Below are 144,179 nucleotides of genomic sequence, written 5' to 3' on the forward strand. Positions count from 1 at the left end.
TAGCCAAGCATTACCATGCACCCTGGACATGTGCCTTGTATAGCTCCCTGTCAGCCATATATCACCTGTCAATAGTATCCTATACCAGTATTCCTCCACTGCCATTGTTGAACCACTCTGTGATCGAAAACTTTCCTGAAAAGTGAAGGCCAATATAATGTCAGGATCCCTTACTAGTAAAATGGAATATAGTGATGGCTTTAAAGGTTAGATATAGAATATGTGTTGATTTGGAAAAATTCTACATCCTATCTTTTTCTTTTCTTTTTTCCTAATTATTGAGCTTCTCTTCACAAGAGCCCTAGAACACAGTAATTCATATATACAATATACAGTATTCCCACACATCCACCATAAAATCTTTTCCCTTCCACAGCGATATCCTTATAACTTATTCTTATCATATTTACTTAAACTGATGTACAGACTCTGAGACTATAGCTTTCAGACAAGGTGACATCTGTGCTTACATTGTGGTCCATACTTTAGGATATACAGTTTTCTAAATTTTTTGTTATCCTATGTTTTACATTATGGTTTACATTATTAGTCTGTCATCCCCTATATGTTTATGGTGTAATATTACATGTATTATATCCATCCTTATGTACTCTCACGAAACTCCTCTCTTACCCTCACATTTACCTTGGTTACATCAATTCAACATCCATTTTCCCCTCGCCTTAGGGCCCACAGTGACAGCCAACCTCCATTTCCCAAGGAGCCACGTCCAGAGATGCTTGCAACAGTGTTCAGGGCCTGACATGCTCAAATGCCCTAATGCCCTGGGAGCCACCCTTTCTCTCAAAAGTTACACTTCCCTATGTTTGATGGCATTAGTCCTCCCCAGGATGTGGGTCCACCCCACTCTCACTACTTGGGTCTCTACCCAATGGTACAACCCACCCTGGCAAAATGAGCATTCAGACATTCCCCAGGAGTCCATCCCACATCAGATCACCCCCTCCGAGCATCATAAAAAGGTAGCCCTCCTAATTATATTTTGATACGGTTTTCTCAGCATTTTACTCTCAACCAACACCTGACACTCTCCTATGTTCGTATGTTGCCCCTCCCTCCCCCCAATATTTGGGCAATATTACCTATCCACCCATCCCCAGCTCCCCTGAAACCCGCAGAGCTCCACCCAAAGGCAACCCCTTGCCCCATTTTATCTCTTCTTTGTGCTCATACTTACCACCAGCTCATCATAGATTCCACCCCTGCAGATGTTGGCTCGCATCCTTCCTCCACTTCCCAATTTCCTGTAAGCCTATCTTCCAGTCTCTAGCTTCTGAGGCAGCTTGCTTATTTCATATCGTTGAGGTCATGTAGTATTTGTCCTTCAATGCCTGGGTTGCTTCACTCAACATAAGGTTCTCAAGATTCATCCATGTTATCACGTGTGTTTGTAGTGTATTTGTTCTTACACCCAGGTAGTATTCCCTTGTATGTATATACCACATTTTTTGATCCACTCATCTGTTGATGGGCATTTCGGTTGATTCCAACTTTTGGCGATAGTGAACAATGCTGCTATGAACATTGGTGTACATATATCGGTTTGTGTCCTTGTTTTCAGTTCTGCTGGGTATATAAGCAGGAGTGGTATTGCTGGGTCATATGGCAAATCTATGGTTAGTTTTTTGAGAAACCAACAAACTGTCCTCCAGAGTGGTTGGATCCTTCTGCATTCCCACCAGCAGTGGATGAGTGTTCCCCTTTCTTCACATCCTCTCCAGCATTTGTATTCTTCTGGTTTTTTCATAGCTGCAAATCTTATGGGCGTAAGATGGTATCTCATTGGAGTTTTGATTTGCATTTCCCTGATAGCTAGAGATTTGGAGCAGTTTTTCATGTGCTTTTTAGTCATTTGTATTTCTTCTATGGAGAAGTGTTTGTTTAAATCTTTCCCATTTTTTAAATGGGTTGTTTATCTTTTTACTTTCTAGATATATGAGTTCTTTATATATACAAGTTATAAGTCTCTTATCAGATATATGGTTGCCAAATATTTTCTCCCATTGTGTGGGTTCCCTTTTTACTTTCTTGACAAACTCCTTTGAGGTGCAGAAGGCTTTAATTTTGAGGAAGTCCCATTTATCTATTAGTTCTTTTGCTGCTCGTGTTTTTGGTGTGATATTCTTGAAGCCATTTCCTATTACAATACCCTGTAGATATTTCCCTACACTGCTTTCCAATGTCTTTATGGTCTTGGCTCTTATATTTAGGTCTTTGATCCATCTTGAGTTCATCTTTGTATAAGTTTTGAGATGGTAATCCTCTTTCGTTCTTCTACATATGGATATCCAGTTCTCCAGGCCCCATTTGTTGAATAGGCCATTCTCTCCCAGTTGAGAGGGTTTGGTGGCTTTAACGTATATTATATGGCTATATATATGAGGTTCTATATCAGAACTTTCAATTTGATTCCATTGGTCTGTGTGTCTCTCCTTATGCCAATACCATGCTGTTTTCACTACTGTAGCTTTGTAGTATGTTTTGAAGTCAGGTAGTGTGATTCCTCCAATTTCGTTTTTCTTTTTCAATATGTCTTTGGCTATTCGGGGCCTCTTTCCTTTCCAAATAAATTTCATAGTTAATTTTTCTAGTTCCTTAAAGAAGGCTGTGTTGACGTTTATTGCAATTGCATTGAATGTGTAGATCAGTTTTGGTAGTATAGACATCTTAATAATATTTAGTCTTCCTATCCATGAACAAGGAATATTCTTCCATTTATTTAGGTCTTCTTTGAGTTCCTTGAACAGGGTTGTATAATTCTCAGTGTATAAGTTTTTTACATCTTTAGGTAAAATTATTCCTAAATATTTGATATTTTTATTTACTATTGTAAATGGTATTTGTTTCTTGATTTCCTCCTGATCTTGCTCATTATTGGTGTACAGAAATGCTACTGATTTCTGTGCATTGATCTTATAACCTGTGACTTTACTAAACTCATTTATGAGTTCTAGAAGCTTTGTTGTAGACCTCTCTGGGTTTTCGATGTATAGGATCATGTCATCTGCAAATAATGAAATTTTGACTTCTTCCTTTCCAATTTGAATGCCTTTTACATCTGGTTCTTGTCTCAGTGCTCGAGCAAGTACTTCTAAGACAATGTTAAATAGAAGGGAGAGAGTTGTCATCCTTGCCTTTTTCCTGACTTTAGAGGGAAGGATTTTAGGATTTCTCCATTGTAAACAATGTTGGCTGTAGGTTTTTCATATATAGTTTTTATCATGTTCAAAAAATTTCCTTGTATTCCGATCTTTTGAGGTGTTTTTATCAAGAAAGTGTGCTGTATTTTGTCAAATGCTTTTTCTGCATCTATAATCATGTGATTTTTTCCCTTCAATGTGTTTATATGGTGTATTACATTGATTGATTTGCTTATGTTGAACCATCCTTTCATACTTGGAATGAATCCCACTTGGTCGTGGTGTATAATTTGTTTAATGTGTTGTTGAATATGATTAGCAAGTATTTTGTTAAGTATTTTTGTGTCTAGGTTCATTAGAGAAATTGGTCTGTAATTTTCCTTTCTTGTGTTGTCTTTGTTTGGCTTTGGTACTAGGGTAATTTTGGCATCATAGAAGGAGTTAGGCAAAGTTCCATCTGTTTCGATTTTTTGGAAGAGTTTCAGCATGATTGGTGTTAGTTATTTCTGGAAAGTTTTGTAGAATTCACTGTGAAGCCGTCTGGCCCTGGGCTCTTCTTAGTTGGGAGGTTTTCAATGACGGATTCTATCTCTTTACTTGTGATTGGTTTCTTGAGATCATCAAATTCTTCTTTCTTCAATATGGGCTGCTTATGTGTTTCTAGGAATTTGTCCATTTCCCCTGAATTGTCATTTTTGATGAAATAATTTTTCAAAGTATCCTCTTATGATAGTCTTTATTTCTGTGGGGTCAGTGGTGATATCTCCTTTCTCATTTCTTATTTTGTGTATTTGCATCTTCTCTCTTTTTTTCTTTGTTAGTCTCACTAAAGGTTTGTCAATTTTATTGATCTTCTCAAAAAACCAGCTCTTGGTCTTGTTTATCTTTTCAAGTGCTTTCTTATTTTCTATTTCATTTAGTTCTGCTCTTACCTTTGTTATTTCCTTCCTTCATCATCCTGTTGGATTACTTTTTTGTTTTTCTTCTAATTCCTCCAAATGTGCAGTTAGGTCTTCAATTTTTGCTCTTTCTTCTTTTTTGATATATGAAATTACGGCTATAAATTTCACTCTCAGTACTGCTTTTGCTGCATCCCATAAATTTTGGTATGTTATCATTATCATTTGTTTCAAGGTAGTCATTGATTTCTTTTGAGATTTTCTCTTTGACCCACTGTTTTTCTAAGAGTGTGCTGTTTAATTTACAAATCGTAGTGTGAAATCTGGGCCTCTGGCCCTTGCAAATTTCCAGCTTCACTCCACTTTGGCCAGAGATATTATTTTGTATGATTTCAATCTTTATGAATTCATTAAGCCTTTCTTTGTGGCCTAGCATATGATCTATCTTGGAGAATGATCCATGTGCGCTTGAGAAAAATGTATATCCTGCTGTGTTTGGGTGTAGCGATCTATATATGTCTATTAGATCCAGCTCCTCTAATATACTGTTCAGATGTTTTGTTTCTTTGGTGATTCTCTTTTGAGATGTTCTGTCCAGAGTTGATAGTGGTGTATTAAAATCCTCCACTATAATTGTAGATGCATCTATTCTTTCAGTTGGTTTTTCCAGCATTTTCCTCACATATTTAGAGGAGCCCTTGTTAGGGCCATAAATATTTATGATTGTTCGATCTTCTTGACAGATTGTCCCTTTCACTAAAATGTAGTATCCTTCTTTGTCTCTCACAATTGTTTCAAATTTAAAATCTATTTTGTCTGATATTAATATAACTACTCCTGCCTTTTTTGGGTTATTGTTTGCTTGTATGATTTTTTTCTAGCCATTCACTTTAAACCTCCATGAGTCTCTGGTTCTAAGATGTGTCTCTTGTAGACAGCATGTAGATGGGTCATATTTCCTTATCCAATGTCCCAGTCTGAATCTTTTGATAGGTGAATTTAATCTGTTGACATTCAATGTTACTTTCAAGGAATTATTTGTGTTAATCATATTTTGATTGGAGTTATATTTGTCATATTTTTTTGCCTTTTTTCCCCTTCTCTTTTTGTCTTTTTTGTTGCTCTTCCACTCTCCTCCAACTCTGCCTGTCCTGTTTTTTCCTTTCTTGCTGCAGAACTCCCTTTAGAATTTCTTGAAGGGGAGGTTTCTTGTTGGCATACTCTTTCAGTTTCTGTTTATCTGTGAATATTTTGAACTCTCCATCATTTTTGAATGCTAGTTTAACTGGATAGAGTATTCTTGGTTGGACATTTTTTTCCTTTAGTACCTTGACTATATCATACCACTGCCTTCTTGCCTCCATGTTTTCAGATGAGAAATCAGCACTTAATCTTATGGAACTTCCCTTGTATGTGATGTTTTTCTTTTCTCTTGCTGCCTTTAAAATTTTCTCTTTGTCTTAAGCATTTGATAATTTGACAAGTATATGTCTTGGGGTGGGCCTGTTGGGGTTTATGCCAATTGGAGTGCGCTGTGTTGCTTGGATATGTACATCTGTCTCTTTCAGTAGATTTGGGAAGTTTTCAGCCATTATTTCCTGTAGCACTCCTTCTGACCACTTTCCCTTCTCTTCTCCTTTTGAAATGCCTATAATACGTATGTTTGAGCATTTTGCATTATCATTCAGGTCTCTAAGTCCTAGCTGGATTTTTTCTATCTTTTTATTGTCCAATTCTACTATCTGTTTGATTTCCAATGCAATGTCTTCCACATCACTAATTCTCTGCTCTGCCTCTTCTAGTCTGCTGATATTTGCTGCAAGTGTATTTTAGATTTCTTGAACTGTGGTGTTCATTCCAATCATATCTGTTATCTTTTTGCGTATGTCTGCAACTTCCCCTTCAAATGTTGTCTTCATGTTGTTAACCTCTTCCTTTACTTCATTAAATGTTTCAGTGATAAATGTTCTGAGATCTTTCATTTCTTGTGCGAAGTTCTGCTCCCCTCCTGATTTTTAGTTTGTTCATTGGATTCAGCCATTTTTTCCTGATTACTGGTTTGGTTTGTAGATTTTTGTTGCTGTCTGGTCATCATTTTATCTTCACAGGTTTAATCAGTTCCTTAGCTTCTTTGTTTCGTCTTGGGGATTAATTAGCTGTTATTTTTGCATAAGTGTTATATCTTCTCTTAGTCCCTTTGTTTTTCTCATTCTAATTTCTTATTGCTGGTTGAGTTCACTTTAAAGGAAAGTATTAGGGCCAGGGAAAGGCAATTGTGTAAGCAAGGGAAAAGTGTAAATTAGTATTGGTGATAAATGTTAACAGAGCAACAATATGAGATCTGGGAGGATGGATATTAGATTCATGTAAGTTGTGTAGAGTTATAGCATTAGGTATAGTACCTATAGTGAGGTAGTCGACTAAATATGGGAGGAATATGGTATGAATTAAAAAGCTAGTATTTTCGTGAGAGAGGGAAAGAGAAAAGAAAGGTAGTAGTTTCAAGAGTGGATAACAGACAGAAAACAAAACAAAGGTATTAGAAATTAAGAGTTATACACTTTGTGGATCAAAGAAAGGGAGGTGGAATATAGGAGAGACAGTAGATGATGGAGGATATCAAGATATAGGGGAAAGGGGATAGTGTAGGTAGCCAAAATCAATTCACAGAGAAATGAGGCAGTGGAGGATGAGAAAACCCAGCAAATGTGAGGTGTTCCCTTCAGCACCTATTGTATAATTAGGAAAAAAAGAATAAGAAGAAAATGAGGTACAAGAGAGAGAGAAAAAACAGAAAAAAAATTGAAGAAAGGAAGAAAGAAAAAGGGGGTGGGGAAAGGGTGGGCAACAGGTAGGGTAAAGAAAAAAAAAGATATACACCAACCACAACAGCAACAACAACAACAACAAAATAAGAACCCTAAATAACTGGGGAAAAAAAAGTCTTTGGGGCATACGCTGGGAGAAGAGACTAGGGGATAATGCAATGTTAGCAATCAGGACATTAAAAAAAGTAAAAACTAAGATAAAATGAGAATAAAAACCAAACAGAATGAAACAAAAAAGAAGAAATGCAAACGTTCAGGGCTAGGGCATTCAAGGACCTCAGATGGACCTCAGGGCATGATGGATTCAGGGATGGAAAGTGTGAGATATTGAAGACTCAAGAGGTGTGAGTCTCTGGGGTGTGGTCCACCAGGGTTTAGGGAACTCAGACCTGGCAACCTCAAATCTGGTCAACAGGGAGCCTGGGAGCACCACAGTGTAACACAGCCTTCAGGGATCCCCGCAGCTGGGTGCCATCCCTATGGGGGAAGTCAGATCCGCAAACTCTATCTTATGTCTGAACCCTGCAATTCACTCACTCACTGGGGTCTATTCTGTGGATGTATCATCAATTCAGCTTCAGGACAGTTCCCACCCTGTAAGCCCCCAGAACGGCCACTTGAGGATGCCTCTACACTGCAGCCAATTTAATGACACAGAGCAGAAGCCAGGCCCGGGTGTGGGGCTCCAGCCAGAAACACTGACAACAGAGTCCAAAACCGAAATTCCCAAGCTTCGCAAAATATTCTCCAATTGGCTTCCAGACGTGTCCCCCCCACCTCGCCACACCCTATAACAGCCTCTCAATTACATCCCTTTATTGCCAGCAATCTAATTCCGCTGCAGATTGGCAGCTTGACTTGTGGGGATGGGGTCCAGGCGGAAGCGCTATTACTTGTGTCCACAATAAAAAATTCCCCACTTCAAAACAAAACCCCATTTGTCTCCCCAAATCGGTCTGCAAAGGCGTCTCGTCCTGTCAACCCCCTAACAGCCCACCCAGGGCTTGTGAATTCCCCAGTACAGCAGAGCCTCCAAAAAGCATGGCCCCAGCACCGGTTCTGCAGCTCCACCCACCCCAGGAGGGAGTGTCCCACGCACAGCTCTCACCTCCGTGCAATAGAGTTTCAGTTATATCTTATCGACTAATCCTCTCTGTTACCTTCCCACCAAATCAATGTCCAGACACTACCCACCCTGTGAAAATCCCAAAACAGCCTGGTCCCAGAGAACCTCCAATGCTGCCCAGCCACTTCTTTGCAGGAGAGACCATCAGGTAAATTCACTCAGCCACCATCTTGCCCTGCCCTCCCCATTCTACTTCTTTAAACAGTCTAATTGCTTAGCTAGAATTTCTAGCCCAATATTGAATAACAACAGTGAATGTGGGCACCCTTGATGTATTCCTGATCTCAGCAGGATAGCTTTCAGTTTTTCACCATTGAGTACAATGTAATTGCTAGATTTTTCATCTATGCACTTTGCCATATTGAGAAAGTTTCTTTGTATTCATGTCTTTTGGAGTCTTTTTATCAAGAATGGGTGTAGTATTTATTCAAATGCCTTTTCAGCATAAATCAAATGATTGTGTGATTTTTCTTCTCTAAATTAATCAATGTGGTTTATTATCCAAATTGATTTTCTTGTGTTGAACCACTTTTGCATACCTAGATAAATTCCACTTGGTGGTGTACAATTCTTTTAATATACATTCTATTCAGTTTGCAAGTATTTTACTAAGGATTTTTGCACATACATTTTTTTAGAGTTATTGGCCTGTAATGTTCTTTGTTCATGGTACCTTCATTTAGTTTTGTTATTAGGGTGATATTGGCTTCATGGAATGAGTTTCGCAGCATCGTTTCCTGAGTAATTCTTTGTAAGAGCTTGAGCAAGATTAGAATTAGATTGTCTTTGAATGATTGGGTGAATACAACTTTGAAGCCATCTGGTCCCAGGCTTTTCATCTTTGGGAGATTTATTTAATTTTAATTTTTAAGAGATACTTAGATTACATAAATGTTACATAAAAATGTAGAGTATTTCCATATGCCACATTCCCTGACTTTGGATGGATTTTATTCTATAGGAATTCTCAGAGTCTTTATTATGCTTATGTGCACTATGCTTCTCAAATTGTTTGCTATACAATCTTATTAATTTTTTGTATTTATTTGTCTTTTTATAAAGATACAAAGATCACAAAAAATTTTACATTAAAAAATGTAAGAGGTTCCCTTATACCCCATCCTCTCACACACTCCTACACATCAACAACCTCTTTCATCATTGTGGCATATTGACTGCATTTGGTGCACTGCTGCATCACATAGATTAAGGTTTACCTTGTAGTTTACACTCTTCTCCAGTCCATTCAATGAGTTATGGCAGGATATATAATGTCCAGCATCTGTCCCTGCAATATCATTTAGGACAACACCAAGTCCTGAAAATGCCCCCGCATTACACCTTTTCTTCCCTCTCCATGCCCTCAGCAACTACCATGGTGACTTTCTCCACATCAGTGATACATTTTCTTCCATTGCTAGTCACAATGGTTCTTCAGTAGAATACCAGTAAGTCCATTTTAATCTATATTTTATTTTTCCATCCTGTGGACCCTGGGATTGTGATGTGTACTCCAGCTGTATATCTAGAATGAGCTTAGTTCCCACAAGGCTGATGGATGCAATTCTCTTGCTTGCAGTTGCAGGTACTCCCAGTTCTCTGGTGTTGTGGTTGATCATCTTCTCCCTTTTAGCTGACCTGGGTAAGTCCAACGAACCAGAGAGTAGGAGCTGCAACTCTGATAATGCTCAGGGCCCAGCTGACACATGGCCAGTCCAGAGATTCAAGTCTCCCGAGTGTACACCAAACCCAGTGCTTTGGACAGTTTTTAATGCATGTTTCAATCTCTTCATTTGAGATTGGTATGGTGAGGTGTTCTATTTCTTCTAGGATCACTGTACATACTTTGTGTATTTCTAGGAATTTGTCCATGTCATCTACTTTGTCTACTATTTTGTGATACATTTGTTCATAGTATCCTCTTATGACCTAATTTCTGTGTGGTCAGTGGTAATGTTCCTACAGTTATTTCTGATTTTATTTATTTGCATCTTATCTACTTTGTTCTTAGTCTAGCAAAGAGTTTTTTGATATTGTTCATCTTCTCAAAGAACCAACTTTTGGGTTTGTTGATTCATTCTATTGATTTTTTATTCTCAATTTCATTTATTTCTTCTCTGATCTTTACTATTTTCTTTCTTCAGCTTGGTTTGGGATTAATTTGTTGTTCTTTTTCTTCTTCTTCCATGTGTGCAATTAGATCTTTAATTCTAACTCTTTTTTCACTATTAATATTAGCATTAAGGGGTATAAATTTCCCTCTCATCACTGTCTTTGTGCTGTTCTTCAGGTTTTGATATTTTGTGTTCTCATTTTCATTAATGACAACCTATTTGCTGAATTCTATTTCAATTCCTTCTTTTACTCACTGATTATTTTATTGTGTTTTTAAACTTCCATATATTGATGGATTTTTCCTGTTTCCATCCATTATTGATATCCAGATTTATTCTGTTATTATCATAAAATGTTTTTTTGTATAACTTTAATCTTTTTAAATTTATTGAGACTTTTTGATTTAACATATGGTTTATCTTGGAGGAAGATCCATGAACACTTGAAAATCATGTATATCCTGCTGTTTGTGTGTGCAATGCTCTATAGATGTCCGTTAGATTTATTTCATTTATATTATTCAGGCTCTTAGCTTCATTATTTATTCTCTGTCCAGGTGTTCTATCCAATACTAAGAGTGGTGTATTGATCTCTCCAACTATTATTGTAGAGCCATCTTTCTCCCTTCAGCCTTGCCATTGTGTCTCTCATGTATATTGTGCCACTCTGGGTAGGTACTTAAATATTTAATACAGTTATTACTTCTTGATTAATTGCTTCTTTTATTAATATATAATGACCTTCTTAATTGCTCATGTTTTGCATTTGAAATCTCTTTTGTTCAATATTAGTATTACTATTCCAGCTCTTTATTGTTACTATTTGCAAGGAATACCTTTTTAGATACTTTCATTTTTATACTGGTGGTGCCCTTATATCTGAGGTAAGCCCTTGAAGATAACACATAGATGGCTCTTTTTTCAACAGATTTTATCAGTCTACCTCTTTTGATTAGGGAATTCAAGCCTTTAACACTCAATGTTGTTACTGTAAAGGCATTAATTACTTTACCTCTTTTTTTTTCCCTCTGGCTTTCAATTTTTATATTGTACTATTGTCTGTCTTTTAACCCTTTAATTTACCCTTTCTATAATTTTCATCCCTACTCTCTTCTCTGAATCTCTCATTCTTGTTTACTCCTGTCACATTGAAACAGTCCCTTTAGTGCCTCTTGAAATTCTGATCTTTTGATATCTATTCTATCAGTTTTTTGATTGTGAAGACAATGAACTCACTCTCATTTTTAGGACACTTTGCCCAGATATAAGATTTTTGGCTGGTAATTTTTCTCTTTCAATACCTTAAATACCTCATACCAAGTTCTTCTCTCCTTGATGGATTCTGATGATAGGTGAACACTTAATCATATGAGGGTTCACTTGTTTGTGATTCTTTTCTCTCTCTCTTTTTTTTTTTCTACTTTCAGAATCTTCTCTATATCTCTAATATTTGTCATTCTGAATAGTAAGTCAATCCAGATTTATTGTTTGGGGTGAATAGCCCTTCTTGGTATTTATGCTTTTCATAATGGTTGGAAAGTTTTTGGACATTACATCCTCAAATAATCTTTCTGCTCCTTTTCCATTCTCCTCTCTTTCTGGGATACTGATGATGCATATGTTTGTGCATTTCTTGTTGTCATTCAATTCCCTGAGGCCCTTGTCCATTTTTTCCATTCTCTTCTCTTTTTTTTTTTTTGTCATTTACAGTTGAGAAGTTCTTTCAAATCATTTATTTTGTCTGTGAGCACTTTGAATCTGCTGTTTTGTGTCTGTAATGTATATTTAATCTCCCCCTTCATGCCTTTCATTTGATAGGTTCTGTTACTTTATTTGCGGTATTTCAATTTGTTTTATGATCACCAAGTGTCTTCTTAATATCCATTATCTCAGTTGTCATTTTGTTTTCAATTCTTTGAATGGAATTAGGAGAGTTGCATGATTATCATTGATAAAATTTCTTAAATCCTTTATCTCTTTGGGCTATTTATTTATTTATTTTCCTTTGGCTGTTATATGTTTTCCTGTTTTCTAGTATGGCTTGTAAACTTATTGGTAGAATAACTGAAAAGATAAAAAGACAAATAAGGGCAACATATGACATACATAAACCTAGAGAAAATATGGCTAATGCAAGTAACTCCTTGACAGTAATAACATTAACAAAAATGGGTTAAAATCTCCAATCAAGTGACCACATTGGCAGAATGGATAGGGAAATATGACCCATCTATATGCTGTCTACAAGAAACACACCTTGGGAAATGGACTTTGGCCCAGTGCTTAGGGAGTCCATCTACCTCATGGGAGGTCCGTGGTTCAAACCCCGGGCCTACTTGACCCATGTGGAGCTGGCCCATGCGCAGTGCTGATGCGCGCAAGGAGTGCTGCCCCACGCAGGAGTGTCCCCCGTGTAGGGGAGCCCCATGTGCAAGGAGTGTGCCCGTGAGGAGAGCAGCCCAGCGTGAAAAGAAAGTGCAGCCTGCCCAGGAATGGTGCCACCCACACTTCCTGTGCTGCTGATGACAACAGAAGCGGACAAAGAAGCAAGACGCAGCAAAAAGACACAGAAAACAGACAACCGGGGAAGGGGAGGGGAATTAAAATTAAAAAAAATAAAAAAAATAAAAAAAAGAAACTCATCTTAGACCCAGGGATGCAAGGAGGCTGAAAGTGAAAGGTTGGAAAAAAATTTTACATGCAAAGAGTAGCTATACTGAAAGGTGTTGGACAGGGAGGCAAGGTGGTCGCTGAGTGAACCTGCCTTTGCGGTAGGTCCCGGGAGGAGACGGTTGGGCGCGGCTGCAGGCTCTTTAAAGCTGGGCTTTTTCGGGATTTTTGCAGGGCAGAAGTGCCTGGACATCGATTGGGTGGAAAGGTAACGGAGAGGATTGGTCTAGTAGATATAGTTTGGGTTCTATTGCCTGTGGGTGAGACCAGTGCGCGGGCTCCTCCCTGATGCGGGTGGGGGGAGTCGCGGTCCAGCCCGGCGGCACCGCTTTTACACGGCTCTGAGCTGTCGAGGAGTTCACCAGCTCTGGGCGAGCTGTGCACGGGTTGATGCGACGGGTCGCCTTTGCAGTGGGATTTGGGAAGATAGACGGTGCTTTGTTTTGAAACGGGAGAAACTTGTGATTGCGAAAATAAACAATAGTGCTTCCGCCTGAAGCCCCGCCCCCAAAAGCCCGGCAGCCGGTCTCTGACCCAAATAGGCTGTAGGCAATAAAGAGACTTAATCGGAAAGTTGTATTAGGCTGCGGCAAGGGAGGGGGATACGTCTGGAAGCAGATTAGGGAATATTTTGCGAAGCTTGGGAAATCCGATTTTCGAATCTGTTTTCGGCGTCACAGGCCGGGCTTCAGATCTGTACTAGCAAATTGGCTGCAGTGTAGAGGCGCCCTCTAGTGGCAGAGGTTTGGAATCACAGGACGGGAGCTGTCTAAAAGCTGAAGAGAAATATACTAATGAGCCCAGCTAAGTAAATGAATTGCAGGGTTCAGTCATAAAATAAAGTTTGCGGATCTGACTTCCCCCTTAAGGCTGGCACCCAGCTGAGGGGATCCCAGAGGGCTGTATTACACTGCGGGGCTCCCAGGCTTCCTGTAGACCAGATTGGAGGTTGCCAGGTCTGAATTCCCTAAAATCTGGTGGCCCACACCACAGAGACTCACATCTCTTGAGACCTCAATATCTCAGACTTTCCATCCCTGAATCCATCACGCACTGAGGTCCATCTGAGGTCCTTAAATGCCCTAGCCTTCAACGTTGGCGTTCTTTCCTTATCGTTTCATTTTGTTTTGTTTTTATTTTCATTTTGACTTATTCTTTACTTTTTTCAATTTCCTGATTGCTAACACCGCATTATCCCCTAGTCTTCTCTCACAGTGTCTCCCCCAAAGGCTTTCTTTTACTCAGTTATTTAAGGCTTTTTTTCGTGGTAGGTGCTGTGAAGTGGGTGTTTTAATTCTGGGTCGTGCATATCTGTTTTTTTTTTCTTTCCCCTATCTGTTCCCCACCCCTTGCCCATCCCCTTCTACTTTCTTCCTCTCCTCCCTTCCCCCCCACTTTCTTTTTTTTTCTTTCTTTCTTTTTTTCTGTTGTCTCTCTCCCTCTTGTCCCTCATATTCTACTTAGTTTATTTTAACTCAATTATAAAATAGGTGCGGCAGGAAACACCTCACATTCGCTGGGGTTTTCTCATCCTCCACTGCCTCATTTCTGTGTGAACTGATTTAGTCTACCTGCACTATACTCTTCCCCCTACATCTTGATACCCACCACCATCTACTGGCTCTCCCATAATCCACCTCCCACCTCCCTTTCTTCGATCCACGAAGGGTCTAAGTCTTAACTTCTAATACCTATGTTTTGTTTTCTGTCTGTTATCCACTCTTGAAACTATTACCATTTATTTTTCTCTTTCCCTCTCTCACGAAATCAATAGCTTTTTAGCTCATACCATAATCCTACCATATTCAATCACCTACCTCATAATAGGTACTCTACCTACTGCTATAACTCTACACAATTTACATAAATCTAACCTCCATCCTCCCAGATATCATATTCTTGCTTTGCTAACATATATCACCAATATTACTTTACACTTTTCCCTTGCTTACACAATTGCCTTCCCCCAACACTAATACTTTCCTTTAAAGTGAACTTAACCAACAACAAGAAACTAGAATAAGAAGAGAAAAGTGACAAAGAGAAGATATAACACCTATGCAAAAATAACAGCTAATTAACCTCCAAGAGCAGACAAAGAAGCTAAGGAACTGATTAAATCCGTCAAGATAAAGAGATGACCAGAACGCAACAAAAATCTACAAACCAAACCAGTAATCAGGAAAACATGGCTGAATCCAATCAACAAACCAATAATCACGAAGGGGAGCAAAACTTGGCACAAGCAATGAAAGATCTCAGAACATTTATCACCGAAAAATTTGACGAAGTAATGAAAGAGGTTAACAACATGAAGACATCACTTGGAGGGGAAATTGCAGACATACGAAAAAACATAACAGATATGATGGGAATGAACACCACAGTTCAAGAAATCAAAAATACACTTGCAGCAAATATCAGCAGACTAGAAGAGACAGAGCAGAGAATTAGTGATGTGGAAGACAGTACTTCAGAAATCAAGCAGATAGTAGAAGGGGTCAATAAGAAGATAGAAAAAATCCAATTAGGATTTAGGGACCTGAATGACAATGCAAAACGCTCAAACATACGTATTATAGGCATTCCAGAAGGTGAAGAGAAGGGAAAGGGGTCAGAAGGAATGCTGCAGGAAATAATGGCTGAAAACTTCCCAAATCTACTGAAAGAGACAGATGTACATATACAAGAAGCACAGCGCACTCCACAAGTCATAAACCCCAACAGGCCCACCCCAAGACATATACTTGTCAAATTATCCAATGCTCAAGACAAAGAGAAAATCCTAAAAGCAGCAAGAGAAAAGAAAACCATCACATACAAGGGAAGCTCCATTAGATTAAGTGCTGATTTTTCATCTGAAACCATGGAGGCAAGAAGGCAGTGGTATGATATAGTCAAGGTACTAAAGGAAAGAAATTTCCAACCAAGAATACTCTATCCAGCTAAATTAGCATTCAAACATGATGGAGAGTTCAAAATATTCGCAGACAAACAGAAACTGAAAGAGTATACCAACAAGAAACCTCCCCTTCAAGAAATTCTAAAGGGAGTTCTACAGGAAGAAAGGAAAAAACAGGAAAGACAGAGTTGGAGGAGAGTATAAGACCAACAACAATAACAAAAAAGACAAAAAAATATATATACAAACAAAATATGACAAACACAAATCCAATCAAAATATGGCTAGCACAAATAATTCCTTGACAGTAATAACACTGAATGTCAATGGATTAAATTCACCTATCAAAAGATTCAGACTGGGACATTGGATAAGGAAATATGACCCATCCATATGCTGTCTACAAGAGACACATCTTAGACCCAGAGACGCATGGAGATTGAAAGTGAATGGCTGGAAAACAATCATACAAACTAACAATAACCAAAAAAAGGCAGGAGTAGCTATATTAATATCAGACAAAATAGACTTTAAATGTGAAACAATTGTGAGAGACAAAGAAGGATACTACATTTTAGTGAAAGGAAAAATCTGTCAAGAAGATCGAACAATCATAAATATCTATGCCCCTAACAAGGGTGCCTCTAAATACGTCAGGCAAACGCTGGAAAAACTAAGTGAAAGAATAGATACATCTACAATTATAGTGGGAGATTTTAATACACCACTATCAACTCTGGACAGAACATCTCAAAAGAGAATCACCAAAGAAACAAAACATCTGAATAGTATATTAGAGGAGCTGGATCTAATAGATATATATAGATCGCTACACCCAAACACAGCAGGATATACATTTTTCTCAAGCGCACATGGATCATTCTCCAAGATAGATCATATGCTAGGCCACAAAGAAAGGCTGAACGAATTCAGAAAGATTGAAATCATATAAAACATTATCTCTGACCACAGTGGAGTCAAGTTGGAGATTTGCAAGGGACAGAAGCCCAGATTTCACAACACGATTTGGAAATTAAACAGCACACTCTTAGAAAAACAGTGGGTCAAAGAGGAAATCTCAAAAGAAATCAATGACTACCTTGAAACAAATGATAATGATAACACAACATACCAAAATTTATGGGATGCAGTAAAAGCAGTACTGAGAGGGAAGTTTATAGCCATAAATTCATATATCAAAAAAGAAGAAAGAGCAAAAATTGAAAACTAACTACACATTTGAAGGAATTAGAAAACAACAACAAAGTAACCCAGCAGGAAGAAGAAGGAAGGAAATAACAAAGATAAGAGCAGAACTAAATGAAATAGAAAATAAGAAAGCACTTGAACAGATAAACAAGACCAAGAGATGGTTTTTTGAGAAGATTAACAAAATTGACAAACCTTTAGCAACACTAACAAAGAAAAAAAGAGAGAAGATGCAAATACACAAAATAAGAAATGAGAAAGGCGATATCACCACTGACCCCACAGAAATAAAGACTATCATAAGAGGATATTTTGAAAAAATATTCCAACAAAAATGACAATCTAGAGGAAATGGACAAATTCCTAGAAACACATAAGCAGCCCATATTGACAAAAGAAGAAATTGATGATCTTAACAAACCAATCACAAGCAGAGAGATAGAATCAGTTATTAAAAATCTCCCAACTAAGAAGAGCCCAGGGCCAGATGGCTTCACAGGTGAATTCTACAAAACATTCCGGAAAGAACTGACACCAATCCTGCTGAAACTATTCCAAAAAAATCGAAACAGAAAGAACATTACCCAACTCCTTCTACGATGCCAACATTACCCTAGTACCAAAGCCAAACAAAGACATCAAATGAAAGGAAAATTACAGACCAATTTCTCTAATGAATCTAGACGCAAAAATACTTAACAAAATACTTGCTAATCGTATTCAACAACACATTAAACGTATTATACACCACGACCAAGTGGGATTCATACCAGGTATGCAAGGATGGTTTAACATAAGAAAATCAATCAACGTAATACACCATATAAACAGATTGAAGGAAAAAAATCACATGATTATATCTATTGATGCAGAAAAAGCATTTGACAAAATACAGCACCCTTTCTGGATAAAAACACTCCAAAAGATTGGAATACAAGGGAATTTTTTGGACATGATAAAGAGTATATATGAAAAATCTAAAGCCAATATTGTTTACAATGGAGAAATCCTAGACTCCTTCCCTCTAAACTCAGGAACAAGACAAGGATGCCCACTGTCTCCGCTCCTATTTAACATTGTCTTAGAAGTACTTGCTCGAGCACTGAGGCAAGAACCAGAAATTAAAGGCATTCAAATTGGAAAGGAAGAAGTCAAAATTTCATTATTTGCAGATGACACGATCCTATACATAGAAAACCCTGAGAGATCTACAACGAAGATTCTAGAACTCATAAATGAGTTTAGTAAAGTCGCAGGTTATAAGATCAATGCGCAAAAATCAGTAGCATTTCTGTACACTAATAATGAGCAAGATCAGGAGGAAATCAAGAAACAAATACCATTCACAATAGTAAATAAAAAAATCAAATACTTAGGAATAAATTTAACTAAAGAGGTAAAGAACTTATACACCGAGAACTATACAAGATTGTTCAAGGAAATCAAAGAAGAGCTAAATAAATGGAAGACTATTCCTTGTTCATGGATAGGAAGACTGAATATTATTAAGATGTCTATCCTACCAAAACTGATCTACACATTGAATGCAATCCCAATAAAAATCAACACAGCCTTCTTTAAGGAACTAGAAAAACTAACTATGAAATTTATTTGGAAAGGAAAGAGACCCCGAATAGCCAAAGACATACTGAAAAAGAAAAATGAAATTGGAGGAATCACACTACCTGACTTCAAAACATACTACAAAGCTACGGTGGTGAAAACAGCATGGTATTGGCATAAGGAGAGACACATAGACCAATGGAATCAAATTGAAAGCTCTGATATAGAACCTCACATATACAGCCACATAATATTCGATAAAGCCACCAAACCCTCTCAACTGGGAGAGAGTGGCCTATTCAACAAATGGTGTCTGGAGAACTGGATAGCCATATGTAGAAGAATGAAAGAGGATTACCATCTCACACCTTATACAAAGATCAACTCAAGATGGATCAAAGACCTAAATATAAGAGCCAAGACCATAAAAACCTTAGAAAGCAGTGTAGGGAAACATCTACAGGACCTTGTAATAGGAAATGGATTTATGAATATCTCACCAAAAGCACGAGCAGCAAAAGAACTAATAGATAAATGGGACTTCCTCAAAATTAAAGCCTTCTGCACCTCAAAGGAGTTTGTCAAGAAAGTAAAAAGGGAGCCCACAAATATTTGGCAATCATATATCTGATAAGAAACTTATAACGTGCATATATAAAGAACTTCTATATCTTGAAAATAAAAAGATAAACAACCCATTTAAAAAATGGGAAAAAGACTTAAACAGACACTTCTCCGAAGAAGAAATACAAATGGCAAAAAAGCACAGGAAAAAATGTTCCAAATCTCTAGCTATCAGGGAAATGCAAATCAAAACTACATTGAGATACCATCTTACACCCATAAGATTTGCAGCTATGAAAAAAACAGAAGAATACAAGTGCTGGAGAGGATGTGAAGGAAGGGGAACACTCATCCACTGCTGGTGGGAATGCAGAAGGATCCAACCGTTCTGGAGGACAGTATGGCGGTTTCTCAAAAAACTAGCCATAGATTTGCCATATGACCCAGCAATACCACTGCTGGGTATATACCCAGCAGAACTGAAAACAAGGACACAAACAGATATATGTACACCAATGTTCATAGCAGCATTGTTCACTATTGCCAAAAGTTGGAATCAACCCAAATGCCCATCAACAGATGAGTGGATCAATAAAATGTGGTATATACACACAATGGAATACTACTCGGCTGTAAGAACAAACACACTACAAACACATGTGATAACATGGATGAATCTTGAGAACCTTATGTTGAGTGAAGCAACCCAGACATTGAAGGACAAATACTACATGACCTCAATGATATGAAATAAACAAGCTGCCTTAGATAGCAAGAGACTGAACGATAGGCTTACAGGAAATCGGAGGGTGGCGGAAGGATATGAGCTGATGTCTGCAGGGGTGGAATTTAAGACGAGATGGTGGTAAGTATGAACACAAAGAAGAGATAAAAGGGGGGCAAGGGGTTGCCTTTGGTTGGGGCTTTACGGGTTTGAGGGTGGCTGGGGAGGGACGTATGGGTAACATTGCCCAAAAGTGGGGGGAGGGAGGGGTAGCATATGAACACAGGAGAGGGTCAGGTGTTGGTGGAGAGTAAAATGCCGAGAAAATCATATCAAAATATAATAAAGAGGGTTACCTGTTTAGAATGCTCGGAGGGGAGGTCTGATGCAGGACGGGCTCCTGGGGAATGTCTAAATGCTCATTCTGCCAGAGTGGGTTTCACCATGGGGTAGAAACCCAAGTAGTGAGAGTGGGGGTGGACCCACATCCTGGGGAGGACTAATGCCACCAAATAGAGGGAACTGTATCCCTCGAGAGAAAGGGTGGCTCCCAAGGCATTGGGGCAGTTAAGCAAGTTAGGCCCTGAACACTATTCGATCTATCTCTGGAAGTGGCTCCTCAGGAAACGGAGGTTGGCTGTCACTGTGGGCACCAAGGTGGAAGGGAAAATGGACGTTAAATGTGTGGAACCAAGGTAAATGGGGGATAAGAGAGGAGTTTCTTGAGAGTACACAAGGATGGATATAAAACATGTAATATTACACCATAACATATAGGAGATGACAGACTGATAATGTAAACCATAATGTAAAACATAGGATAACTAAGAATGTAAAGAACTGTATATCCTAAAGTATGCACCATAATGTAAGCACAGATGTCACCTTGTTAGAAAGCTAATGTCTCAGACTCTGTACATCACGTTAAGTAAATATGATATGAATAGGGTGTAAGAGTATCGCTGTGGAAGGAAAAAGGTTTTGTGGTGGATGTATGGGAGTGCTGTATATTATATATATGCATTGCTGTGGTCTAGGACTCCTGTGAAGAGAAGCTGAATAATTAGGGGGGAAAAAAAAGATATGATGTAGAATTTTTTCAAGTCAACATTCTTTATCTAAGTTCTTTATCTAACTTTATCCAAGTTCTTTATCTAACCTTTAAATCCATCGCTATATGCCATTCCCTAGTAGGGGACCATGACATTATATTGGGCTTCAAATTTCGGGGAGTTCTGGATCACAGAGTGTTTCAACAATGGCAATGGAGGGATACTGGTATGCGATGCCAATGACAGGTGATATATGGCTGACAGGGAGCTGTACAGAACATATGTCCAGGGTGCCTGGTAATGTTTGGATATACTCATAGTGGCAACAATTAAAAACCACAGCAGGGGGGGTACTGGGTTCCTGGCCAATGGTGTTCTGTCGTGGTCCCTAGGGGAGCAGCGATAGTCTCCCAGGTACAGCGGCGGGGACCGGGAGGGAGTGAGGGTTCAACAGTGAGCCCCTGATGCTAATGACTATGCTTGTGAGCTGATAAGCCTAAAATAAGAACAAGGCCTAGAGCAACATTGTGCCTGGGAATTTCCTCCTGTCAGCGTTCATGTTACTCAAATGTGGCCAGTCTCGAAGCCAAACTCAGCATGTAAATGCAATGCCTTCCCCCCAGCGTGGGACATGACACCCGGGGATGAGCCTCCCTGGCACCGAGGGACCACTATCAACTACCAACTGATGATGCAACTGGAAAATGACCTTATACGTAAGGTTCAATGTGGATCAGCAGAATATCCCTGTCTACATAAAATAACATGACTTTAAAATGCTGTTTGACCTAAAGTAAGGGGGAAATGGAAAAGAGAAATGAGTTTATATGGCTACGAGTTTCTAAAAAAGAGTCTGGAGGCTGGCAGAAGGATTGCCCTCATGCACAACTGAGCAGAGTCAGAGAGACAGATAAAGCAGATACAACCCCCTGATATCGGTTCCTTCGAGGGCTAAAGAGACCCATGGGAGTTATCGTCATGGCCGATGGGTTTAACTACCAGGTCAGATGGCCCCTTTTTGGAACTGGTGTTTATGTGTGATGAATCTGGACTCAGATGGGATCTTCCTTCATAAGACTTTCATGCTAAGGTGATGGAGGTGCCGTTAATGTTGGGGTTTAAGATATATTTAGCGGATTTGAATCTCTGGACTGACAATGTGATAGCCAGGTCCTGAGCCTCAACAGACTCCAGCACCTACATTATGATTTATTGGACTTATCACACTCAGCTAAGATGGAGTTGAAGAAGGACAACCACCACACCATGGAGCCTAGAGTGATTACAACTGAAAGTGGGAGGATTGCATCCAACATCCATGTGGAATCTGAGCCTCCTCTTGACATAGAGGTGCAATGGACACAACCAATCCAATGTCCACCTAGAAGAGGTGGCATTGGATTGGGAAAAGTGGACATGGTGGCTGATGGGTATGGGGAAAGGCAGGAAGAGATGAGAGATGGAGGCGTCTTTGGGACATGGAGCTGCCCTGGATGGTGCTTCAGAGGCAATCACCAGACATTGTAAATCCTCACAGGGCCCACTGGATGGAATGGAGGAGAGTATGGGCCATGATGTGGACCATTGACTATGAGGTGCAGAGGTGACCAAAGATGTACTTACCAAATCCAATGGATGTGTCATGATGATGGGAACGAGTGTTGCTGGGGGGGGGGGAGAGGTGGAGTGGGGGGTGGGGTTGAATGGGACCTCACATATATATTTTTAATGTAATATTATTACAAAATCAATAAAAAAAAACAAGGAAAAAAAAAAGAGTAGCTATACTAGTACTGGACAAAATAGACTTTAAATGCAAAAATATTGTAAAAGACAAAAATGCCACTATATATTAATAAAAATGGGTAATCTTCAAGAAGAAGAGACAATCATAAACATTTATGCACCTAAGCAAGGCACTTCAAAATACATGAAGAAAACATTGGAAAACTAAGGGGAGAAATAGATGCCTCTACAATCATACTGGTGGACTCTCACAAACCTTGGTCAACATTATACAGATTGTCTTGACAGAGAATGAACACATAAATAGAGACTTTGAATAACACACTATATGACCTGTACCTAAAGGACATATGCAGAGCATTGCACCCAAATATAGCAGGATACTTATTATTCTCTGTGTACAGAAATCATTCTTTAAGTTAGACCACATGTTGGGCCACAGAGAGCCATCAATAGATTCAGAAAGAGTGAAATTATACAAAGTAATCTATCTGACCACAACATAATAAAGCTGAAAATCAGTAATGGCCAAAGAACCAGATTAGACACAAAGGTATGGAAGTTAAACAGCACGGTTTAAAAAAAAAGTTGGTCAAGGAGATAATCTCAAAAGAAATCAGTAACTACCTTGAAATGAAAGAAAATAATAACACAACATAGCAAGACTTATGGGTTGCAGCAAAAGCTGTACTGAGAGGAAAATTCATAGCCATAAATGCATATGTCAAAAAAGAAGAAAGAGATAAAATCAAAGACCTAATTGCACACCTGGAGGAAATAAAATGAATGACAAAATAACCCCAAATGAAGTATAAAAAAGGAAAAAACAGATTAGAGCAGAACTAAATGAAAGAGAAAATAAGAAAGCACTAGAATAAATAAACAAACCAAAAGCAAGTTCTTTGAGAAGATCAATAAAATTGAAACTCTTAACAAGACAAAGGAAAAAAAAGAGAAGATGCAAATATGCAAAATAAGAAATGAAGAAGCGGATATCACCAATGACCTCAAAGAATTAGCGAATAAAGGGAATCATTCTACCTGACTCTAAAACATACTACAAAGCTACAGTGGTCAAAACTACATGATATTGGCAAAAGGATAGACATACAGACAAATGGAACTGAATTGAGAGCCTTGATATACATCCTTGCATGTACATTCATCTGATATTTGACAAGACCACCAAGCCCACTCCACTGGGAGAGAATGGCCTCTTCAACAAATGATGCTTTGAAAACTGGATATCCATTGGCAAAAGAATGAGAGAGGAACATCATCCCACACTTTGTGCAAAAATCAACTCACGGTGGGTCAAAGATCTAAATATAATCACCATGATCATAAAGATCTTGGAAGACAATATGGGGAAGGATATACAGGACCTTGTAATAGGTAAGGAATTTATGAATTTCACACCCAAAGTATGAGCCATGAAAGAAAAAATAAATTAATGGTACCTCCTCAAAATTAAAACATTTTACACCTCAAAAGAGTTTATCATAAAAGTGAAAAGACAGCCTACCCATTAGGAGAAAATATTTGGTAAGCATATATCTGATAGGGGCTTAATATCCAGCATGTAAAAAGAAATCCTATATCTCAAAAATAAAAAGACAAGCAACCAATTTCAAAAATGGGCAAGAGATTTGAACAGACACTTTTCCAAAGAAGAAATACAAATGACTAAAGAGCACTTGAAATGATGCTCAAAATTTCTAGCCATTAGGGACGTGCAAATCAAAACTACAATGAGATACCATCTTACACCCATTAGACTGGTGTCTATTAAATAAACAGAAGACTACAAGTATTGTAGAGGATTTGGAGGAATGGGAACACACATCCACTGTTTGTGGGAATGTAGAAGGACCCAGCCATTGTGGAAGACAGTTTGGTGGTTCCTCAAAAAACTAGCTATAGATTTGCCTTATGAGCCAGCAATTCCCTGCTGGGTATATAACCAGAAGAACTGAAAACAATGACATGAAAGGATATATGCACAGCAATGTTCATAGTGGCATTATTTACCATTGCTAAAAGTTGGAATGAACACAAAAGCCCATCAACAACTGAATTGGTAAACAAAATGTGATTTAAACATATGGTGGAATATTACTCAGCTGTAAGAAGGAACACAGTAATAACACATGGGATAACATCACTGAATGTTGAGGGCCTTATGTTGAGTGAACCAAGCCAGGCATTGAAGGACAAATACTACCTGACCTCTCTTATATGAATTAAACAAATCAAGGCATCTCAGGGAGCTAGAGTCTGGAAGATAAGCTTGCAGGAAATAGGGGGATGCGAGAGGAAGTTTGTGAGCCCATGCCCACAGGGTTGAAATTTATGATAAGGTGTAGGTAAGCAGTCGTATAGTGAAGGGATGTGATGGGGTATAGGTATACCATTGGGTTGGGCTGTGTAGGCTTGATGGGGGCTAGGGCTCGAAGGATGGGTAGGATATTCCAAAGAACTGGGGAAAGGATTGGCGGAGAACAGATGAAGATGGGGGATTAGCAGGTAAATGGTTTCAACTATAATGTTGAGAAAACACTTTAGACAATCTAATGAGGAAGGGTTACTCAGTTATGGAATTGGATAAGGGACATTTGGCACAGGGTGCTCCTGGGGAATGCTTCTAAGGAATGTGTGAGTGCTCATCTTGTCATAGTGTGTTGTATATGGGGGTGGAAATCCATATGATGAATGGGAAGGTGTTGTTTTCCCATCCTGGAGAGGACTGATATTCTCAGAGGGTGAGGTGGCTCTCGAGGGCTTTGGTTATTCCTAATGGGGAGGATAGTCTAGAGTGTCAAGCCTTCAGCATTGTTTCAAGTATCTATGAATCTTGTACTTCAAGCAGTGAAGCTTGGTTGTCACTGTGGGCCCTTAGGGGAGGGGGAGAGAGGAATAAAATAGATGTAAGTGGGAGTGATTAGGAGCAATTGAAGTGTTCTGCCTGATTGTGCAATGATGGATACAGGCTATTATAAATTTCACCAAAATTTATAAAAGAGTATGGTCTAAAATGTAAGCCATAGTGTAAATTACTGACCATAGTTAGTAGCTATGTTTCCATATTTTGCATCACTTGTAGCAAATGTAGCATCCACATATAAAAAGATCATCGTTTGGGAAGAGGAAAATAGGTAGGGTGTTGGGTATTTGGGATCCCCCTATATTCTGTATGTGACCTAAAACATCTTTGAAGACATAATTAAAAAAAAGGTAATACACTGAGGAAGAAATGGAAGAAATTGCCTTTTCCATTGTATATAAACGACAACACCGATTACAGTGATGAAAGGCAAAAGTCTAATTGCTTAAAATATTTTTCAAGTTTTTAATACCCAATTTTTAACATTATTTTAGCTTTTCCAAATTATTGTGCATTTTATTTCTAATGTTTAAACTTATCATTACTATTTCATTCTCCTATTAATTGAATTTGTTAATATGTTAGGCTTCATTTTTGAGGAAATTTTGGATAACAGAATGGTTCAACTATGGCAGCAGAGGAGCATTGGTGTGGGATGTCATTGATGGGGATGAATGGAAGGGAGTCCCCCTGAGCATGCATATAGGATATGTAGATATGTTCAGATATTCATTGGGTAAAGACACAGTGGATTTAGAATCACACAACTGAAGGAGTGCTGGGTTCTCATCCTGGGGATCTCTGCCACAATCCCCAATGGAACATCAATAATCCCCCAAGTTCAAGGGCAATGACCAGTGAAGAAAGATAGTCCAATGATGGCCATTGATACAGGTGACTATGCTTATAAACAGAGTACACTTGAAATTTCAACTTGGCCTAGTGTTGCATGGTGCCTAAGTGTTACCTCTTGAGAGCCTCCATGTTGCTCAAATGTGACATCTCTCTAAGCCAAACACAGCATATAAATGCATTACCTTCACTCTGGCATGGGACACGACTCCTGAGGTTGTGCCTCCCTGGTGTTGAGGGATTACTACCAAGCACTGATTGGTGATGCAATTAGAAATAGACCTTAATTAAAGGGGGAAATGATAAAGGCTAATGAGTTTATATGGCTAAGAGACTTCAAAATGAGTCAGGATGTCATCAGAGGGGTCACAATTATGCATGTCTTAGCAGGATCTGAGACCGTCAAATTAGATACAACCCCAGGTATTGGAGCTCCTGAGAGCTACAGAGACACGCAGGTCTTGTGGTCATGGCAGATGACTCTGAAGTTTGATGACTTTCAATGGGCCCTACTCTGGAATTTGTGCTCCTGATTGTGATGGAGTTGGACTCATATGTGAATTCTCTACACATACTTCTTCAGTCCCTTTTATTGAACCTGTGGTTGGTACTGGGGTTGGTGTGTGCCAGGGAATTTGAATCTCTGTGTTGTCCATGTGACAGCTGGGTCCTGAGCCTCAGCAATTTTGAAGCACCTACTCTTCAGTTAATTGGACTTACCCATATCAGCTAACAGGGAGGTAAGGATAGACAGCCACCACACCAAGGAACTGAGAGAGTCTAAAGCTGTGTGCCTGAGCATCCCATCCAACAGCCATGTGGGATTGAAACCCCCTCTAGGTTGAGATGTGGAGTGGGCATCACCAAACCAGGGTTCTCGGATGGAAAATAAAATGTGAATTAGAGTAAACTTACTGGTGTTATATATTATAGTAACCCTATTAATGGAAGAAATTCTGCCATTGATGTTGAGAAAGTGGTCACTAGAGATGCTGAAGGTAGGGATTAAGTAAAGGAGATGTGATATGGGGACATTTTTGGGACTTGGAGTTGTCCTGAATGATTTTGCAGGGTCAGATGCAGGACAACGTATATCCTGCCATAACACACTGAATGGAATGTGTGAGAGAGTAAACTGTAATGTAAACTATAATCCATGCTGTGTAACAATGTTCCAAAATGTGATCATCACATGCAATGAATTTGCCACACTAATGAATGAAGTTGATGTGGAAAAAACAGGGGATGTGGGGAGTGGGGCATATGGGAACCTCACATTTTTAATGTAACATTTTGTGTGATCTATATATCTTTTAAAAATAAAAATATATTAAAAAGATAAATAAAAAATTAAAAAAACACTACAAAGCTACTGTGGTAAAAAAAATAATTGGTATTAGCACAAGGATAGACATATCAACAAATGAAACTGAATTGAGATCTCTGATATACATCCTTGCATATACAGTCATCTGATATTTGACAAGGCCACCTAGTTCACTCAACTGGGAGAGAATAGCCTCTTCAACAAATGGTGTTTAGAGAATTGGATATCCATAAAGAAAGGAATGAGAAAGGAACACCATCTCGCACCTTACATAAAAACCAAGTAAAAATGGATGAAAGACCTAAATAAAAGAGTCATGGCCCTAAAGACCTTGGAATGTAATATATATGACCTTGTAATAGGAAATATTTTCTTGAAATTCACACCTAATGCATGACCAGTAAAAGAAAAAATAGATTAATGGTATCTCCTCAAAATTATAAATATTTACACCTCAAAGGAGGCTATCAAGAAAGTAAAAATGCAGCTAACGCAATGGAAGAAAATATTTGATAACCATATATCTGATAGGAGCCTAACATCTAGCATATCTAAAGAAATCCTCACATTGAAAATAAAAATACAAATAACCCAGTCAAAAATGGGCAAGTCACTTGAAAAGACACTTCTCCAAGGAAGAAATACAAATGGCTAAAAATGAAAAGCTAATCAACATCACTCTCTATTAGGGAATTGCAAATCAAAACTACAATGAGATACCATCTTACACCCATTAGACTGGTGGTTATTGAAAAAACAGGATTATAAGTGTTGGAGAGGATGTGGAAGAAAGGGAACACTCATCCACTGCTCGTGGGAATATAGAATGGTCTAGCCATTGTGAAGGACAGTTTGGCAGTTCCTCAATAAAGTAACTATAGAACTGCCATATAATCCAACAATTCCACTGCTGGGTATATACTCAGAAGAATTGAAAGAAAGGACACGAACAGATATATGCACACCAATGTTCATAGCGACATTATTCATTTATTGCCAAAAGTTGGAATTAACCCAAATACACATTAACAGATTAATGGATAAAGAAAATGTGGTATATGCATAAAATGGAATATTATTCAGCTGTAAGAGGGAATACATTGCTAACACATGGGATAACATGGATGACCCTTAAGGATCTTATGTTGAGTTAAGCAAGCCAGGCATTTAAGGACAAATATTACATGACCTCACTGTTATGAATTAAGCAAATGGAGTAGACTGAGAGAGATAACATCTGGATGACAGGTTTACAGGAAATAGAAAGGGTGAAGAAAGTTGTGAGCCAGTGCCCATAGTGACATAATCTATGATAAAGTGAATTGTGAGTAGTTGTGATTTGAAAGTATGTAACAGGAGGTTAGTGATATTGTTGGGTCGGTTGGTGGAGGTTTGGCAGGTGGGTAGATTGGGGAGGGTGTGTTGGAAAGTCCATGGAACTGTGTGGAGGGTTGGGAGAGGGCCAGGTGAACACTGGGTATTGGCAGGTATTCGATTGAAAGTACAAAGTTGAGAATGCTTTTTGCAATGTGAGAAGGAAAGTGTTATGGGCTTAGGGTGTTGGATGAGGGTCACTTGGTACAGGGAGCTCCTAGACTAGGCTTCTACAGGGAGTGTGAGTGATCATTTTATCATAATGTATTGTATCGTTGGGGATGAACTCACATAATGAGTGGGAAAGAACTGGAACACTAATCCTGGGAAGGACAAATATGTTTACAAAGAGAGGAGAGAAAGTCACTCAGGATATTGGGTGGTTCCTAATAGGAGATGACAAATTAGTGTGTCAAGACCTCAGTGTTGGTACAAGTAACTGAATCTTGTTATCCAAAGAGTGAAGCCAGGGGGTAGACACGGGCCCTGAGGAGAGGGGGAAGGAGGAGTAGATTAGATGAAACAGGGGGTATTTAGTGGGTAATGGAAGTGTTCTACATGATCTTACACTGATGGAAACAAGCCATATTAAATAAAATTTATAAAAGTATATGATCTAAAAGGTAAACCATAATGTAAACCATTGACTATGTTTCATTATTTTAGTATCAGCTGTAACAAAGTTACCATCCACACTTTAAAAGCTATTAATATGGGAAGAGGGAAATGGGGGAGAATGTTGTGTATATGGGACCCCCCTGTGTTCTGTATGTGACTTTACTGTGACCTAAAACTCCTTTGAAAACAAAGTGAAAAAAAAGTCAGACACTGGGGAATAAATGGAAGGAAATGTCACTTTACATACAGGACAACAGATATACAGTGATGAAATGCAAAATGTCAAAAAAAATTATTTTTCATTATTTTTTAATACCCTAATCTTTTTATTTTTAATTTAAAAAAAAATTTCCATGTATTTTATTCCTTATATTGAAACCTATCATTTTCATTTCATTTTCCTATTGAATTTGGTTATTTTATTTGCATCATTTTTGAAGAAGCTTTGCATCACAGAAGGGTTACAGCTGGGGCAGGAGAAGATCAATACTGTGGGGTGCCAATGATGGGGGATACATGGGAGGAAGTTCACCTGCTCATACATAAAATGTAAATAAATGTGTTTAAATTCATGAGGCATTTTCACAGTGGTTGGAGACTCATACAATGACCAAGAGACTTTTGAATTCCCATCCTGGAGAGTTATGCCATATTCTGTAATGGAGCAGGAATAGTGCCCCAAGTACATGGGAAATTACTGGTAAAGGAGGATGATCCATTGATGGGCCCTTCATATTTATGACTAAGCTTGTGAGCCTTTTGCTCTTGAAATTGAAACAGCCTAGTGTTGTGGGATGCCTAAGAGTTGACTCCTGAGATCCTCATTTCTCAAACGTGGCCTCTCTCCAAGACAAATTCAGCATATAATTGCATTTACCTTACCCCCAGCTTGCAACATGACTCTGAGGGATTAGCCTCCCTACCACTGAGGGATTACTACCAAGCACCAACTAGCAATGCAACAGGGAAAAGACCTCAAATAAAAGGTGGAAATGTGAAAGACAAATGAGTTTATGTGGCTAAGAGACTTCACAGTGAGTCCAGTGGTCATCCCAGATGCAATGCTTATGCACATCTCAGAGGATCTCATAAACTGCCAAAATAGTGGGGATTCTGAAGGCTCTGGAGACACCCAGTTTCCTATTGTCATGGCAGATAGCTCCAGAGCTTGGTGCCTTGTCAGTGGGTCCTGCTTTGGAGTTTGTGCTCTTGAGATTGACAGAGTTGGACTAAATTATGGCTTCCCTACAAATGGTTCAACTGTCCCTTCTATTTGAACCTATAGTTGGTGCTGGAGTTTGTAGGTTTACATCTAGGAGACTGGAATCTTAGCACTGTCCATGTTCCTGCTGGGTTTGGGGCCTCAGTGGACTTGCAACACCTACTCTCCAGTTCATTGGACTCACCCAGGACAACTAACAAGGAGTTGAGAATTGACAATCACCAAACCAAGGAAATGAGAGAGCCTACAACTGCATGCATGAGAGTCCAATTCATCAGCTATATGTGATCGAAACCCTTTCTCAATTAGAGGTGGAGTGCACATCAACATTCACAGAATCCTCAGGACTGGAGAATGAACCATGGACTAGTGTGGACTTAGAGTTATTCTACCATAGACTTATTGTGATTCTACCAATGGAAGAAGTTACAACATTGATGTGGAGACAGTGGCCAATGGAGGTTCTGGGGACAGAGAAAGGAAAAAAACAGGTGAAATACAGGGCTTTTTCTGGACTTGAGAATCATCCTGAATGACAGTGCAATGACAGATATAGGCCATTTTATATCTTCCCATAACAGGTAGATTTGTGGAGGAGAGAGTGTAAACTACAATATGAACCATGTTACATGCTCAACAGCAATACCCAAGGATGCATTTACCAATTGCCATGAATGTGCCACACTAATAAAGGAAGATTTTTATGTGGGAGGGTGTGGGAGTTGTGGAGAGTGGGGCATATGGGAATCCTTATATATTTGGTGTAACATTTATGTAATCTATCTATTAAAATTACAAATTAAAAAAGAACTATGAGATGCAGCAATAGCCATACTGAGAAAGAAATTCATAGCCATAAAGCCTACATTAAAAAAAAAAAGAACTAAAATCAAAGACTTAACTGCACACCTGGAGCAATTAGAAAAAGAACAATAAACTAAACCCAAAAAAGTAAAGAGAAAGAAATATCAAAGATTAGAGCACAGCAAAGTGAACTTGAAAATAAGAAAGCACTAGAAAAAAATAAAACCAAAAGCTGCTTCTTTGAGAAGAATAATAAAATTGAGAAATCCTTAGCTAGACTAACAAAGAAAAGAAAGAGGGAAAATGCAAATCCATAAAATAAAAAATGAGGAATGGGAGATCACCATTGATCTTTCAGAAAAATGAGTATCATAAGAGGATATTTTGAAAAATTATATGCCAAATATAATTTTGAAATATAATTTTGAAAAATTATATGCCAAATTATAAGATGGATAACTTAGAAGAAATGGACAAATACCTAGAAACACACAAACAGCCTTCATTGTCGAAAGCAGAAATTGATGAACTCAACAGAACAATCACAAGTAACTAGGTTGAATTACTCACCAAAAACTTCCCAACAAATAAGAACCCAGGACTAAATAGATTCACAGATGAATTCTACCACACATTCCAGAAAGAACAAACATGAATCTTTCTTAAACTCCTCCCAAAATATAGAAGTAAAGGGAATAATGCTGCACTCATTCTATAACGCCAACCTCACCCTGATACCAAAGCTAAGAAAAGACAGAACAAGAAAGTAAAACTATAGACCAATCTCTCTAATGAAATTAAAGGCTAAATCCTCAACAAACTACTTGCTAAAAATATTCAACAGCACATCAAGTGAATTAAACACCATGGCCAAGTGGTTTTCATCCCTGATATACAAGGATATTTCAACATAAGATAATCAATGTGTACACCAGATAAACAGATCAAAGGAAAAAAATCACATGAACATCAGTATAGATTTAGAAAAAGCATTTCACAAAATACAGTACCCTTTCCTGATAAAAATACTTCAAAAGATATGAATAGAAGGAAACTTCCTCAACATGGTAAAATGTATACATGAAAAACACACTGCTACCATCATGTTCAAAGTTGAAATCCTAAAACTTTCCCTCTAAGATCAGGAACAAGATCAGGATGCCTGGTATCACCCATCCTATTTAATATTGTGTTAGAAGTACTTGCTCAAACCCTTAGGAAAACAAAAAGATTTAAAAGGTATCCAAATTAGAAAGGAAGAAATAAAAAATTCACAATTTGCAGATGACATGATCCTATACATACAAAGCCATGAGAAATCTACAACTAAGTTTTAGAGCTTATGAGTTCGGTGAAGTGGCAGGTTATAAGGTTCAATGTGCAAAAATGACTAGCATTTCTGTACACCAATAATGAGAAATCTGAGGAGGGAATCAAGAAAAAATATTTCATTTACAATAGAATGTAAAAGAATCACATACATAGGAAAAATTTAACTAAGAAATGTAAAGGGCTTGTATGCTAAAAATTTTACAACATGTTAAGGAAAATTGAAGAAAATCTAAATAAATGAAAGATTATTCCCTGTTCATGGATAGGAAGACTAAGCCTCTTTAAGATGTCTATCCTACCAGACTGATTTACAGATTTAATGCAATCCAATAAAAATCACCACAGCATTTTCTACTGAATTGGAAAAACTAAATATGAAATTTATTTGGAAGGGCAAGTGACCTTGAATTTCCAAAGACATATTGAAGAAGAAATATGAAATTTGAGGAATCACACTATGACTTAAAAACATGCTTAAAAGGTACAGTGCATGGTATTGGAGCAAGGCTAGACACATGGACCAATGGAACCAAATTGAGAGTTCTGATAGAGATCTTCATTTATACAGTTCACTGATAATTGACAAGTCCACCAAGCCCATTCAACTGGGAGAGAAAGGCCTCTTCAACAAATGGTGTTGCAGAATTGGATATCCATATGTAAAAGAATGAGAGAGGAACACCATTTCATACCTTATACAAGAATTAACTCAAGGTGTATCAAAGATGTAAATACAAAAGTCAAGATCATAAAGATATTGGAAGTTAATGTAGGGAAGCATCGACAAGACCTTGTATAGGAAATGGTTTCATGAATTTCACACCGAAAGCATGAGCAATGAAAGAAAAAATAAATAAAAGGGATCCTCTTAAAATTAAAAACTTCTGCATCTCAAAGCAGTTTGGAAAGGAAGTGAAAATGCAGCCTACACAATTGGAGGAATTATTTGGTAGCCATATATAGGGGCCTAATATCTAGCATATATAAAGAATTCCTACACCTCTAAAATAAAGAGACCAACAACCCATTTAAAAAATGGGTAAGTGACTTGCATAGAGAGTTCTCCAAAGAAGAAAGACAAATGACTAAAAAGCACATGAAAAATGCTCAATATCACTAGATATTAGGGAATGCAAATCAAAACTACATTGAGATATCATCTTACACTCATTAGACAAGTGGCCATTTAAAAAACCAAGAACTACAAGTGTTGGAGAGGATGTGGAGGAATGGGAATGCTTATCCACTACTGGTTGAAATATAGATTGTTGCAGCTCTTGCAGAGGTTCATTTGGTGTTTCCTCAGGAAGCTAACTTTAGAACTGCCATAAGATCCAGGAATCCCAATTTTGGCTATATACCCATAAGAATTGAAAGCAGGGACACAAACAGATATATGCACCCTAATGTTCATAGTGGCATTATTCACTAATGTCAAAAGTTGGAAACAACCCACATGTCCATTAACAGATGAATTGATTTGTAAATGGCAGTATATACATACAATGGAATATTACTCAGCTGTAAGAAGGAATGAAGTATTAGCACACAAGATAACAGAGATGAATCTTGAAGACCTTAAGGTGAGTTAAGCAAGCCAGGCACAGAAGGACAAATATTACATGACCTCACTGATATGAATTAAGGAAATTGAGCAGACTTACCTGGCAAGAGTGTGGAAGATAGGTTCACAGAAGACAGAAAGGAAGAAGAATGTTTTGAGCCAATGCTAATATGAGCAAAATCTATGAGAAGGTGGAGGGGTGTGCACGTGCAGTGGGTGGGCATGAGAGTGGTGCAGGGAATCTATTTAGTTGGACAGTGTTGTTCTGTGATAGGGCTATGTTGGGGAGAAATGGTTGGACTGCCCATTAAACTGGGGTGAGTGTTGGGGGAGGAAGCAAGTAAAATCTGGGGATTTGTGGATATGTGATTGAAACTACAACTTTGGGAATGCTCTTTTGGCACATATGGCAGTGGAGGCTTACTGGTTGAGGGTGTTAAATGTGGAGGGGCATGTGGGGCAGGGAGCCCATAAAACAGACTTTTATGGATTGTGTGTGTTCAACTTGTCATAGTGTGTTGTTTCAGTGAGCGGAGACCCACATAATGAACAGGATGGTGTTGGACTCGATCCTTGGAAATACTGCTATGTTCTCAAATAGAGGGGAGGGTGTCTCTAGAGAGCATAGACAGTGCCTAATCGGGGAGGACAGGCTAGTAGGTCAAGCCCTCAATGTTGTTGCAAGTAATTATGAATCTCACTTCAAGGAGTGAAGCTTGGTGGTCGCCACAGTTCCCAAAGGGAGGGGGAGGGAGGAATAGAATCAATGGAATGTGGGTCATTTTGGGGGCAATGGAACTGTTCTACATGATCTTGCAATGGTGAATGTAGGCTATATTAAATTTCAAAAAAAAATTAAAAGTGATTGGTCTAAAATGTAAACCATAATGTAAATCATTGACCATTGTTAGTAGCAATATTTCAATATTTTTAATCAATTGTAACAAATGAACCACTCACATATAAAATGTAATTAATAGGGGAAAGGGGTAAAGGAGGAGTATATTGTATATATGGGAATTCCCCATATTCTGTATGTGAATTTTCTGTAATCTAAAGCTTCTATGAAGGCAAAATAAATTTAAAAAGACACAGGGAGAATAAATGGAAGAAAATGTCTGTATATATAAAACAACAAATCTTATAGTATGATAAAATGCAAAATGTGAAAAAAATAATTATATATTTTTTATTTTTATTATTTGTTTTTTAGAAATGTGTTTTGTTTATTTTTAAAACTATCATTATTATTTCATTTTATCATTAATTGTATTTGATCAATTTGCTCATTGGCATGAGGTGTCTGTGATGGGGGATGCATAGGAGAAGGTTAACCTGAGTTATACCTAAAGGGGATGTGAGTATGGGTTATTGTCACAGTGGGTGGAGATTCACGGAATAATTGAAAGGATATCAAATTCCCATCTTGGGGAGCTTTTCCACATTCTCTAATGGGACAGAAAGAATCCCCAAGTACAGGAAGTCCCAAGTACAGTGAAGGAGGATGGACCATTGACGGGCCCTTGATGTTAATGACTGTACTTATGAACCTTTCCTCTTGAAATTGAACTTAGCCTAATATTATAGTGTGCCTAAGATTTACCTACTGTGAGCCTCCTTGCTGCTCAAATGTGGTCTCTTTCTTTCTTTCTTTCTTTTTTGTCTTTAATTTTTTATGTTACATTAAAAAAATGTGAGGTCCCCATATACCTCCCACCCCCTCACCCCACTCCTCCCCCCATAACAACAATCTCCTCAAACATCATGAGAAATGTGGTCTCTTTCTAAGTCAAACTCAGTATACAAATGCATTCATTACCTTACCACCAGCATGGGACATGAATCCAGTCAACAAGACTCACTGACTCTGAGGGATTAATACCAAGCACCAAATAGCAATACAACTGGAAAAAGACCTTGACCAAAAGGGAGAGAGGGTAAAGAAAAAGGAGTTTATATGGCTAAGAGACTTCAAAATGAATTTGGGAGGTCATTCCAGAGGTTACACTTATGCACGTCTCAGCAGGATCTCATTGACTGCCAAAGTAAATATTGCCTCAAAGTGTGAGGCTCCTGAAGGCTCTGAGATATCCAAACACTATAGTTAAGGCAAACAGCTCAGGAGTTTGGCACCCTGCCAATGGGCCCTACTTTGGAATTTATGTTACCCCGTGGGACAGAGTTGGACTCAGTTGTGTTTTCCTTACATATGGCTCTTCTGCCTCTTCTATTTGAACCTATAGTTAGTACTAGAGTTAATAGGTGTATGTACCAGTCTTAAATCTTTTGGTTGTCCATGTGCCAACTGGGTTCTGAATCTCAACAGGGTTACAATCCCTACTCTCCACTTCATTGTACTCACCAAGGACAACTAACAAGGTAATGATGATGAGTAACACCCATCAAAAGAACAGAGAGTCTGCAACTACAATCAAATATTCCCATACATCTGCCCCATGGGATCTAAGCTCCCTCTCAGTTGGAGATGGAGTTGTTATCACCAAACCAGATTGGGGAGTGAATAATGGACTAGAGTAGACTTATATAGTTATTCTACTATAGACTTAATGTGATTCTAGCAATGTAATAAATTTTATCATTGCTTGCAGAGGTACTGGCCAACAGAGGTTCTGAAGGGTGAAAGAGGGAAAAGTATATGTTATACAGGGGCATTTTCAGGACTTAGGAATTGTCCTAAATTACATTGTAATGACAGATACAGGCCATTATATATCTTGTCATAGCTTACAAAATTGTGTGGGAGAGAGTGTAAACTACAATGTTAACTCTATAATCCATGCTAAGTGACAATGCTCCAAAATGTAATCAATTGTAACAAATGTACCACACTAAGGAAGGATGTTAGTAATGTAGGAAAATCTGTGAAAGGTAGAGAACAGAGTATATGGGAATTCCTATATTTTAATGTATAATTTATGTAATCTAAATATCATTAAAAAATAAAAAGGTATATAAAATAAAATAAAACATGAAGTGACAGAGCTCAGATCATAAAATATACCTCACATTTAAGTACTATTAAATGTGGAGAAAAAAAGCCTGGTTTAGGAGAGTGTAGGGTAGATATAAAATATTAATATTAGTATAAAGAATGTCCTGGTCATGGGGGTGGGAAAAAGCAAGCAGGGAAAAAGAGATAGAATTTGAGGAAAGATTAAATTTTGTCTAGGATTTTCCATAATTTTCCAACTTCATATTTTAGAAATCTACTAAAATTTTAGACATCAGAAAACATAGTTTTAGTTGATAGATCTTGGGGAAAATTTTTTAAAATATCAGAGTGGATGTTTTTATGACAAAAATCTTTCCCATTGGGAAAAAAAGAAGATGCAATAAATATTTTTCCTGAATAAAGTGCATAAGCACGAGTATAGCCAATATTGCTCTGATTGCAATAGTCCCACCTGATCACTAGGCAGCAGTAATTCTGTTGGCAGCAGTTCTGTGGCAATAAGCATTCTATTTTCTCCAGTGTATTTGGGAATGTTAAATAAAATTAAGTGGTTGCTACAGCAGGTAGAATAGGTCATTATTTTGTTTTGAAATGATCTCATGCTTTATGTCAATGCAATATTTAATTCTTATTGCACAGGTTAATAACTTGAATAACTTGGCCACTGGTTTCTTTGCCAAGCATGGAGTTTCATCATTGCTTAAAGAAAATATCCCCAAGAAATTACTTTTATTTTCTAAAAGCTCTTTACTCTCTTATTAAAATAAAGTTTTAAGGTGCTCATCTGATCTCTCAGAGTTATTTCAGTAAATCTTTACACTATCTGGAGTCGTAAGAGAGGCAAGAAAATGTTAGTTCAAATTTATAAATACTAAATGAATCTTCTAAAATTCAGATTAAATAAACAAACTTTTATCCATGTTGTTTTCACTAACTTGAAGTCCCAACTATTTTTTAATATCATAGGGAAGGAAAGTATAATAATTATTGTTAAAGCACATTGACTCTTCAGTGACTAAAGATGTATACACATTAAATTTCTTAAAATGTGTCTTTAAAGTTAATCACATAAATATTACATACTACATTTCAAGTATGTTAACTTATCATAATTTAATGAGCTGATAAAGTAATTATACTCAAGTAATAAAAAAGTTAGCATTTCTTGCATATGTCTCAAAACCCTGCCTGAATGTAAGAGATAGCTTTATGTTTTATGAAAAAAATAATCTGTTGAAAGTTTTTAAATTATGTTTTAGGAAACTTTTTATGTTTAAAATATGATAAATATTGATGTTGTTATACTTTATTTATTTGTCCTACTGCAAAAATGTAGATGGCTAATATTTTTTATTTTTATTTTTTAATCTTTTTTTCTATTTTTTTTAAATTTACATTAAAAAATATGAGGTCCCCATATACCCCCTATGCTCCTCACCCCACTCCTCCCATATAAACAACCTCTTTCATCATCATGAGACATTCATTGCATTTGCTAAATACATTTTGGAGCACTGCTGCACCATATAGCAGGCCTGCCATTTTCTATGTATGCTTTCAAATTCTTCTTTGTGCTCACTTAGTATCTTTGTGTGTGTGTGTGTGTGTGTGTGTGTGTGTGTGTATCAGCACATTTTTAAAAATAAACATAAAATTAATCATTTTAAGGAGTACAATCAATGGCATTTAGTAGACAATATTGTATATCAGTTTATCTAGTTCCAGAGTATTTTCTTTTTCTTTTTCCTTATTTTTTTCTTTATTTTCTTTTAAATATTACATTCAAAAAATATGAGGTCCCCATATACCCCTCTACCCCACTCCTCCTACATCAACAAACTCTTCCATCATCATGGCACATTGTGTGTCCTGCCATGGCCCACTGGGTGGAATGGGTGAGAGGGCAAACCACAATGAAGATCACTGTCCATGTGGTGCAGCATATGGATGGCTAATATTATTTGTTTCAATTTTGCATTTTTATCCCAAAAAATACTAGCAATTGACACTTTATAAAATATTCGATATTGAAATGCTAATTTTTAAATGGTAGTTTCCCTTTAAGCTTCTAGTATTGTTTTCAAACCTCTGGAAAAAAGAATATTTAGTTATTCTTGTTCTGTACTTACTTCATGTGAAATAATATTTTAACTTAACTTTTCACTTGGAATTTTGCTGATTCATTTATAATAATTCTCATTTAATTTCCTCTTTAGTTTAAGAAATGACAGTGACATAGCTGCTATATTAATGTGGGTGTGCATGAGCATGTGTGTGGTTATTTTAGTATAAATAAGACTGTCTTTTATTTTTAAATTTAGTTTTTATTATATTTTTAAAATTTAATTTAATTTAATATTTTCTCTATTTTTTTAAATGTTACATTAAAAAAATATAAGAAGTCCCCATATACCCCCACCCCCTTCACCCCACTCCTTCCACGTCAGCAAACTCTTTCATCATTATGGCACATTCATTTTATTTGATGAATACATTTTGGAGCACTGCTGCACCACATGGATAATGGTTTACATCGTAGTTTACACTCTCCCCCAGTCCACCCAGGGGGCCTTGGCACAACATACAATGTCCAGCATCTGTCCCTGGAGTACCACCCAGGACAATTCAAAGTCCTGAAAATGCCCCCACACCATATCTCTTCTTCCCTCTCCCTACCCTCAGCAGCTACCATGTCCAGTTTGTCCACATCAATGCTACAATTTCTTCCATTACTAATCACAATAGTTCTATAGTAGAACATCAGTAAGTCCACTCTAATCCATACTCTATTCTTCACCACACAAAATGTTACATTAAAAAACATAAGAGGTTATCATATACCCCACTCCCCATTCCCTCACTCTTTCCACATCAGCAACCTCTTTCATCAGTGTGGCACATTCATTGCATTTCATGAATACACTTGGGAGCACTGCTACACAGTATGAATTAAAGTTTATGTTGTAGTTAACACTCTCTCCCAGTGCATTCATTGCATTCTGGCAGGATGTATAATGTCCTGCATTTGTCTCTGCAATATCACTCAGGACTACTCCAAGTCCCCAAAATGCCCCCATATCACACCTCTTCTTTCCTCTCCCTGACCTCAGCAACTCCTGTGGCCACTGTCTCCACATCAATGATACAATTTATTCCATTGCTAGAGTCACATTAATTCTATAGTAGAACACCAGTAAGTTCTCTCTAATCCATATTTTATTCCTCCATCCTGAGTACCCTGAGATGGTGATGTCCTCTCTACCTCTAAATTGAGAAGGGGTTAGATCGCACATGGCTGATTAATGGGATTCTCCTGTTTGCAGTTGTAGACCCTCTCAGTTCCCTGGTGTGGTAATTGACTATCCTCACCTCCCTGTTAGCTGACCTGGGTAAGTTCAATGAACTGAAGATTAGGGTTTCAACTCTGTTGAGGCTCAAGTCACAGCAGGCACATGGGCAGTCCAGAAATTCAAGTCTTCTGAGCATACACCAACCCTAGCAACAACCAGAAATTCAGTAAAAGTGACAGAAGAGGCATGTGTGGAGAAGTCACATCTGAGTCCAACTCCATCACACTCAAGAGCACGAATTCCAAAGTAGGGCCCACTGGCAAGGTATTAAACTCCAGAGCCATCCACTATGACTCTAGAACCTGGATAAGACTTTTTCTTTCAAAGCTTATCAAATATCAGCCATACTACATCTCAGTCCTATTTTCTATGTGAATGTTGTAAATAATTACCATAAATGGGATTCTTTCTTTTAGAGTCCTCATTGAATATTTCTAAATGTTTGCTTTTAGGGTTACCTGCTAATTCCTGTGTCTCAGACTTAGGCCAGCTAGTGCTATCCTTCAAAAATTATGGTGAGTATACCCTTAATTTTGTATGCCCTGGGACTCTTACTTTGCAGTAATGATCCACTATTCTATTTATTTATTTAATTAAAATTATTTATTTTTACGAATTACATTCAAAAAATACGAGGTCCCAATCAACCCCTCCGCCCCCACCCCCCACTCCCCCCACAGCAACACTCCCTCCCATCATCGCGAGACATCCACTGCACCCAGTAAGCACATCTCTGAACATCACTGCACCCCGTAGTCAATGGTCCACATCATAGCCCACACTCTCCCCTGTTCCATCCAGTGGGCCCTGGGGGGGTCTACAATGTCCTGTAATTGTCCGTGAAGCACCACCCAGGACAACTCCACATCCCGAAAATGCCTCCACATCTCATCCCTTCCTCCCATTCCCCAAACCCAGCAGCCACCATGGCTACCCTTCCCATACCCATTCCACATTTTCTCTGTGGACATTGGATTGGTTGTGTCCACTGCACATCTATGTCAAGTGGGGGCTTAGATTCCACATGGATACTGGATGCACTCCTCCTGCTTTCAGTTGTAGACACTCTAGGCTCCATGGTGTGGTGGTTGACCTTCTTCAACTCCATGTTAGCTGAGTGGGGTCAGTCCAACAAATCAAAGTGTAGGAGCTGAAGTCTGTTGAGGCTCTGGGCCTGGGTGTCTTATTATCAGTCCAGAGATTCAAATCCCCTAAATATATCTTAAACCCCAGCACCAACTACAATTCCAATAAAGTAGCATGCAAGTCTTGTGGGAAGAGATCCCCTCCGAGTTCAATTCCATCATGTAGAAACACCAGCTTCAAAGAAGGGCCATCTACCATGGCAGTGAACCCCATCTGCCATGACCATAGAACCCGTGGGTCTCTTTATCCCTCAGAAGAACCAATACCTGGGGTTGTATCTACTTTATCTGTCTCTTAGACTCTGCTTAGTTGTGCATAAGGGCATTCCTTCTGACAACCTCCAGACTCTTTTTTAGAGACTCATAGCCTTATAATCTCATTTCTCCTTTCCATTTCCCCCTTATATTAGGTCAAACAGCATTTTGAAGTCATGTTATTATATGTAGACAGGGATATTCTGCTGATCCGTATTGAACCTTTAATTCAAGGTCATTTTCTAGTTGCATCTTCAGCTGGTATGTGGTAGTGATCCCTCAGTGCCAGGGAGGCTCATCCCCAGGTTGGATGCATCTTATTTTGATAGTGTATACTTATCTCTGAGCTAGTAAAACATATACCTCTAATGGCTTACTATTTCTGAAGTAGAATATTATTTAGTAAATGAAATTTTAATGAAAGTGAAAAGCATCAGCTTATTTTACTCCACATAAAGTGTGGTAAAGACAATTTTACTAAATCATTAACCTAATCACCACTCTAACTTTATATTACATATACATAATAATATGGCATAAATACAAATAATTATATTAGTGAAGACAAAATGTGATTATTCAATGTTCTCCTTAAAAAACAAATTTTTATATCCAGGATTGAGGAGAAGGGAATCCAGCTATTTTTTTCCTATTATAATTTATCAAAAGTGAAGCTTTTCAAAATATTCTAGATGGATAGAATTAAGAATATCAGAAAGGAGGGGGAGACAGAGATATTTGTTTCTCAAAAGTGACTGTCAATTATAAATGCTAAAAATCATTGATCTAGAGAATGGGAAACTCTACATTGTATAGTCTTTCTGATTACAATTGTTTGATTAGGTAAATATATTTCAAATTAGGCAAGGTGGGCAAAGTTTGATTCCTTATGGATTGTATAGGAAATTCTCACTTAAATATATGATTATTCTCACAAAAATATACATTTACTGAAAACCACAAATTATTTTTAGAATGATAGTTTTGGAGGAAGAGCTCATATGACCACAGAGGCTAACAAAGATTTAAGAGACTGTAAAATTTTAATGGACACTTTTAGTGTAAAACTAATACATACTCATCATATAAAAAATGAAATGATATAGCAATAAAATGGAACACGAAAATCTATCAAATTTGGGGATAGTTTAGTGATGGAATAGACTTGAGAATGTCTGCTCTATAAAATAAAAGAAAGAAATAATGAAACTGAATTTACATCAATACAGTTGTGTCAAAATTGCTGCACTAAAATGTACCCGTAGTCAAAATAGTTAACATCAAATTGTCCTGATCTGTTAACAACTCACAATTTAAGGTGATGACAAGCGTTGCACTTCTTTTGTTTGATAAGCTTTGAAAGATTTTTGATGCTATGGGCAGATTTCCATTGGGGTGAGATGGGGGAAAGAATGAAATTCAAAGAATGGTAAAATGTGAATTTTAAAGAACCTCAGCAGCTGACCTGATAGTGTACAGGAAGTCACTCATAAGTTTGTGAAGCTCCAAGTTTGTCTGTAGATGTTTTCTCTGTATTGATGAAATTGGTTAGGTTGACCATTCAGGTAAGTTTATAGTCTTAAGCTTCAAACAATGCTCAAACAAGACCTTCTAACATATATAAATGACATTATAAATTCTGCCTGGTAGTAAAGACCAAAAAGTTCAGCTTTAGGAGAATGTGTTTTAAACCAATTTCATATTTGGTATGTCTCTTTCAGCTATATTCTCTTTTACCATATTGTTCCTCTACTGCTATGTGTAAAATATTAACAGCTCCAGAATTAGTGGCTTTTGCTTCCCTCCTAGGTCCATGCATCTGCAACGGCTTGCTCGGTCGGTAGAGGTGGGGTCTAGCTGCGGACGAGGGGTCGGTCCAGCTCTGGACGAGGGGTCGGTCCCGATTGGGACGAGGGGTCGGTCCCACTTGGGACGAGGGGTCGGTCCGGCAGCAGACGAGGGATCGGTCTCACAAGGGGTTGCGCGGTTCGGCTGACGGGGTCGCCCAGCGAAGCCGGCGACGAAGGGGTCGCCCGGAGAAGCCGGTGACGAAGGGGTCGCCCGGAGAAGCCGGCGACGAAGGGTTCACCCGGAGAAGCCGGCGACGAAGGGGTCGCCCGGAGAAGCAGGTGACGAACTGGGGACAAGGGAGGCCAGGCCCTTGTCGGGGGCTCTCAGGACTGGAGGGCGCACGGCAGAAGAACTACCGTGGAGACAAGGTAAACACGCAAGTCCAACTTTATTGAGGGAGAGGCAACAGTTTTATAGGGGCTGGGGAAGGCTGATTGGTCGAAGACACGCCCTGTTCTGATTGGTTGCCGGTGAAAGGTCAGTGGGCGGTACTGGACGTGGGAGGGGTGGTGGTTAGGGATTGGCTGTCGCTGTTGCTGGGGGAAGGGGCAGGGTTTAGGGATTGGTGGCTGCTGTTGCTGGGGTGGAGGGCAGACTTGAGTTTCCCGCCCACGCCTGGCTGTTGCTGCTGTCGGGGGGAGGGAAAAGGGCAGACTGGATTTTTCCGCCCACGCCTGGCTGTTGCTGCTGTCGGGGGAAGGGAAAAGGGCAGACTGGATTTTTCCGCCCTGCGCCTGCGCAGGGAGAAAGAAGAAGAAGGGTGCCGCCCTACAGGTATCGTGTGGCGCCATCCGGGATGAGCGGCGGCCGCAGAAGCATGGCTGCCGAGAAGGGGAGACCCGAGGGCACTCTGCGCCCATGCCGAGCTCCCTTCAGGGGTGGCGGTGAGTCCGACCAGCCACCCTATTATGGGGACAGCGGCTTGGCCTGCCGCAGCTGCTCCCCCGCCAGGCCAGCAAACCACACTTCAGCCCGAGGGGTGACCACATTTCCCCCTTCTTTTCAAATAAGGACCAGGATGGCAGCAGCAACAAGTAGCTGAGCCCCAAGAGGCAGTAAGCAATGAGGGAAGTGGGGCTGAAGAGGGAGGTGAGTATGACGGGGATATAAATGTACAATTTAGGGGGTGGTATCTTGCTGTTGCAAGCAAGGGTGGCCAATGTCCAATTCTTGTTGATCTCGGCGGCTATAAGATCCATCTGTTGTTAAAAGTCCAGGATGACAGCGCGTTGCAGGTAGTTGATCTCTCCTTGGCAGCGAAGACATTGTAGGAGAGGATTACTTTTTCCTGCCAGAGGCTTACTGTCCAATTAAAAGGCTGATGGCTGGGGTTGGTGAGTGCAATGGGGAGTGTGAGGAAAAGAAGGGTGATGGTTTTTGACAAGAGGAGGCTTGGTGAAGTCATTATGGGAGGAAGATAAGGAGTAAAGCATAAAAGAGGATAATAAACAGAAAGGCGATGGAGAGTAGAATTCGTTGGCCAAGGTTCCAATCTTCTGGTGCGGTAGCGGCTAGACAGATGGCGGAAAATATTATCAAGAAAGCAAAGGTTATGAGGAAGAAATAAAGTATTAAAGGCTGTGGGGGAAGTGAGAAGATCATTTAGAGGATAGGGTTGAGAATGGTATGTTTAAGACAGAAGCTTTGTGGTTTGTAGGAGACTGCTTTATAAATGAAGGAGAATGAGGGCAGTAAATATAGTAACGATAGATAGGAAGATGACAGTGAGGAGGAGTCTTTGTTTAAGGTTCCAATCGTCCGGCGCAACAGTGGCTAGGCCGATAGCGAGGGGTGTTGCTAAATAGACAATGGCTGCAAAGACAAAATCATGTTCTGTTTCCTTAAGAATAACTTTTCTTTAAATACTTAGTAGCATGCAATATTAGAAACCGTTTCCTAAAAGCAAGTTGGCAGGGGAGCTTGGTTGCTGTTAATCTTTCCTGTTATAAAATTACCTTTTATTATTATTATCATCAATTTAGTTTTATATATATATATTTAAGAATGACCTTTTGGAATTAGCCATTTAATACCTTAATGTAAACTATTGAAGATAAATTTTATCTTTACAGAACACATTCCCTTACGTATAGTTATCACAATACCTTTTTACACTTGCCGCATGCAAATTAAGTTTCAAGAGTTTATGAAAAATTAGCCATCCTACTTTAGGACAAAATACGTCTTTTTGCAAAACTTATTACATTTCCGTTAGCATTTTTACAAACTTTTAACCTTTTTAATATTCATATAAGTTTTACATTCTTTATATTATCCTGTGAAGAAAAATAAGTTATTCATTTTAATCTAGGCAAGAACAACTTTTTATGAAGACGTACAGTTAATTTTGTTAATTAAGACTTACAATTTTTTTTAATTGTAGATATCTTATTAACATTTAAACTTATGTATTAATATAATAAACTTAAGTATTAATATAAGCGCTTATTTAATTTTTGGCCATTTGAATAGAGCTCTTTTAAAGATTTCTAGTAATTTATATTTACCATCCGGAGGTATCACAATATATGTTGACATTGAACGAACAGACAGACAAACACAGAACAATTACAACACATTAACAGAAATATATAATTTATTTACAGTTGACACATAATTCTTACTTTCTTGGTATAGCTGCTTTTAAATCCTTTTTTATATAGCATATCATAGATTATACCCTTCAAGATTTCTTCTGGACTTCATGTTGCCTGTAATAAGCCAGGAGAGAATCTTTTACCTTCCTGCTCCACAGCAAAAGTGACCCTATCTATAAGGCGAGTATAGGTGTCCGGGTCCCAAAGCTGACACGTGGTAAGCCACGGATTAAAGGGGAGAAGAGGGTCCCAATATACTTGAAACTGTTTGAAAGAAATCTTACACCGGTGAGTGTCTAGGAGACCGGCGAGGGCCCGAAATTGCGGGGCTTGCTTAGCAGATAGGATGTTACCCATTGCTAATGGCCTTTTGGAGCCGATAAGAAAAGGGGCCCTTACCTTGAGAGCGCGGCGATGGGAGCCGCGGTGCACAGTGAGACGAGGGGTCGGAGCCAATGGGACTCCGACGGTGGTCGCGGGCCAAGAGAAGGCCCCGACGAGGGGAGGGCGGGACAACGAGCAATGGAGCAAGGCAAAGGGTAGCAAGCGCGGAGGGGAGGAGGCAGAGGTGAAGGCAGAGGTGGAGGTGCTCAGGCACGCGCTCCAGAGAGTTTTATTGGCACCTCTTAATCATAGCAGGTCGGTATAAGCCCCCGACATGGAAGGAGAAAGCCATCCAGTGATTCTCCCAGACCGCCGTGGATCATATGAGGTCACCAAGGTTCAGGAGCAGCAATGCAGAGCGAAAAGATAGGGGTGAGAAGAGAGGAGGGCGTAGGGATGTGGTAGGGTTGCTTCAGATGTGCAAGCGCGCACTCCCGAGAAATCCAAGGCTCCTCTTAATCATAGCGGGTCGGTATAAGCCCCCGACATGGAAGGAGAAAGCCATCCAGTGATTCTCCCAGACCACCGTGGATCGTATGAGGTAGCCAAGGCTCAGGTAGCAGCAATGTTGCATGAGAGAAGTCCCAAGGTGAGAAGAGAGGAGGGTGTAGGGCTCTGGTAGGATTACTTCAGACGTGCAAGCGCGCGCTCCCGAGAAATCCAAGGCTCCTCTTAATCATAGCAGGTGGGTATAAGCCCCCGACATGGAAGGAGAAAGCCATCCAGCGATTCTCCCAGACCGCCGTGGATCATATGAGGTAGCCAAGGCTCAGGTAGCAGCCATGTTGCACAAGAGAAGTCCCAAGGTGAGAAGAGAGGGGGGGTGGCGCCAGGTTATGGAGTGAGGCTGTGGTGGAGTTGCCTTGCCCCACGTTGGGCGCCAGCTGCAACGGCTTGCTCGGTCGGTAGAGGTGGGGTCTGGCTGCGGACGAGGGGTCGGTCCAGCTCTGGACGAGGGGTCGGTCCCGCTTGGGACGAGGGGTCGGTCCCACTTGGGACGAGGGGTCGGTCCGTCAGCAGACGAGGGATCGGTCTCACAAGGGGTTGCGCGGTTCGGCTGACGGGGTCGCTCAGCGAAGCCGGCGACGAAGGGGTCACCCGGAGAAGCCGGCGACAAAGGGGTCGCCCGGAGAAGCAGGCGATGAAGGGGTCGCCCGGAGAAGCCGGCGACGAAGGGGTCGCCCGGAGAAGCAGGTGACGAACTGGGGACAAGGGAGGCCAGGCCCTTGTCAGGGGCTCTCAGGACTGGAGGGCGCACAGCAGAAGAACTACCGCGGAGACAAGGTAAACACGCAAGTCCAACTTTATTGAGGGAGAGGCAACAGTTTTATAGGGGCTGGGGAAGGCTGATTGGTCGAAGACACGCCCTGTTCTGATTGGTTGCCGGTGAAAGGTCAGTGGGCGGTACTGGATGTGGGAGGGGTGGTGGTTAGGGATTGGCTGTCGCTGTTGCTGGGGGAAGGGGCAGGGTTTAGGGATTGGTGGCTGCTGTTGCTGGGGTGGAGGGCAGACTGGAGTTTCCCGCCCATGCCTGGCTGTTGCTGCTGTCGGGGGGAGGGAAAAGGGCAGACTGGATTTTTCTGCCCACGCCTCGCTGTTGCTGCTGTCGGGGGAAGGGAAAAGGGCAGACTGGAATTTTCCACCCTGCGCCTGCGCAGGGAGAAAGAAGAAGAAGGGTGCCGCCCCACAGGGCATCATGTGGCACCATCCGGGAGGAGGGGCGGCCGCAGAAGCATGGCTGCCGAGAAGGGGAGACCCGGGGGCACTCTGCACCCATGCCGAGCTCCCTTCAGTGGTGGCGGTGAGTCCGACCAGTCACCCTATTTTGGGGGCAGCGGCTTGGCCTGCCACGGCTGCTCCCCCGCCAGGCCAGCAAACCACACTTCAGCCCGAGGGGTGACCGCATGCATTCATCTCTATACACATACATGTTGAAACATTGCTCTTTTCCAGCTGTGAAATTTGAGAAGATGTGATACAAAGATCCATTCTAAGGTGGCAATACATAAAAAAAGATTTACCCCATCCAGACAGAGCCTTGCTTTAACATTGAAATTGTGGTTTGAGCAATTGAAATTCTTGATGGATTGAAGGAGAAAATATGTAAAGTGACTGCCTACTTCACTTCTTTGAGAGACTGCCCTGGATAGGCCATGTTAGTGACATGAAGATTATGTGTACAGCATACTTACATAAATGTTTGGAGATTGGTTATTTATAGCAACATAATATATTGCAAATTAGTTTGATAATTTTGTTGAAACTGTTAATACTCACTGTATATAGAAGAGTAACAAGATTTCTATTATAATATGTATATATCTGTAACTTGATATTTCTCAGGTTTTTGAAATGTGGGTTCCTGGTGATTCCTATGGTTAGTTTATTCTATATAATATTCAACTGATCTTTATAAAAAGTCATTTGACTTAATTTGTCTCAACTATCATTTCAAATTAATCAACTTCCCTTATGATACCAAGCCTAACATGGGTTCTTCAGCCCAGTGCACTTTAATAACTAATCACTGAGACACCAGGGTTTCAAAGAAAGAAAGAGTTTATTTGCATGCTCATTGCAAAGCTCAGTGACCTAAGGACCTCACGGTCTGCCTCTTTGGCAGTGATCCAGATAGTTTGAATACCCAGGCTTAGCCATTTATACTAATGAATTATTGGGGTGGGGATCACTCAGGTCCATTCAGTAATAAACATTAAGGGACCGAACAGGATGGAGGTGGGTACAAAATGGGGGTGAGTCACAAGATTATGATAATGACAAAACAATCACTGTAAGAGATTAAGGCATCTGGACTGGGGATGGGGGGTATGGAACTGGAGTCAGGTAAAGGTCTTTTTTATGGATTTCAAATGGGGGGGGTGGAGTGGTTACCATTTTAATGGAAATGTTCTTCTGCTAGGGTGAGATCCATCTGGAATGGTCATCATAACAGTAGGTCTTAATTAAAAATGACTATACAAAAGTAAGATCCATCTGGAACAACTTACAATTGCAGGTTTTTAGTTGGAAATTACCATATACAAAGGGTGAGGTAGGGCTAGGCAGTTTAAATAATTTAATATATTAACTTTAGTTATTTTATAATGTACTGGAAGTATAGGCATCTATATAATGATTCAATAATGAAGACTATTTTTAAATTCTTAACCCTTGATTGCAACTCCTCCACTTCTATTTTATACATTTCCTTCAATTTTGAAGGATAATTTTGGGTGAAGGCCAGTCTGACATTGTTGTACTGACAAAAGGGGTGTTGATATTATAGGGTAGAAGAATGAAACTGGTTATTATTCTCGAAGAGATTGGTGCCTCTATGTTTCAAGACTTATATGGAATGATTCAAGGCTTTCTGAAAAATAAACTTATTTTTATCAATAAACAATATGTATATAAAAGGAACAAAACGATGTTACATTGGACCTTTTTTTTTTAAGGTAGAGCCAGAATTATTTCTTAGGGTGGCAGTCTGCAACTTATCAGGCTGTATAAGAGTAACCTCCAGAATGACCTCCCAACTCATTTTGAAATCTTGTAGCCATTAAAACTTAATTTTGTTCTATATCATTTCCCCCTTTTAGTCTAATCTCATGTTGCCAAGGAGACCCTTCCCTGGGAGTTGTCAAGGGCTACATTGCCAGGGAAATCTCAGAAAATTTTGTTCCATATTCAGGGAAAGGTGTGAGCTTATTTGCAGAGTTTGACTCAAAGTGAGGCCACAGATGAACAACAGAAAGGGCTTTCAAAGGACAAATCTTAGGCATTAACTATAGATAGGATTACCTTTTTCATTACCGAAATGTTTCATGTGTACAAACCTTAAGTCCAAAGACTCAGCTTATTAGCACATTTCCTTCATACATTTCAGAGTTTATTTTCAAATGTTCATGTTTCACAACTCTATATTCCAATAAGGAACAACTACAGTATGAGAAAAATGTAGGAATTCTCCAGGTGAAGTTTAACATCTCTATGCCATTTCCCCAGTCCATTAAAGGATTTTGCAAATATGTTTTTATCTTATGCCCAAAGATGTGATTATTCTTAGTACTTAGTTCATATTAATGAGACCACACAATATTTGTCTTTTTGTACCTGGCTTATTTCACTCAGCATAACATATTCAAGGTTCATCCATGTTTTCATATGTGCCCCAATTTCATTTCTTCTCACAGCAGTGTAGTATTCCATCATATATATATCTCAATTTTTTACCAGATTTTGTCTAGTTTCTTGGCTTTGCTGAAGAAATGAATTTCAAGAGCATGTTGGGTGAGTTAGGCAAGTAATTTATTCAGCTAGGGAAGGAAGATAAATTGGGGAAAATAACAGATCATGGGTCCCAGGTAGAGAGGAAGGGGCTGAAGAGTGATAAAATGGGCTGATTTATAGACTACAATTTCTCTCATTATAAATGCTCAGGTTTTACTTGCATGGCCATCATGGCAGAGAGAAAAAGGCAAGAGCATGGTGCAGGAGTACAAAGGCAAAAGAGTGAGTTTAGGCCTCATGCCTACTTTTCGAACTAGTAATTATTCCACCCCTTTGCTAATGGCAGGAGAGAAGTTTCAGTTGCTTGCTATTTGGATTAATTACCCCCCCCAATCAATACCCCATGAGGGCCCAATGATAAAAGTCCTTGGGGAATATCTGGGGCTTCTCCTGGCTTCCAGAGCAAATCCCATACTGAATGGAAGAATCTTGGGGAGGGTCTTCCAGCAGCCATCTTGGGATTATTGATATTCATGTGGACTTCTTGCCAAGTTCCAGATCCATCTATTCATTTCCTATCTTACTAGCCTGCTTCATTCCCCTCTCAGGGTTTACACTGTCATTCTTTTTCTTTAAAGATTTATTTATTTCTCTCCCCTTCCCACCCACCCCCCCCATCCCAGTTGTCTGTTCTCCGTGTCTATTTGCTGCCTGTTCTTTTTTTTTTAATTTTTTATTCATTTTTTAAAAATATTACATTCAAAAAATATGAGGTCCCATTCAACCCCACTGCCCCCACCCCACCACTCCCCCCATAGCAACACTCTCTCCCATCATCATGACACATCCATTGCATTTGGTAAGTATATCTCTGGGCATCGCTGCACCTCATGATCAAAGGTCCACATCATAGCCCAAACTCTCCCACCTTCCATCCAGTGGGCCCTGGAAGGATCTACAATATCTGGTAATTGTCCCTGAAGCACCACCCAGAACAACTCCAAGTCCCGAAAAGGCCTCCACATCTCATCTTTGCCTCCCATTCCCTGCACCCAGCAGGCACCATGGCCACATTTCCCACAGCAGTGCCACATTTTCTGTGAACCTTGGATTGGTTGTGTCCATTGCACATCTATGTCAAGAGGAGACTTAGATTCCACATGAATACTGGATGCAATCCTCCTGCTTTCAGTTGTAGGCACTCTAGGCTCCATGGTGTGGTGGTTGACCTTCTTCAACTCCATGTTAGCTGAGTGGGATAAGTCCAATAAATCAGAGTCTAGGAGTTGAAGTCTGTTGAGGCTCAGGGCCTGGTTATCATATTGCCAGTCCAGAGATTCAAATCCTCTAGATATAACTTAAATCCCAGCACCAACTACAATTCCAGTAAAGTAGCATGAAAGTCTTGTGAAACGAGATCCCATCTGTGTCCAGCTCCATCATGCAGAAACACCAGCTCCAAAGAAGGGCCAAGTGACATGGTAGTGAACCCCATCTGCCATGACCATAGAACCTGTGGGTCTCTTTAACCCTCAAAAGAACCAATACCTGGGGTTGTATCTACCTTATCTGTCTCTGAGACAATGCTCAGGTGTGCATAAGGGCAATCCTTCTGACTACCTCCAGACTCTTTTTTAGAGACTTGTAGCCATATAAACTCATTTCTCCTTTCCATTTCCCCCTTACATTAAGTCAAACAGCATTTTAAAGTCATGTTATTATATGTAGACAGGGATATTTTGCTGGACCATGTTGAACCTTTAATTCAAGGTCATTTTCTAGTTGCATCATCAGCTGGTACTTGGTAGTGATCACTCGGTGCCAGGGAGGCTCATCCCTGGGTGTCATGTCCCACGCTGGGGGGAAGGAATTGCATTTACATGCTGAGTTTGGCTTTGAGACTGGCCACATTTGAGTAACATGAAGGCTGTCAGGAGGAAACTCCTAGGCACAGTGCTGCTCTAGGCCTTGTTCTTATTTCAGGTGTATAGGCTCACAAGCACAGGCATTAGTATCAGGGGCTCACTGTTGGACCCTCATTCCTTCCTGGTCCTTACCTTTGAACCTGGGGGACTGCCATTGTTCCCCTAGGGACCATGACAGAGCACCCGGCCAGGAACCCAGTACCCCCCCAGCTGTTGTTTTTAATTGTTGCCACTATGAGTATAGCCAAACATTACCATGCACCCTGGACATATGCCCTGTGTAACTCCCTGTCAACCATATATCACCTGTCAATAACATCCTATACCAGTATTCCTCTGCTGACATTGTTGAACCACTCTGTGATCCATAACTTCCTTAAAAGAGAAGCCCAATATGTCAGGATCCCTTACTAGTAAAATGGAATATAGCGATGAGTTTAAAGGTTAGATATAGAATACGTATTGATTTGGAAAAATTCTGCATCCTATCTTTTTCTTTTCTGTTTTCCTAACTATTGAGCTTCTCTTCACAAGAGCCCTAGATCACAGTAATTCATATATACAATATACAATACTCCCACACATCCACCATAAAACCTTTTCCCTTCCTCAGTGATATTCTTATAACTTATTCATATCATATTTACTTAAACTGATGTACAGATTCTGATACAATAGCTTTCAAATAAGGTGACATCTGTGCTTACATTTTGGTCCATATTTTAGGATATACAGTTTTCTAAATTTTTAGTTATCCTATGTTTTACATTATGGTTTACATTATTAGTCTGTCATCCCCTATATGTTTTTGGTGTAATATTACATATTTTATATCCATTCTTGTGTACTCTTGTGAAACTCCTCCCTTACCCCCACATTTACCTTGGTTCCATCCATTCAACATCCATTTTCCCCTCCCCTTGGGGCTCACAGCGACAGCCAATCTCCATTTGCCGAGGAGCAATGTCCAGAGATACTTGCAACAGTGTTGAGGGCCTGACTTGCTCATCTTCCCTAATGCCCTTGGAGCCACCCTTTCTCTCGAGAGATACAGTTTCCTCTTTTTTGATGGCATTAGTCCTCCCCACGATGTGGGTCCACCCCACTCTCACTACTTGGGTCTCTATCCAATGGTACAACTCACCCTGGGAAAATGAGCATTCAGACATTCCCCAGGAGTCCGTCCCGAGACAGACCACCCCTCTGAGCATCTTAAACAGGAAACCCTCTTCATTATATTTTGAAATGGTTTTCTCAGCATTTTACTCTCAACCAACACCTGACACTCTCCTATGTTCATATGTTGCCCCTCCCTCCCACCAATTTTTTTGGGAATATTACCCATCCGCCCATTTCCAGCCCCCCTCAAACCTGCAAAGCCCCACCCAAAGGCAACCCCTTGCCCCTAAATTACCTCTTTTTTTGTGCTCATACTTACCGCCAGCTCATCATAGATCCCACCCCTGCAGACGTTGGCTCACATCCTTCCTCCACCCCCCGATTTCCTGTAAGCCTATCTTCCAGTCTCTAGCTCTCTGTGGCAGCTTGCTTATTTCATATCATTGAGGTCATGTAGTATTTGTCCTTCAATGCCTGGGTTTCTTCACTCAGCATAAGGTTCTCAAGATTCATCCATGTTATCACGTATGTTTGTAGTGTATTTGTTCTTACAGCCTAGTAGTATTCCATTGTATGTATATACCACATTTTATTGATCCACTCATCTGTTGATGGGCATTTGGGTTGATTCCAAATTTTGGCGATAGTGAACAATGCTGCTATGAACATTGGTGTACATATATCAGTTTGTGTTCTTCTTTGCAGTTCTGCTGGGCATATACCAAGAAGTAGTATCACTGGGTCATATGGCAAATCTATGGTTAGTTTTTTGAGAAATTGCCAAACTGTCCTCCAGAATGGTTGGATCCTTCAGCATTCCCACCAGCAGTGGATGAGTGTTCCCATTTCTTCACATCCTCTCCAGCATTTGTATTCTTCTGTTTTTTTTCAAAGCTGCCAATCTTATGGGAGGAAGAGGGTATCTCATAGTAGTTTTGATTTGCATTTCCATGATAGCTAGAGATTTGGATCATTTTTTCTTGTGCTTCTTAGCCATTTGTATTTCTTCTTGGAGAAGTGTATTTTTAAATCTTTTTCCCATTTTTTAAGTGGATTATCTTTTTATTTTCAAGATATAGGAGTTCTTTATATATGCAAGTTGTAAGTCTCTTATCAGATATAAGGTTCCCAAATATTTTCTCCCATTGTGTGGGTTCCCTTTTTACTTTCCTGACAAACTCCTTTCAGGTGCAGAGGCTTTAATTTTGAGGAAGTCGCATTTATCTATTTGTTCTTTTGCTGCTCAAGCTTTTAGTGTGAACTTCATGAAGCCATTTCCTATTACAAGTTCCTGTAGATGTTTCCCTACACTGATTTCCAAGGTCTTTATGGTCTTGGCTCTTATATTTAGGTCTTTGATCCATCTTGAGTTGATCTTTGTATAAGGTGTGAGATGGTAATCCTCTTTCATTCTTCTACATATGGATATCCAGTTCTCCAGGCACCATTTGTTGAATAGGCCATTCTCTCCCAGTTGAGAGGGTTTGGTGGCTTTATCGAATATTATATGGCTATATATATGAGGTTCTATATCAGAAATTTTAATTCAATTCCATTGGTCTGTGTGTCTCACCTTATGCCAATACCATGCTCTTTTCATTCCTGTAGCTTTGTAGTATGTTTTGAAGTCAGGTAGTGTGATTCCTCCAATTTCGTTTTTCTTTTTCAATATGTCTTTGGCTATTCGGGGCATCTTTCCTTTCCAAATAAATTTCATAGTTAGTTTTTCTAGTTCCTTAAAGAAGGCTGTGTTGATTTTTATTGGCATTACATTGAATGTTTAGATCAGTTTTGGTAGGATAGAAATCTTAATAATATTCCTATCTATGAACAAGGAATATTCTTCCATTTATTTAGGTCTTCTTTGATTTCCTTGAACAGTCTTGTATAGTTCTCGGTGTATAAGTTTTTTCATCTTCAGTTAAATTTATTCCTAAATATTTGATTTTTTAATTTACTATTGTAAATGGTATTTGTTTCTTGATTTCCTCCTGATCTTGCTCATTATTGGTGTACAGAAATGCTACTGATTTTGCGCATTGATCTTATAACCTGTGACTTTACTAAACTCATTTATGAGTTCTAGAAGCTTTGTTGTAGACCTGTCAGGGTTGTGTATGTACAGGAGCATATCATCTACAAATAATGAAATTTTGACTTCTTCCTTTCCAATTTGAATGCCTTTTATATCTGGTTCTCGCCTCAGTGCTCGAGCAAGTACTTCTAAGGCAATGTTAAACAGAAGGGGAGACAATGCGCATCCTTGTCTTGTTACTGACTTTAGAGGGAAGGATTTTAGGAATTCTCCATTGTAAACAATGTTGGCTGTAGGTTTTTCATGCATACTTTTTATCATGTTCAAATAATTTCCTTGTATTCTGATCTTCTGCAGTGTTTTTATCAAGAAAGGGTGCTGTATTTTGTCAAATGCTTTTTCTGCATCTATAGATATAATCATGTGATTTTTCCCCTCAATGTGTTTATATGGTGTATTACATTGATTGATTTTCTTATGTTGTACCATCCTTGCATAACTGAAATGAATCCCACTTGGTCGTGGGGTTTAATTCGTTTATTGTGTTGTTGAATACAATTAGCAAGTATTTTGTTAAGTATTTTTGCATCTAGGTTCATTACAGAATTTGGTCTGTAATTTTCCTTTCTTGTGGTGTCTTTGTTTGTCTTTGGTACTAGGGTAATGCTGGCATCATAGAAGGAGTTTGGCAATGTTCCTTCTGTTTTGATTTCTTGGAATAGTTTCAGCAGGATTCGTGTTATTTCTTTCTGGAATGTTTTGTAGAATTCACCTGTGAAGTCATCTGGCCCTGGGCTCTTCTTATTTGGGAGGTTTTTAATGACGGATTCTATCTCTTTACTCGTGATTGGTTTGTTGAGATCATTAATTTTTCTTTTGTCAATATGGGCTGCTTTTGTGTTTCTAGGAATTTGTCCATTTCCTCTGAATTGTCATTTTTGTTGCAATATATTTTTTCAAAGTATCCTCTTATGATAGTCTTTATTTCGGTGGGGTCAGTGGTAATACATCGTTTCTCATTTCTTATTTTGTGTATTTGCATCTTCTCTCTTTTTTTTTTATTAGTCTAGCTAAAGGTTTGTCAATTTTATTGATCTTCTCAAAAAACCAGCACTTGGTCTTGTTTATCTTTTCAAGTGCTTTCTTCTTTTCTATTTCATTTAGTTCTGCTCTTATATTTGTTATTTCCTTCCTTCTTCTTCCTGTTGGTTTACTTTGTTGTTTTTTTCTAATTCCTCCAAATGTGCAGTTAGTTCTTCAATTTTTGCCCTTTCTTCTTTCTTGATATATGAATTCATGGCTATAAATTTCCCTCTCAGTACTGCTTTTGCTGCATTCCATAAATTTTGGTATGTTGTGTTATCATTATCATTTGTTTCAAGGTAGTCATTGATTTCTTTTGAAATTTCCTCTTTGACCCACTGTTTTTCTAAGAGTGTTTAATTTCCAAATCATGGTGTGAAATCTGGGCCTCTGACCCTTGTAAATTTCCAGCTTCACTCCGCTGTGGTCAGAGATATTATTTTGTATGATTTTGATCTTTCTGAATTCATTAAGCCTTTCTTTGTGGTCTAGCATATGGTCTATCTTGGAGAATGCTCCATGTGTGCTTGAGAAAAATGTATGTCCTGCTGTGTTTGGGTGTAATGATCTATATATGTCTATTAGATCCAACTCCTCTAATATCCTGTTCAAATGTTTTGTTTCTTTACTGATTCTCTTTTGAGATGTTCTGTCCAGAATTGATAGTGATGTATTAAAATCCCCCACTCTAATTGTAGATGCATCTATTCTTTCACTTTGTTTTTCCAGCGTTTGCCTCACGTATTTAGAGGTGCCCGTGTTAGGAGCATAAATATTTATGATTGTTCGATCTTCTTGACAGATTGTCCCTTTCACTAATATGTAGTATCCTTCTTTGTCTCTCACAATTGTTTTGCATTTAAAGTCTATTTTTTCTGATATTAATATAGCTACTCCTGCCTTTTTTTGGTTATTGTTTGCTTGTATGATTGTTTTCCAACCATTCACTTTCAACATCCATTAGTCTCTGGATCTAAGATATGTCTCTTGTAGACAGCATATAGATGGGTCCTATTTCCTTATCCAATATCCCAGTCTGAATCTTTTGATAGGTGAGTTTAATCCGTTGACATTCAGTGTTATTACTATCAAGGAATTATTTGTGTTAGCCATATTTTGATTGGACATGTGTTTGTCATATTTTGTTTGCTTTTTTTTGCCTTCTCTTTTTGTCATTTTTGTTGTTCTTACACTCTCCTCCACCTCTGCCTGTCCTGTTTTTTCCTTTCTTCCTGCAGAACCCCTTTAGAATTTCTTGAAGGGGAGGTTTCTTGTTGGCATACTCTTTCAGTTTCTGTTTATCTGTGAATATTTTGAACTCTCCATTATTTTTGTTTTTTTTTTTTACGTTTTTTTTAATTGACTTTGTAATAATATTACATTAAAAATATATATGTGAGGTACCATTCAACCCCACCCCCCACCCCCCCTCTCCCCCCCAACAACACTCGTTCCCATCATCATGACACATCCATTGGATTTGGTAAGTACATCTTTGGGCACCTCTGCACCTCATAGACAATGGTTCACATCATGGCCCATACTCTCCTCCATTCCATCCAGTGGGCCCTATGAGGATCCACGATGTCCGGTGATCACCCCCGAGGCGCCATCCAGGGCAGCTCCACGTCCCAAATACGCCCCCACCTCTCATCTCTTCCTGCCCTTCCCCATACCCATCGTCCACCATGTCCACTTTTCCCAATCCAATGCCACCTCTTCTATGTGGACATTGGATTGTTTGTGTCCATTGCACCTCTATGTCAAGAGGAGGCTCAGATTCCACATGGATGCTGGCTGCCATCCTCCCATTTTCAGTTGTAATCACTCTAGGCTCCATGGTGTGGTGATTGTCCTTCTTCAACTCCATCTTAGCTGAGTGTGGTAAGTCCAATAAATCAGATTGTAGGTGCTGGAGTCTGTTGAGGCTCAGGACCTGGCTATCACATTATCAGTCCAGAGATTAAAATCCCCTAACTATATCTTAAACCCCAACGTTAACTGCACCTCCAGCAGATTAGTATGAAAGTCTTATGAAGGGAGATCCCATCTGAGTCCAGATTCATCACACATAAACACCATTTCCAGAGAGGGGCCATCTGCCCTGGTAGTAAACCCCATCGGCCATGACCATAACTCTCATGGGTCTCTTTAGCCTTCATAGGAACCAATATCTGGGGGTTGTATCTGCTTTATCTGTCTCTCTGACTCTGCTCAGTTGTGCATGAGGGCAATCCTTCTACCAGCCTCCAGACTCTTTTTTAGAAACTCGTAGCCATATAAACTCATTTCTCCTTTCCATTTCCCCCTTACTTTAGGTCAAACAGCATTTTAAAGTCATGTTATTTTATGTAGACATGGATATTCTGCTGATCCGCATTGAACCTTCCATATAAGGTCCTTTTCCAGTTGCATCATCAGTTGGTATTTGATAGTGGTCCCTCGTTGCCAGGGAGGCTCATCCCTGGGTGTCATGTCCCACGCTGGGGGGAAGGCATTGCATTTACATGCTGAGTTTGGCTTCGAGACTGGCCACATTTGAGTAACATGAAGGCTGACAGGAGGAAATTCCCAGGCACAATGTTGCTCTAGGCCTTGTTCTTATTTTAGGTTTATCAGCTCACAAGCATAGTCATTAGTATCAGGGGCTCACTGTTGAACCCTCACTCCCTCCCGGTCCCCGCCGCTGTACCTGGGAGACTATCGCTGCTCCCCTAGGGACCACAACAGAGCACCACTGGCCAGGAACCCAGTACCCCCCCTGCTGGGTTTTTAATTGTTGCCACTATGAGTATATCCAATCATTACCATGCACCCTGGACATATGTTCTGTACAGCTCCCTGTCAGCCATATATCACCTGTCATTGGTATCCCATACCAGTATCCCTCCATCGCCATTGTTGAAACACTCTGTGATCCAGAACTCCCCGAAATTTGAAGCCCAATATAATGTCATGGTCCCTTACTAGGGAATGGCATATAGCGATGGGTTTAAAGGATAGATAAAGAACTTGGATAAAGTTAGATAAAGAACTTAGATAAAGAATGTTGACTTGAAAAAATTCCACATCCTATCCTTTTTTTTTTTTTCCCCCCCCAATTATTCAGCATTTATTCGTAGGAGTCCTAGAACACAGCAATGCATATATATAATATACAGCACTCCCATACATCCACCACAAAACCTTTTTCCTTCCACAGCGATACTCTTACACCCTATTCACATCATATTTACTTAAGGTGATGTACAGAGTCTGAGATATTAGCTTTCTAACATGGTAATATCTGTGCTTACATTATGGTGCATACTTTAGGATACACAGTTCTTTACATTTTTAGTTCTCCTATGTTTTACATTATGGTTTACATTATCAGTCTGTCGTCTCCTATATGTTATGGTGTAATATTACATGTTTTATATCCATCCTTATGTACTCTCAAGAAACTCCTACCTTGCCCCCCATTTACTTTGGTTCCACACATTTAACGTCCATTTTCCCTTCCACCTTGGTGCCCACAGTGACAGCCAACCTCCGTTTCCTGAGGGGCCACTTCCAGAGATAGATGGAATAGTGTTTAGGGCCTAACTTGCTCATCTGCCCCAATGCCCTGGGAGCCACCCTTTCTCTCGAGGGATAGAGTTCCCTCTATTTGGTGGCATTAGTCCTCCCCAGGATGTGGGTCCACCCCCACTCTCACTACTTGGGATTCTACCCCATGGTGTCACCCACTCTGGCAGAATGAGCATATAGACATTCCCCAGGAGCCCGTCCTGCATCAGACCCTCCCCTCCGAGCATTCTAAACAGGTAACCCTCTTTATTATATTTTGATATTATTTTCTCGGCATTTTACTCTCCACCACCTCCTAACCCTCTCCTGTGTTCGTATGCTACCCCTCCCTCCCCCCACTTTTGGGCAACATTACCCAACCGTCCCTCCCCAGCCACCCTCAAACCCGTAAAGCCCCAACCAAAGGCAACCCCTTGCCCCCATTTTATCTCTTCTTTGTGTTCATACTTACCACCATCTTGTCTTAAGTTCCACCCCTGCAGACATCGGCTCATATCCTTCCTCCACCCTCCGATTTCCTGTAAGCCTATCGTTCAGTCTCTTGCTATCTAGGGCAGCTTGTTTATTTCATATCATTGAGGTTATGTAGTATTTGTCCTTCAATGTCTGGGTTGCTTCACTCAACAGAAGGTTCTCAAGATTCATCCATGTTATCACATGTGTTTGTAGTGTGTTTGTTCTTACAGCCGAGTAGTATTCCATTGTGTGTATATACCACATTTTATTGATCCACTCATCTGTTGATGGGCATTTGGGTTGATTCCAACTTTTGGCAATAGTGAACAATGCTGCTATGAACATTGGTGTACATATATCGATTTGTGTCCTTGTTTTCAGTTCTGCTGGGTATATACCCAGCAGTGGTATTGCTGGGTCATATGGCAAATCTATGGCTAGTTTTTTGAGAAACCGCCATACTGTCCTCCAGAATGGTTGGATCCTTCTGCATTCCCACCAGCAGTGGATGAGTGTTCCCCTTCCTTCACATCCTCTCCAGCACTTGTATTCTTCTGTTTTTTTCATAGCTGCCAATCTTATGGGTGTAAGATGGTATCTCATTGTAGTTTTGATTTGCATTTCCCTGATTGCTAGAGATTTGGAACATTTTTTCATGTGCTTTCTTGCCATTTGTATTTCTTCTTCGGAGAAGTGTCTGTTTAAGTCTTTTTCCCATTTTTTAAATGGGTTGTTTATCTTTTTATTTTCAAGATATAGGAGTTCTTTATATATGCAAGTTATAAGTTTCTTATCAGATATATGATTGCCAAATATTTTCTCCCACTGTGTGGGCTCCCTTTTTACTTTCTTGACAAACTCCTTTGAGGTGCAGAAGGCTTTAATTTTGAGGAAGTCCCATTTATCTATTAGTTCTTTTGCTGCTCGTGCTTTTGGTGAGATATTCATAAATCCATTTCCTATTACAAGGTCCTGTAGATGTTTCCCTACACTGCTTTCTAAGGTTTTTATGGTCTTGGGTCTTATATTTAGGTCTTTGATCCATCTTGAGTTGATCTTTGTATAAGGTGTGAGATGGTAATCCTCTTTCATTTTTCTACCTATGGCTATCCAGTTCTCCAGGCCCCATTTGTTGAATAGGCCATTCTCTCCCAGTTGAGAGGGTTTGGTGGCTTTATCAAATATTATGTGGCTATATATGTGAGGTTCTATATCAGAGCTTTCAATTCGATTCCATTGGTCTATGTGTCTTTCCTTATGCCAATACCATGCTGTTTTCACCACCGTAGCTTTAGAGTATGTTTTGAAGTCAGGTAGTGTGATTCCTCCAATTTCGTTTTTCTTTTTCAGTATGTCTTTGGCTATTCGGGGTCTCTTTCCTTTCCAAATAAATTTCATAGTTAGTTTTTCTAGTTCCTTAAAGAAGGCTGCGTTGATTTTTATTGGGATTGCATTGAATGTGTATATCAGTTTTGGTAGGATAGACATCTTAATAATGTTCAGTCTATCCATGAACAAGGAATAGTCTTCCATTTATTTAGGTCTTCTTTGATTTCCTTGAACAATCTTGTATAATTCTCGTTGTATAAGTTCTTTACCTCTTTAGTTAAATTTATTCCTAAGTATTTGATTTTTTTATTTACTATTGTGAATGGTATTTGTTTCTTGATTTCCTCCTGATCTTGCTCATTATTGGTGTACAGAAATGCTACTGATTTTTGCGCATTGATCTTATAACCTCCGACTTTACTAAACTCATTTATGTGTTCTAGAATCTTCGTTGTAGATCTCTCAGGGTTTTCTATGTATAGGATCATGTCATCTGCAAATAATGAAATTTTGACTTCTTCCTTTCCAATTTGAATGCCTTTTATTTCTGGTTCTTGCCTCAGTGCTCGTGCAAGTACTTCTAAGACAATGTTAAATAGGAGCAGAGACAGTGGGCATCCTTGTCTTGTTCCTGAGTTTAGAGGGAAGGAGTTTAGGATTTCTCCATTGTAAACAATATTGGCTTTAGGTTTTTCATATATACTCTTTATCATGTTCAAAAAATTCCATTGTATTCCAATCTTTTGGAGTGTTTTTATCAAGAAAGGGTGCTGTATTTTGTCAAATGCTTTTTCTGCATCAATAGATATAATCATGTAATTTTTTTACTTCAATCTGTTTATATGGTGTATTACGTTGATTGATTTTCTTATGTTGAACCATCCTTGCATACCTGGGATGAATCCCAGTTGGTCGTGATGTATAATACGTTTAATGTATTGTTGAATACGATTAGCAAGTATTTTGTTAAGTATTTTTGCGTCTAGGTTCATCAGAGAAATTGGTCTGTAATTTTCCTTTCTTGTGATGTCTTTGTTTGGCTTTGGTACTAGGGTAATGTTGGCATAATAGAAGGAGTTGGGTAATATTCTTTCCGTTTCGATGTTTTGGAATAGTTTCAGCAGGATTGGTGTCAGTTCTTTCCGGAATGTTTTGTAGAATTCACCTGTGAAGCCATCTGGCCCTGGGCTCTTCTTAGTTGGGAGATTTTTGATAACTGATTCTATCTCTCTGCTTGTGATTGGTTTGTTAAGATCATCAATTTCTTCTTTCGTAAATATGGGCTGCTTATGTGTTTCTAGGAATTTGTCCATTTCCTCTAGATTGTCATTTTTGTTGGAATATAGTTTTCAAAATATCCTCTTATGATAGTCTTTATTTCTGTTGGGTCAGTGGTGATATCGCCTTTCTCATTTCTTATTTTGTGTATTTGCATCTTCTCTCTTTTTTTCTTTGTTAGTGTTGCTAAAGGTTTGTCAATTTTGTTAATCTTCTCAAAAAACCAGCTCTTGGTCTTGTTTATTTTTTCAAGTGCTTTCTTATTTTCTATTTCATTTAGTTCTGCTATTATCTTTGTTATTTCCTTCCTTCTTCTTCCTGTTGGGTTACTTTGTTGTTGTTTTTCTAATTCCTTCAAATGTGCAGTTAGTTTTTCGATTTTTGCTCTTTCTTCTTTTTTGCTATATGAATTTATGGCTATAAACTTCCCTCTCAGTACTGCTTTTGCTGCATCCCATAAATTTTGGTATGTTGTGTTATCATTATCATTTGTTTCAAGGTAGTCATGGATTTCTTTTGAGATTTCCTCTTTGACCCACTGTTTTTCTAAGAGTGTGCTGTTTAATTTCCAAATCGTGGTGTGAAATCTGGGCTTCTGTCCCTTGCAAATCTCCAGCTTTTCTCCACTGTGGTCAGAGATAATGTTTTGTATGATTTCAATCTTTCTGAATTCGTTCAGCCTTTCTTTGTGGCCTAGCATATGATCTATCTTAGAGAATGATCCATGTGCGCTTGAGAAAAATGTATATCCTGCTGTGTTTGGGTGTAGCGATCTATATATGTCTATTAGATCGAGCTCCTCTAATATACTATTCAGATATTTTGTTTCTTTGGTGATTCTCTTTTGAGATGTTCTGTCCAGAGTTGATAGTGGTGTATTAAAATCCCCCACTATAATTGTAGATGTATCTATTCTTTCACTTAGTTTTTCCAGCGTTTGCCTGACGTATTTAGAGGCACCCTTGTTACGGGCATAGATATTTATGATTGTTCGATCTTCTTGACAGATTTTCCCTTTCAGTAAAATGTAGTATCCTTCTTTGTCTCTCACAATTGTTTCACATTTAAAGTCTATTTTGTCTGATATTAATATAGCTACTCCTGCCTTTTTTTGGTTATTGTTAGCTTGTATGATTGTTTTCCAGCCATTCACTTTCAATCTCCATGCGTCTCTGGGTCTAAGATGTGTCTCTTGTAGACAGCATATGGATGGGTTATATTTCCTTATCCAATGTCCCAGTCTGAATCTTTTGATAGGTGAGTTTAATCCATTGACATTCAGTGTTATTACTATCAAGGAATTATTTGTGTTAGCCATATTTTGATTGGATTTGTGTTTGTCATATTTTGTTTGTATATTTTTTTGGTCTTTTTTGTTGTTGTTTTTGGTCTTATACTCTCCTCCAACTTTGCCTTTCCTGTTTTTTCCTTTCTTCCTGCAGAACTCCCTTTAGAATTTCTTGAAGGGGAGGTTTCTTGTTGGTATACTCTTTCAGTTTCTGTTTGTCTGTGAATATTTTGAACTCTCCATCATGTTTGAATGCTAGTTTAGCTGGATAGAGTATTCTTGGTTGGAATTTTTTTTCCTTTAGTACCTTGACTATATCATACCACTGTCTTCTTGCCTCCATGGTTTCAGAAGAGAAATCAGCACTTAATCTAATTGAGCTTCCCTTGTATGTGATGGTTTTCTTTTCTCTTGCTGCTTTTAGGATTTTCTCTTTGTCTTGAGCCTTGGATAATTTGATAAGTATATGTCTTGGGGTGGGCCTGTTGGGGTTTATGACTTGTGGAGTGCGCTGTGCTTCTTGGATATGTACATCTGTCTCTTTCAGTAGATTTGGGAAGTTTTCAGCCATTATTTCCTGCAACACTCCTTCTGGCCCCTTTCCCTTCTCTTCACCTTCTGGAATGCCTATAATACGTATGTTTGAGCGTTTTGCATTGTCATTCAGGTCCCTAAATCCTAATTGGATTTTTTCTATCTTCTTATTGACCCCTTCTACTATCTGTTTGATTTCTGAGGTACTGTCTTCCACATCACTAATTCTCTGCTCTGTCTCTTCTAGTCTGCTGATATTTGCTGCAAGTGTATTTTTGATTTCTTGAACTGTGGTGTTCATTCCCATCATATCTGTTATGTTTTTGCGTATGTCTGCAATTTCCCCTCCAAGTGATGTCTTCATGTTGTTAACCTCTTTCATTACTGCATCAAATTTGTCGGTGATAAATGTTCTGAGTTCTTTCATTGCTTGTGCCAAGTTTTGCTCCCCTTCGTGATTATTGGTTTGTTGATTGGATTCAGTCATGTTTTCCTGATTATTGGTTTGGTTTGTAGATTTTTGTTGCTTTCTGGTCATCTCTTTATTTTGACGAATTTAATCAGTTCCTTAGCTTCTTTGTCTGCTTTTGGAGGTTAATTAGTTGTTATTTTTGCATAGGTGTTATATCTTCTCTTTGTCACTTTTTTCTTCTTACTCAAGTTACTTGTTGTTGGTTAAATTCACTTTAGAAGAAAGTATTAGTGTTGGGGAAAGGCAATTGTGTCAGCAAGGGTAAAGTGTAAAGTGGTATTGGTAATGTATGTTAACAAAGCAAGAATATGAGATCTGGGAGGATGGAGGTTAGATTCATGTAGATTGTATAGAGTTATAGCTGTAGGTAGAGTATCTTTTATGAAGTAGATGACTGAATATAGGCAGAATATGGTATGAACTACAAAGCTATTGTTTTCATGAGAGAAGGAAAAAGAAAAGAAAGGTAATAGTTTCAAGAGTGGATAACAGACAGAAAACAGAACAAGTGTATTAGAAAATAAGAGTTAGACACTTTGTGGATCAAAGAATGGGAGGTGGGGGGTGGAATATAGGAGAGACAGTAGATGATAGTGGTTATCAAGATGCAGGGGAAGAGGGATAGTGTAGGTAGCCTAAATCAGTTCACACAGAAATGAGGCAGTGGAGGATGGGAAAACCCAGCAAATGTGAGGTGTTCCCTGTAGCACCTATTGTGTACTTGAATTAAAATAAAATAAGTGGAAAATGAGGGACAAGAGGGAAAGAGAGAACCGAAAAAAAGAAAAAAAAAACACTAATTATAATAAAGAAAAAAAGAAAGACAAGAAGAAAGGAAGAAAGAAAAAGAGGATAGGCAAACGGTGGGGAAAAGATAGGGGGGAGAGAGATACAGGTATACACGTGTCACAATTGCAACACTATCTAAAACAACAACCAAAAAAAACCCCTAAATATCTGTATAAAGAAAAAAAAAGACTTTGGGGGAGACGCTAGGAGAAAAGACTAGGGGATAATGCAATATTAGCAATCAGGGCGTCAAAAAGAGTAAAAAATAAGATAAAGTGAAAATAAAAACAAAACAATATGAACCAATAAAGATAAAACGCAAACGTTAAGGTCCAGGGCACTCAAGGACCCCAGGTAGACCCCAGAGCGTGATGGATTCAGGGGTGGAAAGTCTGAGACACTGAAGACTCAAGAGGTGTGAGTCTGGGGTGTGGACCGCCAGAGTTCAGGGGACCCAGACCTGGCAAGCTCAAATCTGGTCCACAGAAAGCTTAGGAGCCCCACAGTGCAACACAGCCCTCAGGGATCCCCGTAGCTGGGTGCCAGCCCTGTGGGGGAAGCCAGATCCGCGAATTTTATATTGAATTTCTGATCCCTGAAATTCACCTAACTCCTCAGGTTATCAGCCTTTGGACAGCTCCCTCCCTGTGCTCCCTCGCAACGGCCACTTGAGGGCGCCTCTACACCACGGCCAGTTCAATGACCCAGATCCCAAGCCCCGCCGGGTGGGGTGGGCTTCAGCTGGAAACACCGAAAACAGACTCTAAGATCCGAAATCCCAAACTTCGCAAAATATCCCCCAATCAGCTTCCAGACGTGTCCTCCTCCCTCACTGCACCCTACAACAGTCTCCCAATTGTGTCCCCTTATTGTCCAAAATCCCATTCCGTTGCAGATCGGCAGCCGGACCTGTGGGGATGGGGCTCCAGGCGGAAGCACTGCCCCCCCTGTCCGGCGACCAAAAACGTCCCCCGCTTCACAAGAAAACACCGTCTGTCTCCCCAAATCAATCTGCAAAGGAGTCTTGTCCCAACAATCCCTCACCAGCCAGCCCAGTATCCGCGAATTTCTCAGCACCGCAAAGCCTCTAGTAAAAGGAAAAAAAAAACAAAAATCCTGGCCGCCGCGGCTCCGGAGCTTCAGGAGCACCCGCTACCGTGGCTCCGCCCACCCAAGGAGGGAACTTCCCGAGCCCAGCTGGGACCTCCGTTTATATATTATAGATGTATCCTCTCTGTTACCTTCCCACCGAATTGACATCCAGACACCTTCCAACCAGCAAAAATCCCCGAAACAGCGCGGTCCCAAAGAGCCTTCAACGCTGCCCAGCCGCCCCCTGCAGAGACACTACCAGGCAAGCTCACGCAGCCACCATCTTGCCGGAAAAAAAACTCTCCATTATTTTTGAATGCTAGTTTAGCTAGATGGAGTATTCTTGGTTGGAAATTTTTTTCCTTTAGTACCTTGAGTATATCATACTACTGCCTTCTTGCCTCCATGTTTTCAGATGAAAAATCAGCACTTAATCTTATAGAGCTTCCCTTGTATGTGATGTTTTTCTTTTCTCTTGCTGCTTTTAGAATTTTCTCTTTGTCTTGAGTGTTGGATAATTTGACAACTATATGTCTTGAGGTGGGCCTTTTGAGGTTTATGACGATTGGGGTGTGCTGTGCTTCTTGGATATGTACTTCTGTCTCTTTCAGTAGATTTTGGAAGTTTTCAGCCATTAATTCCTGCCCCACTCCTTCTGACTCCTTTCCCTTCTCTTCTCCTTCTGGGATGCCTATAATAAGTGTGTTTGTGCAATTTGCATTGTCATTCAGGTCCCTGAGTCCTAGCTGGATTTTTTCTATCTTTTTATCGATCAATTCTACTATCTGTTTGATTTCTGATGTACTGTCTTCCACATCACTAATTTTCTACTCTGCCTCTTCTGGTCTGCTGATATTTGCTGCAAGTGTATTTTTCATTTCTTGAACTGTGGTGTTCATTCCCATCATATCTGTTATCTTTTTGCATATGTCTGCAATTTCCCCTCCAAATGTTGTCTTCATGTTGTTAACCTCTTCCTTTACTTCATTAAATTTGTCAGTGATAAATGTTCTGCGATCTTTCATTACTTGTGTGAAGTTCTGCTCCCCTTCCTGATTTTTATTTTGTTCATTGGATTCAGTCATGTTTTCCTGATTACTGGTTCGGTTTGTAGATTTATGTTGCTGTCTGGTCATCCTTTTATCTTCACAGGTTTAATCAGTTCCTTAGCTTCTTTGTCTAGTCTTGGGGATTAATTAGCTGTTGTTTTTATGTAAGTGTTATATCTTATCTTTGTCACTTTGTTCTTCTTATTCTAATTTCTTATTGCTGGTTGAGTTCACTTTAAAGGAAAGCATTAGGGCCAGGGAAAGGCAATTGTGTAAGGAAGGAAAAAGTGTAAGGTAGTATTGGTGATAAATGTTAACAGAGAAACAATATGAGATCTGGGAGGATGGATATTAGATTCATGTAAGTTGTGTAGAGTTATAGCAGTAGGTATAGTACCTATAATGAGGTAGCCGACTGAATATGGGTGGAATATAGTATGAATTAAAAAGCTAGTATTTTCATGAGAGAGGCAAAGAGAAAAGAAAGGTAATAGTTTCAAGAGTGGATAACAGACAGAAAACAAAACAAAGGTATTGGAAATTAAGAGTTAGACACTTTGTGGATCAAAGAAAGGGGGGTCGAATATAGGAGAGACAGTAGATGATGGAGGATATCAAGATGTAGGGGAAAGGGGATAGTGTATGTAGCCAAAATCAATTCACACAGAAATGAGGCAGTGGAGGATGAGGAAACCCAGCAATATTGAGTTGTTCCCTGCAGCACCTATTGTATAATTATGATAAAATAAAATAAGAAGAAAATGCAGGACAAGAGAGAGAAAAAACAGAAAAAAAAAGAAAAGAAAGAAAGAAAGAAAAAGGGGATGGGTAAAGGGCAGGGAGCAGGTAGGGAAAAAAAAAGATATACACCAACCACAACAGCAACAACAACAATAAAACCCTAAATACCTGAGGAAAAAAAGACTTTGGGGTATACATTGCGAGAAAAGCCTAGGGGATAATGCAATGTTAGCAATCAGGACATTAAAAATAATAAAAAATAAGATAAAATGAAAATAAAAACAAAACAAAATGAAAGAAAAAAGAAAAAATGCAAACATTGAGGCCTAGGACATTTAAGGACCTCAAATGGACTTCAGGGTATGATGGATTCAGGGATGGAAAGTCTGAGATATTGATGACTCAAAAGGTGTGAGTCTCTGGGGTGTGGGCCACCAGGGTTTGGGGGACTCAGACCTGGCAATCTCAAATCTGGTCAACAGGGAGCCTGGGGGCACCGCAGTGTAACACAGCCTTCAGGGATCCCTGCAGCTGGGTGCCAGCCTTATGGGAGAAGTCAGATCCGGAAACTCTATCTTATGTGTCTGAACCCTGCAATTCACTCACTCACTGGGGTTTATTCTGTGGATATATCATCAATTCGGTTTCAGGACAGCTCCCACCCTGTAATCCCCTGGAAAGGCCACCTGAGGGCGCCTCTACACTGCTGCCAATTTAATGATGCAGATCAGAAGCCAGGCCCAGGGGTGGGGCTCCAGCCGGAAACGCCGACAACAGAGTCCAAAACCAAAATTCCCAAGCTTCGCAAAATATTCCCCCAATCAGCTTCCAGACATGCCCTCCCCCACTACACTCTGTAACAGCCTCCCAGTTATGTCCCTTTATTGCCAGCAATATAAGTCGGCAGCAGATAGGCAGCCGGACTTTGGGGGGGGGGGGCGGGGCTCCAGGCGGACGTGCTATTACTTGTGTCCGCAATCAAAAATTCCCTGCTTCGCAACAAAACCCCCGTTTGTCTCCCCAAATCGGTCTGCAAAGGCGTCCCATCCTGTCAACCCCCTAACAGCCCGTCCAGGGCTTGTGAATTCCCCAGTACCACATAGCCTCCAAAAAGCATGGCCGCAGAGCCAGTTCCGCTGCTCCACCCACCCCAGGAGGGAGTGTCCTGTGCGTAGCTCTCACCTCCATGCAATAGAGTTTCAATTATATCTTATAGACTAATCGTCTCCATTACCTTCCCACCAAATAGATGTCCAGCCACTTCCTGCCCTGCAAAAATCCCGAAACAGCCTGGTCCCAGAGAACCTCCAGCATTGCCCAGCCACTTCTTTGCAGGAGAGACCGTCAGGTAAGCTCACTCAGCCACCATTTTCAACCATTTTATCCAGACTTTATTCTTCACAAGCACAAAAATCAAGTCTATTTTGCCTGTTAGTGTTTCTGCAACATTTAACACAGTGCCTGAGACATAAAAGCCCCTCAATTAAGCTTTATTAAAGCAATTAATGATGACTATGATTAAAGAAATTGCCCTTGTCTTTTATCATCAAAGAGTGTTTTGTTTTTGTTTTTTCTTTGTATAGGTATTGCTAATGTTTAGGTACATAGGAGCTTTTCCTCAGAGGGTACCAAGGTTAGAGTGAATCACTTCTGTCACTCCGTTTGCTTGCAATGCAATGGAAGGCAACCACACATAGGTATACTTTCAAATTATACCTCTACAACATTGCTATGAAAAATGTTTGTTTTGAAAAATCTTTCAATATCTATAATTTTCATGGAGGAAGAGAAGAAATATCAAGCTGTTAGCTGTTGAGTTCATTCTTTCAACTGTAATTTTAGAAATCCATCTAATTTCATATAACTGCCAATCCCCTCCTTAACATGGAAGGCTGCTCCCACAGATATTACTGTATTACATTTCTTATGTTTCCCTTATGAATTTTTTTGGCAAGGAAGGCATAAGCCTACAGATTTGAAAGAATATATAGCATTTTCATAATGAATGTATCTCTTCATTTTAATATAACAGTTTATACTGGTAATTTTTTTTACTCATTTCCACTCTTTTTCTTTCATAAAAACAGCTATTTTAATGAAGCATAGGATTGTTCCTTGAAGTGGAATATGAATTATGCCTAAATAAATATGACTGACATGCTACTTGAAATACTTATGAATATATATGAAAGCATGTAATGCTACTTGTCTTTTTCAATAAAAACACATTTTATCAATTTTAAGATTTTATGGATATAATATACCTTCTTTTTTTTTAAAGATTTATTTCTTTCTCTCCCCTCCCCCCACCCCAGTTGTTTGATCTCTGTGTCTATTTGCTGCATCTTCTTTGTCTGCTTCTATTGTTGTCAGCAGCACTGGAATCTGTGTTTCTTTTTATTGCGTCATCTTGTTGTGTCAGTTCTCCATGTTTGTGGCACCATTCCTGGGCAGGCTGCACTTTCTTTCATGCTGGGCAGCTCTCCTTATGGGGCACACTCCTTGGTGGGGCTCCCCTATGGGGAGGACATCCTTGCGTGGCATGGCACTCCTTGTGCACATCAGCACTGCACATGGGCCAGCTGCACATGGGTCAAGGAGGCCCGGGGTTTGAACCATGGGCCTCCCATGTGGTAGACAGACGCCCTAATGACTGGGCCAAGTTTGCCACCTAATACACCTTCTTGACTTGGAGTTGTCCTAGGTGGTACTACAGGGACAGAGGCTGAGCATTTATTTGTTCTGCCATGGTCCACTGGGTGGACTGATGGAGAGTGTAAACTACAATGTAAACCATTATCCATGTGGTGCAGCAGTATTCACCAAATACAATGAATGTCCCATGATGATGAAAGTGGTTGCTGATGTGGGAGGAGTGGGGTGAGGGGAGTGGGGAGTATATGGAGGGTTCTTATATTTTTTTAATGTAACATTGAAAAAATAAATGGAGAGAAAAAATACACCTTCTTTAGGTCACTGACTCTTCATTTGATTATTGTTGTTTTATTTCAATAACAAGTACCCTGCTAAAGTAGTAAAACTCAAAAATGTTTTGCTGATGGACTTAGAAACAATGTAAGGGCTTTAGGTGATTTGAACATGCTCATTTTACAACTCATTCTTGTCTTGATTTTTCTCATTTTAGAAATAAAAGTGTCCTTGTTTATTGCCTCTTCTATGCTCATTTCAAGATGTTTAGAGGAAAAAAATCATTACATATATAATAGGTTTATATATCATTTTCATAAAGTTTTATAAAACAAAAATATATGATGGAAATACCTTGGACATTCATTGATCAGACTTCTTAAAAATATGATTTAAGTGTTTATCTAGTCTCTTTTTTCCTGGATTATTAAAAACAACCATTAAACAAAACAAAAACATTTCCATTACTCTTACACACACACACATAGAAACTTAGAAAAAGTAAACACTCAATAACTACCAGCAAACATTCCTAACTTTGGCTCAGAAATAAATTCTAAGAATTATTCCTAAAATGTCTACTCAAAAAAGCACAAGAACTAATATTTGAATACCTACTATGTGTAACATACTGCTTAAAAATGTATTTGCTGCAGATCTTCTTAAAAATAGTAAAGTGACAGAAACATTTTAAAGGAATTCATATCAAAATGGTATCATGGCAGGCATTTATATAGAAAATATTTATTATATTTATAAAGACTTATTAAACCATCAAAGTTTCAATAAAACTTTAAAGCCTAAAGATTTAAATATCATTTTTAAAACCTACAGAAAAAGGCCCATCAGTTTGAAAGTGTGTGCTATATAGTAAATCACTGTAATTATTTGATTAATGTTTTTCTCTTGATTGGATTGAAAAAAAACTGCATATTTCAGTTAAGGATGATTTTACAATCCAGTCTATCCTTAATGATAAAATTTGACTAGACAGTATATTTATGCTTAACCTGCTGCTAAAGAGCTCTTTGTTCACCATCCATAATGAGTAATCTCACATTTTGACTGAACTTTTAATCCCTTACTGCAGCTAGCACTTAAGTGAGTGACTTTGTTTCTTTTCTTATCCCTCAATGTGTTTGAGACATTTTCCATTTGAATATCATAGAATCCAAAAAATTTCAGGTCTAGCCCAGTATAAATATAGTCATTTCAAACTTTCTGATTTCAAATGTGCCTTTTTCCAAATATAATACAATTTATTTACATATATTATAGTCATTTCTAATTGGTCTGCCTCTTGCTCTTTAAGCAAGACAAATGTAAAGTAAAAATCAAAGAAAAATAAACTTATTTTGAGTTGTTACTTTAAGAATATATTGTATAAGAATTGCATCTTAGGAAAGTAATAACTCTTAACTCAAATATTTTGGGAATTTGTCATATTATTCTGAACATAATTTTTAAAATAGCAGACAATTTTCTATTGAGTAATTTTAGAAAATACATTTACTCCAAAAATCAGCATTCCTCTTTATCTTAACATCTGATACACATTTAACCTTTTATAAAGCAATTTCATATACACTAGCTTTTTGACAATACAAGATTAAACAGAGGTGCAGAAGGAATAAATGATTTGCCCAAAATTATAAAGCTAATAAGTGAAAGTTGGTCTAAAATTTCCATCTTTGAATTTCAAGGCACTATACTTATTCAAAAGTGCCATATTGTCACCTTACAACTACAGTGAGCTTATTGCATTGCTATATGCATCTTACCCTAAAGATTTAAAGTCTTAATATCTGCAAAGTTTGATTCCCTGACAAAAAAATTGGAGTATCATTTAGCTTGATAGGTAATGGGGGAAAAAAAAGACTTTCTGTGCATATATATTTAACTATGTGACCTAGAGGGAGGAAACAATATTTTGCAACACTTGAGCATAACTGAACAATTTTACATCAAAGGAATTTCTACTTTCCAACCAACTGGTACAGTTAACAGTATTAGCAAGATCAAATACGGAGGAGGAGGCAAGATGGCGTCTGAGTGAACTTCCCGGTTACTAGCTCCTGGAGGGAATCGGCTGGGAGGCATCGGAGACTCTTTGGGACTGGGCTGTTTCGGGATTTTTCCTGGTCCCAAGGTGTTTGGACATCGATTTGGAGGGAAGGTAACAGAGAGGATCCGTCTGTGAGGAGGATTCCCTCCTTGGGTAGGCAGAGCCGAGGCAGCTAGCACCGCGCCGAGCCCCGGCGGGCGGCGGCCAGGGTAGCCTAGCTGGGCCGTGGTGGGCAGTGGGCGGGGGATCCGAGCCACGCCACGGTGGGCGGCGGGTGGGAGAGCCGAGCCATGCTGTGCTGTGGCGGGTGGCGGGCAAGGGAGCCGAGCCCAGCTGAGCCTAGCCGCGCCACGGCAGGCGGTGGGCGGGAGAGCCGAGCCGCACTGCGCCGCGGCGAGCGGCGGGCAGGAGAGCCGAGCCGCGCTGTGCCGTGGCGGGCGGCGGGCGAGGGAGCCGAGCCCAGCCGAGCCTAGCTGCGCCGCCGCAGGCGGTGGGCAGTGAAGCCGAGCCCAGCCGAGCCCAGCTGAGCCGCGGAGGGTGAGGGGGCTGAGCCCAGCTGAGCTCGGTCAAGCCCGGCCACGCCGCGGAGGGTGGCGAGTGGGAGAGCCGAGTCACACTGCACTGCGGCGGGTGGTGGGTGGGGAAGCCGAACCCAGCCGGGCCCAGCCGAGCCCAGCCGAGCCGCGGCGGGCGAGGGAGCTGAGCCCAGATGAGCTCGGCTGAGCCCAGCTGCGCCGCGCCGGGCGGGAGAGCCGAGCCGGGCTGCGCCGTGGCGGGCGGTGGGAGGGAAAGCCGAGCCCAGCCGAGCCCAGCCGAGCCACGACGGGTGGGGGACCCGAGCCCAGCCGAGCCTAGCCAAGCCCAGCCGAGCCACGGAGGGCGGGGGACCGGAGCCCAGCCGAGCCCAGCCAAGCCCAGCTGAGCCTGGCAGCAGCGTTTCTGTTCTTTGTTTTTGTTTGTTTTTTTTTTAATTTTTTATTTTATTTTATTGTTGTTGTTGTTGTTGTGTTTTTTAATCCACTCTTTCCTGTCCCCAATATTCTTCTTATACTATTTTATCTTAACAATGCAATAGGTCCTACAGGAAATACCTCACATTTGCTGGGTTTCCTCACCCTCCACTGCCTCATTTCTCTGTGAATAGATTTAGCCTATCTACACTATCCCCTTTCCCCTACAACTTGATATCCTCCACCATCTGCTATCTCCCCTATATTTCATCTCACTTTCTTTGATCCACAAAGTGTCTAACTCTTAATTTCTAATACCTTTGTTTAGTTTTCTATCTGGTATTTGTCCCTGAAACTATTACCTTTCTTTTCTCTTTCCCTCTCTCACGAAAACAATAGCCTCTTAGTACGTACCACATTCCTCCCATATTCAGTCATCTACCTCATTATAGGTACTTTCCTACTACTATAACTCTACACAATTTACATGATCTAACCTCCATCCTTCCAGAACTCATATTGTTGCTTTGTTAACATATATCACCAATACTACTTCACACTTTTTCCTCCCTTACACAATTGCCTTTCCCCAGCACTAATACTTTCCTTTAAAGTGAGCTTAACTAGCAATAAGAAATTGGAATAAGAAGAACAAAGTGACAAAGAGAAGATATAACACATACGCAAAAACAACAGCTAATTAATCTCCAAGACTAGACAAAGAAGCTAAGGAACTGATTAAACCCGTCAAGAAAAAATGTTGACAAGACAGCAACAAAAATCTACAAACCAAACCAGTAATCAGGAAAACATGGCTGAATCCAATCAGGAAGGGGGGCAGGACTTCGCACAAGCAATGAAAGATCTCAGAACATTTATCACCGACACATTTGATGAAGTAATGAAAGAGATTAACAGCATGAAGACAACACTTGGAGGGGAAATTGCAGACATGAGCAAAAAAGTAACAGATATGATGGAAATGAACACCACAAATTCAAGAAATCAAAAATACACTTGCAGCAAATATCAGCAGACTAGAAGAGGCAGAGCAGAGAATTAGTGATGTGGAAGACAGTGCATTGGAAATCAAACAGATAGTAGAAGTGGTCAATAAAAAGGTAGAAAAAATCCAGATAGGACTTAGGGACCTGAATGATAACGCAAAACGCTCAAACATACGTATTATAGGCATTCCAGAAGGAGAAGAGAAGGGAAAGGGGTCAGAAGGAGTGTTGCAGGAAATAATGAATGAAAACTTCCAAAATCTACTGAAAGAGACAGATGTACATATCCAAGAAGCACAGCGCACTCCAATTGGCATAAACCCCAACAGGCCCACCCCAAGACATATACTTGTCAAATTATCCAATGCTCAAGACAAAGAAAAAATTCTAAAAGCAGCAAGAGAAAAGAAAACCATCACATACAAGGGAAACTCCATAAGATTAAGTGCTGATTTCTCATCTGAAACGACGGAGGCAAGAAGGCAGTGGTATGATATAGTCAAGGTACTAAAGGAAAAAAATTTCCAACCAAGAATACTCTATCCAGCTAAACTAGCATTCAAAAATGATGGAGAGTTCAAAATATTCGCAGATAAACAGAAATGGAAAGAGTATATCAACAAGAAACCTCGCCTTCAAGAAATTTTTAAGGGAGTTCTGCAGGAAGAAAGGAAAAAACAGGACAGTCAGAGATGGAGGAGAGTGTAAAAGCAACAAGAAAGACAAAAATAGAAGGGGAAAATAAAATAATACAAACAAAATATAACAAACACAAATCCAACCAAAATATGGCTACCAAAAATAACTCTCTTAACGTAATAACACTGAATGTCAACGGATTAAACTCACCTATCAAAAGATTCAGACTGGGACACTGGATAAGGAAATATGACCCATCTATATGCTGCCCACAAGAGACACATCTTAGACCCAGAGACTCATGGAGGTTGGAAGTGAATGGCTGGAAAACAATCATAAAAGCAAACAACAACCAAAAAATGGCAGGAGTAGCTTTATTAATATCAGACATAATAGACTTTAAATGCAAAATAATTGTGAGAGACAAAGAAGGATACTATATTTTAGTGAAAGGGACAATCTGTCAAGAAGATCGAACAATCATAAATATTTATGCTCCTAACAAGGGCGCCTCTAAATATGTGAGGCAAACGCTGGAAAAACTAAGTGAAAGAATAGATGCATCTACAATTATAGTGGGGGATTTTAATACACCACTATCAACTCTGGACAGAACATCTCAAAAGAGAATCACTAAAGAAACAAAACATTTGAACAGTATATTAGAAGAGCTGGATCTAATAGACATATATAGATCATTACACCCAAACACAGCAGGATACACATTTTTCTCAAGCGCACATGGAACATTCTCCAAGATTGACCATATGCTAGGCCACAAAGAAAGGCTTAATGAATTCAGAAAGATAGAAATCATACAAAACAATATCTCTGACCACGGTGGAGTGAAGCTGGAAATTTGCAAGGGACAGAGACCCAGATTCCACACGACAATTTGGAAATTAAACAGCACACTCTTAGAAAAACAGTGGGTCAAAGAGGAAATCTCAAAAGAAATCAATGACTACCTTGAAACAAATGATAATGATAACACAACATACCAAAATTTATGGGATGCAGCAAAAGCGGTACTGAGAGGGAAATTTATAGCCATAAATTCATATATCAAAAAAGAAGAAAGAGCAAAAATTGGAGAACTAACTGCACTTTTGACAGATTTAGAAAAACAACAACAAAGTAACCCAACAGGAAGAAGAAGGAAGGAAGTAACAAAGATAAGAGCAGAACTAAATGAAAAAGAAAATAAGAAAGCACTTGAAAAAATAAACAAGAACAAGAGCTGGTTTTTTGAGAAGACCAACAAAATTGACAAACCTTTAGCGAGACTAACAAAGAAAAAAAGAGAAAAGATGCAAATACACAAAATAAGAAATGAGAAAGGTGATATCACCACTGACCGCACAGAAATAAAGACTATCATAAGAGGATACTTTGAAAAACTATATTCCAACAAAAATGACAATTTAGAGGAAATGGACAAATTCCTAGAAACTCATAAACAGCCCATACTGACAAAAGAAGAAATTGATGATCTTAACAAACCAATCACAAGCAAAGAGATAGAATCAGTCATTAAAAATCTCCCAACTCAAAAGAGCCCAGGGCCAGACGGCTTCACAGTTGAATTCTACAAAACATTCCGGAAAGAACTAACAGCAAACCTGTTGAAACTATTCCAAAAAATCGAAACAGAAGGAACACTGCCTAATTCCTTCTATGATGCCAAAATTACCCTAGTACCAAAGCCAAACAAAGACACCACAAGAAAGGAAAATTACAGACAAATTTCTCTAATGAACCCAGATGCAAAAATACTTAACAAAATACTTGCTAATCGTATTCAACAACACATTAAACAAATTATACACCATGACCAAGTGGGATTTATTCCAGGTATGCAAGGACAGTTCAACATAAGAAAATCAATCAATGTAATACACCATATAAACAGATTGAGAGAAAAAAAACACATGATTATACCTATAGATGCAGAAAAGGCATTTGACAAAATAAAGCACACCTTCCTGATAAAAACACTCCAAAAGATCAGAATACAAGGAAACTTTTTGAACATGATAAAGAGTATATATGAAAAACCGAAAGCCAACATTGTTTACAATGGCGAAATCCTGAAATCCTTCCCTCTAAACTCAGGAACAAGACAAGGATGCCCATTGTCTCCCCTTCTATTTAACATTGTCTTGGAAGTACTTGCTCGAGCACTGAGACAAGAACCAGATATAAAAGGCATTCAAATTGGAAGGGAAGAAGTAAAAATTTCATTATTTGCAGATGACATGATCCTATATATAGAAAACCCTGAGAGATCTACAACAAAGCTCCTAGAACTCATAAATGAGTTTAGCAAAGTCTCAGGTTATAAGATCAATGCGCAGAAATCAGTAGCATTTCTGTACACCAATAATGAGTAAGATCAGGAGGAAATCAAGAAACAAATACCATTCACAATAGTAAATAAAAAAATCAAATACTTAGGAATAAATTTAACTAAAGAGGTAAAAAACTTATACATTGAGAACAATACAAGATTGTTCAAGGAAATCAAAGAAGACCTAAATAAATGGAAGAATATTCCCTGTTCATGGATAGGAAGACTGAATATTATTAAGATGTCTATCCTACCAAAACTGATCTACACATTCAATGCAATCCCAATAAAAATCAACACAGCCTTCTTTAAGGAACTAGAAAAACTAACTATGAAATTTATTTGGAATAGAAAGAGGCCCCGAATAGCCAAAGACATATTGAAAAAGAAAAACGAAATAGGAGTAATCACACATCCTGACTTCAAAACATACTACAAAGCTACAGTAGTGAAAACAGCATGGTACTGGCATAAGGAGAGATAAACAGACCAATGGAATCGAATTGAAAGTTCAGATATAGAACCTCATGTATATAGCCATATAATATTCGATAAAGCCACCAAACCCTCTCAACTGGGGGAGAATGGCCTATTCAACAAATGGTGCCTGGAGAACTGGATAGCCATATATAGAAGAATGAAAGAGGATTACCATCTCACACCTTATACAAAGATCAACTCAAGATGGATCAAAGACCTAAATATAAGAGCCAAGACCATAAAGACCTTAGAAATCAGTGTAGGGAAACATCTACAGGACCTTGTAATAGGAAATGGCTTCATGAATATCACACCAAAAGCACGAGCAGCAAAAGAACAAATAGATAAATGGGACTACCTCAAAATTAAAGCCTTCTGCACCTCAAAGGAGTTTGTCATGAAAGTAAAAAGGGAAACCACACAATGGGAGAAAATATTTGGCAACCATATATCTGATAAGAGACTTATAACTTGCATATATAAAGAACTCATATATCTTGAAAACAAAAAGATAAACAACCCATTTCAAAAAAGGGAAAAAGACTTAAACAGACACTTCTCCAAAGAAGAAATACAAATGGCTAAAAAGCACATGAAAAAATGCTCCAAATCTCTAGCTATCAGGGAAATGCAAATCAAAACTACAATGAGATACCATCTTACTCCCATAAGATTGGCAGCCATGAAAAAAACAGTAGAATACAAATGCTGGAGAGGATGTGAAGAAAGGGGAACACTCATCCATTGCTGGTGGGAATGCAGAAGGATCCAAATATTCTGGAGGACAGTTTGGCGGTTTCTCAAAAAATTATCCATAGATTTGCCATATGACCCAGCAATACCAATGCTGGGTATATTCCCATCAGATCTGAAAACAAGGACACAAACCGATATATGTACACCAATGTTCATAGCAGCATTGTTCACTATCGCCAAAAGTTGGAATCAATCCAAATGTCCATCAACAGATGAGTGGATCAATAAAATGTGGTATACTGGAGGCTGGCAGAAGGATTGCCCTCATGCACAACTGACCAGAGTCAGAGAGACAGATAAAGCAGATACAACCCCCAGATATTGTTTCCTTTGAGGGCTAAAGAGACCCATGGGAGTTATGGTCATGGCCGATGGGGTTAACTACCAGGGCAGATGGCCCCTCTTTGGAAATGGTGTTTATGTGTGATGAATCTGGACTCAGATGGGATCTCCCTTCATAAGACTTTCATGCTAATGTGCTGGAGGTGCAGTTAATGTTGGGGTTTAAGATATATTTAGGGGATTTGAATCTCTGGACTGACAATGTGATAGCCAGGTCCTGAGCCTCAACAGACTCCAGCACCTACAATCTGATTTATTGGACTTACCAGTTGCCTCTTTTTTGATGGCATTAGCCCTCCCCAGGATGTGGGTCCACCCCCACTCTCACTACATGGGTCTCTACCCAAGGGTACAACCCACCCTGGCAAAATGAGCATTCAGACATTCCCCAGGAGTCTGTCCCACGTCAGACCATCCCCTCTGAGCATCCTAAACAGGTAACCCTCCTAATTATATTTTGATACGGTTTTCTCAGCATTTTACTCTCCACCAACCCCTCACTATCTCCTATGTTCATCTGTTGCCCCTCCCTCCCCCCAATTTTCGGGCAATATTACCCATCCACCCATCCCCAGGCCCCTCAAATGTGAAAATCTCCACCCAAAGGAAACCCCATGCCCCCATTTTATCTCTTCATTGTGCTCATACTTGCCGCGAGCTCATAATAGATTCCACCCCTGCAGACGTCAGCTCACATCCTTCCTCCACCCCCTGATTTCCTGCACCCTATCATCTGCTCTGAGGCAGATTGCTTATTTCATATCATTGAGGTCATGTAGTATTTGTCCTTCATTGCCTGGGTTGCTTCACTCAACATAAGCTTCGCAAGATTCATCCATGTTATCACGTGTGCTTGTAGTGTATTTGCTCTTAAAGCCGAGTAGTATTCCATTGTATGTATATACCACATTTTATTGGTCCACTCATCTGTTGATGGGCATTTGGGTTTATTCCAACTTTTGGCGATAGTGAACAATGCTGCTAAGAACATTGGTGTGCATATATCAGTTTGTGTCCTTGTTTTCAGTTCTGCTGGGTATATACACAGCAGTGGTATTGCTGGGTCATATGGCAAATCTATGGTTAGTTTTTTGAGAAACCAACAAACTGTCTTCCAAAACGGATGGATCCTTCTGCATTCCCACCAGCAGTGAATGAGTGTTCCCATTTCTTCACATCCTCTCCAGCATTTGTATTCTTCTGTTTTTTCATAGCTGCCAAACTTATGGGAGTAAGATGGTATCTCATTATAGTTTTCATTTGCATTTCCCTGATAGCTAGAGATTTGGAGCATTTTTTCATGTGCTTTTTAGCCATTTGTATTTCTTCTTTCGAGAAGTGTCTGTTTAAATCTTTTTCCCATTTTTTGAAAAGGTTGTTTATCTTTTTATTTTCAAGACATAGGAGTTCTTTATATATGCAATTTATAAGTATCTTATTGGATATATGGTTGCCAAATATTTTCTCCCTTTGTGTAGGTTCCCTTTTTACTTTCTTAACAAAATCCTTTGAGGTGCAGAAGGCTTTAATTTTGAGGAAGTCTCATTTATCTATTTGTTCTTTTGCTTCTCATGCTTTTGGTGTGATCTTCATGAAGCCATTTCCTATTACAAGGTCTTGTAGATGTTTCCCTATACTGCTTTCCAAGGTGTTTACGGTCTTGGCTCTTATATTTAGGTCTTTGATACATCTTGAGTTTATCTTTGTGTAAAGTGTAAGATGGTAATCCTCTTTCATTCTTCTACATATGGATATCCAGTTCTCCAGGCACCATTTGTTGAATAGGCCATTCTCCCCCAGTTGAGAGGGTTTGGTGGCTTTATCGAATTTTATATGAGGTTCTATATCAGAACTTTCAATTCGATTCCATTGGTCTGTGTGTCTCTCCTTATGCCAATACCATGCTGTTTTCATGACTGTAGCTTTGTAGTATGATTTGAAGTCAGATAGTGTGATTCCTACAATTTCATTTTTCTTTTTGAATATGTCTTTGGCTATTCGGGGCCTCTTTCCTTTCCAAATAAATTTCATAGTTAGTTTTTCTAGTTCCTTAAAGAAGGCTGTGTTGATTTTTATTGGGATTGCATTGAATGTGTAGATCAGTTTTGGTAGGATAGACATCTTAATAATATTTAGTTTTCCTAACCATGAACAGGGAATATTCTTCCATTTATTTAAGTCTTCTTTAATTTCCTTGAACAGACTTGTATAATTCTCGGTGTATACATTTTTTACATCTTTAGTTAAATTTATTCCTAACTACTTGATTTTTTATTTACTATTGTGAATGGTATTTGTTTCTTGATTTCCTCCTGATCTTGCTCATTATTGATGTACAGAAATGCTACTGATTTTTGCACATTGATCTTATAATCTGAAACTTTAGTAAACTCATTTATGAGTTCTAAAAGCTTTGTTGTAGACCTCTCAGGGTTTTTATTGTATACTATCATATCATCTGAAAATATTGAAATTTTGATGTCTTCCTTTCCAATTTGAATGCCTTTTATATCTGGTTCTTGCCTCAGTTCTCTAGCAAGTACTACTAAGACAATGTTAAATACAGGGAGAAACAGTGGACATCTTTCTCTTGTTCTTGACTTTAGAGGGAAGGATTTTGGGATTTCTCCATTGTAAACAATGTTGGCTGTAGGTTTTTCATTTATACTCTTCATCATGTTCAAAAAATTTCCTTGTATTCTGATCTTTTGGAGTTTTTTTTTAATCAAGAAAGGGTGCTGTATTTGTCAAATGCTTTTTCTGAATCTATAGATATAATCATATGATTTTTTTCATCAATCTGTTTATATGGTGTATTACATTGATTGATTTTCTTATGTTGAACCATCCTTGCATATCTGGAATGAATCCCACTTGGTCGTGGTGTATAATTTGTTTAATGTGTTGTGTTTTTTTTTTCTGTTTTTTTTTCTTTTTTTTATTCATTTTTTAAAAAATATTACATTCAAAAAATATGAAGTCCCATTCAACCCCACTGCCCCCACCCCAATCCCCCCCCACAGCAACACTCTCTCACATCATCATGACACATCCATTGTATTTGGTAAGTACATCTCTGGGCATCGCTGCACCTCATAGTTAATGGTCCACACCATAGCCCACACTCTCCCACATTCCATCCAGTGGGCCCTGGGGGGATCTACAATGTTCGGTAATTGTTCATTAAGCACCACCCAGGAAACTCCAAGTACCGAAAGATCCTTCACATCTCATCTCTATCTCCCATTCCCCGCACTCAGCAGCCACCATGGCCACCATTCCCACACCAATGCCACATTTTCTCTGTGGATATAGGATTGATTGTGTCCATTGCACATCTATGTCAAGAGTGGGCTTAGATTCCACTTGGATACTGGATGAAATCCTCCTGCTTTCAGTTGTAGGCACTCTAGGCTCAATGGTGTGGTGGTTGACATTCTTCAAATCCATGTTAGCTGAGTGGGGTAAGTCCAATAAATCAGAGTGTAGGAATCGAAGTCTGTTGAGGTTCAGGGTGTGGCTATCATATTGTCAGTCCAGAGATTCAAATCCCCTAAATATAACTTAAACCCCAACACCAACTACAATTCCAGTAAAGTAGCATGAAAGTCTTGTGAAAAGAGATCCCATCTGAGTCCAGTTCCATCATGCAGAAACACCAGCTCCAAAGAAGGGCCAACTGGCTTGGCAGTGAACCCCATCTGCCATGACCATAGAACCTGTGGATCTCTTTAGCCCTCAAAAAAACCAGTACGTGGGGTTGTATCTACTTTATCTGTCTCTGAGACTCTGCTTAGGTGTGCATAAGGGCAATCCTTCTGACAACCTCCAGACTCTTTTTTAGAGACTCATAGCCATATAAACTCATTTCTCCTTTCCATTTCCCCCTTACATTAGGTCAAACAGCATTTTAAAGTCATGTTATTATACATAGACAGGTATATTCTGCTGATCCGCATTGAACCTTTAACTCAAGGTCATTTTCTTCAGCTGGTATTTGGTAGTGATCCCTTGGTGCCCGGGAGGCTCATCCCCAGGTGTCATGTCCGACGCTGGGGGGAATGTACTGCATCTACATGCTGAGTTTGGCTTCAAAACTGGCCGCATTTGAGTAACATAAATGCTGTCAGGAGGAAACTCCCAGGCACAGTGCTGCTCTAGCCCTTGTTCTTATTTCAGGTGTATAGGCTGACAAGCATAGTCATTAGTATCAGGGGCTTACTGTTGGACCCTCATTCCTTCCTGGTTCTTACCGTTGCAACTGGGGGCCTGCCACTGCTCCCCTAGAGACCACGACAGAGCTCCCCCCTCCAGGAACCCAGTACCTCCCCAGCTTTTGTTTTTAATTGTTTCCACTATAAGTATACCCAACCATTACCATGCACCCTGGACGTATGCCCTGTATAACTCCCTGTCAACCACATATGGCCTGTCAATAACATCCCATACCAGTATTCCTCTGCCACCATTGCTGAACCAATCTGTGATCCAAAACTTCCTGTAAAGCGAAGCCCAATATAATGTCAGGGTCCCTTACTAGTAAAATGGAATATAGCGATGAGTTTAAAGGTGAGATCTAGAGTATGTATTGATTTGGAAAAATTCTACATCCTATCTTTTTCTTTTCTTTTTTCCTAATTATTGAGCTTCTCTTCACAAGAGTCTTAGACCACAGTAATTCATATATACAATATACAGTACTGCCACACATCCACCATAAAACCTTTTTCCTTCCGCAGTGATAATCTTTTAACTTATTCATATCATATTTAATGAAACTGATGTACAGACTCTGAAACAATAGCTTTCAAACAAGGTGGCAACTGTGCTCACATTGTGGTCCATACTTTAGGATATACAGTTTTCTAAATTTTTTAGTTATCCTATATTTTACATTATAGTTTACATTATTAGTCTGTCATCCTCTACATGTTTTTAGTGTAATATTAAATGTTTTATATTCATCCTCGTGTACTCTCGTGAAACTCCTCTCTTTCCCCCACATTTACCTTGGTTCCATCCATTCAACATCCATTTTCCCCTCCCCTTGGGGCCCACAGTGACAGCCAATCTCCATTTCTCGAGGAGCCACGTCCAGAGATACTTACAACAGTGTTCAGGGCCTGACTTGCTCAACTGCCCTAATGCCCTGGGAGCCAACCTTTCTCTCGAGAGTTACAGTTCCCTCTATTGGATGGCATTAGTTCCCCCCCGGATGTGGGTCCACCCCAACTCTCACTTCTTGGGTCTCTACCCAATGGTACAACCCACCCTGGCAAAATGAGTGTTCAGATATTCCCCAGGAGTCCGTCCCGCATCAGACCATCCCCTCCGAGCATCCTAAAGAGGTAACCCTCCTAATTATATTTTGATACGATTTTCTCAGCATTTTACTCTCAACCAAAAGCTGACACTCTCCTATGATCGTATATTGCCCCTTCCTCCCCCTAATTTTTGGGCAATTTTACCCATCCACCCATCCCCAGTCCCCCTGAAACCCGCAAAGCCCCACCCAAAGGCAACCCCTTGCACCCATTATATCTCTTCTTTGTGCTCATACTTACCACCAGCTCATCATAGATTCCACCCCTGCAGACGTCGGCTCACATTTTTCCTTCACCCCCCGATTTCCTGTAAGACTATTTTCCAGTCTCTAGCTCTCTGAGGCAGCTTGCTTATTTCATATCATTGAGGTCATGTAGTATTTGCCCTTCAATGCCTGGGTTGCTTCCCTCAACATAAGGTTCTCAAGATTCATCCATGTTATCACGTGTGTTTGTAGTGTATTTGGTCTTACAGCCGAGTAGTATTCCATTGTGTGTATATACCACATTTTATTGATTCACTCATCTGTTGATGGGCATTTGGGTTGATTCCAACTTTTGGCAATAGTTAACAATGCTGCTAAGAACATTGGTGTACATATATCGGTTTGTGTCCTTGTTTACAGTTCTGCTGGGTATATACCCAGCAGTGGTATTGCTGGGTCATATGGAAAATCTATGGTTAGTTTTTTGAGGAACCACCAAACTGTCCTCCAGAATGGTTGGATGCTTTTGCATTCCCACCAGCAGTGGATGAGTGTTCCCCTTTCTTCACATCCTCTCCAGCATTTGTATTCTTCTGTTTTTTTTATAGCTGCCAATCTTATGGGAGTAAGATGGTATCTCATTGTAGTTCTGATTTGCATTTCCCTGATAGCTAGAGATTTGGAGCATTTTTTCATTTGCTTTTTAGCCATTTGTATTTCTTCTTTGGAAGAAATCTGTCTGTTTAAATCTTTTTCCATTTTTTAAAAGGGTTGTTTATCTTTTTATTTTCAAGATATATGAGTTCTTTATAAAAGCAAGTTAGAAGTTTCTTATCAGATATATGGTTGCCAAATATTTTCTCCCATTTTGTGGGTTCCCTTTTTACTTTCTTGACAAAATAATTTGAGGTGCAGAAGACTTTAATTTTGAGGAAGTCGCATTTATCTATTTGTTTTTTTGCTTCTTGTGCTTTTGATGTGATATTCATGAAGCCATTTCCTATTACAAGGTCCTGTAGATGTTTCCCTAAACTGCTTTCCAAAATCTTTACGGTCTTGGCTCTTACATTTAGGTCTTTCATCCATCTTGAGTTGATCTTTGTTTAAGGTGTGAGATGGTAATCCTCTTTCATTCTTCTACATATGGATATCCAGTTCTCCAGGCACCATTTGTTGAATAGGCCATTTTCTCCCAGTTGAGAGGTTTTGGTGGCTTTATTGAATATTATATGGCTGTATATATGAGGTTCTATATCAGAATTTTCAATTCAATTCCATTCTTCTGTGTGTCTCTCCTTATGCCAATACCATGCTGTTTTCACTACTGTAGCTTTGTAGTATATTTTGAAGTTAGGAAGTGTGATTCCTCCTATTTCATTTTTCTTTTTCAATATGTCTTTCGCTATTCAGGGCCTCTTTCATTTCCAATTAAATTTCACTGTTAGTTTTTCTAGTTCCTTAAAGAAGGCTGTGTTGATTTTTATTGAGTTTGCATTGATTGTGAGATCAGTTTTGGTAGGATAGACATCTTAATAGTATTTAGTCTTCCTATTCATGAACAAGGAATATTCTTCCATTTATTTAGGTCTTCTTTGATTTCCTTGAACAGTCTTGTATAGTTCTCAGTGTGTAATTTTTTTACATCTTTAGTTAAATTTACTCCTAAGTATTTGATTTTTTTATTTACTATTGTGAATGGTATTTGTTTCTTGATTTCCTCATGATCTTGCTCCTTATTAGTGTACACAAATGCTACTGATTTTTTCACATTGATCTTATAACCTGCAACTTTACTAAACTCATTTATGAGTTCTAGAAGCTTTGTTGTAGATCCCTCAGGGTTTTCTATGTATAGGATCATGTCATCTGAAAATAATGAAATTTTGACTTCTTCATTTCCAATTTGAATGCCTTTTATATCTGGTTCTTGCCTCAGTGCTCGAGCAAGTACTTCAAAGACAATGTTCAATAGAAGAGGAGACAGTGGGCATCCTTGTCTTCTTCCTGAGTTTAGAGGGAAGGATTTTAGGATTTTTCCACTGTAGACAATGTTGGCTGTAGGTTTTTCATATATACTTTTTATCTTGTTCAAAAAATTTCCTTGCATTCCGATCTTTAGAAGTGTTTTTATCTAGAAAGTGTGCTGTATTTTCTCAAATGCTTTTTCTGCATCTATAGATATAATCATGTGATTTTTTCCCTTCAATGTGTTTATATGGTGTATTTCATTGATTGATTTTCTTATGTTGAACCATCCTTGCATACCTGGAATGAATCCCACTTGTTCGTGGGGTATAATTCATTTAATGTGTTGTTGAATACAATTAGCAAGTATTTTGTAAAGTAGTTTTGCGTATAGGTACATTACAGAAATTGCTCTGTAGTTTTCCTTTCTTGTGGTGTCTTTGTTTGTCTTTGGTACTAGGGTAATGTTGGCATCATAGAAGGAGTTAGGCAATTTTCCTTCTGTTTCGATTTTTTGGAATAGTTTCAGCAGGATTGGTGTTATTTCTTTCTGGAATGTTTTGTAGAATTCACCTGTGAAGCCGTCTGGCCCTGGGCTCTTCTTAGTTGGGAGGTTTTTAATGATGGATTCTATCTCTTTACTTGTGATTGGTTTGTTGAGATCATCAATTTCTTCTTTCATCAATATGGGCTACTTATGTGTTTCTAAGAATTTGTCCATTTCCTCTGAATTGTCATTTTTGTTGCAATATAGTTTTTCACAGTATCCTCTTATGATAGTCTTTATTTCTGTGGGGTCAGTGGTGATACATCCTTTCTCATTTCTTATTTTGTGTATTTGCATCTTCTCTCTTTTTTTCTTTGTTAGTTTTGCTAAAAGTTTGTCAATTTTATTGAACTTCTCAAAAAACCTGCTCTTGGTCTTGTTTATCTTTTCAAGTACTTTCTTCTTTTCTATTTCATTTAGTTCTGCTCTTATCTTTTTTATTTCCTTCCTTCTTCTTCCTGTGGGATTACTTTCTTGTTTTGTTTTCTAATTCCTCCAAACGTGCAGTTAGTTCTTCAATTTTTGCTCTTTCTTCTTTTTTGATGTATGAATTTATGGCTATAAATTTCCCTCTCAGTGCTGCTTTTGCTGCATTCCATAAATTTTGGTATGTTGTGTTATCATTATCATTTGTTTTAAGGTAGTCATTGATTTCTTTTGAGATTTCCTCTGTAACCCACTGTTTTTCTAAGAGTGTGCTGTTTAATTTCCAAATCTTGGTGTGAAATCTGGGCCTCTAGCCCTTGCAAATATCCAGCTTCACTCCACTGTGGTCAGAGATATTATTTTGTATGATTTCGTTTTTTCAGAATTCATTAAGCCTTTCTTTGTGGCCTAGCATATGGTCTATCTTGGAGAATGATCCAAGTGCGCTTGAGAAAAATGTATATCCTGCTGTGTTTGGGTGTAATGATCTATATATGTTTATTAGATCCAGCTCCTCTAATATACTGTTCAAATATTTTGTTTCTTTTGTGATTCTCTTTTGAGATGTTCTGTCCAGAGTTGATAGTGGTGTATTAAAATCCCCCACTATAATTGTAGATGCATGAATTCTTTCACTCTGTTTTTCCAGCATTTGCCTCACGTATTTAGAGGCACCCTTGTTAGGAGCATAAATATTTATGATTGTTCATTCTTCTTGACAAATTTTCCCTTTCACTAAAATGTAGTATCCTTCTTTGTCTCTCACAATTGTTTTGCATTTAAAGTCTGTCTTGTCTGATTAATAAAGCTACTTCTGCCTTTTTTTGGTTATTGTTTACTTGTAAGATTGTTTTCCAACCATTCACTTTCAGCCTCCATGAGTCTCTGGGTCGAAGATGTGTCTCTTGTAGACAGCATATAGATGGGTCTTATTTTCTTATCCAATGTAGCAGTCTGAATCTTTGATAGGTGAGTTTATATTTTTTGTTATTTTTTTATTCATTTTTAAAAAATATTACATTCAAAAAATATGGAGTCCCATTCAACCCCACCACCCCCATCCCCCACTCCCTCCACAGCAATATTGTCATCAATCATCATGACACATCCATTGCATTTGGTATGTACATATGTGGGTATTGTTGCACCTCATGGTCAATGGTCCACATCATAGCCCATACTTATGCTTATGTCTTCAAATTCCCCTCCAAATGTTGTCTTCATGTTGTTAACCTCTTCCTTTACTTCATTAAATTTGTCAGTGATAAATGTTCTGAGATCTTTAATTGCTTGTGCGAAGTTCTGCTCCCCTTCCTGGTTTTTAGTTTGTTCATTGGATTCAGCCATGTTTTCCTGATTACTGGTTTGGTTTGTAGATTTTTTTGCTGCTTGCTCATCATTCTATCTTGATAGGTTTAATCAGTTCCTTAGCTTCTTGTCTAGTCTTGGGGATTAATTAGCTGTTGTCTTTGCATAAGTGTTATATCTTCTCTTTGTCACTTTGTTCTTCTTATTCTAATTTCTTATTGCTGGTTGAGTTCACTTTAAAGGAAAGTATTAGGGCCAGGGAAAGGCAATTATGTAAGCAAGTAAAAAGTGTAAAGTAGTATTGGTGATAAATGTTAACAGAGCAACAATATGAGATCTGGGAGGATGGATGTTAAATTCATGTAAGTTGTGTAGTGTTATAGCAGTAGGTATAGTACCTATAATGAGGTAGTTGACTGAATATGGGAGGAATATGGTGTGAATTAAAAAGCTAGTGTTTTAATGAGAGAGGGAAAGAGAAAAGAAAGGCAATAGTTTCAAGAGTAGATAATAGACAGAAAACAAAACAAAGGTATTAGAAATTAAGAGTTAGACACTTTGGGATCAAAGACAGGGAGGTGGAATATAGGAGAGAAAGTAAATGATGGAGGATATCAAGATGTAGGGGAAAGGGGATAGTGTAGGTAGCCAAAATCAATTCACAGAGAAATGAGGCAGTGGAGGATGAGGAAACCCAGCAAATGTGAGGTGTTCCCTGCAGCCTCTATTGTATAATTAAGATAAAATAAAATAAGAAGAAAATGAGGGACAAGAGAGGGAAAAGAAAAAAAAAGGAGAAGAAAGAAAGAAGAAAGAAAGAAAGAAAGAAAGAAAGAAAGAAAGAAAGAAAGAAAGAAAGAAAGAAAGAAAGAAAGAAAGAAAGAAAGAAAGATAAAGGGGTGGGTAAAGGGAGAGGAACAAGTAGGGAAAAGAATAAAAAGATATAGTACAGCCACAACAGCAACAACAACAAAAAACCCTAAATAAATGAAAAAAAAACTTTGGGGGATACTCTGGGAGAAAAGGCTAGGAGATAATGCAATGTTAGCAATCAGGCCATTAAAAAATAAAATAATAAAATAAAAGTAAAAACAAAAAAGAAAAAATGCAAACGTTGAAGGCTAGGACATTCAAGGACCTCAGATGGTCCTCAGGGCATGATGGATTCAGGGATGGAAATTCTGTGATATTGAAGACTCAAGAGGTGTGAGTCTCTGGGGTGTGGGCCAGCAGGGTTTAGTGGACTCAAACTTGGCAACCTCAAATCTGGTCAACAGGGAGCCTGGGAGCACCACAGTGCAACACAGCCTTCAGGGATCCCCACAGCTGGGGGCCAGCCCTATGGGATAGGTCACATCCGCAAACTCTACCCTATGTTTCTGAACCCCGCAATTTACTCACTCACTTGGGTCTCTTCTCTGACTGTATCACCAATTCAATTTCAGGACACCTCCCACCCTGTCAGCCCCTGGAACGGCCACCCGGGTGCGCCTCTACACTGCAGCTAATTTAATGACGCAGATCAGTAGCCAGGCCCGGGGGTGGGGCTACAGCTGGAAACGCCGATAACAGAGTCCAAAACCAAAATTCCCATGCTTCGCAAAATATTCCCCTAATCAGCTTCCAGACGTCTCCCACCATGCAGGCCCTGAAACAGTCTCCGGTTGATGTCTCTTTATTGTGAACAATTTAAGGCTGCGGCAGATCAGCAGCCAGCCTTGGGGTGCAGGGCTCTAGGAGGAAGCGCTATTATTTGTGTCCGCAATCAAAAATGTCCCGCCTTGCAATAAAACTCCCGTTTGTCTCCCTGAAACGGTCTGTGAAGGCCTCCTGCCCTGTTAGCCCCCCAATAGCCCACTCAGGGCTTATGAACTCCCCAGTACCACAAAGCCTCCAGAAATAGCCGCCACAGCACCGGTGCCGCAGCTCCGCCCACGCCAGGAGGGAGCGTCTGACATGCAGCCCCCAACTCTGTGTAATAGAGCCTCAATTTTATCTTATACACGAATTTTCTCTGTTACCTTCCCACCAAATCGATGTCCAGACACCTCCTGCCCTGCAAAATCCCGAAACAGCCTGGTCCCGAAGATTTTCCAATGTTGCCCAGCCACTTCTTTGTAGGAGAGAATCTCAGGTGCACTCACTCAGCCACCATCTTGCCCCACCCCCCCCGGACAATACGTTTTAAAATGTGGTGTTAGAAGTTGCACCTCTGCCTATAATTTACTTCTTAAAGAAGAACACATACTTGCTGATCTATATAATAGATATTTAACACATCCTCAATTTATTCAGTTTCATATGCTGCTTGGAATAATAAAGCATTATGTAAATGTCATTTCTCTAATATCATGAAATATGAAGTCCCTAAATGTGATAAAATAAGATACTCTCATTAACCTCTTTCCCTGCCTAATTTAGAAGGTCTATAAAATCACATGTGTGCCAAAGCTGTCATATCAAACCTCAGTGGTAATTTGTACTGAACAATTTTTCATTTATAAACTTCCCGATCTAATATAAGTTTCCAATGAAATACTAATCTACTCAATGGAAATTTTCAATATATTTAGTTACCGATACTGACAATTATGCTCAGTGTTGCATTATGAACCAATTTTGAATTACTACAGAAATTCACAATAATAAGTTTGTTGTATTTACAAATTTCAGAAAACCTTATTTTAAGTCAGTCACTGATAACTTGCCTTCCTCTAAATAATCATATTTTTGGCCTGCAAAATTTTAAAACCTTTGCTAAATTAGAATCATGCCTCATGTTTAGTGAATTATTGCTATTGCACCTCCCCAGACATATTTGAGGAAGTTTAAGTTATTGTAAGCTGTTGTTAAGTGGTGAAGATGATACTGACAAAATATACATAAATAAACTTTTATTGGAAATGTGGTTTACCCAAAGACCATTTCTTTCAAAATGCATTTTTCATAACATCTACTAGGGAAAAAGCCATCAGAGGCTAAAAATGTTTTTATAGAAAGATTGATTTTTTTAACATGGGAAAATGCATCTTCCTCATCATTTTAGGAAATGGTTAAATAGTGCTTCTGCTTTGTTTATCTTTGTTTATAAAACCTGGACTCGTGGTACATTAAGGTGCTGGAAAATAAACACTTGTTTGGGTATAAAATAATGAAACCTGCCATCTTTGAGAAAACTAAATGTTTTCCATAGTGTATAACTTGAGAGCATACAGAATTTGCAATTAGAATGTCTTTTTTTAAAAAAAGTAAACATACACAATAGTAGAGATAGTGGTATAATGATCTTCTGTATACCCATAACCCAAATTCAAAAATTGTTAACATTTACGTAATTAATTTATCTTTCCTTTTCTCTTTTTCTTTCTCTTTACTGAATTATTTTACATTTTTTTCATTTCAGTATGCATTTTTATAATTGTGATTATAATCTTATATAACTGTGATGCAGTTGCAACACCTAAAATATTGAGAGTAATTTCTTGATGACTTCTAAAAGCCTTACTTTTCAATGGTCTCAGAAATGACTTTTTATTTTTCTTCTTTTTAAAATTTATTTTAACTTTTGATTGAAACGATAGAGCAAAATGTTGATATTTTAGCAAAATTCCTTGCAATTCGTCTGTAGTATAAGTATGGTTCAAGGTTTTAAGAAACTACCTGTCTCTACTGCAATCCAGTTGGTGGAATAATTGTGATTGCCTATTTATAGAAAAAGTCTTTTATTGTAATGTACAGACATGTACTAGTGTTATAAAGTATTATTTCACAAATGACTCATTTTCAGAATTTGTTTTTATCACTATTTTATGGATTTTTATTACTAGTTTAATTATTTCTTAGGCTTAGAAGCATGAATGAAAATATTCAATCACTCAAAGGGTCTCTGCATCATCATGAAATTATTTTTAACTTATAGAAGGAAGGTGCTTTGGAATATATTAATATTAAGAATTGTTTATTTGTAGCAACTTTCTTTCCATTCTCCATCCTAATGCACACACAGAAACACACTCTCATGCATACATACACACAGAAAGTCATCCTTTCAAATCTTGAGCAAAAGGATTAGAGGATTAATATCGGTTTGAAATTCCTAACAGATTTTTTTTTTTTTTTAGTTACCAGGGGCTGGGGATTGAACCTTGGTCCTTGCTTGCTCAACCACTGAGCCACATTGGCTTTCCTGAGTTATTTTTTTCATTTGTTTTGCTTATTGCTTACTTTTGGTGTTTTTTCTTTTTTTCAGGAGGCACTGGGAACCAAACCTAGGACCTCCAATGTGGGAGGGGCAGCTCAACCACTTGAGCCACACCTACTCCCCCCAACAAATTTTTATTTGGTAAAGAGAGTCATACAAGAGATGCTCTGGGAAAGAAATTAGCAGAATTCCTTATACATCTTGATAAAATTTTTAAAAAGTGAAAATGCATTACATATCATTTGTGGTTTGGTATTTTGACTTTAATCGGACTGAGGGAAGTTATGAAATATGCAAGTCTGACCCTTTAAATAATTACTGTTGCTATTTATCTGATATAAAGTTCATAGAACTGGTGCAAGTAGCAGAATTTTTTTTCAAAATTGTCAAACGGAAGCATTTTTCCCGTAAATAAATGAAAAGGGCAAAGCTCCTGTTAAAAGAGTCTATCAAGAAGTAAAGAGGTTTTAGCTGAACAGTAAAACTTTCAAGCCGACGCCAAGCTTTAGATAACGACAAAACCAGCCGTTACTTCATACACTTCACTTCTCTTAAAAAGTATTCTAGACCTAGGGTTTTTAAAGTAAGAAATCTCAAGCAATTAGGATTTTATTTTCTGTGTGTGTGAATCTGTGCACTCTTCTAGCTCTTTGAGAATGAGGCATGTATTTAGGATTCATTTAAGGATGTAAAATGAAGAGATGGGACAGAATATATGCAGATAAATTTATAAGATATGCAGGTTGCATTATCAGAATATTCATGCTAAAAATAACTTTCACAATCCTTTTAAATCAAAAGGTTTCTCTGGATAAATATCAGGGTTTATATTTAATTGGCTATAGCATCTTGTTTTAATAAAATAGAATAGTGTCAAATATTTCCAAATATTTCTTAGATGATAAACTAAAATATGAATAAAAGCGAGTCAAGTGTTAAAGCTTTTAGAAATTGTCTAGTAGGTCTTCTGCCTTTAGAAGACCCTTAAAAACATGGAGTCAAACATTTAAGAACCAGATAGAGTCCTCTATCACTACTTCTCCATGTCAAGAATGGAAATGCTGAAGCCCAAAAAAGTGAAATTCAGGACTAAAACCCATGCCTCCTACCTTGCAGTCCCCATATCCCCATATATTTTACACTATACCACACATATTCAACTTCGGCTTACTGAAGGACACTGGAAGGAATTATACAACCAAATAACTCTGATTTTGACTTAATGATCTGTATTCACTATATATTTTAATTTCACATTATTAACATGATTTTAATGGGTATTGATAAATTTCTTATCATGATAAGTTATAGAACAATTATACATGTTGCTTTCTGTCAGATGGGCAGCAGAACCAGGAACAGACCGACCCCTCAAATTTAAAAGTAGTTTTTGGTTGGTTTCTTTTCCTTTTTTATAGAAGATTCTGAAACTGTAAAATGAAGAGCTGTTGGGGAGACGAGGAGTTAAGAGTCCATTCAGCTGTCCAAATGTATCCAAGTAACCTGTTGTTTGGCAGTAAATACATCTCAGCAACCAATTGAACTTTTTGCTTTTCGTGACTCAACTGGAGTCCACTGCTACTAAAAGGAATTTCTATATTGCCAAATCATGTGATTTTTTAAAAATTTTTATTGAATTGTGTTCTTTTTTTAAAAAGATACATAGATCACAAAAAATGTTACATTAAAACATATAAGAGGTTTCCACATACAGAAATAGGAAGAGAGAATTGTCAGTCTCTGAGTCCATAGTAAGTATTATAAATGTAAGTGGGAACACATTTTAGTTTAAGGTAAATTTAAAATTAAGTATCTTGGTGAATGGTAAGGAAATTTTTCCTTAACTTGCAAAAATTAAAATCAAACTAACAGAAAAATTTTGTACACTTATTGAACTGTTCCCATCAGTGATGCTTGTCATGTGCTTAACTCACCAGGATAAAAGAACTGTATATTTTTCATTGTGATTGAATATAGCTAGTAAATGTTTGTTATATAATATTGTTATATTATCATATTTTTAAAGTATCTAACCTCAAATTATGGCTACATAAATATTTCCCCTAGTCATTGTTTGTCCCTGTGCTGTTCCATTTTAGAAATTAGAAAAAAAAAAAAAAAGAAAAAGAAAGGCTGTAGACACTGAGGAAGAAATGAAAGAACTTACCTTGCCACTATACATACAGGGCAAAAGCTATTAAACTAATGAAAAGCAAAATGTCAAAAACAAAGTTTTATGATATTTTTCATTTTTTAATACCCCAATTTATTTTACTTTATTTCAATTTTCCTAAATTAATATGTATTCTATTTCTAATCTTTAAACCTGTAACTACATTTCATTTTCCTATTAATTGAATTTTGCAATATTTTAGGCTTCATTTTTGAAGAAGTTTTGGACCACAGAAAGTTTCAACTATGGCAGGGGAGGAACACTGTTGTCGGGTGTTATTAATGGGTGGTACATGGTTGAGAGGGAATGCTCCAGGGCATGTATATAGGGTATATAGAAATATCTGGATATATGTTGGATATTTTCATAGTAGTTACACTTACAAAAGACAATTGAGGGAGTGCTGAGTTCCTAGCCAGGAGAATTCTATCACATTCCCCAATGGAACAAAAACAACCCAAGTACAACAGCAAAGACCAACTAAGAATGATAGTCTAACAATGAGCCTTTGATACTGATGACTATTCTTATAAGCCTGTTTGCCTAAATTATGAACTAGTCCTAGAGCTGCTAGGTACCTAAGAGTTACCTCCTGACAACCTCCATATTGCTCAAAAGTGGCCACTTTCTAAAGGAAACTCAACATATTTACCTTCCTCCCACCATGGGACATGATTCCTGGGATGAGCCTCCCTGGTGCTGAGGGATTAGTACCAAGCACCAGCTGGTGATATAATTAGAATAAGACTGAATAAAAGTGTCACCTCAGACCAATAGAATATCTCAGCCTACAAGTAAGATCCTGTATTAAAAACTGCTTTTTGACCTTGATTAAAAGGGGGAATGACAAAGACAAATGAGTTTATATGGCTAAGAGTCTTCAACGAAGAATGGGGAGGTCATCAGAGGGGTCATGCTTATACATGCCTCAGCAGGACCCGAGAGACAGAGAAAGAAGATACATCGCACAGGTTCTATGGTCATGGCAAATGGCTCTGAAATTCAATGCCATGTCAGTTGGCCCTGCTTTGGAATTTGTGTTCCTGAGTGTGATGGAGTTTTACTCAGGTGTGCCCTTTCTACATATGCCTCTTCTGTCCTATTACTGAACCTGTGGATGGTGCTAGGATTGGTGTATACTCAGGAGACTTGATTCTCTTTACTGTCTATGTGGCAGCTGGGCCCTGAGCCTCAGCAGACTTCCAACTCCTACCCTCTGTTTCACTGCACTTACTAAGGTCAGCTAACAGGGAGGTGAAGATGGTCAACCCACACCAGGAAACCAAGAGGGCCTACAACTGCAAGCAGGATAATTGCATCCATCATCCTTGTGGAATCTAAGCCCCCTCTCAATATAGAGGTGGAGTGGACATCACCATCCCTTGGTCCACAGGATGGGGAAATAAAATATGCATTAGAGTGGTCTTACTGATAATACGCTATGGAACTATTGTGACTAGTAATGGAAGAAATTGTAGCAGTGATGTGGAGAAAGTGGCCATAGTAGTGGCTGAGGGCAGGTAGTGGGAAGAAGAGATGTGATGTCGGTGCATTTTTGCAACTTGGAGGTGTCCTAAATGATATTGCAGGGACAGTTGCTGGACATTATATATCCTGCCATAACCCACTGAATGTACTGGGTGAGAGTGTAAACTACAATATAAGCTATTATCTGTACTGTGTAGCAGTGCTCCAAAATGTATCCACCAAATGCAATGAATGTGCCATGATGAAAGAGGTTATTGATGTGGGAGGAGTGGGTGAGGGGGAGTGGGGATTTATGGAAACCTCTTATATTTTTTAATGTAGCATTAAAAAATAAAGAGACCACGGGAAAATAAATAAAATAAAATAAAATTTGTCTTTTCTTGAGTTAATTGAAACATCCCAAATTTTGTTAAAACATCAGGAAGAAACACTGCCATTCTCTTATTAGAATCATAGAAGTTATGTTTGATCACATCTAGGAAAGAAATAAGAAGAAACAGTTTGGGGAGAGATGAAATTAAAACATGAGAAAATTTTCTTTGGTGCCAAAGGATGGGAAATTAAATAGTAAAAAGACTTACAAATGGTTCAATTTATGGAATACAAGGAAATATCCCAGGTTTTAAATGAAGGTGGAGACCACTATCTTCTCCAAACACAATTTCAACAAGTCACCACCTTTCCTTGATTCATTGAATTCTAGGTGAATACTCCTCATTAATTTTTATGATTTTTTATTTTTATTTTTAAGAAGCTTTATATTACATAAATGTCACACAAAAAGTATAGGGTAGTCCCATATACTACCTTACCCCTAACATGCTTTCTCATGATAACAACATCTTTCATTTATGTGGTACATTAGCTATAATTAGTGAACACATATTGAAGCATTGCTACCATATTAGTCAGCCAAAGGGGTGCTGATGCAAAATACCAGAAATAGGTTGGTTTTTATAAAGAGTATTTATTTGGAGTAGAAATTTATAGTTACTAGGCCTTAAAGCATAAGTTACTTCCATAACCAAAGTCTATTGCCATGTTTTGTAGTAAGATGGCTGCTGATATCTGCCAGGATTCAGGCTTCCTGGGTTCCTCTCTTCCTGTGCCTCATTTCCCTCTGCAGATGCTCTGCTTCTCCACAAGGCTAGCTGTAGAGTATCAGGTGAATGACTGCCCACCAAGGGGGCAGGGACTCAATGTTCTACTGATGTGGCCCAATCAAACCTTAATCATTATTTAATCAATAAAAGTAAAATCTCTGAATCCAATACTTTCTAATATGCCCAGAGGAAAAGACCAGTTTACAAACATAATCGAAAATTTCTTTTTGGGATTCATCAACAATATCAAACTGCTACAACTACTAACCATGGACTCAGTTTACATTATAGTTTACACTCTCCACACAATTTTGTGGGCTGTGACAAAATATATAATGGCCTGTATCCATCATTGCAATGTCATGCATTACTGTTAAATGTTCCCTCTCATTAAGTTTGCAATAATTCACAAACTTTGACTCAGTTTCCCTTGATATGCATTGAGGAAAGACAAGCCCTCCTCTACCCTATAAGCTTACATTTCTGAAAGCACAGCACTTCCTCAAAAGTTGAACAAAGAAACCATGTGGAAACAGGAGTAAAGGGAGAAAGAGACCTTCACACCCTGCAGATCAAAACAACACCTGTTCCTCCAGCATTCCAAGAAAACATAACTCCCTAACCCACTACCCTCTATCCATACAAGAGAACATTTTCACCTCTAGGGTTTCCTATTGGTCCCCATACCTCACTTGGACCCTCAACCCCTCCCATTGACTGTCATTTTCCTGCCTAGAAAAGTACTCTAAAAATTCAAATCCCCACCTTCCAGGAGTGGGCTGAAGTCAATTTTTCACATCCCCTCCATTGGGACATCTTCCCAATAAACTTTCTGCCTATAATCAGTCTCCATGTCTCTGTGAGTGCCCCAATTTTCTCTAAAAATGACAATTCCAGTGTCCCAAAAATGCCCCCATATTACACATATTCTTCCCTCTCCCTCCCCTCGGAAGCTCTGGTGTCTACTGCCTTTATATCAATGAAAAAATGTTAACACTAAAGTGTGTGGGGGGAGGGAGTGGGAATATAGGAATCCCTTATATTTTTATGTAGCATTTATGTAATCTAAAGCTTCTTTAAAAATAAAAAAATAATTTTAAAAAGATCTACCATTGCTATAATAATAATGTCTATAAGAGAATAAGAATAAGTCAATTTAATCCATTGTACATTACCCAGTCTTGAGGATTTGGGGATGGTAATGCCTACTCTTTCTAAATGAGAGGGATGCTTAGGTCCCATGGGGAAGATGGATGGAACTATCTTCCTTGCAGCTGCAGACTCTCTCTGTTCCTTGGATGGGTGTTGTCCATCACCATTTCCTTGTTAGTTGTCCTTGGTGATTCCAGTGAACTGGAGAGTAGGTGTTGCAACTCTGTTGAGATTCAGGGCCCAACCGGCACGTGGAAAGCTCAAAGATTTAAGTATCTTGAACATACGGCTATCAAGTCTAGTAATAACTATAGGTTCAAACAGAAGGGGTGTAAGGGCCATGTGTAGGGAAACTATAAATGACTCTAACTCTGTTATGCTGAGGAACATAAATTCCAGAATAAGGCCAACTGACAGACAGGGTGCTGAATTCCTTAGGTTGTGTGACCTGCATATAGTGTCTGGATGTCTCTATAGCCCCCAGGAACCCAGCTGTTTGAGGCACTGTTTACTGTAGCAGACAATGAGATTCTGCTGAAACTTCCATAAGCTTAATCTCTGGAATGGCCTCCTGACTCATTTTGAAATCTCTTAGCCATAAAAACTCATTTTTGTTTAATAATTCCTCCTTTCAGTCAAGTGGCTTTTCTGTAACCTTTTGTTCTTGAATTTCCTCTTCTCCACTGCATCTTTTGACTTCATATCTAAAATCTCTTTAAATTTTTCTCTTTCCCTTCCCTTCAACCAATCAGCCAATTAATTTGTATGGAAATCTAGACTAGAAATAGTAGGAGTTATATGAGAATTACATATACATGTTCCTTTACTCAAAAATTTGCCTTTAATACACATTCTACCTCTGCTGCATTTGCCAAAATTTTTTGAACATAACTTGCAGTGAGTTTTCCATTTCCTCACCATCTCTAGCCTGGCTTATTCTCTTCTCTCCCACTTTGTCCAAATAAAATTTATTATTTTAGACACTATTGAAAGGGTCCTTTGTCCACTACCTACTTCTTTTTAGACAAATTTCACAGTACGAGCTCTATTTCTTATTAATACTTCCTCCCTTGACATTTTCCCTTTTGACCAGTCCTGTTTTCTTTGATACACATCACCCTTTAATCTTTTTTTTTTATTAAGTATCTACTCTAATGGTTTAACGGTAAGCTCTAAAGTCAAATCTCCAAATAAGATTTTACATTACCCCAAAATTTTCTGTTTGTTCTTTTTGTTGTTGCTGCTTATGTATTTGTTTATATTTCCCAGTATAGAGACATGTAGATGTTCTTTTATAAATCAATGAAATATTGACAAAACTGAGATAATCATTGTCATCTTTCCCTCTAAACTGATTTTTTTTCTTTCTCATCTTTGCATTTTTCAAAAATATATTTAATACACCATATTCTATATACCACAATGACAGCCATACTCTTTCTATCATTCAGATTATGAATTAAATGGAAGCATAGGAATGGCTTAGAGTAAATCCAACACCGCTTTTCCCAGGTGAACCATTATATTACTGTCCAATTAATGCAGGAGGTATAGCATAACTGAATTCATGTCAAATGGAGTGTGTTTAAAAGTTCACTATGAAGTCAATTAGAAGCTGAGCCCTAAATAAATCTTGGACTCATTCCATCATAATTATTCTTAAATTTAGAGCTAAATGGGAATCACACATAAAAGCTATAAATTCATCAAATTTGTATGTCTAACCCAAGGCCAAGTTGGGGAAGTCAAAATTGTCTCCTGCTACACCCGGGGATGAGCCTCCCTGGCACCGAGGGACCACTATCAACTACCAACTGATGATGCAACTGGAAAATGACTTCATGCGGAAGGTTCAATGCGGATCAGCGGAATATCCCTGTCTACATAAAATAACATGACTTTAAAATGCTGTTTGACCTAATGTAAGGGGGAAATGGAAAGGAGAAATGAGTTTATATGGCTACGAGTCTCTACAAAAGAGTCTGGAGGCTGGCAGAAGGATTGCCCTTATGCACAACTGAGCAGAGTCTGAGAGACAGATAAAGCAGATACAACCCCCAGATATCGGTTCCTTCGAGGGCTAAAGAGACCCATGGGAGTTATGGTCATGGCCGATGGGGTTAACTACCAGGTCAGATGGCCCCTCTTTGGAACTGGTGTTTATGTGTGACGAATCTGGACTCAGATGGGATCTCTCTTCATAAGACTTTCATGCTAATGTGCTGGAGGTGCAGTTAGTGTCGGGGTTTAAGATATATTTAGGGGATTTGAATCTCTGGACTGACAATGTGATAGCCAGGTCCTGAGCCTCAACAGACTCCAGCACCTACAATCTGACTTATTGGGCTCACCACACTCAGCTAAGATGCAGTTGAAGAAGGACAACCACCACACCATGGAGCCTAGAGTGATTACAACTGAAAGTGGTAGGATTGCATCCAGCATCCAGGTGGAATCTGAGTCTCCTCTTGACATAGAGGTGCAATGGACACAACCAATCCAATGTCCACATAGAAAAGGTGGCATTGGATTGAGAAAAGTGGACATGATGGCTGATGGGTATGGGGAAAGGCAGGAAGAGATGAGAGGTGGAGGCGTCTTTGGGACATGGAGCTGCCCTGGATGGTGCTTCAGGGGCAATCACTGGACATTGTAAATCCTCACAGGGCCCACTGGATGTAATGGGGGAGAGTGTGGGCCATGGTGTGGACCGTTGACCATGGGGTGCGGGGATGCCCAGAGATGTACTTGCCAAATGCAATGGCTGTGTCATGATGATGGGAGGGAGTGTTGCTGGGGGGGGGGGGGGGAGAGGTGGGGTGGGGGTGGTAGGGTTCAATGGGACCTCATATATTTATATTTTTGATGTAATATTATTACAAAGTCAATAAAAAAACAAAAAACAAAATTGTCTCCTGCTAATTTTAATTTTTGCCAGTTTTTGTTCCCAGAGTGCTTTTATTTCCTTTTTCAATTCCAACATGATAATTGATGATGGCCTTTAAATATTTCTCTGAAAGATACTGATTCTGATAGCATGAGATTTATTTCCAAGTGTCAGTGGAGATCCTATTTTGGTTTAATTATTTTCAAGTGTCCAAATGATTTTTGGTGATATATGTTATATGAAATATGATACATGTTAATATATGAGTATAGATTTCATAGGCATTAATTAACTCTAATGCTCAAGGATGGGTGTATGCTTAATGACATATTTGCATAAATTGAGGTTATTCAGCAATATTTAAACTAATGTTTTACCCTTTTTTGCCTTAGCATATGTTGTTGTTAGGGAGAGTATAAAAGTATTGAGATTTATGCTGCAGAAAGGCATTAGAGCAGGCTGTGAACGTATTAGCATTGAATTTACTTCTGTGATTTAATCTGAGATTATCTTTTTGTGCTTGAAGTTGACAGCTAGTTGGTTTTAGGTTGATAAATATTTTTCTGTACTCAACACCATAAATATACATTCTTTTAAAATTTTTTATCTTAAAGCAGTTTTATCGGGATATGTTCACATGTCATACAATCTATCTTAAGTATATAATCAATGGTATTTAGTATAATCACAATGTTGTGCATTCATCACCACAAAAAAATTATGTAAATTTCATTATTACCAAATTAAAATACCACTCATGTTGATACATGGTCTAACAGAACTCCTATGAGAATCCTATCGATTCTCATTTAAAATAACCAATTACTTTCTCTGTTATACAAGTGAGTTTTAAAAAGAATTTATAAAATACACATCTTTCTAAATTTGAGCACCTGAATTCATAGATATTTTATGTGTGTGTGTTTTTAAATAACACTGAGAATTAAATTAGAAAAGATTGTAGGAGTCTGAGAGGTTTGCAGATCAAAAAGATTAATCACAGTTGTTTTGCTATGCTTCATTTTCTCTTATTGATTAATCATACCCAGGCTTTTAAAAAGTTTTGCTTCCCCTTGCCCTTTTTTAGAGAGTTTTTGGCAGAATGCTTTTCATGGCAAAATATCATCATAATGATATGATCTTTTGGGAAAACGTATAATGTAATATTTCTTACTTTGCATAATTAATATAATGTGCTGCTGTCTATCTTATCCTTTCCCTAAAATTCTATTACCATTTCAGGGCACTTGCTATCAGGTTTAGACAACTTCAGAAAAATGCAAATTTTAACAGCACAAAAAGATGTTATTTTTCCCTCAATATATTTTACTTATTAAATTAGAATTCTGTATACCTAATATACTTTTGTAATTGCTTCTTATTTGTGCTTAACAAAATTAGAAACTCAGAAAATGAAATATTTCTCAGTTAACATTATGCTTATATTTATCAGGAAAATTATGCACACAAAATACTTGACACAATTGATTAATTTGAATAGAATATGCTCTTTTTTTACATTTACTTTTTTTCTCTTCTGGTTGGCCTCCTATCATTCATTTACTCAATAAAAACTTATGGGGCGGCGGACTTGGCCCAGTGGTTAGGGCATCCGTCTACCACATGGGAGGTCTGTGGTTCAAATCCTGGGCCTCCTTGACCCATGTGGGCTGGCCCATGTGCAATGCTGATGCACGCAGTGCTGATGCATGTAGGGAGTGCCACTCAGGGGTGCCCCCGCATAGAGGAGCCCCACGCGCAAGGTGTGCGCCCCATAGGGAGAGCTGCCCACCACGAAAGAAAGTGCAGCCTGCCCAGAAATGGTGCTGCACACACAGAGAACTGACACAGCAAGATGATGCAACCAAAAGAAACAGATTCCCGTGCCTCTGACAACAACAGAAGCGGACAAAGAAGACATAGCAAATGGACACAGAGAGCAGACAACGGGGTGGGGGGGGGGTGGAGGGCGGAAGGGGAGAGAAATAAATAAATTTTAAAAATCTAAAAAAAAAAAACAACTTATGGAGCTCCTACTATATGCTACCAAGAAGGTATTATTTTGAATAACAATAAGTGGGATTCTTCAATGGCAAAGAATATGAGTAATATAATATTTAATAAGATAATTGTTTCAAATTACTGTAAATACAATCTCAATTGATTTCTTATAATCTATTGCAGCATGACATTTTTTACTATATCTTTGAACTTTTTAAATTATATTAATCTTTGGAGATGAAAAAAATGAAAATGAATTTTATACTCTTCTTTTTGCTTAAGAGAAATGGAAGGGTTTTAAGCTTTACTATAGTTTAGGAGCAGTATAGTACCTATTTTGTCTCCCTTTACCTATTTTTTTTTTCACTTATTTCCACATCCTCCAGAAAATAGATTTATGTTTTGTTTGGTAGTATTTCATGGAACATAAACGGCCTGGCTAATGCTCTGGCTAATAACACTTTCTCTTTCCCATGCAATATTTTGAGTTCCTAGATGCTGGGAGCCATATTTCATGCATTATTGGTGTAAGATGGTGATTTTGAGAGATTTTTTAGTGGAGGTAACACTGACAGACTGAGAAGGGGTTGAAGGATAAGGAAGAGAGAAAAAAATTAAATTTATGAGTGATTAGAAGAATAGTGCTACTAAATCAGAGAGGAAACATGGGAAGGTGCAGGGAGTTTTATTGAAATTTTATTTCCAAATTTATTGAAGGAACCAGAAAACAGTAAAGGAAGATAATCAAGAGATATTTCTATAATCATATTCCTTGGAAATAGTTATAGCTTCATATTCCCTGGAAATAGTTACAGCTTCATGATCTTGGCTTTGTCATAGCTTAATGATCCAAGAAAATAATAAAGTTATATGTTTGGTACAGGAAGAGAGTAAAATTAAATTCCTAAAACAAGATATAGAAAAGTAAAGATGGAGAAGAGAGAGATTTGCCCACTATATAGCCAGCTATATATATTTTTGAGGCAGAAAAATAAGAGGATATCTATGTTAGAAAGTACATATCACATTATTTCTTCAATGTCAATGTAAAGTTTGATACTGACAGGCTCCATTTTGTAAAGGTGTCATTACACTAGGAAAGCAGCAGAATTCCTAGCAAATTTAAACCCTGTCTACTTTTTGCCAACATTTAACATACTGGATATAGTGAGTGCTAAGTGGTGAATAATCTACAACGTAATTATTTGGTGGGGTTCTGTGATGAAATAATTAACTTCTGGAAATGTAGTCTACATAAATAATATGAAAATACATAAAAATATGAAATTATTTGATAATTTGTCTGGAGGGTTCTTATGGTTTCTTTCTAGTATTGTATTAGCCAGCCAAAGGGGTGCTGATGGAGAATGCCAGAAATAGGTTGGTTTTCATATTTGGGGTAGGAGCTTGCAGATACCAGGCCATAAAGCATAAGTTATTTGTCTCACCAAAGTCTATTTTCACATGTCAGAGCAAGATGGCTCTACATCTGTGAGAGTTCAGACTTTCTAAGTTCCTCTGGGCTCAGTGCCTCTGTTTTCTCCACAAGGTTAGCTGTAGACAATCAGGTGAATGGCTCTGTCTCTTTCCCTGCGGTTCCAGCTTCAGCATCAAACTCCAACATCAAAACTCCAACATTAAAAGCCTTAACATTAAGAACCCACCCAACTCTATCTCTTCCATTCCTTTTATCTGGGAGTCCACACCCAACAAAGAGCAGGGACACCTTGCCCTACTGACACAAGAGGAATTAAACCTCTGAATTCAATATAATCTCACATGCCCAGAGGAAAAGATCAGTTTACAAACATAATCCAATATTTCTTTTTTGAATTCATCAATAATATCAAACTGCTACATGTATCTAAGAAGAAACCTGTTAATCCAACAATAAAAAAATACTTATATATTTTTGTTTTAATCATCTGCTCATATTGACTATGTGTTTGCAATTTTCAGCATTATTCTATATGCCCTGACTGCAATATACTACCTGTTAGATATTGACTAGTTGATACATATACTGGTTGTTTTAATATAATGCAAAAAAAGTGATCAACTCATTTATTTTGGTATATACCTCTTGAAGCCCTTTGGAGAATATTGGTGGTTAATGCAAATGAATTAATAAAGTTTTTTATGTAAATTCAGATTGCTTCGATTTGAAAAAGAAACCTTTTATGTTGTGCAAAACATGTTCACTTTACAAAAATTCTTAAAGCTTGTTTTACATTTCCACGGCTCAATAAGAGCAATCCCTTTTGCTTCAGCCACCATTACCAATTTATTAGATCATGTACTTTTTTACATTGGTTTGTAAATTAAGAAACCTAAGTCCTAAATTTCTTTCTCAGGGCATTGATTTGAAACTATGTGAATTCCACAAAGGGTCAATTAAATAGAATTTCCATATGAATAAAACATCCTAGAAATTTTAGAAATGCTGTAATGGTTGTACAATTGTAAATAAATGGAAAATCTGCTTTCTTTGCCATTTTTTAATCACTTACACAATACAAAATGCTTACCAGCTTGCCAAATTAAGTATTGACTATTTATGATTGTCAAATAAATACATATAAGTTTATTTAATTAGTTCTTATACAAATTATGTGGGCTTTATCTAATTTTCTTTTTCTTTTATTTTCTCTCCCCAGAAAGGATGGCATAAGGAATCCAATTTATTAGTTTATTCCTCTCAAATTTAATCTATGATTGCTTAAGTCTAAAGCAATCATGGTGAACCTGAGGAATGTGGTGCATTCGTTCCTGTAAGAATATGTTATTTATTGCTTATCATTTTAATAAAAAGATAATTTTATGACAACGCCATAAATATTTCATCAAAAATGCTTTCATGTAGCCATTCAGCTCTATTTGTCTGTCTCAATATGTATATATAGCTTGTATCCCCAAAGACTAATATATAAGGGTGTTTCCTATTCAAAACCAATAAATTAAAAAAAAAAACAATTTGGATTCCAATTAAACATACCAGCTTACGTATTTAAGCAAGTTATATGGTGATAATAGATAATAGCCTCAATTCAATTTAGCCCAGTGCTCATAGTTGCTTTCTCCATGTGGTAAAACATTGAAAGGAACAACACTCTTTCCTTCTACATCTAGCATGACCTGAGCAGTCAAGAGAATAAAATGCCTTAAAGATGAGCTTCTGCTTGGATGAAGTTTAGTTAAGATTGAAGAAGAATGGAGACAGGTGTAGCTGGACAGAAGAAAATAATGACATTCCTTGGAGGTCTTGATACAGGTGTCATATTCTTTTCCAGTGAATTAAAGAAAACAGAACGCAACAAAAAGGGAGTTTGTAAAGAATAGGATTCAAGTACCGAACAATCTCAAATATTATCTAATCCAGATATATCTTCTTTATAACAAAGTAAAATGTTGGTTTGGGTTTCTTTCACATCTACTCTTTGAGGAATGGGACATGGACAAACAGATCCAAGGCTTTATAAACTCTCTAATCACTACAGTTGAAAAGTCCTGAATCCCCTTGCTAATATACAGGCTTTATATGATTACTGTATAAGAGCTTACCAAGGAAAAATTATGTGGAGTATATCAACATTGGATCCTCTACAATGTGCAACACTGTAACCTATTTTGGATGTTGATGCAGTGATTATAGTCTAATATTTGCATGATTCCTGGAGAACTAGAGAAGAAAACAGGGGAAGGAAGGGATGAAGGTAGTGAGAAAGAAGGGAAATGAGGAGACAGTTATGAGAAGAAGAAGGGCAAATGTTCCCACCCTATGAGCCTGTGCCAATTCACATAACCATTGACCAAAATAAAGACCTACCTTAGAGGGTACCAAATTTTTTCTGGTATGAAATTATGAAATACAAATACAATATTTTCCATTCTATTGAGTGAAATAAAGGACCATTCATCTCTTCTAATAATGTTCACTGTCATATGCTCTACAAAAACTCAGTAGTTTTAAAATGTATTCAGAATTATAAATTAAACTATTTTTTGGTTTACCTATGAAGAAAGTTAAAATTTTACTAACAATGAAAAAATTTTTGCATTGTTCAGGGATAAATTCTGATTTTAGTGTACATATATTATGAGATCTGTGGGTTTAATAACAATGCAAACTTTAGGAGCATTGCCTAAAATACTCCTTTGTATAAAAGGAATTTAAATATTTCACTGAGCATTTAAATATTAAAATTTAGTTTAATTTTTATACACCCAATTAATGTTTCCAAGATGGAGAAATTAGGAATGAACTCCAATAAAAATCATAAACCTTGTCCATTGGAGGTGTTCAGTAGTAATTTGTTAAATTAAATTGATACCATGAAGTGTAGTAAGTATGGTTTTACAATCTATCTCAGAACCATGCCTTTATTTTATAATTTACAACAAAAGTATTTAGATTTTATAAGTATGCTCAGGACTCAGTATTTGCCTCATGGACTCTTACTAAAAAAAAGAATATATTTATGACGGAAGAAATAGACAAGATGAATGCTTCCAATGATCTTTTTTCCCCACAAATTCTAAGATATTCAACTATGATAAAAATCATAATTGCACACAAGTTTCCATGAATAATGTTCATTTTTCACAATTTTATCCTTCACTCTTCTACCATTTTCAGAAAAATCTGAAAAGTTTTAAGTGTTCTTGCAATTTACTTAGAAAATATGCAGTTGGGCTGCATATCCTCATAAGATCTTATTCTCTAAATTTAAGGATAAAGTTGTGATTATTCAGCTCACAAATGAAGATGCAGTATAGTAGTGTGAGCATACAACTATGTGGAACTACCTGAGATGATCATCCACTAATTTAATCCTGAAAAATAAAAGCCAGAAGGACAAGTTTTTCATCTGATAGTCCGGAAAAGACCCTAGATTTAAATTTACTGTCTGCCCCAGTTCTGCAGAGATAAGTCTCTTCTTCAAATAAGGTGGGACTTAAATTCTTGGTAAACTCTGAAGTAATTAAGTTGGGTTATAACTACCATAAACTGCCATTGTCCAACTTCAAAGGCAGAAAAGGTAAGCTTCATTTATTGAAGGACTATTATGACAATGGTATTATTTTCAAGATTTTGCATATATTATATAATTTAATTTTCTCAACAATCATATTATAGAGATCATTCTTAATGTATGGATGAGGAAAACTTATTCTGAGAGGTTAATAACTAATCAAATAATCTCTAAGATCATATAATGAACACATTGGCCACATGATAAATGCAACAAATATGGTGATAGAATAATTAAAGCTGAGAGAAAATAGCTTATTTTTATTTATTTGGTCCTTTAAATAATTTCTACTCATATTAATCATAGATTGATTGGGATACAGATTATTTGGCCATGTGTTATTTAAGTTCATTTTTTATGTTTCAGGAAAATAATAAAACCAGCCCCTGGAAGAATTTGCTGGTTATTATTCATTATTTGATAAATATTACTATATATGTAATTTTCTAGAATATCAGGTAGTTTTAATGAAGAAATTATTTTGAACTAGATGTCTAAAGTATTATTTTCCTATTTTTGTAGAATGAGCAAGTCAAAATATTTTCATTACTGCTTAAGCATTTTGAAAGTTATAGAAGAATATTTTCAAAATATTAAGATAAAGAAAATTATTTATAAACATAATAGAAAATTCTGAAAACATTTTTCCTTTTGTTTAAACAATATCAACAAATTTTTCTGGCTAAGTGTTCCAGATTGGTTTTAGAAAGTATTATGTATATACATATATAGTAGGTATTATATGATTATAATAATTATAGTCATCTAGTTTTACTAATATAAATTTTTCTGATTTTGGCAATAATCAATAAATTGATCAGATCATACATATATATTTTGCTACATAGAGAAAATATTTTCAGTTTAAAGAACACCTAAATAAGATGAGATAAAACATTTACAGTGTGAACTAATAGACTGTGGATATTTCAACGTTCTATGCTCCATCTACCTAATTACAGAATGAATCTTATTTAAACTATTTTCCATGGAAAATTATTACATTTATATTGGAGCAGCAGAGGAAATTTTTCTATTACATATAAGAAATGCATCCTCAAATATTGCTTAATATTGATTACATAAATATTACTGCTCATAGAACACAAATAAAGCAGATACTCACAGAAAATATTCCTGGCTCTAAAGTAGGAAATATTAAACATACTTGCCTATCTAGTCTACTTTATTAAGAAAATAAATGTACTCATTTTATTAGATGCTTGAGGAATTTACACTTTGAGATAACACATATGTACGTGACTATAAAAATCTCATATCACACACAGGAGAAATTATTTTGGGTTGTGAAAAAGACAACCGTGGCTATGTCTGTTGCATTGTTCTACCACCCAGCCTGAAATTCCTACCAGTAGAATCTAACATCATAAGAATAGGACATTTTAAATGTTTTAAAGGATTTAGTTTCCAGAGTAGGAAAAACAGCAAACACATAGGTATTAGTCATCACAACAAATTATTATGTAGCCTAGAGCAGGTCCAGAAAACTTGCAACAGAAATGAGGAGAGTGGAAGATGGAAGGAATACTAATAGCACAAATAACTGAGAAAATATGTACCAGATAACGTCACTCTGCAACTGTGAAAAAGTAGAAAGGGTTCTTAAAATAAATGAAATTGCTACTTTATTGGAATTGTAGTTGGTGTTGGGGTTTAAGATATATTTAGGGGATTTGAATCTCTGGACTGATAATAAGACACCCAGGCCCAGAGCCTCAACAGACTTCAGCTCCTACACTTTGACTTATTGGACTTATCCCACTCAGCTAACATGGAGTTGAAGAAGGTCAGCCACCACACCATGGAGCCTAGAGTGTCTACAACTGAAAGCAGGAGGAGTGCATCCAGTATCCATGTGGAATCTAAGCCCTCACTTGACATAGATGTGCAATGGACACAACCAATCCAATGTCCACAGAGAAAATGTGGAATGGGTGTGGGAAGGGTAGCCATGGTGGCTGCTGGTTTTGGGGAATGGGAAGAAGAGATGAGATGTGGAGGTGTTTTCGGGACGTGGAGTTGTCCTGGGTGGTGCTTCATGGACAATTACGGGACATTGTAGATCCCCCCAGGGCCCCTGGATGGAACATGGGAGAGTGTGGGCTATGATGTGGACCATTGACTATGGGGTGCAGTGATGTTCAGAGATGTACTTACCGGGTGCAATGGATGTGTCACGATGATGGGAGAGAGTGTTGCTGTGGGGGGAGTGGGGGGGTGGGGGCGGTGGGGTTGATTGAGACCTTATTTTTTTAATGTAATTTTTAAAAATAAATAAATAATTTTAATAAAAATAAAGAAATAAATAAATGAAAGTGTACTGTTGCCAAAACCACTGTGCCTCTCCACAATCATGCCTGAGGTTGACCTGATGGCAACTTATTCCCTTCTATTTTCTTTGACGTTTTGTAAAATTTATCTTTCCTATTTAAAGATATATAGATCACACACAATGTTACATAAAAAATATAAGAGATTCCCGTATACCCCACTCCCCACACCTCCCATTCCTCCCACATCAACAACTTCTTTCATTAGTGCGGTACATGCATTGCATCTCATGAGAACATTTTGGAGCACTGTTAAACCACATGGATTATAGTTTACATTGTACTTTACACTAGCTCCCAATCTATTCAGTGGGTTATGGCAGGATATATAGTGTCCTACATCTGTCCCTGCAATATCATTCGGGCAATTCTAAGTTCCAAAAATGCCGCCATATCACACTTCTTTTTCCTTCTCCCAGCCTTCCTTAATTCCCAAGGCAAGAGTCGCCACAACAATGATATAATTTCTTCCATTGCTGGAATCACAATAATTCTATACTAGAATATCAGTAAGTCCATTCTAATCCATATTTTATTCCTCCACCCCGAGGACCCTGGGATGGTGATACCCACTCTAACTCTAAATTGAAAGGGGGCTTAGATCCTACTTGGTTGATGGATGGGCTTCTCCTGCTTGCAGTTGTGTACTCTCTTGGGTCCTTGGTGAAGTACTTGACCATCCTCACCTCCTTGGTAGCTGACCTGGGTAAGTCCAAAAAATCAGAGAGTAAGTGTTGAAACTTTTCTGAGGCTCAGGACCCAGCTGACATATGGACATTCCAGAGATTCAAGTCTTCTGGGCACACACCAACCCCAGTACCAACCACAGATTCAGTAAAACTGACAGTAGAGGCATGTGTAGAGAAGTCACATCTGAGTCCAACTCCATCACACTAAGGAGCACAAATTCCAAGGTAGTACCCACTGGCAAGACACTGAACTCCAGAGGCATCTGCCATAACCATCAGAACTGGCCCTCAGGATCCTTAGCCCTCAGGATCACCACTACTTGGGGTTGTATCGACTTTGGCTGTCTCTGAGATCCTGCTGAAACATGCATAAGCATGACCACTCTGATGACCTCCCAACTCATTTTGAAGTTTCTAGCCATATAAACTCATCTTTCTTAAACATTTCTCCCTTTTATTCAAGATCTTTACCTAGTTGCATCACCAGACAGAGATGGTAGTAATCCTTTGGTGCCAGGGAAACTCATTAAGGGGAGTCATGTCCCATGCTGGGGGGAAGGTAATGCATTTATATGCTGAGTTTGGCTTGGAAAGTAGCCACATTTGAGCAACATGGAGACTCTCACGAGGTAACAGGCACCATGCTTCTCTAGGTCAAATTGAAATTTCAAGCACACAGGCTCATAAGCATAGTCATCAGTATCAAGCCCATTATTGGACCATCCTTCTTCCCTGTTCTTTTACCTTGCACTTGGGGAATTGTTGCTGTTCCAATGGGAAATGCGACAGAGCTCCCCAGGATGGGAACTCAGCACTCCCTCAGTTGTGTGAAACTCTTCCCACTATGTCAATACCCAATAAACATCTGAACATATCTATATACCCTATATCCAGGCCCTGGAGAAATCCCTCCCACCCATGCATCCCCCATCAATGAAACCCTATATTAATGTTCCTCTCTTGCCTTAGTTGAACCCTTTTGTGATCAAAAACTTCTTCAAAAATGAAACCTAAATATAAAGCATGTAATATTACACCAAAAACATATAGGGGATGACAGACTACTAATGTAAACCATAATGTAAAACAGAGGATAACTAAAAAATTTAGAAAACTGTATATCCTAGAGTATGGACCACATTGTAAGCACAGCTGTCACCTTGTTTGAAAGCTATTATTTCGGAGTCTGTACATCAGTTTCAGTAAATATGATATGAATAAGTTAAAAGATCATCACTGTGGAAGGGAAAAGGTTTTATGGTGGATGTGTGGGAGTACTGTATATTGTATATATGAATTACTGTGATCTAAGACTCTTGTGAAGAGAAGCTCAATAATTAGGAAAAAAGAAAAGAAAAAGATAGAATGTAGAAATTTTTCCAAATCAATATGTACTCTAGATCTAACCTTTAAACTCATCGCTATATTCCATTTTACTTGGAAGGGAACCTGACATTATATTGGGATTCACTTTATAGGAAGTTTTGGATCACAGAGTGGTTCAACAATGACGGCAGAGGAATACTGGTATGGGATGTTATTGACAGGCTATATATGGTTGACAGGGAGTTATACAGGTCATATGTCCAGGGTGCATGGTAATGTTTAGATATACTAATAGTGGAAACAATTAAAAACAACAGCTGGGGGGGTACTGGGTTCCTGGCCGGGAATGCTCTGTTGTGGTCCCTAGGGGAGCAGCGGCAGCCCCCCAGGTGCAACGGTAAGAACCAGGAAGGAATGAAGTTCCAACAGTGGGCTCCTGATACTAATGACTATGCTTGTGAGCCTGTACACCTGAAATAAGAACAAGGCCTAGAATAACATTGTGCCTGAGAGTTTCCTCCTGACAGCCTTCATGTTACTCAAATGTGGCCAGTCTCGAAGCCAAACTCAGCATGTAGATGCAGTGCATTCCCCGCAGCATGGGACATAACACCCGGGGATGAGCCTCCCTGGCACTGAGGGATCACTACCAAATACCAGCTGAAGATGCAACTAGAAAATGACCTTGAATTAAAGGTTCAATGCGAATCAGCAGAATATCCCTGTCTACATATAATAACATGAATTTAAAATGCTGTTTGACCTAATATGAGGGGGAAATGGAAAGGAGAAATGAGTTTATATGGCTACGAGTCTCTAAAAAAGAGTCTGGAGGTTTTCAGAAGGATTGCCCTTATGCACACCTGAGCAGAGTCTCAGAGAGAGATAAAGTAGATACAACCCCAGGTATTGGTTCTTTTGAGGGATAAAGAGACCCGAGGGTTCTATGGTCATGGCAGATGAGGTTCACTGCTATATCAGATGGCCCTTCTTTGCAGCTGGTGTTTCTGCGTGATGGAACTGGACTCAGATGGGATCTCTTTTCACAAGACTTTCATGAGACTTTATTGGAATTGTAGTTGGTGTTGGGGTTTAAGATATATCTAGGAGATTTGAATCTCTGGACTGACAATATGATAGCCATGCCCTGAGCCTCAACAGACTTCAACTCCTACACTCTGATTTATTGGACTTACCCCACTCAGCTAACATGGAGTTGAAGAAGGTCAACCACCACACCATGGAGCCTAGAGTGCCTACATCTGAAAGCAGGAGGATTGCATCCAGTATCCATGTGGAATCTAAGCCCCCACTTGACATAGATGTGCAATGGGCACAACCAATCCAATGTCCACAGAGAAAATGTGGCATTGCTGTGGGAAGGGTGGCCATGGTGGCTGCTGGGTTTGGGGAATGGGAGGAAGAGATGAGATGGGGAGGCGTTTTTGGGACTTGAAGTTTTCCTGGGTGGTGCTTCACAGACAACTACAGGACATTGTAGATCCCCCCAGGGCCCACTGGATGGAATGTGGGAGAGTGTGGGCTATGATATGGACCATTGACTATGGGGTGCAGCAATGCCCAGAGATGTACTTACCAGGTGCAATGGATGTGTCATGATGATGGAAGAGAGTCTTCCTGTGGGGGGAGTGGGGGGTGGGGGCGGTGGGGTTGAATGGGACCTCATATTTTTTTAATGTAATATATTTTTTTAAATGAATAAAAAATTTAAAAAAAAATGAAACCTAAATTATTGCCAAATTCAATTAATGGGAAAATGAAATAGTAATGATAGGATTAAATATTTGAAATAAAATACATAATAATTTAGAAAAATAAATAAAAGTAAAAAAAATAAATTGGGGTATTAAAAATGAAAAAAAATTCTTTTTGGTATTTTGCCTTTCAACACTGTAATATTTGTTGGCCTGTATGTACAGTGGCAAGGCCAATTCTTCCATTTCTTCCTCCGTGTCTCACATCTTTTTTTAAAATTATGTCTTCAGAAAAGTTTTAGGTCACATATAGAAAATAGGAAACTCCTATAAACTCAACATCCTCCCCCTTTTTCCTCTCCCCCAGCAATGATCTTTTTACATGTGAATGTTACTTTTGCTACAACTAATGTACAAATATTTAACATAGCTACTAACCATGGTTACATTATGGTTTACATTTTAGACTATATACTTTTATAAATTTTTGGTGAAATTTAACATGGCCTGTATTCGTCATTGCACAATCATGCAGAACACTTCCATTTTACCTCAGTTATTCCCTTTTCCATCTATTCTATTCCTTTCTCCCCCTCCTCTTGTGGTCTACAGTGACACCTAAGCATCACTGCTTGAAGGACAAGATTCATAGATACTAGCAATAATGCTGAGGACTTGACACACTACTCTGTCCTCCCCTATTGGGAGCCACCCACACTTTCAAGAGACACCCTGTCCTCAGTTTGAGAAACTTAGGTCTCCCCAGGATGGGGGTACAATACCTTCCTGCTCATTGTATGGGTCTCCTCCCACTGATACAATCCACTATCATGAGATGAGCACTCAAACATTCCCTAGAAGCCTGTCCCAGGTACACCCTGTGCCAGATGCCCCTAATCAAACACCTTAAAAGAGTAACTCTTCCGTATTATATTTTCTAGTTTTCTCAACATTATAGCTTTAACCACACCTGACAATATCCCTTTTTCTCCTGCTCCCTCCCAACCCTTCCTCCAATTCCATGGGCCATCTGACCCATTCTCCCAACCCTAGCACCCCTCAAGCCTTTAAAACCCAACATACCCCTGTCTTATCCTTTCACTTCTCAACTACTTACCTCCTCTTTATCGTAGATTGTGCCTGTGAGTGCTTTGGCTTTCAACTTTTCCTCTCCCCCTCCCATTTCCTTTAAGCCTATCTTCAAGTTCTCTAGCTCTCTGAGACAGCTTGATTTGCTTAATTCATATCAGAAAGGTCATGTAATCTTTGTCCTTCAATGCCTGACTTGCTTCACTCAACATAAGGTCCTCAAGATTCATCCATGTTATCCCATGTGTTAGTAGTGTATTCCTAGTTACCTTTTTTAGATGTAAATCTAAAAAGAGTAAGTTTTAGATCATATAAACCTATTTCTTTTTAGCTTTGGATCTAATGAAGGCAAATTCCAATATTCTTGTAATGGTAATGAATACTTAAAGGAAATTCTCCCTTCATTCTTTTGGAAATTAATATAAAAAAAATAGGCTACCATAGAAAATGAAAGAATTCTATGGTTTCAGATTGTTTATGTAGAGCAAAAGTTAAAAACATAGAATTTGGAATCAGTGTGACCTGAGTATAGACTATGGGCCTGTCACTTAATGGCTCTACTGACTAAAGAAATTTACTTAACCTCTCTGAATCTCAGTTTTCCCATCTACATAATGCATATAAATGATTATTGACATCATGAACTTTTTGGATAATATCAAATGAGATTATATGTGTGTGTGCGTGTATATATATATATATATATATATATATATTATATATATATCAGTATGTTTTGGCAAACAAAGAGTCTTATAAAATTACTATTATTTAGATATGAACATGAAAGTCTGACATTTAATTCAGACAATAAAATTATGGTGATTATGATGATAATGATTTTGATTATTGAAAGAGAAGCAATTGTTTTTGAAGTAATATAAGCAATACATATGTACCTGATTGCTTTTGTTTTTGTTTTTTTAATTTTCAGTGTGCACCTAATTGGCCTATTGGGTTGGCAATGTATTTCTGTGAGTCCCGTTACAGGGCTAGTAAATGACATTTTCAATACCTCCGATGGTTGATGCATCAAATTCCCAGACAGGGTACCAAAACTGGCCAGCACTTTCAACCATCGTCATAATAATCATGACAATAGATGGCAACATCCTCTTTATTATGGCAGTTAGCTTGGAAAAGAAACTGCACAATGCCACCAATTATTTCTAAATGTCCCTTACTATGGCTGATATGTTGGTGGGACTGTTTGTCATGCCACTGTCTGCTTGCAATCCTTTATGGTAAGTACAATTCTGTTAGTTTTTCTATCTCACTTTATGTCATAAATTTGGATCAGGTATCATAGTAAACACTCAAATTTAATTATGTTACTTGTAGCATTTGGAAAACATAAAAAAGTAAATTGTGTAATGTCAAAGTATTGGAAGGGTGTACATGTTTATTAATTAAATCAGAAGAAGATTCTTCAAAAAGCAAACTAGACTTTTTATAAAATGTTCAAATTATATATCATAAATAGATATTCTATTGTCCAAGTCATTTGTAACAATGGATGAACAATTGCCATAGAATGACCATGAAGAATAGTCACAGAAAAAATCCCTCCAACTCTATGTTCTGGGTAGTAAACATACCTAGTGTTGTCTCAAATATAAGGAGGGAAAAACAGGCTCATCATCTATAATACATGTTTTATCTGTTTAAAGTTTCCAAACTAAGTGCTTGGCATATAACAAGCACTCAAACTTAACTATTCCTCTTTATAGTGTGTAAAATTTGTTTCTACAAGGATATATGAGATAAAATTAATTACTAAATATAAGAATTCAGACATTGAAAATTTCTTTTGATTTCGGAGAGCATTTTTTGGGGTTTTGGTCATCCTTTTGTCCTTTTCATTTTAACCTAATTTTTGTTTCTAATTAATATTTTTAACTAACAGTCAAAATCACTTATGCAAAACTACAAAATGTCTTTACTAGGAAGTTAGAGAGCCCTGTCACAAAGAAGTGAAATCAGACTCCTGATCCCTGAAGTGCATATCGAATTAAACTAGAAGGAATAATATTGAGAGCTTATCTAGTTATCAAATCATAAATGAAGATCAATACATCTATAAAGTAATATTTCATTGAACTTAAAAATAAATTATCTTGGTCTACACATGCAAAAGCAATAAATTCTTAGTAGACATAAACAGTCTACTCAGAAAATATTTTCTTACTATCATTGAGTTTCAATGATGCATTAACCTCAAAATATATTTTTTCAGCTCAGTTGCATTGAGCTTCTTTTTCACTCCAAAATTATGTGAGGAAACTTACTGGAATGAAGCAAAATTGTGATTTAGGAGGTAGCCATAAGGTTGCTTTTTAAACAGAGGTGGGAAATCAGGTAAATAGTTGACAGAGCAATCACCTTTTAATTCCCATATGGAGAGGTTGTTTCTGTAACATGTAACATCTTTAAAATAATTTAAACTACAATTAAGAGCATTATACTGTTATCTAATAATATGCAGAAAACATTGTTAAATTTCTAGGAATTTTGTACATTTTTTAAAGTATTTATATAAATATTTTACCCATACAACTTTGGTTAACAGAAAGTTAGAAAATCCCTTTTACTTTTATAACACTTTTTAAATACTTTCTACTCAAGTTAGAACATATTAAATGAACTTAAATACTTTTTGTACTTATTTTTTTAAAAAATGAAAGAACAATTATTTTGCAGCAGTTTAAATAAAATAATTTTCAGGATTTCACTTTGAGAAAGCAAAATTTTAAACTTGTCAGGTTTGAACATTACGGTTTTTTTTTAAAGATTTATTTTTATTTATTTAATTCCCCTCCCCTCCCCCTTTGTCTGTTTTTCTGTGTCTTTTTGCTGCATCTTGTTTCTTTGTCCGCTTCTGTTGTCGTCAGCGGCACGGGAAGTGTGGGCGGCGCCATTCCTGGGCAGGCTGCTCCCTCCTTCATGCTGGGCGGCTCTCCTTATGGGTGCACTCCTTGCGCATGGGGCTCCCCTACGCAGGGGACGCCCCTGCGTGGCAGGGCACTCCTTGCGCGCATCAGCACTGCACATGGGCCAGCTCCACACGGGTCAAGGAGGCCCGGGGCTTGAACCACGGACCTCCCATGTGGTAGACGGACACCCTAACCACTGGGCCAAAGTCCGTTTCCCAACATTACATTTTTTAAAAATGAGAAAACTTGTTTTCTTTAACCACCAGGACATTTTAAATTACAAGAAGCTATTTTGATAAAATATATTTTTTGCTTTTTAGACCAATTACTTAGGAGAAAACTCTGTAACTTTTGCTAAAGCAGGCCAATTATTTTAGAAACTTTTCACTCTAACAGAGAGAATTAAGCTTTAGATTTGCATCAGTATACAATTTGATACTAATACTTTTTAAAACTTTATAGATAGGCCCATTAAATCTTACTTAACTTTGACCATGAAAATTCATTTTCCACAATCCTTGTATTCATTCAGCTTTTTCCCCACATTTTCCTCTTAATTATCAGTCATTCTCTTGGGAAAAAATTACTTCCTTTTTCCTTAAAAATGAAAACTCATTCTATATACCTTACACACTTGTTACCAAAATGATTTTGGGTACCATACCCAAGCAAAACTCCTACAGCACACAATTACCATTAACAGTGAACAAATTTGTCAAAATAATGGTTTGATTTGGTTATATGCAAATACAAACTCTATTCATTTTGAATAGTAGCAAGCCATTCTAGAAACATTTTTTTGGAGGCAAATTGACAAGGGTGGCTGGATGCTATCAGGAGTAAGCCATGAATTAATTGCTCGCTTTCAAAAGAAGTCAGCATTTTTCTAATTTTTTTCTCTTTTATTTTTATAGAGCTGCCCACTTCAAAAGTTACTAAACTTTAAGAGTACCAATTTTATCAATTTGGCCATCTAGGACCAATTAGAATTAACATGGAAACAGAACAGAGAACATTAAAGTTAAGTTGTTATTCTTTTTACTTCTTCAGCAGCTCAACTAATTATTTCAAGGCTTTTTGCCCACACTCTCACCATCCAGGCAGCAGGGGGTTTGTGGAGTTGCTGCCAGAATGTTTTCTTTACATCGGTTAACTATTTAGCAGAATATTTCCTTTCAAGCTTGGTTTCACGGGCAAGTACTCTGTTTAGTGCTTCTCTTTGCGTGGGATGTTTTATCTGTGATTTAACCTTTCTTTGCACAGATGATTTAAGATGATTTAAAGATTCTTTTGTAGTTGCTACATCTGAATCCCTATTTCCTTCTTATCTGGTTGCTCAGAAAGACCTGTCACTAAGGCAGAAGTCGAAGGCTGCAAATCCATTTCTAGGTTTGGCTTTTCTTCTAAGTGGTGGATTTCTTTGTTTTCCTTGAGACAATCTTCTGTAGCTAACTATACCACCCCTAGAAATGGCCAGCTCAAATCCTGTGATAGCATGCCTGCTGTACTTATTAAACTTTGTAGTCTTTTGCTTTTGCACCACACTTTCTATACCCATCAGCATTTTTGGGGCATCTCCATATGGAATCATGTGGAGTTTCACAATACTCAACCAAGTGGGCAAACCCAAATTCTCTCCAAGGTTCCAGCTTATCTGGTCTCCACTCATCCTGTAGGATAGCCACCTTTCCCCACATAGATGTTATAAGACAATTTAGGTCTCCTCCCATGGATTCTCCCTTCGCAGACCTCATGCCCACCACAGCTGGTGGTCGATTGGTCTCCTGGCTGGCTCACCAAATGTTTCAATCCTACTTTGAAGAGCACAGTTTAGGACAGCTATAAGACCAAAGAGGGAGAGGGGAGAGGCAAGATGGTGGCTGCGTGAGCTTGCCTGGTAATGTCTCTGCAGGGGGTGGCTGGGCAGCGTTGAAGGCTCTTTGGGACCGCGCTGTTTCGGGGATTTTTGCTGGTTGGAAGGTGTCTGGACGTCAATTCGGTGGGAAGGTAACAGAGAGGATACGTCTATAATATATAAACGGAGGTCCCAGCTGGGCTCGGGAAGTTCCCTCCTTGGGTGGGCGGAGCCACGGTAGCGGGCGCTTCTGAAGCTCCGGAGCCGCGGCGGCCAGGGTTTTTGTTTGTTTTTATTTCCTTTTTCTGGAGGCTTTGCGGTGCTGAGAAATTCGCGGATACTGGGCTGGCTGGTGAGGGATTGTTGGGACAAGACTCCTTTGCAGATCGATTTGGGGAGACAGACGGTGTTTTGTTGTGAAGCGGGGGATGTTTTGGTCGCCGGACGGGGGGGGTAGCGCTTCCGCCTGGAGCCCCATCCCCACAGGTCCGACTGCCGATCTGCAACGGAATTGGATTTTGGGCAATAAGGGGACACAATTGGGAGACTGTTGTAGGGTGCAATGAGGGAGGAGGACATGTCTGGAAGCTGATTGGGGAATATTTTGCGAAGTTTGGGATTTCGGATCTTAGAATCTGTTTTCGGAGTTTCCAGCTGAAGCCCACCCCACCCGGCGGGGCTTGGGATCTGGGTCATTGAACTGGCCGTGGTGTAGAGGCGCCCTCAAGTGGCCGTTGCGTGGGAGCACAGGGAGGGAGCGGTCCAAAGGCTGGAACCCTGAGGAGTAGGTGAATTTCAGGGATCAGACATTCAATATAGAATTCGCGGATCTGGCTTCCCCCACGGGGCTGGCACCCAGCTACGGGGATCCCTGAGGGCTGTGTTGCACTGCGGGGCTCCTAAGCTTTCCGTGGACCAGATTTGAGGTTGCCAGGTCTGGGTCCACTGGACTCTGGCGGTCCACACCCCAGACTCACACCTCTTGAGTCTTCAGTGTCTCAGACTTTCCACCCCTGAATCCATCACACCCTGGGGTCTACCTGGGGTCCATGAGTGCCCTGGACCTTAACGTTTGCCTTTTATCTTTATTGGTTCATATTGTTTTGTTTTTATTTTCACTTTATCTTATTTTTTACTCTTTTTGACGCCCTGATTGCTAATATTGCATTATCCCCTAGTCTTTTCTCCTAGCGTGTCCCCCAAAGTCCCTTTTTTTTTATACAGTTATTTAGGGGTTTTTTTGGTTGTTGTTTTAGATAGTGTTGCAATTGTGACACGTGTATACCTGTATCTCTCTTCCCCCTATCTGTTCCCCACTGTTTGCCTATCCTCTTTTTCTTTCTTCCTTTCTTCTTGTCTTTCTTTTTTTCTTTATTATAATTAGTTTCTTTTTTTTTTTCTCGGTTTTCTCTTTCCCTCTTGTCCCTCATTTTCCACTTATTTTATTTTAATTCAAGTACACAATAGGTGCTACAGGGAACACCTCACATTTGCTGGGTTTTCCCATCCTCCACTGCCTCATTTCTGTGTGAACTGATTTAGGCTGCCTACACTATCCCCCTTCCCCTGCATCTTGATATCCACTATCATCTACTGTCTCTCCTATATTCCACCCCCACCTCCCGTTCTTTGATCCACAAAGTGTCTAACTCTTAATTTCTAATACCTTTGTTCTGTTTTCTGTCTGTTATCCACTCTTGAAACTATTACCTTTCTTTTCTTTTTCCCTCTCTCATGAAAACAATAGCTTTGTAGTTCATACCATATTCTGCCCATATGCAGTCATCTACTTCATAAAAGGTACTCTACCTACAGCTATAACTCTATACAATCTACATGAATCTAACCTCCATCCTCCCAGATCTCATATTCTTGCTTTGTTAACATACATTACCAATACTACTTTACACTTTTCCCTTGCTTACACAATTGCCTTTCCCCAACACTAATACTTTCCTCTAAAGTGAACTTAACCAAAAACAAGTAACTAGAATAAGAAGAAAAAAGTGACAAAGAGAAGATATAACACCTATGCAAAAATAACAACTAATTAACCTCCAAAAGCAGACAAAGAAGCTAAGGAACTGATTAAATTCGTCAAAATAAAGAGATGACAATAAAGCAACAAAAATCTACAAACCAAACCAATAATCAGGAAAACATGACTGAATCCAATCAACAAACCAATAATCACGAAGGGGAGCAAAACTTGGCACAAGCAATGAAAGAATTCAGAACATTTATCACCGACAAATTTGATGCAGTAATGAAAGAGGTTAACAACATGAAGACATCACTTGGAGGGGAAATTGCAGACATACGCAAAAACATAACAGATATGATGGGAATGAACACCACAGTTCAAGAAATCAAAAATACACTTGCAGCAAATATCAGCAGACTAGAAGAGACAGAGCAGAGAATTAGTGATGTGGAAGACAGTACATCAGAAATCAAACAGATAGTAGAAGGGGTCAATAAGAAGATAGAAAAAATCCAATTAGGATTTAGGGACCTGAATGACAATGCAAAACGCTCAAACATACGTATTATAGGCATTCCAGAAGGTGAAGAGAAGGGAAAGGGGTCAGAAGGAGTGTTGCAGGAAATAATGGCTGAAAACTTCCCAAATCTACTGAAAGAGACAGAGGTACATATCCAAGAAGCACAGCGCACTCCACAAGTCATAAACCCCAACAGGCCCACCCCAAGACATATACTTATCAAATTATCCAAGGCTCAAGACAAAGAGAAAATCCTAAAAGCAGCAAGAGAAAAGAAAACCATCACATACAAGGGAAGCTCAATTAGATTAAGTGCTGATTTCTCTTCTGAAACCATGGAGGCAAGAAGACAGTGGTATGATATAGTCAAGGTACTAAAGGAAAAAAAATTCCAACCAAGAATACTCTATCCAGCTAAACTAGCATTCAAACATGATGCAGAGTTCAAAATATTCACAGACAAACAGAAACTGAAAGAGTATACCAACAAGAAACCGCCCCTTCAAGAAAATCTAAAGGGAGTTCTGCAGGAAGAAAGGAAAAAACAGGAAAGGCAAAGTGGGAGGAGAGTATAAGACCAACAACAACAACAAAAAAGACAAAAAAAAATAAACAAACAAAATATGACAAACACAAATTCAATCAAAATATGGCTAACACAAATAATTCCTTGATAGTAATAACACTGAATGTCAACGGATTAAACTCACCTATCAAAAGATTCAGACTGGGACATTGGATAAGGAAATATGACATATCCATATGCTGTCTACAAGAGACACATCTTAGACCCAGAGACGCATGGAGATTGAAAGTGAATGGCTGGAAAACAATCATACAAGCTAACAATAACCAAAAAAAGGCAGGAGTAGCTATATTAATATCAGACAAAATAGACTTTAAATGTGAAACAATTGTGAGAGACAAAGAAGGATACTACATTTTAGTCAAAGGGAAAATCTGTCAAGAAGATCGAACAATCATAAATATCTATGCCCCTAACAAGGGTGCCTCTAAATACGTCAGGCAAACGCTGGAAAAACTAAGTGAAAGAATAGATACATCTACAATTATAGTGGGGGATTTTAATACACCACTATCAACTCTGGACAGAACATCTCAAAAGAGAATCACCAAAGAAACAAAACATCTGAATAGTATATTAGAGGAGCTCGATCTAGTAGACATATATAGATCGCTACACCCAAACACAGCAGGATATACATTTTTCTCAAGCGCACATGGATCATTCTCCAAGATAGATCATATGCTAGGCCACAAAGAAAGGCTGAACGAATTCAGAAAGATTGAAATCATACAAAACATTATCTCTGACCACAGTGGAGTCAAGCTGGAGATTTGCAAGGGACGGAAGCCAAGATTTCACACCACGATTTGGAAATTAAACAGCACAATCTTAAAAAAACAGTGGGTCAAAGAGGAAATCTCAAAAGAAATCAATGACTACCTTGAAACAAATGATAATGATAACACAACATACCAAAATTTATGGGATGCAGCAAAAGCAGTAGTGAGAGGGAAGTTTATAGCCATAAATTCATATATCAAAAAAGAAGAAAGAGCAAAAATTGAAGAACTAACTGCACATTTGAAGGAATTAGAAAAACAACAACAAAGTAACCCAACAGGAAGAAGAAGGAAGGAAATAACAAAGATAAGAGCAGAACTAAATGAAATAGAAAATAAGAAAGCACTTGAACAGATAAACAAGACCAAGAGATGGTTTTTTGAGAAGATTAACAAAATTGACAAACCTTTAGCAACACTAACAAAGAAAAAAAGAGAGAAGATGATGGAATAGAGGAGAGTATGGGCCATGATGTGAACCAATGTATACGAGGTGCAGAGGTGCCCAAAGATGTACTTACCAAATCCAATGGATGTTTCATGATGATGGGAACGAGTGTTGTTGGGGGGGGGAGAGGGGGGGTGGGGGGGTGGGGTTGAATGGGACCTCACATATATATTTTTAATGTAATATTATTACAAAGTCAATAAAAAATTAAAAAATTAAAAAAAACAAAAACAAAAACAAAATATGAAATGAGAAAGGCGATATCACCACTGACCCCACATAAATAAAGACTATCATAAGAGGATATTTTGAAAAACTATATTCCAACAAAAATGACAATCTAGAGGAAATGGACAAATTCCTAGAAACACATAAGCAGACCATATTGACGAAAGAAGAAATTGATGATCTTAACAAACCAATCACAAGCAGAGAGATAGAATCAGTTATCAAAAATCTCCCAACTAAGAAGAGCCCAGGGCCAGATGGCTTCACAGGTGAATTCTACAAATCATTCCAGAAAGAACTGACACCAATCCTGCTGAAACTATTCCAAAACATCGAAACAGAAAGAACATTACCCAACTCCTATGATGCCAACATTACCCTAGTACCAAAGCCAAACAAAGATATCACAAGAAAGGAAAATTACAGACCAATTTCTCTAATGAACCTAGACGCAAAAATACTTAACAAAATACTTGCTAATAATATTCAACAACACTTTAAACGTATTATACACCACGACCAAGTGGGATTCATCCCAGTTATGCAAGGATGGTTCAACATAAGAAAATCAATCAACGTAATACACCATATAAACAGATTGAAGGAAAAAAATCACATGATTATATCTATTGATGCATAAAAAGCATTTGACAAAATACAGCACCCTTTCTTGATAAAAACACTCCAAAAGATTGGAATACAAGGAAATTTTTTAAACATGATAAAGAGTATATATGAAAAACCTAAAACCAATATTGTTTACAATGGAGAAATCCTAGACTCCTTCCCTCTAAACTCAGGAACAAGACAAGGATGCCCACAGTCTCCGCTCCTATTTAACATTGTCTTAGAAGTACTTGCTCGAGCACTGAGGCAAGAACCAGAAATAAAAGGCATTCAAATTGGAAAGGAAGAAGTCAAAATTTCATTATTTGCAGATGACAGGATCCTATACATAGAAAACCCTGAGAGATCTACAACGAAGATTCTAGAACTCATAAATGAGTTTAGTAAAGTCGCAGGGTATAAGATCAATGCACAAAAATCAGTAGCATTTCTGTACACCAATAATGAGCAAGATCAGGAGGAAATCAAGAAACAAATACCATTCACAATAGTAAATAAAAAAATCAAATACTTAGGAATAAATTTAACTAAAGAGGTAAAGAACTTATACAACAAGAACTTTACAAGATTGTTCAAGGAAATCAAAGAAGACCTAAATAAATGGAAGACTATTCCTTGTTCATGGATAGGAAGACTGAACATTATTAAGATGTCTATCCTACTAAAACTGATATACACATTCAATGCAATCCCAATAAAAATCAACGCAGCCTTCTTTAAGGAACTAGAAAAACTTACTATGAAATTTATTTGGAAAGGAAAGAGAACCCGAATAGCCAAAGACATACTGAAAAAGAAAAACGAAATTGGAGGAATCACACTACCTGACTTCAAAACATACTATAAAGCAACGGTGGTGAAAACAGCATGGTATTGGCATAAGGAGAGACACATAGACCAATGGAATCGAATTGAAAGCTCTGATATAGAACCTCACATATACAGCCACATAATATTCGATAAAGCCACCAAACCCTCTCAATTGGGAGAGAGTGGCCTATTCAACAAATGGTGTCTGGAGAACTGGATAGCCATATGTAGAAGAATGAAAGAGGATTACCATCTCACACCTTATACAAAGATCAACTCAAGATGGATCAAAGACCTAAATATAAGAGCCAAGACCATAAAAACCTTAGAAAGCAGTGTAGGGAAACATCTACAGGACCTTGTAATAGGAAATGGATTTATGAATATCTCACCAAAAGCACAAGCAGCAAAAGAACTAATAGATAAATGGGACTTCCTCAAAATTAAAGCCTTCTGCACCTCAAAGGAGTTTGTCAAGAAAGTAAAAAGGGAGCCCACACAGTGGGAGAAAATATTTGGCAATCATATATCTGATAAGAAACTTATAACTTGCATATATAAAGAACTCCTATATCTTGAAAATAAAAAGATAAACAACCCATTTAAAAAATGGGAAAAAGACTTAAACAGACACTTCTCCGAAGAAGAAATACAAATGGCAAGAAAGCACATGAAAAAATGTTCCAAATCTCTAGCTATCAGGGAAATGCAAATCAAAACTACAATGAGATACCATCTTACACCCATAAGATTAGCAGCTATGAAAAAAACAGAAGAATACAAGTGCTGGAGAGGATGTGAAGGAAGGGGAACACTCATCCACTGCTGGTGGGAATGCAGAAGGATCCAACCGTTCTGGAGGACAGTATGGCGGTTTCTCAAAAAACTAGCCATAGATTTGCCATATGACCCAGCAATACCACTGCTGGGTATATACCCAGCAGAACTTAAAACAAGGACACAAACTAATATATGTACACCAATGTTCATAGCAGCATTGTTCACTATTGCCAAAAGTTGGAATCAACCCAAATGCCCATCAACAGATGAGTGGATCAATAAAATGTGGTATATACACACAATGGAATACTACTCGGCTGTAAGAACAAACACACTACAAACACATGTGATAACATGGATGAATCTTGAGAACCTTATGTTGAGTGAAGCAACCCAGACATTGAAGGACAAATACTACATGACCTCAATGATATGAAATAAACAAGCTGCCCTAGATAGCAAGAGACTGAACGATAGGCTTACAGGAAATCGGAGGGTGGAGGAAGGATATGAGCCGATGTCTGCAGGGGTGGAATTTAAGACGAGATGGTGGTAAGTATGAACACAAGAGATAAAAGGGGGGCAAGGGGTTGCCTTTGGTTGGGGCTTTACGGGTTTGAGGGTGGCTGGGGAGGGACGGATGGGTAACGTTGCCCAAAAGTGGGGGGAGGGAGGGGTAGCATACGAACACAGGAGAGGGTCAGGAGGTGGTGGAGAGTAAAATGCCGAGAAAATCATATCAAAATATAATAAAGAGGGTTACCTGTTTAGAATGCTCGGAGGGGAGGGTCTGATGCAGGACGGGCTCCTGGGGAATGTCTAAATGCTCATTCTGCCAGAGTGGGTGACACCATGGGGTGGAATCCCAAGTAGTGAGAGTGGGGGTGGACCCACATCCTGGGGACGACTAATGCCATCAAATAGAGGGAACTGTATCCCTCAAGAGAAAGGGTGGCTCCCAGGGCATTGGGGCAGATGAGCAAGTTAGGCCCTGAACACTATTCCATCTATCTCTGGAAGTGGCTCCTCAGGAAACGGAGGTTGGCTGTCACTGTGGGCACCAAGGTGGAAGGGAAAATGGACGTTAAATGTGTGGAACCAAAGTAAATGGGGGGCAAGAGAGGAGTTTCTTGAGAGTACACAAGGATGGATATAAAACATGTAATATTACACCATAACATAAAGGAGATGACAGACTGATAATGTAAACCATAATGTAAAACATAGGATAACTAAAAATGTAAAGAACTGTGTATCCTAAAGTATGCACCATAATGTAAGCACAGATGTTACCTTGTTAGAAAGCTAATATCTCAGACTCTGTACATCACCTGAAGTAAATATGATATGAATAGGGCATAAGAGTATCACTGTGGAAGGGAAAAGGTTTTCTGGTGGATGTGTGGGAGTGCTGTATATTATATATATGCATTGCTGTGGTCTAGGACTCCTGTGAAGAAATGCTGAATAATTAGGGGGAAAAAAAAAGGATAGGATGTGGAATTTTTTCAAATCAACATTCTTTATCTAAGTTCTTTATCTAACTTTATCCAAGTTCTTTATCTATCCTCTAAACCCATCGCTATATGCCATTCCCTAGTAAGGGACCATGACATTATATTGGGCTTCAAATTTCGGGGAGTTCTGGATCACAGAGTGTTTCAACAATGGCGATGGAGGGATACTGGTATGGGATACCAATGACAGGTGATATATGGCTGACAGGGAGCTGTACAGAACATATGTCCAGGGTGCATGGTAATGATTGGATATACTCATAGTGGCAACAATTAAAAACCACAGCAGGGGGGGTACTGGGTTCCTGGCCAGTGGTGCTCTGTCGTGGTCCCTAGGGGAGCAGCGACAGTCTCCCAGGTACAGCGGCGGGGACCGGGAGGGAGTGAGGGTTCAACAGTGAGCCCCTGATGCTAATGACTATGCTTGTGAGATGATAAACCTAAAATAAGAACAAGGCCTAGAGCAACATTGTGCCTGGGAATTTCCTCCTGTCAGCCTTCATGTTACTCAAATATGGCCAGTCTCGAAACCAAACTCAGCATGTAAATGCAATGCCTTCCCTCCAGCGTGGGACATGACACCCGGGGATGAGCCTCCCTGGCAACGAGGGACCACTATCAACTACCAACTGATGATGCAACTGGAAAAGGACCTTATACAGAAGGTTCAATGCGGATCAGCAGAATATCCATGTCTACATAAAATAACATGACTTTAAAATGCTGTTTGACCTAAAGTAAGGGGGAAATGGAAAGGAGAAATGAGTTTATATGGCTACGAGTTTCTAAAAAAGAGTCTGGAGGCTGGCAGAAGGATTGCCCTCATGCACAACTGAGCAGAGTCAGAGAGACAGATAAAGCAGATACAACCCCCAGATATTGGTTCCTTTGAAGGCTAAAGAGACCCATGAGAGTTATGGTCATGGCCGATGGGGTTAACTACCAGGTCAGATGGCCCCTCTTTGGAAATGGTGTTTATGTGTGATGAATCTGGACTCAGATGGGATCTCCCTTCATAAGACTTTCATGCTAATGTGCTGGAGGTGCAGTTAATGTTGGGGTTTAAGATATATTTAGGGGATTTGAATCTCTGGACTGACAATGTGATAGCCAGGTCCTGAGCCTCAACAGACTACAGCACCTACAATCTGATTTATTGGACTTACCACACTCAGCTAAGATGGAGTTGAAGAAGGACAATCACCACACCATGGAGCCTAGAGTGATTACAACTGAAAATGGGAGGATTGCATCCAGCATCCAGGTGGAATCTGAGCCTCCTCTTGACATAGAGGTGCAATGGACACAACCAATCCAATGTCCACATAGAAGAGGTGGCATTGGATTGGGAAAAGTGGACATGGTGGACAATGGGTATGGGGAAAGGCAGGAAGAGATGAGAGGTGGAGGCGTCTTTGGGACATGGAGCTGCCCTGGATGGTGCCTCAGAGGTAATCACCGGACATTGTAAATCCTCACAGGGCCCACTGGATGGAATGGAGGAGAGTATGGGCCATGATGTGGACCATTGTCTATGAGGTGCAGAGGTGCCCAAAGATGTACTTACCAAATCCAATGGATGTGTCATGATGATGGGAACGAGTGTTGTTGGGGAGGGAGAGGGGGGGTGGGGGGGTGGGGTTGAATGGGACCTCACATATATATATGTTTTTAATGTAATATTATTACAAAGTCAATAAAAAAAAAAAAGATGACTCAACAACAACAACAACAAAAAAAAGACCAAAGAACACATCAGGCAGATAATTAGACTTGGGACTTATAAAAAGGAGAAACCTCAATGACAGAAAGTATGAAGTTAGTACACTTCAAAGAAGTGTGGAAAGGAGAGGGAATGTAAGGAATATCAGGACAAAGACATTCCATAGGGAATGAGAACAGAGTTTCTGCAAAAGTTGCATGAGGTGCACATATGGGTGTTTGGTGATGTTAGCACAGGGAGTGAATATACAGCCCTGAGGGGATTAAAGTCCACAGGACCTTTTGTACATTTTTTGTTTTGGGGAAGTTTGCTACTTTTTAACTAGTAAGTGTCCAGGTTAGGCTAGGTAGTTACAGTCTTCAGACTGTTTCATTTAGGAGGGCATTCCAGTCCCTGTGCTCCCACACTCCTCATTTTTTTCTTTTACTTCTATTTTACTAACTGTAACCACTATTGACAGTACGTAGAGACGTAATTCTTAAGATAGGAAAATATCATTCCTTTTTGGAAACTTTCAGTGGTTCCAAAACATTTGCTAATATACTAATTTCTAGAGGACTAAATTCTAAGCACTTTCTTCCAAAAGTTCTTTCCAAAAAGCTTTTTGTCTCTCCAAGTAAATATTTTAATTGAGTCCAATGATGATAGTGAACAAGATGATAACAACTTTAATAGCTGAATTTTTAAGGATTTACTCTGTGCCAATGTTTTCATTTAATCATCACATCCACCCTGTAAGTAAAGTTTGACATTTCTCTCACTTTACAAGATGAAGAAAACTGAGGCACACAATGTTACCTGATTTTAGGGCTACAGAAGGCTAATATCCATTCTCACTTACATCATTGATAAAAACCTTATTTCTCTAGGTAGCCAGAATGGTATTTCTGCCACCAATTTATGAAAACAAAGAACACACTATTTTCCTGAAGAGTTTAAATCAAAATATTGATTCTTGTTTTTTGTCCTTATATGTTCATTATAGATACACATTAACATATTTAAAAAATAATCTCTTGCATATCCAAAAAAAAGATTTCTCCAAGTCCTTCATGATCATAATTACTAACAATTATTGTGCACTTACTTGTACCATATGGGATCTTGCCTTATAGGCACTTCTCTCAAGCCATAGCTTTGTTTAAAATAATTTCATGTCAGTGAATTTCAGATTCTATTAATACTCCCAATAGAGAGTTTCAAGACCCAGGTTTCAATGCTTCTAATGCCAAGAAAATGGAATTATGGATAAGTGGGGGCCATGGAATATGTTCACATAGTTGAAGGATTTTCATGCTCATATAGTTAAAGAAGACAAAATGAATAATAAATGGCAAAAGATTCAGAGAGAAGCAATGAGAGTTCAATAGAATGGGCTTTAACCATGAAACTCTCTTTCAAAGAGAAATTTTCCCATCATTGGAGATTACACAGGAATTTCTTCCTTGGGTAAGAGAATGAACTAAGATCATTTCTAGGTGTTCTTCTTTTTCTGGAGATTCTGTAATTAAACTTCCTAGATATGTCACTTTGAACAAGTGCTAGGAGTCTGACTTATCCTTATGAAGGCAAAAGTATAGTGCTTGTGTGAAAGATAGAGAAATGTGAAGAAGAATTAATATTTGATACAACTGTATTATAGTTCATATGTACTTTCAAGTGCCTATGATCTTTATAAGCAGATTGATTACTCCCTGCAGGAGACTGTAAATGAAAATCTCATTAATTATATGTCATTTTACTAGCTCAGAAGACAGTTTATCTCTTGTTGCCATCTTAGGGAAATTTTTAAAAAATTGCTTAGAAAGGATGGACTATATACCCAAAATCATCACTCTTAAGCATAAGAATAGCCTATTTACTCTTTACTTAAAAGGAAGTAATTCAATATTGAAAGCTGTTTTTCATTTGCTAAATTGAATCTCTTACAACTATGGACCTTAAATATTCACATATTTATGCATATGTTCCTAACTTAGTGCTTGAGCTGTATTAACTAATTGTTAAAAGTTTATTTCTTTCTTTTCCTCCTTCATCAAATTTCCATATGACACTAGTGTTGAAAATTGTATGTGTCATACAAAGTATATTAAAAGTCTAAAATCTTTTAACTTACTTTTTTTCCCATTCAAATTATAACCAAAACTTGCTTCTGATCTGATGTTCATATAAGTTCCAAAACAGAATTTAATGAATTATATTTTTCCATAAATTGATATAATCGTTTCTTGTAAATAAGGACATCAACAAGACCATCTCCACAGTTGAATGAGTTATTTCTTTTACATTGCAGTTTTTCTCTCTGAAAAAGGTTTCATAAAATAAATAGTGGAAGCTGAATTTTAATTAACAGAATATTTATCTGTATTTTTATTCTTTAATGTCTTTTTAAGGGATAATTGCTACTATTTATGGAAATTCATACATTTGCAAATTAACCCAGGACAATATAGATGCATATTGCTCTTTCCTGTCTAAACATAGGATTGCAGGACTTGTCGATTTCAAACATATCCAGAATTAAGCAGAGAAAGAAGTATTCTGAGTTAGTACTTAAGGTATACATGGGAGAGCTAGGCCAGATTACCTTCTGTAGAGCAAGTGCTTTCTTTATTCTAGACCAACACCATTCTTGGAACTTAAGAGAATTGTCCTGGCTAATAAAACTACATAATCTCAAAATTTTGTAGAAAAAAAGCTTGGAGAGGAGATAAAATAAAAGAAATTGATCTTCATTAAACCCTTATTTGTTTTTTTATTCTCTTATACTCTAAGTTTAATATGTATTTAATAATCATAAGAAGAAAGAATGTTTCTTGATTTCCTTTTTTAGGAGTTTATACAGGGAGTAAACTGAAAATATGCTATTGAAGTAATAGTTGAATTGAACTTCCATGTATTTAATTTCAAATGGAAAAATGTATTCAGTATGTAATAAATTCATGGTGTTTTCATGATGTAAGAGAGTAAAATCTTATGTTTCAATTCCTCCAAAAACTAAGATAACAATCTCTATAAGTACATGAATTTCACCATTAGATGGCACACATAAACCATAGTAAATAAGCGTTGCCTGCTCCAAAAGGGCAACAAGAATAAAAAACAAAGACAATAAACTATTTTCACTAAACATTGAAATATATTTCATTTCTACCAATAAAAAGGAAATTGCTTAATAGAATTTATATAAAATTTATATAAAACCTAAACAATAAGTTAATCATGTGCATATTTTAATTCTGCTAGTTTCATAAGCTTCAGTTATAATTTTAGCTAAGAAATGTTCTTTTAACTAGATATTTTTGAATAAAAGATTCTGAAATAATGCCATATTCGTTTTGTGACTTTGGGTCTATCTCTAAGAACTAGCCCTTTTTTGTCATTGACTAGCATTTATTATGTACTTAGCATACTAATTATTGTAATCTAGATGACCTCACTTAGCATTAATCTCACTCACATTTGTGAATATTAAAAACTGAAAATGGAAATATTTTGTAAATTTAAAATATTTATAAATGTTTAAGATATTATAATTATTAATATAACTTTAAATAACAAGAAAAATATATGCATATGAAAAACTATATATTTCCATATCAGCCAAAGCAAATGTTCTGGAAGTAGATCTACCTATTCTCTTGATTTAATTATAATAAATTAAGATAATCTTCTTGGAGTTTAAATAGAGTAGGGCAAATAAATGGCCACTTCCCCAAAATTACTTTGTTTATAAATAGACAAGTTTTTAAAAACCAACATTTCATAAATAATTTTTTGAACTGTAATACTTTGACAAGTTAATTAACTTTCATTGTGGTTTACCCAACTAATAGTATCACTATACATTGTTTATGATACTTTTATGCATAATTAGTAAAGCCCAATTAAATTAGTTATCCAAATGACTGAACATAAGAAAAGAGATGTAGAATGAGAGAATCCAAGACTTTATTTAATTTTAATGCAAAATATTTTAATTCAATTAAGAACTCATCAATTTGTACTGAGCAAGAAACAATAAGCTCACAAAGTATTTCACTTGCCATTATATTGCACTTATAGCTCTAATTCATACTCCCCTGCACGTTTTTTGGGGGGAGGGCAGTCATTAGGATTAGCTGGAAGAAAAGAATTTAACCATACCCTAAAGTGTAATGGAAAGGAAAAATAAAAGTGTATAGACTGGAAAAGTAGTTAGGACAACAAAATTAATTGTAGACATACTTTAACTTCTTATCTATCTTAACAAATCTGGGAAGAAAAACAATGCTTAGTAATGACTTAAAAAACCATATACTTATAAGTAAAATATATTTAAACAAACATTATTTCCCTTGAAAAAGAAGGCAGTCACCTTACAAATATCTCAAAAAGAATCACAGGTTTTGTTGTTGTTTTTTAATATCTTTATTATGTTGAGTCTTCCAATCCATGAAAAATGTGTAACTTCCCTTTACTTATGTCTTATTTGTTCTTTTTAACAAACCAATTTTATTGTTACTTGTTAATAAAGTATAAATCCATCCAAAAAGTGCAATCAATGATATTTGGCATAATCACATATTCGTGCATTCATCAAAACACTCATTCCCAGAGCATTTTCATGATTCCAATACTAATAATAATGAACAAAAAGCAAGCAAACAAAACTCATCACTTCTCAATCTCTCTATGCCTTGCCTGCCATAGATAACCACTATTCTTTTTCCTTCTCTCTAGTATGTTTATATTTATATACTTTGTGAAAACTGTCTTATATATGCAATATCCCCATATTTGTGTGTTGTTTGAGGTTTTACTATCTTATACAGTCCAATGTTAGAGTTTTTAGCTTTTCTTCTAGTAATATATATGACTTCCCTATCAACAGCTGTCATACCCATACAATAGCAAGTCACAATAGCAAGTCTAGTTACAAACACCATAATAGATTTTAACTATTTCTATTCATTTCCAAAGATTTACAATCAACGTTTTTACCAATTCTGTGCAGAATAAAACTCTGCTTTCCATTCTCTAACCTCTTTCTATGTTCTTATGACCTATATTATAATTATTAACTCTTTGAGTTTACACATTATATTTAGTTCATAATAGTGCAAGCATGCAGTATTCATCCATTTATACCTGGCTTGCATCACTCAACAAATGTCCTCCAGGTTTGTCCATGTTGTCATATGCTTCACAACTTCATTTCTTCTGCATAATATTCAATCATGTGTATACACTGCAATTTGTTTATCCATTCATGAGTTGATGGACATCTGGGTGGTTTCTAGCTTTTGGCAATCATGAATAATGCTGCTATGAGCAGCAGTGTGCAGATGTCTGTGTCTGCTCTCAGTTGTTCTAGATATATACCTATTAATCTTATTGCTGGGTCACATGAAAAGTTAATATTGAACTTCCTTAGAAATGAACAATCGGTACTCTCTGGAATTTCCTGAAAATGCATATGGTTCTGCACATACACATGGTGCTTTAGATACTTAGGAATTCCTTATATTTGTCATTCTTATTCCCCAGGTATTCCTTTTAAATATTTTGCCATGCTTGTGTTTCTTCCAACTGAATTCATAGTCTTAGGCAGTTGCAATATTTTTGATTCTAGCTGATAACTATTATTTTTTAAGTTATGTTGGAAACTGAGGCACAGTGACCTCACAAGGAGAGACATGCTGTCTCCATGCTAATGCTGTCTCCATGGCTATGCTTGAACCCTAAGGAATGCAGTAATTAAGACTTCCCGGCAAATGGGACGAAGCTGTTAAAGGCTAAAAGTAAAAAAGATCACATAACTTTTGTAGTGAATAGAACATTTAGACTTTGTACCTTGAGATAAGATTTTTTAAAATTCCTTAGACTATGGGTAATGCTGATAGTTAATGCATGTTGCTGCTTGATGTCACGTAGACTATGTATTCCTGCTTGTTGTCACATAGACTGGGGTATATAGAGATCCCCTTGTAAACAATAAAGTTGTCTGAGGAGTTATTACTCACAGACCCCCTGATCCCAGGTCTCTCGCTCATTCTTGCTCTTTGTTTCCTTCCCCCTCTTCTCTTTCTTTCATTCCCAATACCCAAATCTCCAACATCTGGTGCCCAACGTGGGGCCCAAAGAAGTTAGTGAGTCATCTAAATCAATATCGGGAACCATGGTAAAGACCTCGTCAAGGGTCATGTGACATCCAAAGCAGTGTGACTTAGGCTTCTTTTAAGTAAGTAACATTTTCCGTGAAGTCATCAGGGTAATGGGTAATCAAATGGGATGTATGGAAGCATATTTGTAAGTGATAAAAACTTTACTGAAAGTTAATGGGGTGTCTGTAAAAAGCTATAAATTACTAGAATATTTTGCTTTAATACAAAAGCATTGCTGATGAGTCTATTGTAAACTGTATGTTTCTATTGGTGTGTTTTAATTGTTTTGTGTTTGTCTGTTTGTTCAATGTCAGTGTATATTTTGATACCTCCAGATGATCATGTAAATTAATAAGTAAAATTTTTAAAAGAGCTCTATTCAAATGGCCAAAAATTAAATAAGCACTTATATTAATACAAAAGTTTAAATGTTTATAAGATATCTACAATGATAAAAATTGTAAGTCTTGATTAACAAAATTACCCATAGTCTATTAACAAAATTACTATAACTCTTTTCATAAAAAGTTGTTCTTGCCTAGGTGGAAATGAATAGTTTCTTTTTCTTCACAGGATAAAATGAAGGATATAAAACTTAAATGAATTTTAAAGAAGGTTAAAGTTTGTGGGAATGCTGACTGAAATTTAATAAGTTTTTTTCTAAAAGGTGTGCTTTGTCCTAAAGTGTGATGGCTAATTTTCACAAACTCTTGGAATCTAAATGCATGTGGCAACTTGCAGAAGGTATTGTAGTAACTTTAAGTAAGGGAATGTGTTCTGTGAAGGTAAAATTTGTCTTAAAATAATATAATTATAGTCCATATGTTTATAATAGATAATTATAAGAAGTTTAATGAAACATTGTTTAAGTTAAGGTATTTAAATGGCTAATTCCAAAAAGTCATTATTAAACAAAACCTGAATATGTAATACTAATAATTAAAGATAATTTTATAACAGGAAAACTTGTCAGCAGCCAGCCTCCCCTGACAAATTGCTTCTAAAAGACTTTTTCTGGTACTGCATGCTGCTAAGTATTTAAAGTGAAGAAAAGTTCATTATTTTAACGAGTTTGTTTAGTGTTGATGGCAATTATATGTCGTAACAAGTTTGCCTGGTAACTTAGTATGTGGGATATATAGAATGTGTTATTAATGTTAAGGAAACAGGATATGATTTTGTCCTAAGATAAAATGATTGATTATTGGGAAAGAGTAGAGAATGGGACAAAACCTAGATGAATAATGAAGGTGTAAAAGGCTCGTGGAAAAGAAAATTTTATGATTAAAGTTGAGTAAAATTTGATGGATCTATCTATAAAGTTTTAAGTGCTTTAGTATTAAGTAGTATGTATCAAAGTTAATAATTTTGTTCTTTCTCAAAGTCTCTCAAGTCATTAGTCTGTTTTGGTAAATGTTTCCTAAATAATGAGTATACAAAGAAAGTCTGATTTATCAAAATAGCTTCTTGTACTTTAACTTCATCATTTATTCAGTATTTGAAGAAGAAAGGGTCTTATCTTTTTTAAAGTAACATAACGGTCAAACCTGCATTCTAAAAATCAAATCCTGAAAAATTGCTTTTTATTTCAATCTAATTACAAGAGATTTTTTCTTTTACTTTGAAAAAAAATTTAAAGTAATAGTTGAGTTCATCTAATATAAGTAGAAGGTGTTTAAAAAGTGTTATAAAAGTAACAAGATTTTTTTTTGTCTTTATTTATTTTTGTCTTAATTTTTTTAATATTACATTCAAAAAAATATGAGGTTCCAATAAACCCCTGACCCCTCTCATACCACTCCTCCCCCCATAACAACAATCTCCTTCATCATCATGAAACATTCATTGCATTTGGTGACTACATCTCTGAGGACCGCTGCACCACATGGTTAATGGTCCACATCATAGCCCACACTAAACCACACTCCACCCAGTGGGCCATGGGAGGACATACAATGTCTGAAAACTGTCCCTGCAGCAGCAACCAGGACAACTGCAAGTCCTGAAAACGTCCCCACATCTCATCTCTTCCTCCCACTCCCTATGCCCAGCTGCCACCAAGGCCACTTTCTCCACACCAATGCCATATTTTCTTCGATTACTAATCACAATAGTTCATGAATAGAATATCAGTAAGTCCACTCTAATCCATACTCTATTCCTCCATCCTGTGGACATTGGAATGGTTGTGTCCACTCCACATTTATATCAAGAGGGGGCTTAGATTCCACATGGATGCTGGATGCAATCCTCCTGCTTTCAGTTGTAGGCACTCTTGGCTCCCTGTTGTGGTGGTTGACCTTCTTTAACTCCATGTTAGCTGAGAGGGGTAAGTCTAATAAACAAGAATGTAGGAGCTGAAGTCTGTTGAGGATCAGGGCCTGGCAATCACATGATCAGTTCAGAGATTCATGTCCCCTGGGTATACATTAAACCCCAGCACCAACTACAGTTCCAGTAAAAGTAACAGAAGAGGCTTGTGAACAAAGATGACATCGGAGTCCAGCTCCATCATACAGAAACACAAACTCCAAAATAGTGCCAACTGACATGTCACTGAACTCCATCTGCCATGACCATAGAATCTGTGGGTCTCTGTAGCCCTCAGAAAAACCAATAGCTGGGGTTGTATCTTCTTTATCTGTCTCTGGGACTCTGCTGAGGTGTTAATAAGGGCAACCCCTCTGACAACCTTCTGGCTCCTTTTGAAGACTCATAGCCATATAAACTCATTTCTCTTTTCCATTTCCACCATTTATTCAGGTCAAAAAGCATTTCTAACTCTTGGTATTATATGTAGATTGAGATATTCTGCTGGTCCGAGTTGACCCTTTTAATCAAGGTCATTTTCTAGTTACATCATCAGCTGGTACTTGGTAGTAATCCCTCGGTGCCAGGAAGGCTCATCCCCGGGAGTTATGTCCCACACTGGGGGGAGGCAATGCATTTACATGCTGAGTTTAGCTTTGAGACTGACCACATTTGAGCAACACGGAGGCTCTCACAAGGTAACTTTTAGGCACCCTGCAGCTCTAGACCTTTTTCTTATTTCGGGTGCACAGTCTCACAAGCATTGTCATTAGTATCAAGGACTCATTGTTGGACCTTTCTTCTTTTTTGGTCTTTGCCATTGCACTTGGGGGGTTGCTGCTATTCCTTTAGGGACTACAATAGAGCTCCCTTGGCAAGGAACACAGCACTCCATCAATTGCTGTTTTAAATTGTATCTACCATGTAAATATCCAAACACTTTTATGTACCCTGGATAGATGCCATGTAGAACTCCCTGCCAACCATGTGTCCCCTGTCAATAACATCCCACACCAGTTATTCCTCCCCTGCCATTGTTTAACCTTTCTGTGATCCAAAACTTCTTGAGAAGTGAAGCCCAATATATTGCCAGGTTCCATTAATAATAAAGTGGAATATAGTGATGAGTTTAAAGGTTAGATATAGAATACATATTAATTTAGAAAAATCAAGGTAAAAATAAATTGGGGTATCAAAAAAATAAAAAATGCAAAAGCTTTGTTTTTGATGTTTTGCCTTCCATGACTGCAATAAGTGTTGCCCTGAATGCAAATTAGCAAGGCAAATACTCCCGTCTTTCCTCAGTGTCTATGTCCTATCTTTTTCTTTTCTTTTTTTCTAATTATTAAGTTTATCTTCACAAAAGTTTTAGATCACAGTAATTCATATATACAATATACAGTACTCCCACATATCCAACATAAAACCTTTTCACTTCCACAGCAATAATCTTTTTATATATTCATAGTATATTTACTGAAACTGAGGTATAGATATTGAGACAATAGCTTTCAACAGGTAACATTTGTGTTTACATTGTGGTTTATATTTTAAACTATACAATTTTCTAAATTTTTTGTTATCTTATGTTTTACATTATGATGTACATTTTAGCCTATCAGCCCCTATATATTTTTGGTGTAATTTTACATGTCTTATATCCATCCTTGCATGGTCTTGTGGAACACTTCTATTGCCCTCAAAGTCACATTGGTTCCATCTATTCAATACCTCTTTCCCGCTCCCCTCAGGGCCCACTGTGACAGTGAATCTTCATTGCTTGAAGGGCCATGTTCAGAGATACTTGCAACAGTGTTGAAGGCTTGGCATTCTCAACTGCCCTAATACACTGGGAGCCATCGTTTCTCTTAAGAGATACAATTCCCTCTATTTAAGAGCAACAGTCCTCCCCACGATGTGGGTACACCTTCACTTTCATTATATGGGTCTCTATCCAATGAGATAACCCACAATGGCAAAATGAGCACTCACACGCTCCCTAGGAGCCTGTCTTGCATTGAATTTTCCCCTTTAAGCATCTTAAACAGGTAATCTTCCTTAATATATCTTTTAAAAAGTTTTCTCAGCATTATACTCTCAACCAAATACCTGACAATCTCCTATGTTCCTATGTTGCTCCACTTTTCCCCCAATTTCATGGGCAATATTACCCATCCTCCCATCCATAGCCCCCCTAAAGCCCACAAAACCCTACCTGAAGTTAACCCCATTCCCCCACTTTATGCCTCCTTAGTACAAATACTTACATCCTGCTTATCATTGATTTCACCGCTGTAGGTGTTAGCTTACATCCTTCCTCTATCCCCCTATTCCCTTTAAGCATA

General features: G+C 38.2%; 1 pseudogene; it reads left to right on the forward strand.

The window, feature by feature from the left end:
• The first annotated feature begins 96,508 nt into the window (after positions 1-96,508).
• On the forward strand, positions 96,509-96,564 carry LOC111762255 (U7 small nuclear RNA; annotated as a pseudogene).
• The last annotated feature ends 47,615 nt before the right edge of the window (positions 96,565-144,179 follow it).

The sequence above is a fragment of the Dasypus novemcinctus genome, chromosome X (genome assembly GCF_030445035.2).
Source record: "Dasypus novemcinctus isolate mDasNov1 chromosome X, mDasNov1.1.hap2, whole genome shotgun sequence".
Taxonomy (NCBI): domain Eukaryota; kingdom Metazoa; phylum Chordata; class Mammalia; order Cingulata; family Dasypodidae; genus Dasypus; species Dasypus novemcinctus.